The 122659-nt window shown below is 48.2% G+C and overlaps 2 protein-coding genes and 1 pseudogene across 2 annotated transcripts in view; 1 reads left to right on the top strand and 2 right to left on the bottom strand.

The window, feature by feature from the left end:
- The first annotated feature begins 15339 nt into the window (after positions 1–15339).
- On the top strand, positions 15340–107298 carry LOC144125465 (gelsolin, cytoplasmic-like). Its single transcript, XM_077658849.1, is given in 23 exon segments — positions 15340–15640; positions 32202–32276; positions 60323–60391; positions 61191–61321; positions 63266–63546; positions 77134–77275; positions 86134–86212; positions 88190–88288; positions 89409–89523; positions 89526–89558; positions 91871–91933; positions 91936–91985; positions 93119–93200; positions 93203–93255; positions 94561–94585; positions 94588–94646; positions 96106–96291; positions 96685–96768; positions 96918–96979; positions 97819–98002; positions 98716–98826; positions 100576–100701; positions 105735–107298. Coding segments are annotated over 23 exon segments (2229 nt in total). The 5' UTR covers positions 15340–15568; the 3' UTR covers positions 105783–107298.
- On the bottom strand, positions 39437–39534 carry LOC144126491 (U2 spliceosomal RNA; annotated as a pseudogene).
- A 1614-nt stretch (positions 107299–108912) lies between the features above and the next one.
- Vdup1 (arrestin family protein Vdup1) overlaps positions 108913–122659 on the bottom strand; it is a 41615-nt gene continuing 27868 nt past the window's right edge. The window contains exons 2-6 of the mRNA XM_077658850.1: positions 122642–122659; positions 116837–117060; positions 114517–114699; positions 113347–113532; positions 108913–110661 (exon numbers count right to left, since the gene is read on the bottom strand). The exon at positions 122642–122659 is cut by the window's right edge and continues 108 nt beyond it. Of these exons, the coding sequence (XP_077514976.1) occupies positions 110485–110661; positions 113347–113532; positions 114517–114699; positions 116837–117060; positions 122642–122659 (788 nt within the window). The 3' untranslated portion in view covers positions 108913–110484. The remainder of the gene's footprint in view (positions 110662–113346; positions 113533–114516; positions 114700–116836; positions 117061–122641) is intronic.

Genomic DNA, 122659 nt, shown 5'->3' with positions numbered 1-122659 from the left:
CGCGGAAGGTAAAAATTGGTTTAGTTCAATGGAAAACAAGCATAGTGTAGAACTATGAAAACGGAAAAGGCGGATCAGAAAGGAATCTTTACATGATAACTCAAGAGGCAGTGTTCTACTCTTTAAAGCTATGTCACGGTGTTCTAGAACGCGCAGCTACAAAAAAGAAATTTAACGAAGATGACGACACATGTGCTGTGTGTGGTAAATCTGCACAATTGAATACCTCATACTCAAATGTGGCGCTATCCATCCGGATGTCGATGCAGTCCCAACCGCTCTTCCTGATGCCCTAGAGTTTAGAGATAACAATGGTCATGTAAATAAATCTGCGGTGGAAGTTAGCCCAAAGAGATTGGAAGATTGGTGGTGGCTCAAAAGCACAGAGGTTACATAACGTTAAAATAGTAGGACTGCGTATTTAAAGAAAATGGTTAATTTTAATAATTGCCAACACAGTTAAACACATATAAAAAAGCCGAACATGGTGGCAACTGCCACCACCCAGTTTCAAAGGGAATGCTCCTTCCTTCTTCCTTCCTTCCTTCCATCGCTTCGCGACGAATTCTGCGTAATTTGCTCGCTGTGCATCGGGCAAGAAACTAATGGTGCACTAGAATTTCTCTGTGCATAATTTTCGCAATGAAATGCTTTTGCTTTGAAGGTTGGATCCCAATTTTGTTTATGGTTTATGGGGTTGAACGTACCAAGTGACTCAGGCTTTGAGGGACGCCGTAGGGAAGGACTCCGTAAATTTCGACCACTTGGGGATTCTTTCATGTGCACTGGCATCGCACAGAACACATATCTCTAGAATTTCGCCTCCATCGAAATTCGACCACCGCTGCCGGGATTGAACCCGCGTCTTTCGGGTCAGCAGCCGAGCGCCATAGCGACTGAGCCACCGCGGCGGCTGGATACCAATTTGTCCCCAAATACCATTACTTCTATACAAACCGTAACAATACGGCGCCTAATTATTGACGTGAAGTCGCCGTTGAAATGTAACGTCCAAAGAAGGAAGAGGGGGGGGGGGGGGGGCGGGGCTAGGAGGCCCTTAAAACAAGATGGTGGTGGTGGTAAAACTTTATTGCATGCACTGGGGCGGGTTTTAGAGCAGAGTGGAGGGTTTCACCCCTCCCTTGCCTGGGTGGTAGTCCTCATTTCGGGACATCATTGGCAGTAGCCGCTGCCCGCGCTCTTTGAACCAGAGCCCTCGGGACTCCAGGTCCAAGCAGCCGGACAACGTCGCCTCCCAGCCCTCTCTCGTTGGCTGATTTACTCTCTTTATTTGCGGATTTTTCTGGCAGGCCCATACCATATGATATTCGTCTGTCCACATGTCACAAAATTTACAGCACCCCAAAAATGTCGGGTCTATGTGGTTTAGAATTGCAGTGCTTAGAAACGACCCCGTTTGCAGCCTTATGAGGTGTCATTCCTCAGTTCTATCCAGGCCCTTGGTGGGCTCTGGGAACGTCTGCCTACTGAGGCGCAGATATGTTGTAATGTCCGCATATGTGGTAAGCGCATTCGGTACAGGAGTGCCGACAGAGTCTGGGAATTCAGTGGAACTCCTGGGGAGAGACGCTCGGACGGCTGTGTGAGCAGCCTCGTTCCCTTCTATTCACTGGTGTCCGGGCACCCATACCAATTGTTTTATTCGCTGCATTGAGCTATGTCGCGCGTTTGCTAAAATTGTGCCGGCAGGCGGCGCTATTCTTCCTCTTATATATTTCGACAGGCGTGTTGAGAATCAGAAAATATGTGCATGGCGTCGGAGTGCGTGGCTGCCAGCGCTTTCGCCAAGACACCATTTAAAAGAGGAAACCTATCGAATATATCCAACCTTCGTCACAAAAAGCGTTGCAGGTGTCTAAAACTAAAGCGCGCCAATCACGCTGGGTCGCGCTCGATACTTGTAAGGGATTTGCGAAGGCCACAATAGCGTATTAATGATTGCGCAACTCGAAGAAAAGGCAGCGCAATAAAGGCATGGACGAAGACGCAACAGTATACAGGGTGTATGCTAACATTTAAATTTGTTTCGGCATAAGACATCACGGTGTATATATATGCAGTATAAAATATATGAGCATAATCCAATATATGACTATATAAGGACCATAACATCATCATCATCGTATATATATATGATGATGATGCTTATGGATAGGCTAGTCTCTTTGCATTGGATGGTGATGTTGATGCTTGGGGCCATGCCTTTTCAAACGGTCGGCACCATATATATACTGCACGATCCAGAAGGAAAAGGAGAAAGTACGATGAAAGTAACCAGAGTAAAATCCTAGAAAAAGGAAATTGGTTTTTGAGAAAAAGAAATGGCGCAGTATCTCTTTCGCATCTCGGTGGAGAACTGAACCGCACCGTTAATTGGTTTTTGAGGAAAGGAAATGGCGCAGTATCTCTCTCGCAACTCAGTGGAGACCTGAACGGCGCCGTAAAGGACGGGGTAAAGGCGGCAGTGAGAGAAAAAGGAAATAAGTACCGTAGTGGAGGTATACTATCTAGTAAAGGGCTCCGGAATAATTTCGACCGCCTGGGGATTTTTAAAGTGCACTGACATAGCACAGCACGCGGGCGCGTTTTTGCGTTCCGCAAAGAAACCCGGTAGCAACAGTAGGGTTCGAACCCGCGGGTACTTTGCCTAAATAGCCGAGCGCCCTAACCAGCGAGGCACAGCGGCGAGTTTTGCCTTACGCGTTCTCATTAATATTGCAGTATATTCGCGCATGCGCAGAACAGCAGATCGCGTGTTGGCGAATATTTGTACAGCTCATGGCAATCAGCTGAAATGCTTTATAGAGTAAAACGCGATTCTCATCGGCTCCCATTTTAAAATTCACATGCTCATAATTGCTCATGCACGCATCAGTATGTAACACACAAACGCTTCACGAAGTCAAAGACCACAGCGCATTCACTAGGTTCACTTTTTATTCAGTTCGAACCAACTAGCCTTCGTGGTGTGTTCTTCGGGTGCTCGCCTCGCAATCTCAATTTTTGGATTGGAAAACGTTTATTTCATCAAAATGCAGATGCGGACGGTACGCGCTCGATGGCCTCCAGCCCATGGCTCTCGGCGACCTTAGTGCCCCACTGGGTGGTCAAGACTTGAATGCCCGGGCATGCTATGGCCCGGATCCGAGCAGACCAGAATGGTCTCCCATTGCTCAAAAGAAAAAAATTGTTGGGTTCTCGCGGGAGTGCATGCATTTATTCAATGAACTGACGCAGGCCTGCAAAGCCGAGCGTCGACTCTACCCCCACCCCATCCCTCCCTGGACAATTATCACCAGACACTTAGGAGGCGGCTCCAAACACGCACCTTACCCTCCCTTTATATACGCTCGCGCTATCACCAAGTCCACACAAACCCCTCCTGTACCCTCTGCCACCACCCCAAAGCCACTCTCGATCATATTCTTTTCCTCTGCCCGGCGGATGCTCCCCATCGGGGCCTGGAGCACCTTACCAATTGGGAGGCTTGAGAGACCCTTCTGCTCTACGAGTACCCGGCCAAGCAGGCGCCACAGGCCGGGCTGCCAGAGTTATGAGCCTCCGGGACATGAACGTTTGAGTGCAGTGGGGCCGTGCGGGGCCCAAGGACCTGCGTGTCCTAAGCTCTCCTGTGTCCATTAAAGTTTTCACCACCACCATCTCCGTAGCGTGCTCTTCGCGTGCTCACCTCGCATTCTGTATTTTTGGATTGAAAAAACTTTATTTAGTCAAAATGCAGATGCACACGGTCCGTGCCAGATGGCCTCCAGGCCATGTGCCGCCCACTAGGTGGCCAAGGCTTGACAGCCCGGGTCCGAGCACAAAAAACGGCCTCTCATTGGTCAAGAGAAGCAATTTGTATCATCCTCCGGTGGGGGTTGTTCTTTACATCGCCATAGTATGCGAACATACGTGGCTGTTTCGACACAAAGCCTGCATTGGGTGTTAAAATCATCCAGGCAGATTATGCCATTAGCTAGGGGCTAAGAAAGGACGTCGTTTGAAGTCTCCTCCAAGGGGTCTCTTGCACCTTATCCTGCGTTTTGTCAGGTGGTGCCTGGGTTTGGTTCCCCCGCATCTCCACAAGATTTGTATTTGGAGATCATTGTTTTACAATTCCAAGAGCCAACAACGCCGACATCGGCTTTTCCGCGACACGAGTTCCTTAACGCTGTGGCGTTATAACGACGAACGCCAGCGGTGGACACCTCAATAGCGGTTAGTACGCGGTGGCGTCTACCTACAAATTGAGGCAGTCATACCGCCTCATGTGGCTACTTTTTCTCAAAACTAGCGGAAAGTTTCTTGACATCATTGATTTTGAGAAAAGGAAAGGCGCTGAACTGCCTCTGGACCAGTGGGCACAATCGTATGTTTTCAGACCGTCTGGCGTGGACAACAAAGACAAGGCCGTATTTTTCCCCTTATGAGCCATATAATGCTCACGCATTAACAATGATGTTGCTCCTGAAGATCCCGGGTATGGCGTCGCATGCAGAAAGCATCTTGCTGCATTGGAGGGTCCACTCCCCCAGCCGTTCATAGCCCGAGGAGCAGAGTAGGCAGGCAAAGCTTGCATCCTGACGAGGCCTACACACACGATTATCCACTACACTAGTGTAAATAGCAGTACAACACTTTTTTGTACTAATATAACACGTTTATTAACGTGAACACACATACTGCACCAGCAAATACAAACGCGCAGAAAAATTGAACAGGAACATTCGTTAAATTAAGTAGCTACGAATCAAACGAGGTAAGGAAAGATTGTTTCTAACATAACACAAAGCAGATTTCGGAGACAGCTGACTTCCGACGAGTGACGCAATGAAGAGCTGCAGCGTTTCCCCTGAGCACTTCGGCCACCTTTGGTGCAAGAGCTTCGGTGACGTTAACGCCCGTGAGGTAGAGGTCTCGCAGCAGCTACGGCAGGCTGAAAGCTTCCACAAATCTGCTCTCAAGCTGAAGCCTATGGCTGGGATGCAGCACGACGCTTTGCAGGTCGGGCGCCGGTCCAGCGATGAAAGACTGACACGAAGGAGAAGCGCTCAAAGCGCGTTCGACCGTAGTACATTCGGGCGCATGTGCACTGGCGCCGACTGGGCAGCCAAGACTTGAAGAAAGCGCCGTCGTTTGCATTGCAGCTGCCACGGCCCCCGGCTCCGTCTTCATCTCGGGCGTCATAGGAGCGCAGACACGGTTTGCCCGGATGAGACTCAGTCGACGCCAACCTCGTCGCCCGCGACGCCTTGTTCCACGAGGCTAGCTGGTCGATGTAGCAGCATTTAATGAACGCGTCTGCGGAGCAGGAGAGCTCGGTGCTAAGGCCACGTAGCAAGCGTTGCTGGCTCCAGCGCCAAAGGCAATGTGCCATGTCATTGGCTGCTATACTTTGCTGTATCGGCCGTAGCACACTGTTCATGCTGGTATCCACGGTTCAACTAGTCGAAAGAAATTCTGTCGGCGGCGAAATATCGGATGCAGGCGTCTTTTCTCCGGAACAGGGAAAGCGAAGCCTAACACGCTTTCGAACACGAGAGCCTTCGCCGGTCTTCATTCGTTTGGTAGAGTAGTGACTTTCTGGAGACATCTCCGCCATTTTGGAGCCATGCCTCATTTCGCGACTTCAAAATATATTAGATGAAATCAGGATTTTAGCGCCTTTGACAAAACTAGAGCGTGTAATACTATTTACAGACATCGAAATCTAATTTTATATTTAAGTGTTGAAGCTTTCTTTGAATTTTAAGGGTTGGCCAAATACCTATGATGATGATGATGGTCATGTATGCGCCAGTCTCTGCACTGGATGGTGATGCCGATGCTCGGGGCGGTGGTGGTGGTGAAAACATTATTGGACAGAGGGGAGTTTAGGACACGCAGGACCTTGGGCCCCTGCACGGCCCCACTGCACTCAAACGTTCATGTCCCGGAGGCTCATGACGCTGGTAGCCCGGCCTGTAGCGATGGCTTGCTTGGCCGGGTCCTCGGAGCGCAGTAGGGTCTCTCAAGCCTCCCAAGTGGTAAGGTGCTCCAGGCCCCGTGGGGGAGCATCCGCCAGGCAGAGGAAAAGGATATGATCGAGAGTGGCTTTGGGGTGGTGGCAGAGGGTACAGGAGGGGTTTGTGTGGACTTGGTGATAGCGCGAGCGTATATAAGGGGAGGGTAAGGTGCGTGTTTGGAGCCGCCTCCAAAGTTTCTGGTGATAATTGTCGAGGGAGGGATGGGGTAGGGGTAGAGCCGACGCTCGGCTTTGCAGGCCTGCGTCAGTTCACTGAATGAATGCATGCGCTTCAGTGAAAACCCTAGATCGGAGGCCGCCGGTGCTCGGTTGAGAGAACCTCCGGCTAAAGCGTTAGCAGCCTCGTTTCCGGGATCCCTTGAGTGGGCAGCACCCATATAAGCTCCATGTGGTGGGGTGGGTATGCGGCAAGGGAGTTCAGTATGCGAAATGCAGGGACGTGAACTCTTCCGCGAGCACAATTTAGTATGGCAGTTTTAGAGTCCGATAGTATATACCGGGCCTCCGTGCGCGTGATGGATAGGGCAACGGCGGCCTCTTCAGTCTCCTCTGCAGTGGCAGTGGGGGATATGTGAAGGTCGGGTCGGTACCCTTACAAATAGGTCGGCACCATGTAACTGCACGATCCAGAAGAAAAAGGAGAAAGAACGATAAAAATAACGAGAGTAAAATTTTTAAAAATGGTTTTCAGGAAAGCAAATGGCGCAGAAACTGTCTGGTGGTAGTGGTTTTTTATTAAAATAATAGGAAAAAGGGAAGGAAAAGATTTTTGCTAGCCCCGGCATCTGCCATCGATACTGAAGCACCTGAACTGGGGCAGCGGAAATAAAGGATAGCAGGCAGAATGGAGAAATGAAATGAAAGAGGTGAGGGGACAGAAAGAGAGGATAGGGGGAGAAGTAATATGTACAAACTATTTACACAATAAGAAATGTGTCCAGGTTGTGCGCGTGATTAGTTCATTTTATAGGAATTAAAACACACGCGCACAGCGCTGTGTTGGCTACAACTGGAGTGTGGGCGTCCAGTCATTAATCGTTCAAGGTAGAACTCGCGGAGCGTTCGGTCACTGCGTGTAACTACCTGACGGAGTACAGAGGGGAGGTCAAGCCCGTGTGTTCGAGGAATGCACAGAGGCTCACCAAAGTTCGCTCACGAGTGCGCGCACTGCCCTGCGGCCACAATAGCGTCTTGATGGAGTCTGGTAGTATGCCCTGCGCCCTATAGGCCGCGCGCATATCGCGACGAGCATCGGCGAACGCGGCACAGTGAAGGAGCAGGTGTTCTAGTGTTTCCACTGCACCGCATCCGTCACACACATCACTCGTCGCGATTCCGTGACGCACCCGTCGTTCCCCGGGCCACACGCAGCCAATGCGCGTGCGGAGGATCATTGCACGTTGCGACCGAATAAGTGCGCGACAGCCGGTGATACTGTCGATGCGCTCACCTCCTGCGATGCGTAGGTCGGGGCGCTGCTTTCGGAGATGGTCGTCTGCTTGAACACAACTGACAATTGGTTTTGAGGAAACGAAATGGCACAGTAACTGTTTCACATATATCGGTGGACACCCGTACCGCGCCGTATGGGAAGGAATAAAGGAAGAGGTGAAAGAAGATAGGTAGAAAGAGGTGCCGTAGTGGAGTGCTCTGGAATAAATCCGACCACCTGGGAATCTTTGATGTGCATTGACATCGCACAGCACACGGGCGCGTTTGCGTGTCGCCTCTATCGAAACACGGCCGAAGCGGTCAGGTTCGAATCCGGGTACTCCGAACCAGAAGTGGGCAAATTCAGTATCTGTCTCATATATCGTTGGACACTTGAACCGAGCCGTAAGGGAAGAGATAAAGGAGGGAGTGTAAGAAGAAAGGAAGAAAGAGGTGCCGTAGTGGAGGGCTCCGGAATAATTTCGACCACCTGGTGATATTTAACGGGCGCTGACATCGCACAGCACATGGGCGCGTTAGCGTTTCGCCTCCATCGAAACGCATTGTTCGAACCCGGGAGTTCCCGGGTTCGAACCCGACCGCGGCGGCCGCTCACAGACTCGGGGCTGGTAATGAAAATGTTGACTGTGGTACCACGGTTCCCGTTGGACCGGCGGCCAACCGCACGACCTGGCCAGTGCCGCCTTGCTAGAACACAAAACAGGGTGTTTCACCAAATATTTCGCACATTAAAAAGAATTGCTTTTTGAGTTAGAACGGTTTTTTTTCGGCATAGCATTGTCAGCGGGTTAGTATATCCTGGTGACGGAGAAGGCGTGCGGCTCCCCGCCTTTCGTGCTCGCCTCGTGTACCTCCAGACTGCAGAAACTACGTCTTCCGCGGGAAGCTTCACCCTAAGAACTAGCACTTTAAAATGCGAATTCATAACGGTCTGCACCGACAAAAAACGTTAGCCCGGAGTACGGTTCGGTTCACCACCATCGCGCTCACACAGGGCATCTCGCCCTCCCTCACCCTCACCTCATCATATCGTCCCTCCCTCGCCCTCACCTCATCATGCCTTCCCTCGCTCGCCCTCACCTCACCATGTCTTCCCTCCCTCACCCTCGCCCTCACAAATTTTCATGCGTCCATCCTTCCTCATCCTCACCTCACCGAGCGAAATCCTCATGAGGTGAGGGTTAGGACGCCCTCATGATGGCTCGCCCTCGTGAGGATGCCCATCTCTGCTCCGGACCAGTAGCTGAGCACTCTAACAACTGAGCCACCGCGGCGGGTTCAATATGACACCTATTTCTTCCTTTCTTCTTTTCACTGCTTTCTTTATCCCTTCCCTTACGCTGTGGTTCGGGCGTCCACCGAGACGTTAAAGATCGCCAAGTGGTCTAAATTATTCCAGAGTCCTCCACTACGGTACCTCTTTCTTCCTATCTTCTTTCACCTCTTCCTTTATTCCTTCCCTTACGACGCAGTTCGGGTGTCCATCGAGATATGTGAGACAGTTACTGCGCCATTTCCTTTCCTCAAAACGAATTGTCAGTTTTGTTCACCGAGATATGTAAGACAGTTACGGCGCGATTTCCTTTCCTGAAAACCATTTTTTTTTATTTTACTCTCGTTAAGCAACTTCCGCCGCCCAGTGTGAAGCTTAATATTCAGCAAGCGATGGCGTGGATACGGCTTCAAACAGGCGGCTGCCCGCACCCAATAATAATTAAACATATTATCCCGAAAATGAGTATGACAACCCGATCGCGGCGGCCGCGTTTCGATGGAGGCGAAACGCTAAGGCACCCCGTGTGCTGTGCGATGTCAGTGCATGTTAAAGATACCCAGGTGGTCGAAATTATTCCGCAGCCCTCCACTACGGCATCCCTTTCTACCTTCCTTCTTTCACTTCCACCTTTATCCCTTCCCTTACGCCGCGGTTCATGTGTCTGCCCATGTTTGAGACAGATACTGCGCTATTTCCTTTCCTCAAACCCACATAACACACAAATGTAAGAAATGTGGAGCGAGAGGGACCCTCGACAACATTATTTGGGAGTGCATACAATCCCCAGGCAGGGCGAATAAAAAATTTGGAGGACGCTTAAGCTTCGCATTTAAGAGCAGGACGCGACAGCGTGTTGCAGCGTTGCCAAGGAATCCACGGAACCCCATCGTTCTTCGGTGCGACCCCCTTGCCCGGGCAATTTAAGGAAACATCTTGGTGGACACCCGAACAGCGCCCTAAGGCAAGGAAATGAAAATGAAGTTTTTTTTTGAAGGAAAGGACGCCTGTCTCACATATCTCAGTGGACACCTGAACCGGGCCATAAGGGAAGGAAATTCAAATGAAAATTGCTTTTAAGGAAAGGAAATGACGCCTATCTCAGAATTCTCGCTGGACACCCTTACCGCGCCGTAAGGGAAGGAAAATCTCTTCCCTTACGGCACGGTTCAGGTGCCCACCGAGATGCGCCATTTTTCGCTCATGGCCAAAGATGCCGACGACACCGGCTTTTCTGCGACACGAGCTGCTTAACGCTGTCGGGCTAATAGATTGTAGAGACGCGTGGGAGACCTTGCTACGTAGCCCGGACCCTGGGCACCAGCTCCTCACCTTCCAGCTGACTGAAGAGGCCGCCGGGATTCAATGAATCCAGGCCAGCATCTGACACGGCGACCCTGTCCACCTTAATCCCTACTGGCCCTCATCTCTCGACTGAGAGGAATAGCCGGAGGGTAGGATGAGGTCGTCTTTTTCTGTTGGAACATAGTCTTTCACTCATTCACTCAGTCCCTCCTTATCCCTTCCCTTACAGCCCGGTTATTGGATTGTAAAACATTTATTGCGTCGAGAGCAGGTTGCAAGAGACACTAGATGGCCGCTAGCCCATGGCTGGCGGCGACCTCATTGGCCCGTTCGATTGCCCGTACTTGAATCTTAGGGTCCGAGCTGACCAGCACGGCCTCCCACCGCTCGGGAGAAGGGAGATGTATCAACTCCGCCGAAGGCGGATCATTTGCGCAGTTCCACAGAATGTGGTCGTATGGGGCCCTTTCACCACATTTATGGCAGTTTGGGTCGTACTGGCCAGGGTACATGAGGGCAAGCACTGCCGGATTCAGAAGGGAGCGTGTTTGCAGTCGGCGCCAGGTAACTTCCTACGCTTATGTTAACGATTTGTGGGGAGGGGGATATGCGCGCCTCTCCAGCCTAAAGTGATGGGTGATGTCATGAAATGACATCAACCCGTCCTTCGTGAAATTCGGGTCGAAGGGCGCGCTCACTGCCCGGTCGACGAAACCTCGGGCTTGCGCGTGAGCCGTCTAGTTCCCTGGATTAGACGAGTGGGCCGGGATCCGGACCAATTCAACTTCTCTAATCGGAAGGGGTGTTTTGAAGGATGCGGAGTGAGATAGACGTACTACGGCCCCTCGCGAAATTTCGAATGGCTGTTTTGGAGTCGCTGAATATAATATCAGCACGCGTGTTCGCTATAGATAATGCTATTGCCGCTTCCTCCGCCGTCTCGGAGGAGGTGGTTTCTATCGACGCGGCCGCCAACGGGGCGCCGTTCCCGTTCACCGCGACCAGTAATAATAATAATAATAATAATAATAATAATAATAATAATAATAATAATAATAATAATAATAATAATAATAATAATAATAATAATAATAATAATAATAATAATAATAATAATAATAATCGTAGGTGGGCATCTTACCTAAAAAATCTGGACCTTGATCACCTCAACCTCCTTAGGCGCCCTCACCTCACTTTTCCTGATGCCACTGCTGACCTCACTCAACCTCACCTCAACCTCACATTCAGAAAAATAACGAAAAACAAAACAAAAAGCGATTACGAAGTTTTTCAGTTAAAAACAATTATGAGAATCCTGCGAGACAGGAAAGCCAAAATGATGATGGTATTATTTAATAAGGTGTCTACAGACACTATTGATGTGCACGCAATAGGAGAAGTTTATAATCTGGGATGAACCCTCAGAGAGCATACGGCCTGCGGGCAGGGGTGTTCCATACGCGCTTACCACCAGTACGTCGGTGAGTACTTTATGTGTCAATATCTGACAACCTGCTTCGTGTATACTTGTTCGCAATAGAAGCCTCTCGCTCATTCACGCACGAACCGGCAATTGACAAACACAGCCCTTCTACACCATCTAACAGAAATTGGGAGGAGGGGGAGGTATTCACGATACTCTTTTCAGGCTTGAGAATAGTTACCGGATATAAAGAAACTGGTCGTCAATGTACTTTCCTATGCGATGGTTATGCAGACTCATATCAGTATATTTCGATTTTCTAGCTCTATCTGGCATAGCGAGAATGCTCTTTTCAGTACCCTGTATGTTGCCTTCGAAAACATTTAACAAGCTGCGACTGTAGTACACCAACAGAGGCACGTTGCATTTATGTCTGTGTAGACGCAAGCGGCTTCTTTTATTAATGCGGATGTATTAGATGGCTCACTTTCAAGGTCATATCCGAAATAGTGTCCGATAGAAACGGCGCCATCAGACGTCACGAGCCGACGAGTCGCGCGACGACGATGATGACATCACATAATTAATTAATGGTAAATAATATAATTACAATGATAATTATAATAATACAATGCTAAGACTAATCATAATTAGTGATGGCATTGTGCGAGTGTGACGTCATACCAGGCCACGTGACAGCGATGTAATGTGCCATCAAACCTAGTAACGTGACGACGCTGCAATATGACATCACACCTACTCACGTGACAACGATGTAATTTCTCGTCATACTAGGCCCCCATTCACCCCCCTTCCACCCCCATTTCAAGATCCATATGGATCCCACATTACTACACATACGCGCATGACGCATTACAGAGTGCCCACAACCCGGCCCACATTAAGAACATTCGTATTGTCCAGCAGGTAAACGCGCCAGCTCTCATGTATATCATACTGCAAAGATCATGCAACGACACATGCCTATGACTCTCGAGATGATCGCGATGATGATGATGGTGACAGTGTATCCTTATGAGCCCGGGGAAATCTTTTATACCACTACCAAATTAAATGTTGCCAGAATACTGAATAAATATTCGACGTTACCCAGCAACCGAAGACAATTATTGTGCGGGAGAATAGGAATACCTGCAGCTAATAATTAAGGATGATGATGTTGATGTTTCTGGGAGGTCGAGGCCCTCCCCTGTTTCCGCCACTTCCCTCCAGGTGGCGATATGATAATGGTTTCGAAATCCTGGGAATTCTTCGATGACTCGGTGAACCCGCGGCATTTTGAAAGATAGGGCTAGATTACGGCTTCGAACACTGTACCACCTATTAAAATCAGACGGGTCAATACACATGGCCTAGAGTGGGCAGCGTGAACCGCTTCCTCTGTCAAGAGCACCATGGCTCTCCGCTCAAATTTCCCCGCAGCAAAATCTCTTTCCGAGCACCATCCCCCCCCCCCCCACCGCCCACTTCGGCAAAAAAAAAAAACGTCTAAGTACTCATACGCCTCAACAGAATTCTGGGTACCATTTCATCAACCAGTCTGAGACAAGCTGCTTTAAGTCAATCACTTGTTTTCCTTCAAAACTGAAATAATCAATGGTGCGCCAGCATCCTCGACGTTTTTTACCCACGAGCACCGCGCGAGGATTCTGCGAAGCCGTTTAAGGTGAACGATGGGTCTCTGCAAAATAGTTGAAGGAAAGATAACGTGTAGTGCCTGGTCGCCTGCAAGGCAGGCCGCGAACCTAACTGATCCCTTACGAGAAAAGAAAAAGAAAGAGAATGATTAGGAAGATACAAACAAAAATCGCACACTAGAAACAGAAGCGAACAGTGTGCCCCATTAAACGTCATATTAGAAGGTTTGATACCGCTACTCAGCAGCACAGCGCGAGCATGTAATCAGTTTTATTCAGACGTCTTCATTTAAAAAAAGGAAAAGGAATCAGCTACCACATCACCATATATTCATTATAGTTTTGCATTTTTTCGCCGCTGCAACGCCGCTATGCTTGGTGCGTTCGCCTCGTGCGGCGGTGTTTCGGCATAATAAGCGAATTTCCGAGAAGGAACAAGGAACCGGAGAAGAAAAGAGAAATTATTCGGGAGGATAAAAAAGTGAAATTATATTTGCATCTGCTTGAGTTATACGGAACGGGAATATACAGAACTAGTGTAAGATTCGAAAGGGGAAGTCACTGATGAAAAGCTTCGACGGTGTTATACAGGTTTTTCTGGCTTCATGCTTTTTTAATAGAATCAGCAGGTGTCATTGTTAGGAACCACCTGAATCACATTCTCTCGCCTGTGCCGACTACTCCAGTTTCTGTTAAGTCAGCTTGTAATGTACAGCAGGATCCCCTTTATTCGACTACAAAGCAAGAGCCGTGACATCAGCGACGGCAACGAGGATGAACACGAAGCAGTCTTGCTTGGGGCCATCCGCGCTGCGACGAATTTATTGCGTGCTTGTTGGACCGAACTTATTTATTTGCGGCATCAAACAAAGCTCCCGCGGGTCAAAGTGAGTTTCGTGCTTTGCGCGCTCCCGGGAGTTTGAGCCGCGACCGGCACGCAGCCGGGTACTACGCCAGCGGGGCAAAGGGGAGGGAGAGTGGCATGTTGTGGCAGTAACACTCCTTCCAGGTAGACCAGAGGGGTGCGTCTTTCTGTAGGCACAGACTGAACGGACATTACGGCGCAGCACCAAAAGCTAAGAGGGATTTGTGGCATCGGGTTGTCCAAACAGGGGAAACCGGACACCAAGCGTGATTGCACGAACACTGCCGTGATGCGTTGCAACTCCGCTTCGGAAGCGGCACTCGTCGGAGTAAGATGTGGCAACTGCAAAAAGTCTCGACCTCGAAATTTCGACCTCACTGAATGACGACCTCACTCAATCTCAAACTCACGCATGAGGTTGAAAGTGTAACGAAGACCTGCCACAGTCGCACTGGCACAGCAGAGAAGACTGTACTCTGACAAGATGGCCGACTCGCCCTCAGGCACACTTAGTCCTCATTGTCTGCTCTCCCATGAGCACGCGGCAATATTTTTGTGATTGTCACAATCATCCTGGTCCTGAGCTGTTCGCTATCTACAGCACCATCGTCACAACAGAAGAATTAAAAAAAAATCCTCTGCGCTGAATTTGAGCGCGAATAAGCCACCGGATTAGCTAGAAGTTTGCTTTGATTTTCTCTGAGCGGCGTGACACTCGGTATATAGTTATTGCAGATCGGTGGTAGAAGCGCATTCATCTTACAGTATAAGTGCGTTGTCAATTCAAACAATTAATTTTGTTAAACACTCTTCCATTACTTCAGAAAGGTATGCTATATTAGCGACTTTCTTAAAAATATCATTGTCTAGTTGTTGCTTTTTCTAGTACGTGATAAAGAAGGCACGATCACATTCCGTGTACTCTTTTTCTTCTCCTCTTTTTTCATGATTTCCCTCATTTTTGACGGGTTGAAAAACTCCTAGCGCTACTAGAGCGTTAAAATGATAATCATGACGATTCAATGTCCTTAACCTTTGTCGCGGGAGGCTCGCTCTGACGCTCAGGCCATGCATAAAAAAACCAAAGAGAGAGAGAGGCGGGGAGGAGAGAATAGGAAAAACTAAAACGCACCCCCCCCCCCTTTTTTTTTTGTAGCGCCATCTGTCGACTAACGCCGCAGATGCGTGGAGCTGCCGCGCCTCCATCCTCCAGATGGCTGCAGGCGCGGGGATTTCCGTCAGCGCTCTTTTTGTCCTGTGTTTTATTGATTGCGTCTAGCGGCCATGCGAAGCTGCAACACGGGCTCTCCCGTCCCATTTAGCGGCAGGCAGTCAGGCCAGACCCGTTGCTCCGTTGTGGCGGTAGGACGCGAGTGATAACAATCGCAGCGGAGTCGCTAAACTCAGCCTTTCGGCCCGTCGTCGTCTGCAACGCGTCGTCCACTGCGCGTCGTCTGCTGCTACCGGCGCTGCCGCTCGCGCAAGTGAAGCCGACGTCCAGACTTGGTCTTTGTGGTTCGGGAGGAAAAACGCGTGCGGCGAAAACATGGGCGTCACGGTCGATCCGGCGTTCCAAGGAGTCGGGATGCAGCCTGGCTTGACGATCTGGAGGATTGAGGTAAGCACGCATGTTATCTGTGTGTGGCTGTCATACAGCGTTAGTGAATGCTGATGATTCGCTAGCAGATAACTGACTTGTTGCAGATGATTCACTTGAATCAAGCTTTCAATTACTTGGCGCGAGAGCTGCTGCCGAAAAAAACAACAACAGAAACTAGGAGGGAATGTACAGAATCGTACCCAGCAATTCTGGACAAAAGTATTTTTGAGCGGGAAACCGTTTATGAACAGAATCTTTTCATATAATGTAAGATTTAACTATCTCAATCTATATATCCACAGATCAGCCGACGGCAGTTTTGTATATATATTTTTTTCTATTCACGTTATTGCTATCGTCAAAAGTGTTCCCTATTGGATTTTTATGGCAGTCTTAAATGTTCGATGTGATCGCTGGAAACACTTTAAAAGAGAGATTTTGCTACATATCAGAATAACGGACCATTGCCCTCAATATTTCCATAGCAGTGTCTTGCAATTTCCCAACTTTCAAAATATTCGCCGGAGAAAGCTGGACTTGATCTACAGGTAGCATGGAAGCGCGCTGAAGGCTTAGATTGAGGTCGCTCCATTTTTCTTATGCTTCAATATTTACTTCAGGGCCTGCTTTTTAGCTCGGGCGCGCTTTTCGCGCGGTTCACCCGGCACACTCTGTAAACCGAACAATATGAGAACTAGTGCGCGCAACTGCCTTGGCTCCGCTTTGTGTGTATACGTAAAATTCGGCTTTGTCTTTTTTTTTATCGCGTCCTACGAACATCAGCCGGGAATGAACTTTGCGCTAAAAGCTCCACGGTCCCAAACCTACGGCGTCCTAACCGCCAAAAGGGGCCGTTCTTGCATTCGCACGGTGTTCTTTTACGGTTCCGTGGCGCTCAGCGGAGCTCAGGTGTGGTGACAGTAGAGCCTTATAGCGTTCGTATTCAAAGTCAAATGCACCTGTTGAAGCTTTTACGCGTCGTAAATCATGTCCTCCTGGCTTTCATAAACCGTTCCTGTAGCTTGCAAACAAAAAAAAAGATACCGAAGAGATCATATATTTGAAGGCAGTGTATCTGCACGGCGTCAACTTTCACGTTAATGATTTCGGCTGTTAACAGGTGCGGCATCGTACCTAAAACAAACGACGGCTGTCACAATCCTCCTACAAGTTGTCGGCGGTCAGAATAAAGCTTGTATCGTATTTGATACATCCTGTCAGCAGCAATGCACACAAAGCTTGAACTGACGCCAAAATTTCTGCGCGAAGATAAGAGTATTACAGGTACGTGTTCTCACTGTCCTCATGGATTGAGTAACAGCGTGCCGTTGTTGGAAAGATTGAGAGAGAAATTGCGCGCCACGAGCACGATACAGAAGCATAAAAATATCAAGGTATCACTGTTTTCCACATGTTACTTTTTACATCGGCAAACCTGATAGACAAAGAAAAAATGTTAGGCAATATAATTGCCACTTCGTTGATCGAGGCGAGCTGCGAGAAATCATACTGTTCCCCACAAACAAATACCCGGACGACGGAATAGTAAACAACTGAAATTTGAAACAAATCGAGCTATCTTATTCTGCATCGCCGCTCTGTGTTTATAATTGTGGTAAATAACCTCTGGGCAATTTTATTATATGGGTGCGAGTCTGGTCGCGTTTTTTTGTGCTCAGCAAATTATTATTCCGCTTCAAATGAAAAGAAGCCTACGATTGAGAAAAACGCACGCAAAAATACGCAGGCATACAGTGAATCTCAGTAACTGGAAAATAATCTAAAGTTATTAAGTTAAGCGTTGTCTCTAATAACAAAATTAAAGTTCAAATAGTTGAACGAATGGGCACTTCTGCAGAAGAGCCATCAAGAACAAGGTGAAATAGCATAACGAACTGCACCGATTGTCTCTGAAATCGATAAAAATAAAGCCGCTTGTTGAACTTCTGCAACATGACACAGAAAATGAGCTGCCGTTAGCAACTTAGCTCATGAGCCCCGCATACAGACACTTGGAAACGCCGGATTAGTAGCGGAGTTACACTAAATGTGTTTCATCTGCTCTCGGCTTGACATTTAGCGGAGTTCAAGAACATATACGATAAGATAACAGCGTATTGCATCAGCATACGACTTCCTCTATAGGCTTCTTGAAGGGTCCTTGCCTCAAGCGATGCTTACCTCTGCAAACGGCTCCTCTTGAAGGTTCAAACAGAATGCGATGCCTTCTGCGTCTCCACAAAGTCCGCTCACAGGACTGAGCATCATTCCTTAACATGAGGCTGCTGCAGTTTTCGTTGTGTGACGGCAGCGCTTAGAGTCTTTGGAAGTCAGCTTGATCTTTTAAGACTATAGAAATGTACTTGTCGCGGTGGCTCAGGGGCAGCGACATTCGGCTACGTAGCCCTATGTTTCGGGTTCGACTTCAGGCTGCGGCGGCTTACTTTTGATGGAGACTGAATGCAAAAAATAAGAAGACATACCCCAGCACGCTCGGCTGGCGCGCGCAGATCAGAATTCGGCGGCTACGCGATCTGATGCCTGCGGTGCGGTGCGCCTTCTCGGCATGCCTCCTCCAAGGGTTGTCCTTTGCCCTGTAAGGGCAGCCCCCTAAGGGTTGCCTCGTGCCATGTTAGGTGGTTTGTCCCCTCTGTATTTAGCAACAAATGTTTCCACCACCACCACCGTCCTGATTAGCGAGTCCTCTTAATAGATTTGTGGAAACCAGACGCCTTCGACTTGTGCCTGGGATACTCCTCCCGTATATATGTATACGGGACGGTAAAGTGCTTCCCGAATCTAATTAAGCGCTCAAATCGCTTGTAAGGCTCACACCTTATACCTACGTCCGCTACAGGTGTCACAACATATATCTCGAACGATATATCTCCCTCGATAGAGCGGCACTAGCCAGTTTCATCGCCCTTGATCCAACGCCAGTCAATAGAAACCTATTTTTCTGCCGGCCTGTTCAGTCAGCAGGCGACACTGACGTGGCAGCGCACGCGTTTTCACGTTCAGTTGCTGTCATCATCATCATATCTACTGCCGCTACCAGACCGCCTGCTGCCAGCTACACGTCAAGGGCCCCACTTGCTATACATGGAGGGAATGAATTTATTAACGAGTTTTCACGCGGCCAATCCGAAGAAGCGGCGGTTGGGCACGCTCTCTGTTTAGGGCTCCGGCTTAGCGGTTTAGGTATACTTGAACGGCTGATAACTATGTGTACGCGTATATGAACTTATTTGTGATTAAAAGAGCGACAATACCAACAATATCATTGAAATAAAAAATAAAAATCGGTTTCCACGAAATGAAAGCGGCGGTAATTATCTGACTTTTCGGAAGGCACCTCGGCCGCTACGTGTGGGAAGGCAGGAAAGTAGGAGTGAACGAAGAAAGAGGTGCCGTAGTGGAGGACCCCGGAATAATTTCGATCACCTGGGGATCTTTAACGTCCACCGACATCGCAGAGCACTCGGGCGCCTTTTGCGTTTCGCCTCCGTCAAAACGCTGCCTTCGCAGCCCGGTTCGAAACAGGTTACCCCGGCTCAGTAGCCGAGCGCCCTAACCCAAATACGACTACGCCACCGCGGAGGGTAACAATTGTATAATGCCGTGCTGCCGCGCACGTTTTTGTAGCCGCCTCCTGCCTGCGCTGTTTTTCCGAAGGTAATCGGCTTATATATACTGGATAACAATGAAAACTGCTCGGTGTTTAATCCAGAAATAAACGCAAATCGTACGCCTGTTTTTTTTTTCTTTATTTCGGTAGAGTTCTTCTGCGTACTGGGGCACGTAGGGCCGCTGCTAAAAACAAAATTACACTTCGGCTGCGGATAACGGCTCTAGCCCTCCTTATCTAACATCTAACATAAACTGAGGCCTGGATGCATTTATAATAGAGCTGTTCCGGGTAGCTCTCCGCTGTGGCATTCTTCCCACTGAATTGTGGTGCTGAATACTGAACAAAAGCAAAAGAGAAAAAGAAACGCCGTTGCGAAGTCCGGTGGCGTGGCATTTTCGCACCGGTTTTGCTTCGGCTGCTACTTGCCGGTATTGTTGCTATAAAAAAAAAAAAAACCCGGCGCTCTCATGATCCGACCCCTGTTCAGTCAACCGCTTGTTGTCCTACAGATAATATCGCAGCATTGCTTGCATCTTTTCTTAGCAGCAGACAACCTCTACCAGCGAAATGTGCACTCTGATCTCTTTCCGTCTCTGTCCCATTGTCTTGTGTGTGTGCTTTGGCGCCTTTAAATATCTGCAATGAACAGCTACCAACTTGCCTAACAAGAAGCTCTCTAAAGCTGGTTGTATTGTTTGGGTGTATTTCTCGCACTGGTGGCATTTGCGTCATATCATTACATTTTATGCGCCTGCGTTCAGTAGGGAAAGTCAGCTGTTAGTGGCAGGACGTGAAATAGTTTCGGTTTATCGAACATACCATGCGTCTCCACTAGTGGTAATTGCCGACTAACAGTGTTGACTCACTCATACTCGCAGGCGTGCGTTCTGTGGGCTCATACTTATCTAGGCTTGAAAACTAGGCTGCGAGGCGTAGTACTGGTGTAAACAGCCGCAGCACCATTTTAAAATTCAGTTGAGGCGTTGTGCCTAGCAGTTAATAAACCAAAGGCAGGCAGTGTCTATAAACAGTAGTTAGCGTGTGGTTTCCCTACTACGACTACGACACATAAAACATATATGTGCGGTCTGACAAGTGCGCTGCCAACAATTCCGTGGAGAAATCTAAAGCCTTATTTCTGACTAAAAAGCTGCTCAGTCCGAAGTGCTTCGCTAAATTGAGCAAACTCTTATCCTCTGCCATATGTAAGCATTTATTAGAATTTTGGAGTTTTAAATCTTTTTCCCTTCACGTGCGAATTGATGTTGACCTTAGTGGCGCGAAGGCGGCTTGGACAAAGAGTGCCATGAATAACGATAACCTGTTTGGCCTACACGAGGCGGGGGTCGAAGACCCAATTTTCCCAAGCACTTCATCCCAGGTGATCCCACAAACCAGGCCAGCGAAAAGCTTGTATGCCAATCGGGAAACCCGTAGGTGTCCGGCAGCATGCAGTGCGGATCGAACTCCGCAACTTGGGCATGCGCGGATGATGCTAAAACCGCCATGCCGCCACTGCAAAGATGCGTTGCACCAAACAAAATTTTCGGCTTAGCCTGACCACAATCTGCTTCTGTTTAAAACTGTGCTCCCTCGCAGGCACCTGTCAGTGCACGTTAAAGAGCCCCAAGGGGTGAGTGTTGATCCGGAGCCCTGCACTCGGCGTCTCTCATAGCCCATGCGTAGTACCGGGGCGTCAAACCTGATATGTAGTAATACTTATTCCCTTCACGTGCAAAAGCTTAGCCCGATGCCAAAGCGAAGACGCGTTTGGCGGATATGCAGGTCTGTTAGGTGTTGCTGACCCTTTTTTGACAAACTAGTCGAGGAGCGACCGGACATGAGACCAGTAGACGCACAGGAAATACGCGAAAGCGGTTTCACTGGAACGAACGAAACGGCATAAAGCACCCACTGAGAGCAAGACTGGGCCCAATTGTAAAGCCTCGCAGAAATTCATGAGGAAAGACCATGTCACGTGACCTGTGCTCACCTGTGGGGCTGAAGCTTGAAGGCAGAGGAAGTCTTGAAATAAAAAAAGCCACGGAGAGGAAAAGACAGCGGTAACTTTAAGAGACACGAAGAGAGCTACGCAGGTCAGATAGCAAGCACGAGGCTATAATAGCCCAGCTCAAAACAAGAAGAGATATGGACATGGACAGGACATACGTAAGACGGACAGCAAATAACCGATGCTCCGTTAGAATAGCAGAGACAATTCCTGTAGAGTCCTATAGTCCGGTGAGGAGAGGGCATTTCGGGGAAATTTTTCTAGGACAGGTTGGTTGCGGGTGGTGCAAGTCAGGGTTAATTGGAGACAAGTGAGAAATGCCTTTGCCTCGCAGTGGGCATAACTAGGCTGATGACGATGATAACGAGACGACAGCGACGATTACGGTGAGGAGGACGAAAAGTTATTACAACCCGTTCCAGTACGACCGAAAAGTTATTCCGTACGTTGCCCAGGCTTGCTCATATAAGCGAGCTGTACGTAGCCTCTATGCGTAGTGTAACCAGACCGTATGTCAGACTGTCTACAGCTCTGTTCGGGCCCGGCAGATCTCGCTGCTTTGAAGTCAAGGGCTGCGCGATGTGGGACACGCGTCGTGTCGAATGTGTCGCAAACAGGTGACAGCTCCTTCAGTGTGCCGGCCGACGCGGCTCCGCACGCACGCGAGTGGGAGAGGCCGCTGTCCACGCCGAAGACGTGATCCAATCGGCTTTAGACGCGGCCTCAAATGGCCGGCAAGCGCGCCCATGCGCGGGCTGCGAACAATTTGCGCGCTTGGCGCCACCGCCGCTTTCTTATTTCTTTCCTATATACGCGCTGATATAGCTGTGCGCGAGCGCAGCTGCGGGACCTTAATTTCTATTTTTTCTTCGCGTCCCAGACACGGCACACGCTCCGTCAGTTCTTCGGAGAAAAGCGCTCGCTCGCGGCTGGCCGTATACCTCGATGTGTGATGCCGACGTTGAAGACGGAAGGGGCAAGAGAGAAGGAGGAGGAGGAAAGGACGGTGACGCGGCTGTTGCAGTCGTTATGCTCGCTCGCGCATTGCTCGCAAGACGAGCTAGCACCTGTTCGTGCTTTCAAACTTGGCGGGAAAGCGCGTATTTTTACGACGCCCCTGCGGTGGTGGTGGTGGGCGGAGAACGTTGTCCTCGCGCCTGTGTACGCTCGGCTGTAATAAGTTCGAACGGCCCGCTTTTCGAAACGCCTTTTGCGCGCGGGTGCGCGCTCCGAAAGAAAAAGTCCTTGTACCTCCACCTATGCGTTCTTGGTGCTCAAATCGTCAATTGCTTCCAGCTCACTTTTCACGTGTGCCGCGCTTCGAATGCGGTATGTGATTTGTAAAGAGTGGAAGAAGGGGAGAGGAGGAGAGGGAGGGGTGTACCTCGATTACGAGAAGTGGAGGTGTGCGGTGGCTTTACTGCAACCTTTGTACGTAAAGTTCCGAGACTGAGTTCATTTAAAAAAATGCGTTTAACATTGAAAATCATTTGTGCAGCACCCTTTCCAAATAGTCTCCCTTGCAGTCTACACACAGCTTCCAACGCTTCTTGAGGTCTTGGAAACAGTTGGAAAACGCTTATTTTGGCACGGCTGTCAGCTCCTTTGTCGTGGCGTCTTAAATGGCCTCCACGCTCACCATCCAGCGACCTTTTAGGGCTCTCTTCACAACAAGAAACAGGAAAAAAGCGCATGGGGAGAGGTCAGGCGAGTAACGTGGATGGGGAAGTACAGTAATGCTGTGCTTTGCGAGAAATTTTGTCACGCTTAGAACAGTGTGCGGCCATAAGTCAGAGTGACAGCTTCGCAGTGCATCACGTATGTGTTGGAGCACGCGAATATAAAACTCCTGATACACCGTGTGCCCTTGTGGGACGAACTCGTGGTGTATGACACCTCTGACATCGAAAAAAACTATCAGCATCGTCTTTGTTTTGGTCTTCTGTCGCCGCACCTTTCTCGACGCCGGAGAGCGTGTGGACCGCCATTCGGCGCTCGGGACTCTTTGTTTGAGGATCGTATTGACAACACCATGTCTCGTCTTCAGCAATGATGCTGTCGACGAATGCAGCATCCTTCTCTGCCTCGGAGAGCAAATCAGCGCTCACTGATGCCCGCGTGTCCTTCTGGTCCTGTGTGAGGGAGTGCGGCACAAGTCTGGCATTCAGCTTTCGTTTCTAAAGTTCTCAGCAAAATTTGGGTGGCATGTTGTCTTACTAATGTCGAGGACACCTAATAGCATGCAGACTGTCATGGTGCGGTCTTGCTGTACGATTTCCCTGATCCAAGCCACGTTGTTTTCATTCGGTGAGGTTGAAGGGCGCCCCTGCCTTGTGTCGTCTTCCACCGACGTTCTCCCCGAAACGACCTCTTCTGCCACTCGAAAACTCGCGCCCGCGATAATATCTCGCCGTAAGCGTCACGAAGGAGCTCGTACGTCTGTGTGGCTGTATTGCAAAGCTTTACACAGAATTATATGTTTACATGCTGTACGAGGTGGACGTCCATCTCCCTACATTCACTCACAGTAGAATGCGCAGACGACTATAGTGACAACGTATTTTTCTACATGTAGTGCTATCTAGCGGCTGCCACAGCATTTAATATAAATAGCTCAGGTTTTGCCCGAAAAGATGGGCGCTTACACATGCGTACCAACATTTGCTCTGAGGAATCATTGCTAGAGAAGAAAATAAATCAGTCTCGAAACTTTACGGACAAAGATTGTCGTCCCCCCCCCCCCCCCCCCCATTTCACTCTTGTGAGGCGACGCCGCATGGGCCGTGAAACGCGCCGTACACACCAGGGCTGTAATTTGGTACCAACCGCTTCAAGAAGCTCTCTGCAGCTCAGGAAATCTTCACTTTGCTATAAATTTTGTTTTCGATTCCGTTTGGTCTTTTAGCTCTCTTTCTGTTCTCTGCTATTTTGCACAATGCTCTATTCAAAGAAGTTAGTCGAGTCGTAGACGCACGGCTCGGATAAATGTTTTGATGTTTGTGTTGTACTGCTGACACAAGTCGAGCCTTTGGACCAAATTTCTGAGGCCGCTTTAAGGAAAGAGTGTGGTTCATGGAGAGTTGCGTGACGCATGTAATTGTTCACTGATGTAAGTGGTGTCAATAATGACTGAACCAAGGAGTATAGGGGCTTATGAGAAACAAGAAAGACAGAAAGCTTGGTATGAGTTGTACAATTTATGGAAAGCGGGAAGAGCGAAACAGTTGATTCAATAAATTCACGAAAGATGAACAGAAGGGAAGCGGCGAGGTTTTCCACTACGACCCATCAAGATGGTTTGTTGAAGCGGTGTAATTCCCTCCCGAGAGATAGAGAAGCTTGGGCTGCTACATACAACCCTAGAGAGGCAATAAAAATAATAAAAACGAGATAAGACACTGGCATTGCCAAAGTTCAGCTCTATTTCAATTAATCTCCTGCAACTACGATCCGTGGTCATGGCGAGGAACGTTAAGCAATCCGATATAGGTGGGCGTCTCCACACCTGAATGAACAGAGGAATACGACGGGTGCAATAGTCATTGAGCCAGCATGTCGCCCACACGTCAGCGTGCAGAAGTCAGCGGTGCGCTACTCCGCGCACTGCTTTCTTGAAATTGGAATTGGTTTAATGAACACGGGTTGGGACGCCACTGCGAAGCTTAATGAGCATTTATCCCGTATGTTTATTGCCACGACAAATACTGCTACAGCGCGGGCGGTGGTCGAGCGTCAAGAGGAGACAAGCTCCGGCGGCTAGGACATTACTCGCAGTGACACGTTCTTTTCTGAGCACGCCGGTGCGTAAGTCTGTGCTCTACGCAATGTGCTACGTAATCGTTCGTTATTTGTCAACGCACCCATAGAGTTGAAGTGTTGACCGTCGTCACCGGCAGAGCGCGTATAAGTCGCTCGACTCCTTCAGAGCGTTTGCCGCTTGAGTAGCGGCATTTAGCGCCGGGAATCATGCTTCAATTGACATTTAATGCATGTCGCGGACCGAGACTGAGTTATGCGGTTTTCGCAATCGACGATAATGGAATCGATAATCCACCCTCCCATCATCGCCCTATCGCGCGCTCACTGACCCGCTCACGGAGCCGCTTGTAGGGCGGAACAGTGGCCCATAGACGTTCGTAACAATGACGTATACAGCCCCTGGTTCTGCTGAGCAATCCAAAAGGCTTCGGCGCCGGAGAAGGCAACACGAGAGGACATTGCTCGAATGTTGTGCTGACAAAGCGTAACTGCAGGCTTGCGAAATTTTTCGACGTGACACCGCAACACTGAGAACTCGAGGTGTCATATAGAGGTCAAGTTCCAGTTCATTTCAAATTTGGTGAAAAATAAATAATCGACATTTTAAATATGATGAAGTTAAATCGTTCCCTGTGTAGAGCTTAAGGGAGTCAGAACGCCGCTTTGGGGCCTTGAATTTCTTACAATCGATGTCCATTTCTGGTTAGCAATTTAGGGCACTGGTCCTTATTTGAACGCCCTCAGTACACTGAACTTCTGCAAAGCAGGACAGTGAGGGTACCATAAGGCGCTCATTGTGTAGCGGCATTATTTCTGGTTCGAAATTGAGCGCGTTGGAGAAAGTTGAATGTGACCAGTTATTTTTTTTTTTCTTGTATCGCCACCTACAAACATTGGTGCAAAGCTGATGGCGCCGCCCGCGCCCTTTACGATTTTTTTTTCTGACACGTCACATTTTCTTTTTTTTTCTGACAGCTGTCAGGTGTCCCCTGCCGATTTATTTGTGATTCATACGCGTATACCACTGTCACGTCCCGTCGCTTTCTGTAGTGGGTTTCCCGGGCAGCTTGCGCAATCAAGCGTCGTGCCCAGGCCGTCACATTGGCAAAGTCGTAAAGTTGGTGCGTGTTGTAAACGATGGTGATAAGCGTAGAGTGGCCTGTCAAAGTGTCAGTCAGGTCGCGGAGTCGTTGTTATCCTTCAGGGCATCGACGGCGTTATATAGGGTGACACAATAGCGCATGGGCTTCTTGATATTATGCTCAACGAGCGTGGGTCTGATGCACACTAAAGTGTTCGTTTTATCGACAAGGTGACTGGCTAGTTGACTGACTATTGCTCGATCAGACCTGTCCAGGGCGTGCGGATCAGGGCGTATCAGGACGGGCGGATCCGCCCGCCTTTTTGTCCATCAGTTTATCACAGGATGGATGGGGGAGGAAAGGACGTCAGTCAGTTGTAAGAATTGCGGCACACCCATCTGCGATGTGCAATGTGGATTTGTTGCAGCACATGAGACGCACATCTTGTATATCTACGGTAATATCCTGTCGACCTCGTTTCGTGCTCTTGGTGACAAATGCGGGTTGCTGAATTTTTCAGCAACACAGCTTGTCAGTATATGGTAACTTGCATAGGTTCGCGATGTAGAAAGCTCATGAATTCACTTTCACTGCGTCACTCAAAAGTGTTTCTGTAGCTGTGCTGTACGGGATGGCTTCACTTTAATGGCAAGTCCGGGAGTTTTTCGAACATTTTGAGTTGACAGTCACATCACATTCCTTAGAAATCTATTTCTCCACCAGCTTTCGAAATGCCGAGTGCAATCATTTTAAAACCGCAAACCGAACCAGCAGATCAGTCGGTGGCCAGGGACGACGCTCGTTGTCGTCACAAGATTACCAGAAAAACTCTTGGGCGCGTTGCATAGATGAAGAATAACGACAGAAAATGATGAATCTTCTCATTATATGCCTGAGGCAACCTCGTAAAAGCCTAAAAATTTTCTAAGTGAAGCAAATAGAGAGCGGGTATTCATGTTCGGGGAATGATTGTGACGTCTGACATGCAGTGCTGCCTGTAGAAATCGTCTGAAGTGAAGCCAAGGAAACGGCAAACTTTCAAGTCGATTTACGCCGGAATGAAATGTGACATGGCTATCAAACTTGGTGGAAGCTATCAGGAACGAGAGTAAACCTTAGTGTAAGTTTCATCAGAATATGATAAGGCGGAAAAATCCCTGAAGTCGCCCTTTAAATTCACGATCTATGACACGCCGCGGTAAGTCAGTGCAGCGCCTCCTCTATTAATAATATTAATATTAATATTATTAATTAATAATAAGTAATTAATAATAATGTTAATTAATAGAGGAGGCGCTGGTCATTGCATATTCGGCGTTAGGAAGCTGAGCCCATGCGCGCGGGATCGATCCCGGCCGTGGTGACTGCATTTCGATGCAGACAAATTAAAAAATACCCGCACACCCTCATTTCAGTGGAGCTATGAAGAATCACAGGCGGTCAGAACTAAGCCAAAGCTGTCCACATAGCAGGTAACATTCGCCAGTTCGAACACTGGGCGATACCTCGCTTTGGTCAGTAATAGAAAACAAAAGCTAAAATACCTTCTCCCGCTTTTTTTAAATAAGCTTAGCACTCTATAGTTTATAGGATGTCTAATGTGAATCTATGTTTTCATGTAGGCTTGCTGCATATTGCCGTGTAGTACACGGGGCCACGGGCCACGTCAAACCAATTATGAAGCTTTAGGTCGGCGGCCCTCAACAGCATTCATGTTGAAATAAGCTCTGTGAAGAAATTGAAAAAGCTTCCCTCGTACCCCATGGGCGCAGTGCCGTTTTTCCCGCGAGGACAAATCAACCATCAACGATGAACTGTTTATTTATTGATTGATTGGTTGGTTTTACATGTGGAACCAACACTGCTGGACATGAGACACGGCGTACTGGTGGGCTCCGGATTAACTTCGACCGCCTGGGGTTCTTTAGCTGCACCAATATCGCAGCACGGCGTTTTTATTTTTAAATCCTCGTAAATCGACAGACGGACGGGATCGAACCCGCGACCTTGCGCTGAGCAGCCGAGCGCCGACTATCCAGTGAGCCACCTCGGCGGGTCGGCCTCGATCAGCGTAGATTGAAAACACGAGATTAGCCTTGCTTGGAATGCGCACTTTACACCTCCGCTAATAGCGGCACGTCTCCGCAGTATGTGCTTGTCTGCGCAGAACCAACCCGACTCCCATTGGCACAATTCGGGAGCGCGAATGAAAGCGGAACGTCATGATGAAGGGAGGCATGCAATGGACGGGCCGCTGTCCGCTTATCGCCACTTCCATTGCACTCTGTATGGCATGGCAGGGGGTGGTGGTGGCGGGGGGGGGGGGGGGGGGGGGGGGGGGGGTCACTCACATCGCCTTGTACCGGCCTAGCGAAAGGGCGCCGCCGCTCGACGGAAATAGGATATCCCCGCACCTCTTCCTGCCGGCGCTGAAAACACTCGCAGGCACACACAAACCGCGGGGTGCCGGACGCAAAACTTCCTCCCAGCATCTCTTTCTTTTCGCTTTGAAAAATTGTTTTCTCACCGAAGCGTGGTAAGGCGCCGTGGGCGTGTCCCCCATCCGCGCGGAGTGTCCGGCAGGGAGCAGAAACGAGCTCGCGGGACGATGCACCCTGAAGGGGGGTGCTCAACGAAACCCGTCATCGTGGTTATTTTAACAAGCGAAAGGAACGCGCCAAGCTGCCGCTTCGCCGACGGCTCCGTGGTTTGTTTTCTCTTTGCTCTTAAATATACGGTCGCCGGTCGCAGCAGCCTGGTGGTGCCGGCGGGTGTGCTGCTCCTGAGAGCGAGACCTTTTGGTCAATCCGTGGCCGCAGGCAGAAGCTAGGATTCTTTCGTCTTGTTCATTGAGCCTTATTCATTTGGTATTATTATTTTTTTCCCCAAACTGCGGTAACATGTAGAAGACTAATGAAGGGCAATCTACAAGCCATACATTTGCGTATAACTCATGCTAGCGGCTGAATATCTGGTCAATAAAGTAAAGTCTTCGTTGCAGACAAGCGGACTGTGGTTGAGCCAATACAGAGGGAACGTAGCCTTTACACGTGCTACTGAAATAGCTCTGTTAAATGAATAAAGACGTTATCATGGAAAGCTGGAACTGTGGTATTGAGAGAGAAAATGAATGATGATGAGCGAATGTACTGAATAAGAGAAACTTGAAGAAAGAATATGAGGAGAAGAGAATAAATAGATAACACCTGCTCACGTGCACCCTCGGCTGAAAGAACGGAGCCTAACACAAGTCATTTTTCAGCTGCTGCGATTCGACTATTCACACAGTGGTATCATTTGAAACAACTCCATAGGTTGGTTTTAAATTTCCCGTTTCCTTACCTGAGAGGAAGAATCAGGCCTGCACGCTGCTTGTGGCACACTTATTTCTAATGCTGCTCAAAACACTTTGACTAAAACACGTTGACTATATGCTTGCTAAAAAGCCACGTGAAAGTTTGATTGACAGCGAAAACACTTCTTTTTTTTTTTACTTTTTTGTGTCCTGTATGATAAGTTTGGATATATACGCTGCCGCATCTTTAGACCAAGCTTTCGAAATGACGGGCAGCTTTGCTCGTGTGGAGATTAACTGAGGCTAAGAATCTGCCTCAACCTGCGCCACCAACGAGGAACACCAGATGAATGGAACAACACAGGCTTTCTGTGTAGTATTGTTTAGAGTAAAGGTGCTATTGTCACAAGCGCACGCGCCTCCTATGTTGTTGAAAGCCGTACGAGAACCGAACTGCTTACAACTGAGCTAACGATTGTCTTAAACGAAAGCGCAGTCCTCTGAAAGTGCACCGTTTTCAAATACGCGTACGCGCACCGCGTGCTGTTCAGTCGGCTGAAACAAGCCAGATTTCAATATTTTTGCAATCAGCTCTTCGTTCCACGGCTGGGTACCCTTTGAGAAACGCGCATCAGGTGCCTTATCATACACGTGCAGGTTCTTATCGGGAGGATACTGACTGCTACGTTCTCAGCTCAACGTTGCAACCGGGGTTTTAATGCGATAGCGGTGACACATCGCAGAGCAAGTCCACATGAAAGGACGTGCGTCACAGGAAATAATGGGGACGCATGTGGAAAAGGAACCGACAAGCACAACAAGCCACACCCAGCTCTCATTGTTTGAAAGTACCGGCCTATTTGATTATTTGTTTTGCTTTGTGCTTCTTCGCAAGGAACCTTATATCGCATCACCACTGGCGGGGAAGCACTGGAGTATTTCGACATGCCTCTACCTTTAATGAAACAGCACTCTTAAAGGACAGAATTTGGCCCGCGGACAAATCTATATGCTGCGAGCTGCATGTACCGGGAAATATTGAGACTTGCAAAGAAAGAGCCTCGCATTTGTGTTCGTTTAGCACAAGTCGCACTGGTGAGATTCGCAACAAAGTATCTCGAATACCAACGAAGTCTGAAATAAGCATAGCTGTTGCGAAGCATAGACATCGGGTAGAGACTACATCGAAGCGAGATGCAAGAAATGTTCGCTCAAGCAGTTTCCATGATGGTGTAAAACGAGAAAAATACTTGCTTCCATGCCTAGCTATGCATGTTTATCACGAATGCCAAATTCTTGCAATTTTATGCAGAATGGAGTGAATCAAACGGTAATTTTCCCTCATAACGATACCCACAGGAATAAGCTGGCATTCTTGCTGCACTATTATTTGCCAAGGACTCCTTTGGTGTTGTGATCTGGAATGTTCAATGACTGAGCATTTTTTGCTTCATTGCTGCCCTTTTTACTACAATTGTATTTCCTCCCCCCCCCCCCCCCCCCCCCCTTACAGCTATTTGATGCCAAACGCCGGTATGGCTACGAATGTAAATAACTAACAAATAATCAAACATGTAACATTCGTAGTATCTGGAAGTAGCTCAAAGCTAGAATAATGTTGAGGACGAGCCAGAGCAGTCTGAAGAGAACACAAGAGCATAAATGATGATGATGGCGGAACGGTGTATGCGGTCAAAGAGCTCCATGGCACAATACCCATTTCCCAAGCATTTCACCCCAAACGAGCCGAGCACCAGGTCAGGGGAAAGCTTGTACCCATTGAATCACCGGTGGGTGCCCGGCGGCACTAGGGACCGAATGCGCACCTCCTGACCTCCTGCATGTGGGAGGGATGCTCAAACGCTTAGGCTACCTCTGCTGTCACAAGAACATAGAGGGAGCTACATGAGGCCTTCGCAGATCTCATAGAATTTCACGTTACTGGCAACGTTTCGAGCGTCTCGCTCAAAACTAAAAATATGACCAACATTCTTGGACAAAAATTTTGAATATTGAAAAATTCTAAAGTACTCGTTGGAAATTTGAAGACAGTGCTCCATTGTTCCAATGTGCGGCAACATCTTTCTTTTTAAAAATTTTCCATAGCTCGCGTCGAGCAGTTAAGACTGTCATAGAAAACCAATGGGGAACGCTTCTTACGATAGAAAAACGTAAATATAAAAAAAAAATTCAAGCCTGCCGACGGGAGATTTGCAGATATACTGATTGTTATAGTGAAATATTACAATATCTGAAAAAATTGCGTTCATAAACTCTTCCTTGTTGAAAAATGCTTTTGTGCAGAATTCTTGGGCATGAATAAAAAATTAGAGCGGATGTGAACCGCACCAGTATAAGTATGTGATTCATTAAAAATAATTAAGACATGATTTATGCTTTGTATACGAATTCAGAGTCCAAAAGATGGAATCATCGGTGCAGACAGGGAACTGAAATGTTGATACAATGAGGCAAAAGAGAAAAGTTGAGACTCCTTTTTCTGCTAATACATGCCAAGAAGAAGAAATTACGTTCCCAATACAGACCTACATAGCTTGTGATCATGCCAACACGTGTTTTCAACTACAGAGTCCTTAGGGCGGCGGCAAGCGGAGCCTCATACTTCACATAGTGTGCGAACGGGTTGAAACAGACGGCGACCTGCTCTTGTAAAGGCCACCTGTGAACACGTATAAGCACTCCCATCTGTCGAGGGGCTCGTTCATCTTGCCATTGTTTTTGACGGACGTCTGTGAAACCAAGGTGACGTCTGTGCGCGTCGCTCTTTTCTTGTGTTGCAGAAGCTGGAAGTGAAGCTTATTGACCCCAAGATGCACGGCATGTTCTACTCGGGAGACTCGTACATCGTCCTTCACGTGAGTATGAGTCTTCGCCTGTCCCATTGTCAACTGCAGAGGAAAAATGGGTGAATAGTTGCAAGACGCGCGACGAACTCGCCGACCGCGTACAAGCGCGCCGCTCGAAGCATCAGCTGACATTCTGCCTCGGCAATTGGCTGCCGTTGCGGTTCCGTGCGCGTTTTACCTCCTTTTCAGTCTCAGTATTTTCTCTCACTTTTCCCCCTTTCTCTGGCATTCAGAGTGCATGCATCCACGATGGTCCTAGTTAAGGGCAAAAATTTATATTATTAAAATTCGTTTAATACTTCGTCACTACTATTCAGGAGGCAATAAACAGACCAGAGCTTTGTCAACTAAAGCTACATGTCTGGTGAAGTTGGAAAGAGTCGAAGGAAACAAAAAAAAATTAGGCTGGGGTAATTAGGACCGAAATTGACTGCCGCTCATTCATAAAGGGACACTGCTAACATCCATTCAGCGGCCGTATATGAAGATGTCACTATTTAAGTATAGCGTGTGTTGGCATTTATTACACAAGATATCGCTATGAGCTTGGTTATTGAGAAAAAGCTTCTTGTTATGGAGTTGTGTTGGAAGGGGGTAGTTTGGAAGGACAGGCCATTGTAGTTATACTTCGTTTGCACTTGACGTCAGTTCTTGTATTGATTAGCGTTGTAACTAACATGTAGGTGTTCGATCACTCAGATAACTATCTGGCGAGTCTTACAGGGGAATTGTTTCTCCTCTACTGAAAGTGCTTAACTTAAGGTGGACGTCCATTTTTCGAGTTTTAGGGTCTTTCAGCAAAGAAAAATCCCTGTGTGCTTTTTCAAAACCATATGTCACTTAAGTTTTAAGACTTCTCTCAAAGGTGCAAAACACCGCGCTCAGACAATTATAACAGCGGCGAATTAAAAAAAAACGCTGCTTAAAATATTCTCTGATGTGTATGCCGGCATTTTCTTTCAGACTCAGTGCCAATCTGTAAGCGAATGAGAACAGCTGTGATAAACGTCTGTCCCATAACTTGTCCGGTATTGCCACGTGCCGGCGACTTGTAAACATATAAGGCAGTAATTTATTCAGGCTAGCAAGGTTTCTGTTCTTAGGCTGCACGCATATGGCATCTCTAGACAGTTGACCATTTTGTCATAGATGGCGCGCAGACCGTAATTACTCCACATTGCTTTCACGGACATGAGACTTTTAACCGCTTGCAGCCTATGTAGATATGCGCTCAAAATCCGAAGCAATCTTGGCGCGTTTTTAACGATATGAGTGTTTATTTTGTGCCGAGAATTCCAGTGTACACAGCAGTGGTACGTGCCAGCTGTGCTTTTCTTTCTTAAATTTGTTATTTTTGTATAAAGTAGCATAGTATTACCCGCCCTCCCCTCTATTTCATGTGAACTGCTTTTGCTTCCCTGTCGTTCTATAGACCTGCATGGAGTGTGTGGTAAAAAGATGGATCAGCTGAAAATCATCACTACCTTTGACTCTTTATTTGAAATCAGATTTACTGTGAGTGGAATTATATGTACGAGGACAGTGAAACGTTGTGCTTAGTCAATTATTTTGCGACTGCTAGCCCTCACGTGGCATACGCATCTTTCTGCAGTGATTTCTGAGCGAATGCTGCTTCACACCTTCCTTTATGGGCTGTATAAAGAAAGACCTACACTTTGGCTTCAGGTTTTCAGAACATTTCGTTCGGAAGCAGGGCTTATCGAATTGTTTAAACTTGAAAGCTACCTAAGGTGCCTTTTAGCTGAAGGCTTCGCCAATGAAGGTGTCTGCTACTGGCTCCCCCATAGATTAAGATAGTGTCTCTGTAAGAGCAGTAAGGGTACACTGCTAGCACTCCCGCTATTTTTGTGATGACAGTCATCAGTGTTTAAAACACATATTGAATCCGAAGAGCACGATGCACACTGGTGGAACATCTCGAACTAACGGAGCATTCTGAGTCAAGAAAGCACTGCAGATTGGAAATATTCATTGCCAAAGGAAATATTCAGGACCAAGGACTGACTAAACAAGCATTTGATAGTGAGCACCCTGCCTTGTCTGTGTTTAAAGGTATCCAAAGAGTCACAAGCAGCGATGGTTTCGAAAGAAAGGCCACTGCACATTTTTATGTATAAGATTACGGTACGAACAGTGTTGCAAGGGGTGTTGAGCCATCGACCATCGCGGCACTAGGAGGAGTCAACAGTGGCTGTACAAGGATGGCGAGAAGATCAGTTGTCCGTTCTGAAAGTACCGTCGCCACTTCGAAAACTATAGTCGTGGCGTATACATGGGCGGAACCCTGGCGGCCTGCCCTCGCCTGCAAATTTATGCTCTCACAACGTCCTCTGCAAATGTTGGTCTGCTACCCTTTTGCGAGACACTTGCTATGGGCAATCTTCGAACGAGAACATCGAAAACGGGACAAACTTTAAAACGTCGGCGTCAAAAACCTTTTTCCGGTGGCTCGCGCCGCAACCGGTCGCACTTCGTGTGCCAGTAGCGGTGACACATTCTCCAAATCCGGCCAGGTGTGGTTCCGCTCGCAGCGTTCGAGGCTGCTGCGACACTCGCGGGAACTCGCGGAGGCCGGCATCGCATGCGTCAGTCGCTACGCGACCAGAATTCGTTAAGACGTCGCTTTGTCGGTCGGGACGTCTCCGCCCCTCTCCACAAGCAATTGCCTTCGGTGAGTCGGCGCTATTAGGCGCGCACAAAGGGTACACAATACACACGCACACTCGCGGGCGACGCTAGCGCCACGAGGCGGCCTGTAGGCTCCAATGGCGTTTAGTGCCTCTCTCAAGCACGCTGAGTGTTCTCCGTGCCGTCTTTCCTCCTCTCCATGAAATGCAGACAGCGGCGCCATCTCTGAGACGCCGCATAACAGTAGGTCAAGGGCAGCGCGGCCGGTTTGTACGGAAACCTTGCACTTGGTCGAATCCGAGCTGGCTTCACCTGCTCGCTTCGTCGCCGTCTGCGGAAAAGAAACCAAAAAGAGCAATGTTTTGTTCTCTTGTTCTTCTGGCTTTTCTCTCCCTTTCTGTCGCTCCAGCTACACGTGCGTGTCGCTCGCCTATTTTTGGCTTGCAGTCGACAACAAAAGCTGTTCGTCGCTTCCTTCTCCGCCTTCCCCTGCCGGTAGCGTCACTATCGGTTGTAATGTTGGCTCAACGCGGAGCATTTTGGTTGCCGCTTGTTATAGAAGCATGGCACCCACGGATCAAAACAATCCTCGTGCCAGCAGTTGATGTCGATATCATATGACGGCGCCACTTTGACCCAAAACATGATGTATCGCTCTTAGTCCGTGGCTTTGCGAGACCGCTACGGACACGGTCTACGAGAAGAGCAGGCCATACGTTCGACATAATCAGCGGAATTACCCTCGTGAGAATTAGAATAAGATGCGTTAATGGGGGTCAGGCTGTTTCAGGTGCTAATGTGAGTGGCTTAGCGTTTTAGCGGCTGAATTATTTCGGACATTGATTATTATTGTTCCAATTAACAACTGTTCGTAGTTGCAACCGGTAGTCCTTGGTAGTGTAAAGTGGACAGTAAGCATGTGAATGGTGATGTGTATACATCGCGTCGAAGACAATCCAGATATCCTATTTAAATGCATAACGTTCTTATTCCTCTTAAGAGCCGAAATCGCATCACATAGGAGTAAAGGGGGTCATCTCGGGTGGTGCGCAGCAACAAGAAACAAAGAAACTTTTTATTATAGTAGAAGTCAGACAAACCCCATAATATCAGTAAGGCAAAACAAACAATGAGTCAAACATCCGTACTTCCGAAGGCAAATGACAAACTGAACAAATATAGTAAGGTCGACAGAGCGCAGAAAATGGCTTACAAGACGTTTTAAATCTGTCCTGATTCTGCATTTAAACAGTATGTACCAGAGTACGTAAACACAAAGAGAAGTGAAGAAAATCTGGAAAATCACAGCGCGACAAGGCATTTGAGACTGTTAACATATATGTTATGATATGCAACAGATACGATATTCTGTAGGAGCTGATTCTATTTGTCAGTGGCGAGGAGATGTAAATGAAAAAAAAATAAATCGCGTCTGGCCAAAGTTTCTTCTACTTCCTGCTGATGATTCAATAACAGAAATTATTGGCAACACCTCTTCAGAAAGCGATCCAGACTGCCAGAAAATGGTACCGTTAGCGTTTCGGAATGCTGCGCCGTTCGCCTTGAAAGTACGACCATAAAGAGGCGGCCTGAGGCTGCCAGCTGAATCGCACCACCTTTACAAAGATCTTTGACAGTTCATAGACAGTCTATGAACTGTCTATGTGGACTGTCTATTGAAAATTTTCTAAGCACATGCAGTTGCACCAACGTATTCGCCTCCCTACTCCGGCTACACTGCACACTAGCTGGCATACAGGCATCGGGCACGTCGGGACACGTTACAGGAGGGCGCACCCATGCGGCGCGAACAGTGAACACCGGGACGCGCTATCGGCTAGACGCACGAGCGCCGTCGTTCGGAAAATACGACGCCTCAGTGGCTGCAGCGGGGGCGGCGAGGGCGCGACTCCGTCGTGAGGAACGCATTAGTGGGTGACACGCGATAGTAGGCTGTCGGGGCTCCTTCCGTTAAGGGGCTTACCTGCATAGCCCCGTGATTCATAGGGCCGACCTTGAGGTGCGCCACTTCTGCCACGCTCCACTTAACTAGTTTATCAGCAGATAAGTCCCGGTTGGACGCCACGTGCGACGCCCTCGCGATGTATACACGAATGAGCAGTGAGACGGATTCCGAGCCAGGTTTGGCAGCGCTTAGCTGTTGTTGTTTATTCAGGAGATAATCTTGCAAGGACAGAGACGTAAATCCCGACGTCACGCGTCCAACGCGAGCTTGTTAGGCGCACGAGTGGCACTGATGCTGGTTTAGCGATATTCTGAATGCGCGCAAGCGTGTTTGTGATGTTTCATGTATTACATTGGTCAGTGGTCAGTAGAGACCTGAAGCGTTTTGATGCCGACAAGAGCCCTAGGTGACTTTTGAAAGGAAGTGGGACAGGCTTTTCTAAGGCTAGGGTACTACTACAAGCGGGTGCAGTCATAGATGTTTTTTTAAGTTGGATTTTGGGGAAAGGAAATGGCGCAGTATCTGTCTCATATCTTTGGACACCTGAACCGCGCCCTAAGGGAAGGGATAAAGGAGGGAGTGAAAGAAGAAGGGAAGAAAGAGGTGCCGTAGTGGAGGGCTCCGGAATAATTTCGACCACCTGGGGATCTTTAACGTGCACTGACATCGCACAGCACACGGGCGTCTTAGCGTTTTTCCTCCATAAAAACGCAGCCGCCGCGGTCGGGTTCGAACCCGGGAACTCCGGATCAGTAGGCGAGCGCCCTAGCCACTGAGCCACCGCGGCGGGGCCTCATAGGTGTGCGCAGGTTTCTTCATTAGGGGCAGTCGTGTTTCACCGCAACGCCCCCCCCCCCCCCCCCCCCCTCCTCCTTCCACCGAGGCTCCTACGGTCAAAACGCAGCGCAAAGATAAGGGGTAAAACCTTTGTTTTGTAAAGAGGAAGATGGACAGCTGCGGTAGCCGCACCACCAGCGCACGACGCGATATCGTTGTGTTGTCTGTCTGTCTGTCTGTTGCTGCCAGGAAGAAAAGAAAAGAAAGTGCACAGGCCTGCTCACTGGCTCAAGCCGAACCACAATCGCTACCACGTGCTGATAGAAGGAGAGTTGAAAGATGGGATAGAAAGACAGGATAGTAAAGACGCGCTAAGGACAAGGCCGATCTCGGAGGTAGTGCAATAGCGGGCCAACCGGTGGCGGGAGTGAAGCAACCTTCAAACTCTCCGCCACATTTCCAAAAATAAGTCCAACTTGGACCCGTAACAGATACTCGACGGGTCCGGACAATCGCTTCCATCGTTGTGTTGATGACCGAAGCTCGGACCGCCATTTTGGCTAGCTGTCCTTCGGCTGGTTTCCCTGTGAATCCTCTTACAATTTCAATGAGATGCAATTGTAGCACATACAAAATAATCTTGAGCGGTAGTTTTTAGCAGTATCGTCAGTAAACCTGCATGTCCATAACCTTGCACTTTAAACAACGACGGGACAGCTAGGTCCGTAAAAATATGGGGAAAATTTGGCGCCCCCTTTAGATGATTAGAGGGAATAGCCGCCGCCCCCCCCCCCCCCCCCCTTCCTCCCCATTTACCCCCTGTGCGCACGGCTATGAGTGGAGTGTTAGTGCTGGTAAACAAAAATCCACTTATTTCTCTTTAATTCGGGTGCCCACAACACTATGCGCATCGCTTAATTTGTGTAGCATTGGTGGATCAGGCGGTGCGCGTGTGGCCGTGAGTTAGACTTCTCGCGCGATGCCCATGCAACGTCTTTGCGATGCTTCTGAGTACGATGGTCGTGAAGCTTAATGAGTTATCGAAGCTAGATGATGAAGACAGTTTCAGCAAGGAGGGTCGCGTCGGAAAGAGCACAGAACTAGTGGTTTCATGACATGAGTGTAACATTGCTGCGTACAACACTGCACTAAAGACTGCGAAAACAGGAAGGAGATCAGCTGACGACTGCTTTGTGCTGCACCCACAGCGATCTTCACCATTCGTACTCGCAAAGCGCGCGCGCTCTGTCCCGCAAGTGCACGCAGTTTAAGCCGCCACGCGGCCAGGTCGTTGAATGAATGGTCTCTCGAGCTTTAAACCTGTCTGTTGGTGCGATGGAATTCTAGCCATGCTTACAGCGCGGGCTTGGGGTCAGTGAACTTTTCCCGGTTTGAAGCAACGGCATTTGGCAAGTCGCCATACCTGTATCCACGTGGGCTCGTTTCTCACAATGAGCCATGCGGCTGTCACGACGCGCAGCGGTCTTTCTCGGTCTCAAGTAATCGCAGCCTAGAAGGGTTTGTCGCTGTCGGCGTACACTGGTTACCGTTCTCACAGTTGTTGCTAATTCAGGAGACTGCTCCCGGCAACATAGTTGCCGAGACATGCTCTTATAATGCGTTTCCTTCTGCGGCTGCTGCTGACAGGAAGAAAAAGAAAGTGCACAGGCCTGCCCACTGGCTCAAGCCGAGCCACAATCGCTACCACGAGCGGAAAGTAGGAGAGTTGAAAGAGAGGAGAGCAAAGAGTGACAGAAAGGACGCGCTATAATGCCCCAGGCCGATCCCGGAGGCAGTGCAATACCGGGCCAACCTGAGGCGGAGGTGAAGCAAGCTTCGAGCACTCCGCCACATTTCCAAAAATAAGATTAATATCTTGGGTCCAAATGGGACCCGTTTCCTTGTGAATGATTGCGTAGTTGGTGTTCAGGTGACTGAAGGCCCGAAGGCTGCTCTTAGCCTCTGCCAACTAGTGCATGAGCAAAGGCGCTTCATCCATGGCACACATTTTGGCGCCGAACAAAACGAGTTCTCTTGAGTCGTGCGGTGCATCAGTGCGGTTCCTGTTAGAAAGGGCGCAATTATAGCTAACAGGACCATCCATGAGCAGTGGTGGTAGGTGGGTGGCTGGTTGACTCGGTTGGGAAGGAAAATGTTAGGTGCAACATTAAGGGACAGAAAGAGGGCACAGCGGGCCAGGGAGCAAACGCGGGTTAATGACGTCCTAGACGAAATCAACAGGAAGAAATGGGCTTGGGCAGGGCATGTAATGCGAAGGCAAGATAAGGTCCTTAAGGGTTACGGAGTGGATTCCAAGAGAAAGCAAGCGTAACAGGAGGCGGCAGAAAGCTATAGGTGGGCCGATGAGGTAAAGAAGTTTGCGGGGATAGGGTGGCCGCAGCTGGAGCAAGACACGGTTAATTGTAGAGTTATGGGAGAGTCCTTTGTCCTGCAGTGGACGTAGTCAAGCCGATGATGATGATGACTAGTTGGCTACGTTGGGGACTCTGCAGTGGGACACAGCTGGTACAGATCCTGGGGACGAGATGCCGTGGACGTGAACTGCTGCGAACACACGTGAACGACGGGAAAAAAAAAGAAATAAAACAACGACGAGAGCTCCTCCGCCCGTCTCGAAGCCCCTGCAACGGCGATTCCGCGAAGCTGTATATTCGCGCACTGGCAAGAGGCGCGCAGGCGCGTCTGCCGACCTGTTCGCGCCGACGTAGCGCGTATACGGTAGCCCGGCAGCGCGTCGGTGGGGGCCCGCGGATGTCTGACGCACACTCCGCTCCGGTTATTGCGCTCGTTCGCTCACTGGCGAGGCTTCGGGACCGCGCGCGCACGCACGCCCCAAGGAGGCCACGCAGCGTGCGACTTGAGATTTACGGTTATAACGTTATTGTCTGCCCCCTCCCCGCCCTCCTTTTCCAGAGGAGGAGGAAAAGGAGGAAGAGAAGCGGCGTCGTCTGCCGAGGTCGCTGTGCAACTAGCTGCTGCCGTCGCGTCTACGTTTTGACACGCATTTCTCCATTTCTTTTTGTGTCTCCACGTCTTTTATATCGCTTCTTTGTATTTCTATTTTTTATTTAATTTTCTGGCGCCCGACACACCGTGTTACGCGCTCGTTTCTCTCGCTGGGAGAGCTATAGCTGCTGCGTTCCTGTGACTCACGGAGGGAGACGCCCAAAAGCTGCATGCTTGCGAAGGCGAGGATGAAATAAAAAGCGGCAGCCCGTGTGTACGGACAGCCGTCCGCATAGGCGCGGGCCGAACTTGAAATAGAAGGCAGTTTGAACGTGGCGAGCCTCTTCTTAGGAGGGCGGCAATTCGCGCCTGCAGCTTTAGTTTATTTCACCGTTTTTTTTCTTATTTTTTCAATTTTCTTCCGGTCTTCACGCGTGAGAGCGCCGACGCCGCTCTGCTGCACCGGGGTTCCCAAAGAAAACACGCGAGTCTAAAAACACTGGCAGCGAGTTCGCGCTAAGCGGTCGCGCCGTTGCTTGTTTGCGTGCCGTGATGGATTAGCGAAGACGCTCTCTAGGCGTCGTGCGGAGGAGAGGGAGACGAGGTCGAAATTCCTGGCGCCGAGGCGCGGCCGTGTCTTGAAAACAGTGCGGAATTCAGTATTGCACAGGGAATGCCTCATCAGTGGAATGTGTTTTGATACACAGCTGCGCTCTCGTGCTTCATTTAAGTTACTGCATTTACCGTGGACTCAAGATTTCTGGCTCCGCAGGAGAACTGCAGGTCAACGGACGCCTATTGCAACCTCTGAATGCAACGCGGCAACAGCTATAATTGGAGGTCGGCTCATTGGTCGAAACCGTGCCTGCGTGTGCTTGGCAAGCGTTCGACCTTGTCAACACGAGCATTTCTCAGATTTTGCACTGCATTGCCGGAGCGCTGAGTCGTGTGGCTGGAAACGAATGCCGTGCACTGTCGTTCAAAATAAACTAATGTCTCTATATACTGTCCGCGTTGGCAGGCCAATAGCTATAGCTTGTCTGTTTACTGAACGCGCACAGTTCAGTAAGAAGAGCAGCTTTTCGGAATGAGTAAGCGCTTAGAAAGTTGCGTGGAGATAAGGTTTAGTTAGTTGGGGGAAGCAAAAGACAACAAAGTGAAGTTGCGAATCCCAGATGCGCAGTTAATGCTTCTTTAGTTAAAAGACTGCCTTGCGTAACGCTGCGTTGCTAAGCTTGCACCGTGAAAGTACATTGTTGCAGTCGTGCTGTCTGGACGTGAAATCCCAAAGAGTGCATTTTAAAAAATATAAGCACTTAAAGCCTGGACTCCATGTACGCGAAAACTCACGCGAACGCGAAGGCGACGGCGGCGGCGACGGCTGGCGTTCGCTCCGTCGCTTGTGGGCAACCTCCATGCAAGCGAAGGCGGCAGGTGACGCGAACCCGCGACGTGCGCAGCGGACTCCGTGCTTTGCGCACTCAAGCTTAGAAACACGCCCGTAACCTGCTCTCTCCCTTAAAATTTTGTGAGTGTGCCTCATAGTCGGGGCCAAAGGAATATTTCCTCTACGGCAGCGGTGTAGCGGCAGTGGAGATAGCCAAAGGCGTGCTTGCGGAGACGAAGTCACATCACGGGTTCACGGTGGAGGTGTGCTTTCGTTCGGTGCCTGTGCACTCCGGCTTAGTAAAAACACTCCCATAAACTGTCACCGCAGTTTGATTGTAAGTGAGCAAACTATAATTTACCAGTGAGAATGCGCGCCGCGAGTGTTTCTGCACAGTTGGAGCGCAGCGGCACGGTGGATCGAGCGCCGGTACCCGCGGCTCAACACGCCCGCAGTACGCCCGCTCGCGTAGCCCGCTCCAAATGCTGTTAGCCCTCCGCACCCAACAAGTAGATTGTTTTAATTATTTAAATCGTGCGGGTCTGCCTCTCAGCTACAAAACCAAATATTTTCTCGACGGTGGCGATGACCAAGACGACGGGCTGGTTTCGTGAGATGTACCCGTGAGAAACCGTGGACAAACCGGAAACGGCTTTGGGGGGCTCTGGTTGGCCAGTCGCTTGGGGGACTTCCGGGCGACGAGCGAAATTTTCTGTGGGTGCAGATCCGAGCGACACGGCAAGCGGCACATGCATTTTGCTTCGCGCGACGGCGTCGCTCGTCGCTTGCCGCCGTCGCCTTCGCGTTCGCGTAAGTTTTCGCGTACATGGAGTCCAGGCTTAAAGATGAAAATCACCAGTGGTCCCCGCTCTTTTTCTCATCTACAGCGCTATGCCTGTTTGCTTTCGAGGTTGCCTGTTCCTGTAAACGTGGGGGTATTTATTTAGTTCCATGCTGTATTTTACGGCCCGGGAAATATCACCACTCTTGTGCGGGAAAATATACACTTCACATCTGTTTCTTTTCTTAGGGCTGCTCGTTTGGAGCCTTGCGTCAAAACTATGCTCGTATCAACAGCGCAAGCGTGGACAGTCCTACTTGTGGAAAGTTATTGGCGAACTGTTGCCTTTCTTTTAAATTTTGAAGCGATGATCCCTGTTTGCCGTTTTGCAATTGTCTCCGCCATCTGACAGGCTTTCATTCTCTCTGTCTTTAAGCGATCTTGCATGTCAGTGCTGAATATTGCCTGAAAAAGATGATACAATTACCTCCACGAATCTGAGTGACCGTTACCGACGTTATTTGAAAGGCTGCGTCTACGTGTATGTCATCGCTTACTCGCTCACTTACCTTAATCATGCATCATTGCTCATTCGCCAAATCAATCAATCAATCAATCAATCAATCAATCAATCAATCAATCAATCACTCAATCAATCTCTGATTAAGTTTCCTCTTTAAAGTGTTCACTGAGGATTTGAAAACCAGCGTCGTCTATACAAATGTATGCGTCTGCCGGGAACAGAAGGGGAGGCTTGACAAAGAAATTGTCATGAAGGATAAATCTGGTAGCCTGCCGCGCTGTGCTTTGGGCATGATTCACCGTCATAATCTTTCAGCCCTTCGTTCTGCGTCTGTAATGTTTGAGACGATTTGTTTTGAGGAAAAGAAATAAGCAATAGCTGTCACACTTCTCCGTCGACACCTCAACCGCGCTGAGGAAAGTGACGAAGAAGGGAATGAAACAAGAAATAGAGAAAGAAGTGCTGTAGTGGAGAGTTCCGGACTAATTTGGACCAACTGAGGTTCTTTAGCGTGCGCTGAAATCACGTAATGCGCGGGTATCTTTAGCGTCTCGGCTTCGTCAGAACGTGGCCGCCGCGACCGCGTCACTCTGGTCGCGCTCACCAAAGCAACGAAAGTGCAGCCAAGCGCGCTGTCACTCGTCATGCGGGACTGCGGCGTGGTGCAGGCTAGTAATGGCCGCTGCTGCGGTTCCCAATGGACACCTCGTGTTTCTTGGTTTTTGCTTATGACAGGCTTCTTACGTTCGCACCTGTACGAGCAGGAGTGCGTAAGCGCCGCGGCGGGGTACTTAGGCTGACTTGCGCGTGTGTGCGGAAGGAGGGCATTGAGGAGGGAACGGAGTGAGAGGGGAAACACTGAGGCGCAGGTGCTGCATCGCTGTTTCAGCGATCTGTGTCCACGTTCGGTATATTAAACACGTGCCCGTCGTCGTGAATTGACCGTAAAAGCCACCGGCGAGGCACGCGCCCACTCGTGCGTGCTATATTATAGAGCGCAGACGGGGCCGAATCCCTCTCTAAACACCGTGCATGCTGTTGAGGCGGCTTCCTTTGATGCCGCCCCCAAAGAGCGCCACACGGACGGTGTTCACGGCAGCTTTTTGAGTGCTCTCAGCACATTTCGTGCAACCTCTTTTTTATTTTTAAGCTTAGACGTATGAGGAATTGGTTTAAGCTTGCGACACTGCTGTGTCACGATCACGTCATGCGTGCGTGTCAATAGGTTTTTCGACTTTAGGTCGCTGCGTTCGTATTTCCTTTCTTGTTACCACCGCGATACATTCTTGGGCTGCCACTGCATTCTTCTGTTGAAACAAGAGGTAGCAGTATGTGGCACTGAAGTCACATACGGCGCAGTGACTGCCATCAGCCGGAAGCCTACGCTTCAGCCGAATAAGGTTGAGAAAACTTCTGTAGTATTACAGGAAGCGCTAGGAGACGAAGAAGAAGAACCAAAAAGAGAATCAGGAGAAGTGAGAGAATCAGCTGTGGAAGAAAAATTGGTGAGAGCGGTAGAATTTTCACTGCTACTTCATGAGGGCCGATGCTGGCAACCTGTGTCTAAAGGTCTGCTGAGCTATGGTACGGATTGCCCTGAAGAGTTCAAAACGCAATACTTGATAAAAAAAATGCGCTGTCTGGGCGAGTGTTTGGGCTGCTTGGGGGTCCCCGATGTGTTGGAGGATGGCCCGTCCCGCGTAGGTTGTGAGCAAGCGCGTGCTTTGGCAGGAGAGGACCGCATCTCGGGGTTATCGCAGGTGTTGTGTATGCCCAGATTCGCCAGTCTAGATGTTGACGTCCTAATGGGGAGTCTAGCAAGCAAAATATTGAAACTCGCCTGTTGGTAAACTTGCTGCTTTCTTCGCTTCAGTCGCTAACGTCATCATCATCAAAGAGGATTTCTATACGCTTAAAGCAGCCGCTGTGTGTTGCTTGATTTTTATTGCACGGTGCACAGTTATAATTCCTCTCCACATTCGATGTAAAGAATGCTGTGGCCTTGACAAAGGCAGAGTGAGAGAGAGTGAGGAGATAAACGTTTAGTTTGGGGTACGTGCTGGTTAAAACCTTGACGGATTTAATAAGCGCTCGCAACAGGAAGTTGCGCATTCTCTACGGAGCGAGCCATACGCTTCCGGTCTATTCTCCGCTACGGCCTACCCCTATACCATCCGGCCAAGCAGAAAGAAAGGAAAGGGACTATTCATTTCCTTCGATTGCGAGCTCTGACCATGCCGTAGAGGTATAAATGATATCAATAGGGACATCTTGTTACCACGCAACAAACAATTACTTCCTAAGGTAAGTGAAAATGCCACTCATAGGGGTTTTTACATGCGGCTTTCCGGTGGGCGAATGATTCCCGGTGGGCGAATGATTCCCAGAATACCTGTCGTTAATAGCTATATTAGGACTTATGAGCTTTAAGTAAGAGACGCTCGCCAGCGTCTCTGACAGGGCTAAAAAAAAGATGAGTACATATCATAATGAACGCGTCTCTCACGACGATATGATCACAACCTTTGGTTATGTTTGCTTTATAAGGTCTGCTCTTCGTCGCTACCGGTAAGTAGCCTTATTTTTTCCTGTTCGTTGATTAGAGAGAGTTGGGGTTGCGCTTGGGCTGTCCATTAAAGATATCAATTCCATGCAGCCGATTGTACACGGCGCTCGTAACCGTTCGTGACAATACAAATGCGTTGGCTCGGAAGCTTCGAGGTATGCTGAAATTAAAGCACTCGGCCGACAATCAGGCCAACGGGATCTCGACAATAGGCCAGTTCTCCCTCGTGAGCTTCAAAGCCTAGGTGCTTCTTTTGCTTGTTTTTTGTTGGTCCAGGTTAGCCTAGTGAGAACAGTTTCGCATTCTACGCCTGGCTGTCCACAGCGCCTGTTTATCTACCGTCGTCACCACTACGTGACAACAGAGAAGTAGAGATAATCAGAGACGTAGTAGCGCATATGCAACCCAGACTAGTAGGATGCCTAGAGCTGATGAGAAGGGCGGACGATGTGGACGTTTCCACCTAGTCAGTGCGCATTCTCTAGGTGCACCCACTGCACATGCGCAGCAGGTGCTCGGCTGGTACGTGATGTTTTAACTCTAGTGCGTCTGCGATATATTCCATCACTCCCCATTAACGAGGCTTAGCAAAACGGTTTTTTTAGCATACTGTATGCTAAAGTTCTATATTAGCTTTAGTGCAGCGTGTGAATCTATCAAAGTTTTAGCACTAGAGTAGTACCTATACTGGGCATGCACAGTGGCGTGTGTGTGTCCATCACCTGTTCATTACGCATGCGCCACAGGACTGGATTCGCTAGTATACGTCTCCGTTATGCTAAACCTCTAATACGTCAATCGTGGCGCAACCTGTAGCGGTGTCTGCTAATCCCAAGCAGTATAGGCGCTGCTCGGACGCTCATTTGGCCGCCGTCCAGCTTGCGTGAACGAGGCCGGCCTCGGAGAGCGCGCACGTGTGCCTCCCGAGCCGAGCCCGAGCCGAGGCGTCCGTGTTGCTTTGCTTGCCGCCACTAACAAGAGGCTGTCGCGCGACGCAGTCACTCACACGGGGCGTAAAACTTATAAGCCGACAAAGAAAAACGACGCTCGTATATGGGGCCTCGGCTGAGACGCGAATGTCTCATTGTACGAGGCGAGCTGGTCACGAAGCGTTAGTAACTGCGCGCCTTTATGGCGCACCGCGCGAGCACTTTGGCCCTGTGGTTTGCTCGGATCGTGCCGTGGCTTTAGCTGCGCGCAACGACGCGGTCGTGGGGCTCGTCGGGGCTGATGTAAACGATGTTGCAAGCAGTGTCGCTGTGGGTGTCGGAATCAGCAATGAGATACAAAGAGCGATGATGGGCAATTACCTGTTCCGCATGCGTAACCGCGTGTTTGTGCCTACATACCTTTAAAAAAAAGAGACAAATATGGAAATACAGCAGTGAATGACTAAAGAAATAACTGGGTTTCGTGCTAAGTCCGTCTTTTACCTAGCACTAAACCTTGTGTCACTGCTAAGGCGTACAGCTGATTCTGCAGCATTTAGATCCAACCCCGCCACGTAGGCATTTTTTTCTTGAGCTTTTTTTTTTCAGCGCTTAAGACAGGTAAATAGAAGCAAACTGCTGATAAAAGCAAAAAGGCTCAATTTTCCTTCATAAACTTTTAAACATGAATCTGTGCGAGCTTTGGTGGTGTGGTCATTGATAATAATTGGTTTTGGGGGGCAAAGGAAATGGCGCAGTATCTGTCTCATATATCGTTGGACACCTGAACCGCGCAGTAAGGGAAGGGATAAAGGAGGGAGTGAAAGAAGAAAGGAAGAAAGAGTATACCGTAGTGGAGGGCTCCGGAATAATTTCGACCACCTGGGGATCTTTAACGTGCACTGACGTCGCACAGCACACGGGCGCCTTAGCGTTTTTCCTCCATAAAAACGCAGCCGCCGCGGTCGGGTTCGAACCCGGGAACTCCGGATCAGTAGTCGAGCGCCCTAACCACTGAGCCACCGCGGCGGGGCTGTGGTCATTGAAGAGGTACATAACATAACGAGTTTATCTAGTCGAAAAATACGACAGAGCCGGTCCCAAAATACAACAGACATTATTGTCGTCCTGTCGTTACGACAGATTTTTCTGTAATATCGCGAAGTGGTCTGTTGTGCGACAGAACTGATTCTGTCGTTACGACAGGAGGCTACTCTTTATTGCAGAAAATTGCGTTGTTACTACAAGAATTTGTTATCAGGCTCCAAAATGCTACAGGAAAATCTCTTGTGACAAAAGAGAACTTTTCTTTGTATTCTTCCCAAATATATGAATATATTCAAATTTTTAAGCAATTTATTATGTACCGTCTGTGCCAAGAGTAACAAGTCAAGTGGGCTTGTTTCTTAGCCGTGCAGCGGTGCACTCATGGCACCTCTTAGGCTCTAAATGCGTGCAAAGTAAGCAGAACCGTTGGCCTCACTTTTCGATACCTTTTCGTCTTCAGGGGTGTCGTAAGGGCTCCACAATAATACTATTAGGAAAGCACATTTCGTTACCCGGTTACTTTTGGCAAAAACGGTACATCATCGCATTTTGCGTTGAGATTTTGCATCTCGAGATCTGCTTAGACCCATAGCCAAAGACCAGCCAGAGGAGTTAAAGTTTTAACCTTATGAAAATGAAAATAAATGAAATTGAAGCTTTGGACATTTCACTCTGGCTTAGATAACACAAGGGTTGTGTCCTAATTTTTGTCACTTGTGTTCTATTCTGACAATTTCTGCCCTTTGTCGGCGGGCTTAGCGGCGCCCGTCCTGCTATCAATGCTTTGGACTACACGATGATGGAAGAGGTACATACCCAAAAGAACAAAATCGAGAACTGGGTTACACCGCTCCATGCCTCATATAATTTTGTCCTGCGTGTATTACTTCACTCGAGAAAGCCTGCATGCTTGTTGTTTTGTTACTCTCCAAGACGTCGTTTATGTATTCACAGCCTTGGACTGGGCTGTTCTTGTTTCCCCATTTTACTGTGTTCATCACTGTCAGCATTGTCCTTTTCCCCCAAAAATTCGGTGTGTGCGTGTGTGTGTGTGTGTGTGTGTGTGTGTGTGTGTGTGTGTGTGTGTGTGTGTGTGTGTGTGTGTGTGTGTGTGTGTGTGTGTGTGTGTGTGCGTGCGTGTGTGCGCGCGTGTGTGTGTGTGTGTGTGTGTGTGTGTGTGTGTGTGTGTGTGTGTGTGTGTGTGTGTGTGTGTGTGTGTGTGTGTGTGTGTGTGTGTGTGTGTGTGTGTGTGTGTGTGTGTGTGTGTGTGTGTGTGTGTGTGTGTGTGTGTGTGTGTGTGTGTGTGTGTGTGTGTGTGTGTGTGTGTGTGTGTGTGTGTGTGTGTGTGTGTGTGTGTGTGTGTGTGTGAAGGCTCCACCATCTGGAAGCACCCTCCTGTGCATCCACCTTCAGACACCCACATCCATAATCCGCTTCCTGGGTGTCGCCATATTGCTCACTGGACTGATGTGTGCATCTGGCACTAGCACAGTGGCAGCGTCAGTGTGAGCTCTCTGCACTTATTTGCAGAAGTCTAAACTGCAGGCTTTTCGACATCTCCCTGCCCCCGTCGGAAGCTATTTATGACCTATACATTGGGTATAGGCATTTGGACCGGACCTTCCCGTCGGGAACATATGGTTTCTAGCAGTGGGCTTTACAGCGCGATATGGATTTCAGCTGTCTGATGGCGGAAGGAATTCCCGACCCTTCAAAGCAAAGGTTCAAAGCAAAGGCGAACAATATTTGATTATTTTTACGACACCCTCAGCAGGCGGGAAATCAGTACAATTGCAAGTTCAGTCTAAATAAAAATGCCTGAAAAGCAGTGTAAAAACGAGCAAGTCAAGAATTATACCAACCGAGAAGGCAGGTTAACAACCAATAACATAAAACTGAGAACGGTATGAGGGAACGCAGGCTTAAGCTGAAAATCAAAGAATGGTCGTTCATGTTAGTGAGTACATATATGACTAATTGGAAAGATCTTATACTAAACTCTATGACTAGAATAGTCTGCAGACTTCAGCGGAACACGGTTGCACCTATACAGCCACGACGGCGCTCCTCGGGGTTCTTCCAGAAGAACCGCTCCGCCGATAACCACGCTCGCTAATCCGGTCGCCTGTCGGCTCACAGCGCGGCCGGTCGGTTGACTGAGCCTTGGCAGCTGAGGCGCGCGCCTCGCAAATAGAACAGGCCACGCAGCAGCAGCAGCCGCAGCAGCCACAAAGCGACCACCTTTCCGGTCCCGAAGGGTCACAGCTGTGCGCGCGCTTTTAATTTACGGGCCTGTCTCCTCGGCACAACCTCCTCGGCTCGCACGTATAGCTACCTATACACTGTGCATGTTCGTGCGTCTGCGCAGGGTCTGCTCGACGCTCTAGCGCATTATATCGCGCGACCTAACGTATACTAGCTCCGTGGCCTCCCAGAAGCGTCCCCGCTATACGCGTCCGCTGATTAGCGACACGGGAGTATACATCTGGAGCGACCCCAGCGACGTAAGCTGCCTGTCTGTCATCGACAACATCGCCGGCCTCGTACTTTTCGCTCAGCCTGTCCGCGGACTTGCCATCCGGAATCATGACAGCACCGCGTGCAGCCTGCGGCTTTATTTCTTCTCTTGTTACACGTGATAGTGCGAGCGCTGTCACTTTGCGGCCCGCCTGTCCGAGCTCTCGTGCTTCCGCATACTATAACGCCACGCGACCTGTCATGCCTGTCCTTTTGTCATGTCTGTCACTTCTGCTTTTCCCGCGCAGAAATGATAAGAGAGAAAAGGAGCTTTCGTATGTCACATCAGTCCTTCCCCAGCTTGGCGGAAAAGATCCATTAATTACCAGGAATTCGGGACGAGTGCTTCTAATTCTCTTGGCTGCCACCATGTGGCGCATGGCTTCGAACGTTACATAATGGCGCCTTGACATTATCCGTGACGTAAGAACAAAAGAGAATGACCGAGTGGCTGCAGAACAGAACGTGATAGGCCGCTAGCTTTAGCGAAAGTGGCTAGGCGCTGTTCCCGAATTCCTTTTAATGATGGGCCGTATACAGGCAAACCACCGCAATTTTGAACGGTATACGTGGCCAACATTCTTGTACCGCGGCTGTCCTCGCTTGACCATGGATGAGACCTTTAAAACGAGAGGTATACTACTCAGCTTTCTTTACTTGCAAGTAGCTCTGTTCAGTCATCCGCGACGGGACTTTTACGACTTAACAACGTTACGACAGTAGTTTGTAAAACCGTTCCAGGAAAGGACGGTGCAAAGTGTTGATTGCTACAACAGCGTCGTGCCTGGTGCTACATTGCGATGAACAATGTATTAAACTAGGAAAGAAAGAGCTTTGAGAAGCCATCAGTCTGTTCAGGTATACCAGCAATGGCAGATTTTGGCGTAGGCCTACCGCTAAGAGGGCCTTCACGGGGGTAAGGTTGTCAATCAATAAATAAACAAATAAATCAATCAATCAATCAATCAATCAATCAATCACTCACTCAATCAATCAACCTTTATTTACAATTTACGTGCATGCAAAGTGGGGCGGTGAAAAAAAAGCAGCGAATTATGCGCTGCTTGACGGGCCTCCCCACCCCAACCAGTCAGCAGCTGGCAAAAGGCAAAGACAAAACGAAACAAACCAAAACAAAAGAAGCGCTGGACAAATGCCTAGAAATTTAAGTGCGCTTACGATGAGCAATATTTACAGAAACACGCATAATCACACAATCACTCTTGCTTCAGATATTCAGCAGCAATACGCACTGCGAAAAATTAAAGCTATAACAGAGAGTGGCCCCAGTACAAGTTAACATGCTCGTACTTCGCATCACTGTACATATTTCTTGCGGATAGCAGACAGCGACGTATTAATTAGTTGATCATATAATGAGGTGTTCAGAAGATACGGTACAATATAGCTTAACATAGAGAATCCTAGCTGATGTATAATAATGCATATATCATAGATGCATTTACTCTCAATCATCTTCTTAAGACAGACATGTGGACAAGCGGCGTGGGGACTGTGATGTACTGAGGACAAAAAATAAATAAAGCACATGTCACTTGTGACAAAGAAGAGGGAAGTAGAGCAAAAACAAAGTAGAACCACCGAGCCTCTCAAATAAGAGCCAAACATTCCCGCGCACTGGACATCGATATACCCCTTATTTATTGGTCTGTTTTGTGCTTGTTTTCCGCATGTACATATAGCTCTCTCGAGCACTTCTTTTTTTTCTGGCGTGACGGATATAAGCCATCGAGCATAGTTTTCATTCGTTATTTTTTCGAAAGACGCCTCTTGGGCACCGTAATTAGATACACGAGTAGCCGTATCAAGCTTACGCCCCATGTCTTCGAAACTTTGAAACATAACCTGGAATGGTGTGGCTTTAATTGTACGCCGTATTCAGCGATCTCATAGTATCAACTCTCACTCCACCATGACCGCAGAGTTTGAAATCCGGGAAGAACTCGGCGAAGACGTCGAGCGCTCGCGACGCATGCGCAACTCACTCACAGGTACGGGAAAAAATAAAAATAAAACGAAGCCTGGCTCTTTCCAAGTTTTCGCCTCGACGCTTTTGTGCGAGTGTCGCGGAGAAAGCCACCTCGGAGAGAAGAATCAGGTGCTTCTCATTTTTGGACCCATTCAACGGCCACCTGTAGCATCCGGCCGCTGTTGTGGAAGGAGACACGGACGGCACATCACTCGGGCAAGAGACAGCGACAGACTCGGCGATTAACGCGGAAAAGGGAGTCTGTTCCGCACTTTGCAAGCAGCGTCCGCCGCTCTCCCTTTGACTCGCGTCTGCACATGTCATCTGCATGGCGTGCTTGAATTGCTCTCTGGCGAGACCGAACGCCTTTTCCCCACTACGTGACGATTTGCATACCGTTGCTGTCGGTTGTGGAGTGTTGTGAGTCATCGGTCGCTCTTTTGTGCGCTCACGTAAATGTCAGCACATTTGCTTTCATACCGCCTGGCGGTGTTTTGAATGTCTTCCCAACACTCCAGTGCAGGGCAGCACCTTTCCTTCTCGCCTTTCTCAGTGCTGTGGAGAAGAGCTGTGACCGGTGGGTGGAGCCTGAATGGCACTGATAATGTGCCATTCCTGCGCATAGTAGAAATGCAGGTTAAACCCACTAAGTACTGCGCATCGCATCCTTCCGCAAGCGAGAACGGTGCTTCAGAGGCACACTTTGTTTGCAATTAAATAGTAACTAGACTCCAGCACAACTTCAGATTAAATTCCAGCTTAACTCCATAGGCCAAGATCCACAAAAGTGGAAAGCACGTGTTCCGCGTGCAACGGAGCCGAGACGTCCGGCCATGTTGAAAGCTGGGTTCGAACACTTTATTCACGAAGGCACAAAGGCGCACCACAAGCGAAGAGAGGAGTGTACACTCATGGGCAAAAGTTTACGGACACGCGGACAAGAGATTTTCTTATGGGTTGTCTTCTAAGCTGGCAGATAGCTGGCATAGGCTCCAGTGGACAAAGCACACAGTTTCCGCGTGCTTTTAAGCATTTAATTCACCTGCTTTACATGACTGCGGAGAAATAATATTTTCCCCTGCTAACTATCAACCCACAAACTTTGTCCATGACTGTACAACGAAGGCACCGTCATAGTTACGATCATTAATTAACGCATTCGCGCCCTTCAATAGAACAAGGTAAAGTTATTTAGGCGCCGTGAACAGCCCGCCTGATTACAACGCTTGTGTGGTGCGATGAAGATTAGAACCTTTTCTGATGCGTAAAAACTGCTGGCACTATGCGAATAAAGCATGCCAAGGACCATAAAAATACTTGGAATATCTTTCGTCCACATTGCCGCATTTATTTCCATCATTCGCTAACCTGTCTTGCCTCGCTTGGATCATTATGACATTGCTTACGTCAGAAAAAACAAAACAAAAACAAAACAGCGTCCACATTCGCCACATTCTCTGTTGAAGTGCAGGCGAGAGAGTGCCTTCACAAGCGTCAGGCTGAAGAGAACAAAAAGAAAAAAAAAGAAAAAGAGGCGTCATACGATGACTACAGCTTTGGGCTACGTCTTCCACCGTACTTGCTCCATATTGTTTTGTACGGAGTGCAGTGGTACTGACTCGAATTCTTCACTCCTCTACTAGTATAGCACCCCACAGAACGCTTTGCCACCGCCCTTATTCTGAACTCTGCACAGACGCATAAATTTCAGAGAGCGTTCGCACAAAAGTTTTGTTTGGAACTAGCTGTCAACAGGTGACAGCCGCCGTTGCTCCTTTTGTGGGAGACAGCGTCTACAACTAGGCTGACCTGTCACCAAGAGCTGATTAGTTTTTTTTCGTTTTGTCACCCTAACAACATGCCGTCAGCATAAGAGTCAACCTAAGCGCATTTGTGTTTGATGAAAAATGGAGGCTGTAAATTCCAATTGCCGTTCAAAGTAAAATGAAAAAATGACGCATAAAGAGTGAATTTTTCTCCACAGAAGCATTCGTATGAAAAAAAAGAAAAAGAAACTGTGCAGGATGTTGTCGATACCAGTGTAATGGATAAGGGAAATGCTGAGCGGCACTATTCCGCCAAGGTACTTCCCTTCGTTTCGCGCTGTCTGACATCCGATAGGTTTACCAACATGCCAGCACGGATTAAAGCCACTTCCGTACTACAAGAAACAAATAAAAAGAAACGTAGTCTGCTGCTTTTTTGTGACACGCGTTCCTTCTGCAGGCGCCACGATGTATACGCTTCTATCCTTTGCGGCAATATTTCTACCTCGAATGTGAAAGCAGCTGCGGGAACAAAAGCAAGGCCTGTTCGCATGCAGCAAAAGAGATCTGCTGCGGAGATTTTCGGTGCGATACGATACGATTTCAGTGAGAACACACTGGCACCGCTTCATGAAGCAAGTGCATAATTCCTAGGCTGCTGGCTTCGTGATATGGTACCCGTACAGAAAGAAAATATGCGAGGGGGGAGGGTTAGAGATTAGTACCGGGACGCTTAAATCGACCCTCAATAGAACGGACACCATATAAAGGCAGGAAGTCTCGTGAATTTATGTGGAGATCATATTCCGCCTCCATCCGTCGTTCCTCCTTCACAGATGTGCCTGTGACATCACAGATGTGCCTTGCTCGGCTTCTGAAGCTGTGGCGCTATAGGGAGCCAGTGATGACTACATAGAATGACGGTCGTTTTGCGGAGTCCAAACCAAGATTACAAGCGACGAAAGCCACTGTCTCGAACGAACGTTGTGGTCGTCCATATCTGTCAAAGAGCAATGTCATGCCTCGAAATGTATAGTAGCAGGTAACGTAGAGAAAACCGCTCTGTTTTCTAACCGAAAACTGTTTCCTCAGCCTCGCGTGTTACACAGCTGCTATCAGTTCGAGCTGAATGACTCTGGTTTAATCCAGCACTGAAGCGCTGAGCACCGTCGAAACTGAAGAATGAATGAACGAAGCCTTTATTGCGATGGTGGGATGGCTCTCGGCCGCTGTTTGGGAATTAGGAGGGAGGGGGTGTGGGTGCAGAAGCAAAACAAATGCATTAAGTAAACAACAGTAATTATTAAATATTTAAAATTAAGAGGACCCGCTTAAGCTACGCGAAGAGCAGCCAGTGTATGACTTGAAAAACTGTTTTATTGCGGCGTAATCTGTCGCGGATCGAAAATACAGATGGAAGTTATGAGGCGGCAGTCTTATGCTATGGACGCACCGCAACAGGTCTGCACTGGTCGTTTCCTGTTTACGACCGACTAGTGACGGGACGGGAAGGGACGACACACGAAGCGGTTTTACTAATGGTTCACGACCGCAAACCAAATAGCCTCGCCGCACATGACTGTCCTCTTCTAGAGGTTTGAAAAGCTGAGCAACAAGAGAACACGAGGCGCCCATGAAAGAAGACGGCCGTCGCGGCGCCGCACGTAGATTTTTTTTTTTTCTCCTTCGACAGTCGTGAAGCAGCCCACCGTCGCGTGTCGTCCTTGGCCACGGCGTGGCGGGAAGGGGGCCTGATGGAGGCCTCGCTAGCCGCGCTGTGGCCGATGCTTTTCTCCACTCTCTCTCTCTTTCACCCCTGCGTCGTCGTAACGGTCTCTCGCCGTGTGCGTTCCCTGACGTGGCTTGTGGCGTCGTGCTCGAAGACGGATGCTCGTGCTTGTTTATTCACTCACGCTAACGTGTTCACCTCGATCGCGCAGCTTTCACCCCTACAGTTGCCGCTGGCCACGCCAGCGCCGAAGTGGCGACGGTGGGTCGTTAGGCGACGGCCTCGTAGTCGACTTGAGGGTCAGGCAGGAGCTCCACTCTAAGCACGAATGCACCCATATGGGAAGAAAAAGGGAGTAAACTCCCCTATATGTGAGTGAAGAGGGAGTAGAGTACTAGAGGAAAACTTACTCTCTTTTTACTCCTTTCTTTTTGTAATTTAAATGTATTGCCACAACTAGATTTCATTCGTCGATGGCTACACACAGGGCTCTGATAAATTGGTCTCCAGCTGCAGCGGCTCTTGATGTCGGTAACTGAACGAGCTTTACCAGTGGTATGATACATGCTTCGAGACATGTGTGCCGCTGAAGGCACACGCTAACCGAATGCAGGTGCTTCGCCCGTACTTACAGGCATCCGAACGTGGGGAGTGCAATTCGGATTAGAAAAGGGATGAGGAATGTAGGAGAAGTCTATCAGCAGGGCGACATTGACAGCTGCGTTTCGGAGACACAAGCATTACGCGACCATCGACAGCTATCAGGAAAGGACTAATGTACCTGGCGATAATTCTTTTTCCTTATAATTTCTATTTTTCCACATATATGAGAGGCGCCTGCGTTTGCTTCAGAGTTCACTGTTGCCTTCTCCTTCGAACCTGCCGTTTCAATGTTGTCAAGGAGTAAGTTGGGCTAGCGCATGCAAGCTCATCAAAAATCTAAAGGAATCCAAGTAGAGCTGTGTGAATCTCTTCTGACATTATGATCGCGCTGCTGGTAGCTGGCGTTTGCCTGCTTTTCCCCCCATCCGGGTCGGAGCACCGTCGACAGCTGGGGACGAGCGCAGGCCGACGGAACACTTCAACAGATGTTTATCGCCGAACAGATGGCTCATAACGAGAAATGCAAACAATGCGTCAGCTTACTCCCAAGCTTCGCGGCAGCCTGGCGGGCAGTCATAACAGGCGGCGCTCCCAGGGCCTCGTAAAGCAAAAACTACATTCTCCGCTCTTGCGAGGGCGTTGTTTTCAGGATAGTTGGTGCTCTACTGGAATTGGTTTTAAGTGCAGCAGAACAGCACAGGAAGGTTCAAACACTCTGTCCTGTCAACTTTGAACCTTCCTGTGCTGTTCTGCTGCGCTTAAAACCAATTCCAGTTCCTCATTCTTGTTTGGCTGTTTTGTGGTTAGATTTGTTCTGTTGGCTAGAGCTTTTAAAAGTGCTAAAACTGTCCTCGGAACGTGGTCTTGTTTGTGTTCCTGCTTTGTGACGCTTCGTAGCTCAAGCACGGTCTGTAGTAGTCCTCAGTTTGATGCCACGGACACTGCAGCCTAAGGTCGAACATATGAGCGAGAGCTGTTGCACTACAAGAAAGCTAATTGCCCATGGCCGATATTTCACGTTGGGGGTTTACACACAGGCGTCGTGAGTTTCACAGACTGACGCTCCTATACGCAGTCAAGGCAGTCTCTTTATCTCCATGGTGATAGACGCGAGCGTCGGTCACTTCTATCTCTTCTCTTTTTAGGGCTTTGTGTGTTGAGTTTGTTCCCTGTGAGCGGTCTTCGCTTCAATGATGTGTCTGATTACTATGACACCTGTTTCAGTACTGACAGAAACCGCATTCAGGACACGGAGAGAGTATTTCAATCAGAGACTTCCGCAGCTGCGGTATGCAACGCTCACTGAAGCCTTTGTCATGAGCCCCGGTCCCGACCGTGGTTTGCACAGCGGGGTGTTTCCTGAGCGGCGAGTGGTGCTAGTTTGTATCCAAACCATGGTTTAATTGGTAACACACCGGCATACTGCTTGCTGGTATCTTTATATTAGGTGAAAGATATCATCTCGCGGCTCAACGTGAACAATGCCACACAGAATTCTGAACAAAAAATAAATATTTTTTATTACGAACTCGCAAGTACAGTGAGTGCTTTGCTGAAAGAATAGACTTGGTTATTGGACATAAGCACTCCACTGATGTCTTATGAAAATGGAAGCCCGTCAAACATTGTTCAGCTGCAGCAAAAATTCTTTAACTCCACATACTGCAGTGTTTTCACTGTTTAAGGGTGCTCGTGCATGATTCCTTCTTGTGCTGTTGGTAACAAACACTACATTACTAAAGTATTATAGTTGTGAATGTGCAGCGTATCCTTTCCTGTTTATCACTTTGAGTAGCAAAATGCTTGCAAAAAAACATGCCTCGTGGATTTATGATGTCATGGTTTGCAGCGCTTATTTAGCACCACATTTCAACTCTGTGTTGACGAAAATGGCACACACCGTGTATTTTAAAAGTATTCATCATGATTTATCGCACTGTTACCTTTGCTTCAAAGTGTGCACAATATCATCGCACCTAAAAAAATAAAGAATACTGCGGTGAAAGAAAATGTGTATTTCTTCCAATCATGCCTGTACGGATGAATCATTTGAGTTTGAGACGTTCGCGTGCAGTTATTAGCTGTAATCGGATGTCTTTGAGTTTTACGTGTCTAAACTGTGCCTCATTGGGTGTGATGGCATCATAGCGGAGGGCTCTGCTCTAATTTCGGTCACCTCGCCTCGTAGCATACATGCCTGTTCACCTATTGTCCCCACATTCATGCCACCCCTGCTACTGGGGAGTCATCTGTCACAGGTTCATTAGCAGAACGCCTTAAGCACTAACTAAGCGCCACGAGTAATTTCAGTTCACCAAATAATATGCACTAGTTGTAATTCCAAATTTCATTCTCTAGATTCTTGGTATCTTCACAGGGTCAAACTGCCAGGTTCTGTAACAGTACCGACGTTGGGCACCGCACTGGTTTTCGATAAGCACTTTCCCACTCATTTCCAAGCGTGGCACTGAAGTTGCTGTCTACGAGTGCGATGCGCTGCACTAGATGGAAATGAAAATAACAGCAGATGCTGTTCATATCGCGTCAGGAAGCCCAATACTGTGCGCATTAACGCTATCAGTTGATCGCGATCATCCATTTGCCCACCACATTGCATGGATGGCAGTGCCATCTGTAGGCTGTGAAACTCAGTATTGTAGCGTTGGCGACAGTTATTTACTACTACACGGGTGCCGGCCAATAACGAACCACCCTGTGGCGCTTTAGTGATACATAGCATAACTATATAGCGTCCGTGACTGCACAGTATAGAGGAGTATAGTACATAATTTGCACCAGTTTCCCGTCTTGACATGGTTTCATAGTTGACCGGAGTAAAATATCGTCTCTCTTTTCGTAGTGATTTGCCACTGGTTCGCAGATTGATTATGATACTGGGTGCAACCTATAATGCATGAATGGTATGTGCTGAGGTGTTTTTCTCTTAGAACAACGTATCTCTCATATAAACGGTGATCTACGAGGTGACAAAATGGGCACTAATTGAAAGAAAAGGCCGCAGGGGTAGGCAGATAACGAGTTGGAACGATAAGATAATAGAAAAATTCGCAAAGGTCTGACAATGTCCGCGGCTGACGCAAGACAGGGAAAATTTGGAGATAACCAAGGTATACCGAAGTCACTGAACCTTCGGCAGATATTCCTCGAGTAATAAAGGTGATGACAATGGTGACGATTTGTGGCGGTTGTTCATAACTGCGACAAAACGGACGCATGAGTGTAAAAAAATGAGCGTGCATAGTCGCCTTTCCTGCTTCCAATTGTTCCCCTTCTCTGTGTTTTCCGCAGTGCGATTGCCGTTACGTGAGCCCTCCTGCATCCTTCCTCTCCCTTAATTTTTCGGGTGCAAGCAGCCATCTTGCTCGTTCTGGCAGCAGAACCTGCCAGTCTTCTCCTTCTTCCTCTTCCATTTTTGCATCTGTGCAATAATACGAACGGCACTCAACGCTCAGGCAGCCGATGACGCGGCCGACCACCTGAACTTCTGATTAAAACAAACCTTCGTCTAGGCTCCCTCGCATATTTCAGCGAATAGCTGTCGCTTCTCCGCTCGCCGTAGCGTAAGCAGGCGGGGGATAAGAAAAAATAAAAGAAGTGATGGAAAGATGACGGAACAAACAAAGCAGCGGCCCCGCGAAAGGTCTTTATTCGAGCCCACGCGCGCGTGACCCTAAATGCATCGCCGCCGGCGCACGGCGCCGGCTTTGTCGCGAGCAGAATTTCCGCCGGAGCTGGGCGGCACGCTTTTCAGGGGCCAGACGCGAGCAGCTGCCGATGTCGATCTCGAACCTGAGCTTTCGCTCTTCTCTTTCTCCCTCCTTCCCTCCCCCCTCTCAGACGAAGCAAGCCAGGAGCGGCCGGCTCGAGTGGAACATCCATTTCTGGCTGGGACGCGACACGACGCAGGTTTGTGCCGGAAGCTGTCTGCCCGGGCGTCACACGTCTGGGTGCAAGACGCAGCAGGGGGCCTGCCTCCAGACGCAGAACTTGGCTTGGGATTAAGTTGGAGCAATACGTGGAGACTATGCTTACGCTGATGGGGCAGTGCTTGCGAACATAATGACATCACAAAGCTTTGAGTTGCCGTGTTTCTTCAACATAAAATGGTGATAGGAATTTTTTTCCACACTCTTGTTACAGACAGCCCTAATAGTCATATAGTTCCGATTTACAGATAATTAGTAAACATTCCCATTAATAATCCCCCTTAACAGATAATAATGTGAATTGCAGACGTTTGATACTACTTGAGAGATGCGGTTGACAGGAGCTGACAGCATGCGTAAAAGTCGCAGCAACAATTCACAGAAGTTAGAAGGTACACCTTATGTAATGTAAGGTGAGAAAAAAAAAACCTGCTAGGCAGCCGGACAAAGCTCTCACGCCATCACAAAAAAGTTCAATAGTGAAAGACACAGCATCATTATTTGTGAACTTTGCGATAAGAAGTCATTTCAGGGATCACTGTCTCGTACTGTCATCACCCGATAATAGTCATCACCTAGTGAGAGTATCAACGGTAGCAGCAGATACACCGCGTGAAAAAGAAAATCACAAGTGTGATACTCGGATGCCTAACACGCATAACGAGTGTCTATTTTTTGTTTTTGCTTTTTTTATTCTCACCTTTGCGTGGTCAGTGTTCTTTGTGCGAAGACTGCGACCACTGATCTCTAGTTGCTGGCGCTGTCGTCCGGCAACGCAGGACGAGTACACGGTGGCCGCCATCAAAAGCGTGGAGCTGGACGACTCGCTCGGCGGCAGCCCCGTCCAGCATCGCGAGGTGCAGGACCACGAGTCGGACCTCTTCCTGTCCTACTTCAAGACGGGCATCAGGTGAGCGTTATCTCCTTATCTTGATGCATTCAGCGCTGCTGCATTTCCCAGCAACTCGCGATTTCGTTAGAGACCCGCGATAATGCCGCATTGCGAGTGACCTACCTACTGAGACCGGCCGTTTCTACGGAGAGGGATGGAAATAATGGTCGAGTGTTCCTGGTAATTGAGAGCATTTCATTCTCTTCACTTTAATTTTTTAAATACCCCTTTTTAGGGTCGTTACATAAGGTGGAAACAGTTTATAAAGCGGAAAGTTTTTAACCCATGAAGAGCATTGACGAGAAGTGGACTTTGTCACAGGTCAGTCTAGTGCAGAATTGTGCAGTGGCATTGTTATTTGCTTAACGGGACAACTCCGAAGGCCTGTCACGAGGAAACCAGCAAATGGTAGCTGTGCATTACACAGTGGAAATGGGAATACTGGTGATGGAATCTACAAAGGGGCGTGAAACGAGAAGGCAGCAAAGATAAGAAGGTTCGCCGAATGAATAGGCCGACAGAAAAGCAGCTTTTTACTACAATGGTGTACAGTCGTCCAGTAATGACGTTCATTTTTGTTTAGCTCTGCTATTTTGCGTTGTGCTCTTTTGTAGCGGTGTTGTAGCGTCACCGTTCTAATTGTTCCATCGCTGGGCTGTTTAGTCCCTGCTGTTTTTTTTTTAGCGCACAGTTTTTTTTTCCTGCGTGTTACTACGATGCCGCGCTGTTTTCTGGCTGCGGTGTTTCGGTGTGCTGTTATGGAAATGTGTTGTCCTTTCGTGTGCTGTCTCGTGTTTTCATCGCAGATTACGTGTCCCTACAACTTCGGCGGGAACTTCTGCATCGCTAATCGAGCCCTCCCGCGCCTCCTCAGTAAGAGAAGCGCGCACACGGCAGCGGTAATGTAACGTTCCAAGTTGCGACTGCAGGAGCTTGCGTAGAAGCGCACGCAAAAAGACGCCGACTTATACCGAAGCAAACGAAGAAAAGAGGCAGTTGATAAGTGTAACCAGACGCAACCTGACAGGGAGGGGCTGCCAGTTGAAACTCTTCCTTGACAGGTCGTGGAACTACTCTCCTTGTTTGGCTACAATGGACTTCCGCGAAGGTATTCGAAAAGGAGAGAACGCCGAGGGTAAGGTCTCGGAACGTTCGGCAACACGCGAAACGTGGAAAGACGAGACAGGTGGAAACGGGCGTGTGCAGCTTAAGTGGGGCGAAATAAACTATGTGGCAATTGGCATTCCCGAAGATAGGCTGGAGATCGTGCAAACACTTTCTTGTAGCTATCGTTTGCTCATCTGTTAGGCTACCCTTGCAGCGGTGCTACAAGGAATGAAAAATGAAAAAAAAATCCAGTTAAGACTGACGCTGACGGAAAGTAAGATACCCCGGATAGACTTTACAGAGTGTAGCTGCAGTGTAACCCAAGTGCTGCTTAATCAGCGTCCTCACCTCCACTCCCCCACCCCCCCCTGCCCGCCGCGGTGACTCAGTGGTTAGGGCGCTTGGCTACTGATCCGAAGTACCCGGGTTCGAACCCGACCGCGGCGGCTGCGTTTTTATGGAGGAAAAACGCTAAGGCGCCCGTGTGCTGTGCGATGCCAGTGCACGTTAAAGATCCCCAGGTGGTCGAAATTATTCCGGAGCCCTCCACTACGGCACCTATTCTTCCTTTCCTCTTTCACTCCCTCCTTTATCCCTTCCCTTACGGCGCGGTTCAGGTGTCCAACGATATATGAGACAGATACTGCGCCATTTCCTTTCCCCCCCAAAATTATTTTTTTTTGCTGAAAAGCTACTACATGGAAAAACTCGGGCTCGTTAGTTGCTGTTTAATGAAAGGGTGCAGTTGTGTCACCCGGCTTTCATCATGTCCTTCTCAATCGGTCATAGTTGTCGAGTGTTTAATTTCCTCTAAAATATCAATCAATCAATCAATCAATGGTTTGTGCACCGCAGGTACCTCGAAGGCGGCATCGAGTCCGGCCTGCAGAGCGTGGACAAGACGGTCCACAAGCGGCTCTTCCAGGTCAAAGGGCGCCGCAATGTGCGCGTGAGGCAGGTGCCGCTCGAGGCCAGCTCGCTGAACCACGGCGACTGCTTCGTGCTCGACTGCCGGGACAACGTGTACGTCTTCGTGGGCCACCGCAGCGGCGGCTTGGAGCGAGTCAAGGCCATCCAGGTGGCCACGGGCGTCCGCGACGATGTCCACGGCGGCCGCAGCAGGATCCACATACTGGGTACGGCACGGCCTGCGCGCATTAATTCCCGCGCTTCCGGCGGCCGAAGTTCCCAACAACACAGGAGCCACGAAGAACTTTCTCTCGCGACCTTGGCATGCAGCCTAAAAATGAGAGGATCACTTAGATGGCAACACGGGGCTGCAGTGCATACTACACATATCCATGTTAAGCCTTAGGGAGCAAGAATACCAGGCCTTTCGTAAGTCTTGCATGCCGTAAACTCCGACACTACATACATCCTGGAATAATCCTCACGCAGCCAAGCAATGTCAGGTGGTGCCTCGATTGCGGTCAGGTTGTACATGAAGGGCATGCCGAAGCGCATAATGTTCTACCTATACACCCTATACAACCACCGTCAAACAGTCATGCGGAGCTTGGCAGTATTTCCATGAGAGTAAGAGTGTCAGGAAAGTGCATGTCGGAGGACAACAAATGCAACGTGTGCATTCTGCAAGTGTTCTCCTACGGTCTTGAGGTGCCCGATCGTGTTTTCATGGGAGACATGCATGTCGCTTCACGAGAAGTGCTTTACTTTAAGGCTGCCATAATTTTACTTCACAGCGTCTGCATATTCCTCGGCGGGTAATGTAGACCAGCCCACCGCGAACATCTGCTTGGTGGTAGCCAGTTCGATCGAACGCGTCTCAATCAAGGCATTTCAGGGGCAAAACAAAGGTGCCACAACAATGGTGCGCACAGCCACGCCTTCAATTTCTTGGAGGACCCAAGAGGCAGGGCACTTGTTCTAGCCAAGTTTAACGAAACAGGTCGCGACAACCTTTTCCCACACGAATGGTTTGTAAATATGAGCGGTGACAGAAAAAAAAAAAATAGATGGCAGCGTTGGGCTTCTCGCCGGATTATATTTAGAAACGATAAAGATGTGCTTGGCGACGCGCGGTTCAGGTGTCCGCCGATATGTGAGACAGATACTGCGCCATTTCCTTTCCCAAACAGCCAATTCAATTTAATTCAATGCGCCCCCATCTCCGCTTCTGGAAGGTACCACAGGCCCATTTTGGATGATTCCAGCGTTGAGTTGATTCTAATTAGTCTGAAGGCCCATCGGGCCTATTTCCTGAAAGGCTGCTTTCAGCCACGCAGCGGCTATGCGTAATTTGGGTTACAGTGAAATGGCTCTAATTCGTCGAAATCGGGGCACTTGTAGGATTTAGACCAAGAAGATAAACTATAAGTAGGCGGCGATTTATTCACATACTCAAGTAACAGAAAGAGCCTAAAACAGGAATCGAAAGCCATATTGTAATCACTGTTTCTCAGTTCGTCCGTGCGCGTGCGTCTTGCTCCGTGTGACATCTTCTCCTGTGTGCTGGCACGCTGGCAGGAAACAGGACGGCCAGTATTCCTTTTCAACCAACAATCCGCGCTTGAGCACATGACAGCAGGAAAACAGTGAATGCGTCATTAGTGGTGCGATAATGTTAGCGCTGTGAGGACATGGCTGCAACAAAATGTTAAAAACGGGGGCTATTTACATGCTAGTGTTTTGTCAACCAAGTCTTCGTATGTTGCTGCTGTTTCTGACAGGCAGAAAGAACGGAAAGTGCACGGGCCTGCCAACTGGCTCAAGCCGAGCCACTCTCACTGCCGCGTGCTGAAAGTAGGAGAGTTAAAGGATATTAGAGGAACGATAGAAAGAAAAGGCGCCGCGTATATTTGCTTCATTCTGAGCCTGTGTGTGTGTAATGCGCGTGCACGGCTGTCATTGGCCCATTTTCTTGCATGGCCAGGCGTGAAATAAGCGCGCGTGATCGATGAAGCGCGCGAAGCTGCAGAGTGCGGCCATACTTGCTGCTGCAGTGCTGATCAAGGCAGCGCGAAGAAGACAACTAGGGTTGTTGCATGCTGGTTGGTGCAAACATGTCGCAGTGAAGCCGAGAGAGAGAGAGAGAGAGAGAGATAAACGGGTTGGCTCATAATCATCGTCGTCAGCAATGCTGAGTTGAGTGCAATACGTAGGCCTCTCCCATTATTGTCCAATTAGCTATCACCAGCGACATCTCCGACGTGCTGTCCGTGCAAATTTTTTATTCTCAGCCATGTAGCACAAAGTGAGCCCAGCATGGAGCCGTGACCAGCTGATGTGGGCAGACCACGTGTAGCCTAGTCCATCCTAGTACGGTGCTATGGTTGTTTTGCGTTTCTATCGTGACTGTCAGCACAAACATCTGTAGGTCTCTCTCACGCTTTAGATATGTTTAAAATTGTCGTACAAATGCACTCATAACAAATGCAATTCAGGTTAGCCACTGAACAGAAGGCCTCCACAGCAGGAAGCAGGCATGCCGGCTCGTTCAGCTTAAAGTCACTAGTCACTCTGCCACCACCGCCATATCGCGCCGACTGCGGCGTTGCGTCGCCAGCCACATCTTGGCTTGCCGAGGTTTTACTGCTCAGAGTTCGCATCTACGTCGACTTCCATCACGAAACCGGGAAGGGGCCTACGCGGATTAGACGCGGGAATTTTTTAATGCCTAGTGAGAACGAAGTGGAATCGATTGGTCTTGCCACGTGTTCCACGCAGAGGGTCCGCTGACCCCAAGCGCCCACGTGGGTCCCATTGAAGTGGAACATTGCATGCTGTCTGGGGCTCTCCCCAAAAGGACTCTGTGCAGCCCCCGTTTCATTTTATTTCCATCGAAATTCGATTGATTTCATTGATTTATGGTTGTTTAACGTCCCAAAGCGACTCAGGCTATGAGGGACGCCGTAGTGAAGGGCTCCGGAAATTTCGACCACCTGGGGTTCTTTAACGTGCACTGACATCGCACAGTACACGGGCCTCTAGAATTACGCCTCCATCGAAATTCGACCGCCGCGGCCGGGATCGAACCCGCGTCTTTCGGGCCAGCAGCCGAGCGCCATAACCACTCAGCCACCGCGGCGGCCCATCGAAATTCATTCTGTTGTCAAAACAGGCCATCAGTTATCTGTCTTCTCTAACTTTCTCCGCCTTACATGACCCGTCCAGCTCAATCAATCAATCAACCAATCAATCAATCAATCAATCAATCAATCAATCAATCAATCAATCAATCAATCAATCAATCAATCAATCAATCGTCAAATCAATCGATTTGTAGCTTGATTAATTAATATCCAGCATTCTTCCGCGTGTCATAAAAAGCTGCTACCAGCAGCTTGACGAGGTTCTTACCCCTTTTAGTTCGGCAAGCTAGCCCAGGTTCATTTTTTATTCTTTATTGCCGCTTGCGTATAATTAAACTGAGGTTAAAATGATAAGAAGGAAAGGGCATGCGTGTAGCCTAAGATTTCGAAGTGTGATGCCAGCTGGTCACAATTAATTTTATTTTTGTCTAATTTTATAATTTAATGAACCAAAACTGCTGAACTGTAACAAACGAACAAGAAAAATACTAGTGGTGTGATTATACTGCGCACAAACCTGTTCTCTAGGGGAAGACTAAATCGCCAGATAGTCGTAGTAAGGGTTATAGTGGGCGACGAATTCAGGTACGTTTGCAGGTATATTAGAGGCAGTGAGGGCTTGGTTGAGTCCGGACGCCTAGCAGTTTTTGCACCAAGGTCCGGGCACTCCTCGTCTTGTGACAATGGCATGCACAGCTCTGTTTTTTTTTGTTTCTTCAGATTTGAGGTACATAAGAGAGAAAGTCGGGACGTGTGCACTGAAAACTTTTCAGTTTTCCTCAAGGTTGTGCTTCTTTCCATTTGCAACATTCTTTTGCAGGTAACTCAAATATGTGTATAAAAAAATTAATGCCCCCCCCCCCCCTACACACACGCACGACACACACGCACACATCGACAGAGGATACTGATGGTGCTTCCGTACACATGCCGCCTTTACCAAAGTAACCAAACACTCGAGTTTGTTTCTTAGCCGTGTAACGAAGAACTTATGGCTCCCCGTAATATGTATATACCGGGTGTTACAGGGAAGACATCAAATAATTTTCAAAAATAGGATTTTTGAGGTAAAATTATGGCTTTCGTGGCATGATACTGCCAGCGTTGGCGCACACTAGAAAACCGGTGAATCATCTTAACCAGTAAGATGGTTAAATAATTTCTAATTATTAACTTTTTAACTATTAGAGATATGTAGCCAGTTGTTAGTAGCCGCCATACCAGTTTTTAGAATTTAAAAAACGCGATTACCCTTGCCGCTTTGGTCCGACAAAATTTGTTTTTTTTTTTCGACTAGTTGCGTGCACTAGAGGGGTTGCTTCGCCTGCATGCTGTCGAAAGCGCATGTATTTTCGCACGATGCAGCCAGGTTTTGTCGAGTCACAACGGCGAGGGTAACCACGTTTTTGAAATTCTAAGGACTGATATGACGGCTACTAACGGCCGGCTACAAATCTCTAACGGCAACCAGGCGCCTACCTCTAATAATTAAAAAGTTAATTTTAGTTATTCACCTTACTAGTTATAATGATTCACCGGTTTTCTGGTGTCCGCCAAGCCTGGCAATACCATGCCGCAAAAGTGGTATTTTTGCCTCAAAAAGCTTGTAACACCTGGTGTGTAAAGTAACTGACTAACCTGTTGAGAGTCGTAAGCGCCAGTAAAGAGTGTCTGTTTATAGTTTTGAAGACTCGTGACGACCTGTGCTTGCACTAAATGTGCAATATGCGCCTAGCAAAGGTCGATTTGGTCATTTAATTACCGCCGATACGCCTGAACGCGCTTTAGCTTCATGTAATGACGAAGTGCATTCAGCGGCATACCTCTCAGCTTGGAGTGAAAGTGGCGGCTTAGAGCCGTGCTCGATCATTTGATTTGTCGTTCGCTATTCGGTTTGCTCATTCAAGTGTTCAAGTCTGTCGTTGACGCCGTGTGGCCAGGACAAAAGAACACATTTAGCCTCGATGAGTCTGCCGTCCCGACGAAGACCTGGACAAAGAAACTTAGCGACTGTATAAAGGATGGGCGGCTTTTTCGCCGTATTTTCCACGTCGAGAAGCTGTAAACTGAAATTAACCGACCGTCACGAACGACGATCTTTTTTTATTTTCTGTTCTAGTCATGAGAAAGGACAGTTGTTCTAACCATGTAGTATGCGGTATTACTGCATGCCATTTCAATAGTTAAATTACAGAGGATTCAAAGACTATCAATCGCAGCTTTGCCTGTGGGCATTGATAACAACCGAGTGGAGAAAGAAGTAAAAACAAATAGAGAGGGAGAACGAAAGAACAGGAAGGAAGGGAAATAAATGAATGAATGAGCAAGGAAGAAAGAAGCCGCAAGTAACGATGGCGCCGCGAAGCTGCGTTTTTGAGAAAGATGTCATGGCGTCGTTGCAGGGCATTAAAGAAAACCGCGCTTGCGCATTCTGTATTCTGGAACCTTAGGGCAGTTTAATAATAATAATCATAATAACTGGTTTTTGGGGAAAGGAAATGGCGCAGTATCTGTCTCATATATCGTTGGACACCTGAACCGCGCCGTAAGGGAAGGGATAAAGGAGGGAGTGAAAGAAGAAAGGAAGAATAGGTGCTGTAGTGGAGGGCTCCGGAATAATTTCGACCACCTGGGGACCTTTCAGCAATCTGGTTTTGGTGGGCAATACAGTCGGTTAACAGTAATAATAATTGGTTTTGGGGGAAAGGAAATGGCGCAGTATCTGTCTCATATATCGTTGGACACCTGAACCGCGCCGTATGGGAAGGGATAAGGGAGGGAGTGAAAGAAGAAAGGAAGAAATAGGTGCCGTAGTGGAGGGCTCCGGAATAATCTCGACCACCTGGAGATATTTGCCGTGCACTGACATCGCACAGCACACGGGCGCCTTAGCGTTTTTCCTCCATAAAAACGCAGCCGCCGCGGTCGGGTTTATACAGTCGGTTCAAAACGCTTTCTCAGAATACCATAGTGGATGATGGATAGATCTGAACATGCCCAGAAAATTTCTACCTCGAAAACGACTACAGCGTTATGGAGACATAGATGGAAACATGGAAACAGCACCATAAGCTAGGCTTCGTGTAATTGGTTTGGTTTGGTTTATGAGGGTTTAACGTCCCAAAGCGACTCAGGCTATGAGGGACGCCGTAGTTAAGGGCTCCGGAAATTTCGACCACCCGGGGTTCTTTAACGCGCACTGACATCGCACAGCACATGGGCTTCTAGAATTTCGCCTCCATCGAAATTCGACCGCCGCGGCCGGGATCGAGCCCGCGTCTTTCGGGCCAGCAGCCGAGCGCCATAATCACTCAGCCACCGCGGCGGCCCTTCGTGTAATTAATGTGGAAGAAAAATATACTGTCTTATACAAAAGCCTACCTGCCCGTTCATTGTGACGTACATAGAGGACTGGTAGATGTGACGTGATTCTGAGGTTCATACATATATACGGTTGTCATATAAAGGAGGTGACTTCTACGTGGCCGTGCGATCACGGAGGAGTGTACCACAAACGCTCTTACGGTACAGCGTTCCTTGAGCAGCCGGGAAGATTGGACGATGCGTAAAAATGCGGCGTAATTTTTCTCCCAGCGAAGCATCTATGACAGCGGAGACATTACGTTCTGATACCTTACACAAACGCTCTTACGGTACAGCGTTCCTTGCTCAGGGTGGAAGATTGGACGGTGCTGCACGAGAATGCATGATATTTTTTTCCTCCCAGCGAGAGCATCCATGACAGCAGGGACATTACGTTCTGATACCTTGCTAGCTCGACTTGAACTGTCACCCTCCCTCCGTTATAAACGGCGACGGGCACATTCCATAAAAAACAGGGCGCCAACCAAGTACAGCGGCACGCAAGCACTCGCCGGGCTCGCCGTGGTCGTAAAGAAAAACGCGAAACACATGGGCGGGCGGTTCGAAGCATAAATGGAGAAGCGAAAAACAAAGTTTCGGGATGATAAGACGTCTGATGCGAAAATTCTGTGAAAGCAGTTGGATTTGCCTTTGGTGATTACTTCGGCGCTTTTACTCTACTGAATGATCTTCCTGTGAGCGCGGAATTCGCACAAGCGACAGAATTTCCAGGAAGGGTGACGGTGGGCGGAGGTGGATCTAGGGTGGCGCTGAGTGGGTGGCCAGACCCCTAGTGAGGGAGGCGGGTGGGCAGGTGGCTGGAGGGTGGTGCTTCTGGTGGGCAACTGGCCTTTCCACAGCGTCTTTTAATTCGATTTCGCCGTCGGTTTTTACATGACAGCTTTATGACTGCCGTTCAGCGAAAAACCGTGCGTCGTACCGGTGGGCGGCGTTGTTATGTCGAGAAATCCATCTCACGTCACTCATGTGTGATGTTACGCGTGGATGCCTCAAACGACTTTGTCGTAATGTAACTGATTTTGCTTAAAGAAGAACTTCTATAGGTTTTAGTTACGATTCGACCTAGCCACGCACGCTACCGACTAGATCACGTAGGCACTTGGCTGAGGTACAAGGGGGATATGAGTGCAGTGTTGGCTGAATATCAAGCTAAGCAATGTGGTAATTAGTGGGGTCAACTTGAGACGTGCTAATTAGTGATAAACTAATTAAAGTAACACTAGGTGCTTGAACTGCGATGTGGAAGAGTTTAAAGACAAGAATGTGAGAACTGTGTTCTGATAAGTGCGATAAAGGTGTGAATCAGAGCAAATAACACTGACTGTGTGTGAAGAGAAACCGCTTAAGGGAGACATTAACGCTGTCGCATCATACCATTAAAGGCGGAGCTTAAATGGCTGGTGGGTCATGCTTCTGGGGGATGGAGGCTGCTTGCTTGGGGAGAGGCTCCACTTCAAGAGATGTCATATTTCCGGGGGAGGGGTGACGCTAGCGCTGCTTTCGCAATAGAAGAAAGAAAGAAAGGAAAAAAGAAAGAAATAAATAAAAAAAGAAAGAGAGAAAGAGAGGAAGAAAGAAACAAAGAAAGAAAGGAAGTAAAAAGAAAGAATATTACTTTCAGGAGGCTCCTGTCCGTAAATGCAGCTTTAGCACAGGGTGTTCGACCTTTCGAGGACAACTAGCACGAAAAATTACTACCATTAACTGCCGGCGATGTTTAGGTATCTTTCATGCTTTGCACCGGAACATAAGGTGAAACCTTCTTCGAATTCTGCGTCGGAAATCGCCTTATCAATTCAGCACTGCAACCCGCGTGTGGACTTCAGCCGGTCCCAAGCCAGGCCGCGGTTGGCGTGAGCTCTTACTTGACTCTGCAAGGAAGGAGCGGCCGTTTTGTGCCTAGTGGATGTCGAAATGTCGGTTCAATGATTTTCTGCTCAGTTTGCCAAGCTGCCTTTGTACGTAAGTTATTGTGGGAGCGAACGAAGCGACCTTTTTGGGAAGAGGCTACGTCACGGGTTGTTCTATGGTTCATCAGCATCAGCCTAAATATGTCCACTGCACGAAAGAGGCTTCTCCCGAATTCCTTCATTTAACCCAGTCCTGTGTCAGCTGCGGCCACCTTATCCCTGGCTATATGAGCCGTGAATTGATGACCACATTCACGGGTCTTATGCGCAAGGTCTGGAATTGCTTGCATAATAATACGCACTACATGATTTATTCTGGACATTGCAGTATTTGTTCTCTGGGGAAGTTTCGATAGTTTAATGAAAATTGTTTCGTTTATGCGGCCATGAGTGCACACGAATCAGGAGCGTGCTTACTGGAAACTTCGAGAAGAAGGTTGCGGCGAGGGAAGGGCAGTGGGAGGTACCGTAGGCATATTACATTTTGAACTAGGTTCGTCGAAAAAGCAGGAATAAGTTGGTGCTGCAACAGAAAATTGCTCCCTCATAGATGACGTTCCCTCACCCCCCACCCCTCCCTGCCCCTCTTTCGTTAAAGAAGAAAAATTGCTGGCGGTTTAGCATTGCTGACCACGAAAGATTGTGCGAAAGCAAGTTGTTGCAGGTAGAGATGAACTATATAAACACCGTTTTGCCAGGAAGAAAGAAAAGGAAAGTGCACAGGCCTGCTCATTGGCTCAAGCCGAGCCACAATCGCTACCACAATCGCTACACGAGGCATGATCGGTTGCGGCGACAGCTTATAGTGCTCTCGGGCAGTGGCCAGTGAAGCTGATCGGTTCGAAACCCAGTCGCGGTAATATTTATTATATTTCTCCAGGTTTGCCAAGGTCGCCCTCATTCAAAGTCTCGTTTATTTCTCTCCATTTCCCGCATCACGCGACTAACTGCTTACGCCTCACCACACACCAGCATTTTCCAGATTATGAGGACAATAGCGCTTTCGCACTAAAAATAGTTTTATTTCACCTTCACTTCGCTTCTCTGTACGGTACTCTTAACGCGCATTCACACTTCACCAAATTTCCGGCGAGCGAAGCGGATTCGCTTCGCCGAAAAAAAGAAGCCTGTTCTCACTTACACCGCCCGCGACGGCGGAACCGACGCGGAACTGCGGCTGCTTCTCACTTTTTCACCAAAGCAGCGAGATCTGACGGCAGTTTCTTTTCCGGTGTTGGCAATATTCGAAGGAAGCGAGAGCGCGTGAGCCCCGCTGATAGTTCGCGCGCTTTTCTGTCTTCGGTTGCGCGGCTGCTGGCTCGTGCCGTTTTATCTACTGTATAGTTTTATCGCAGTCCTCGCTTCATTTTCAGAATGTGAGCTTGTAGCGGAGAAGTAATGGCGACCATATCAGAGGAGGAGATCGTTTAGATTCTCCTCTGCAACTCAGTAATGCTATAGATGCTGGAAGAGTTGCGAAAGGCGCATGAAATATTAGTACGCGCCGGATGCGGTGTTGGGTGCGCTTATCTTTGCAGGAACCCGTCCGTTTGGGCCAAGGCTGCAACCTCCTGCCGCTGCTTCGGGACCGGGACGTGGAGTATTACAGAGAATAAGGCCATGTGAACTTCGTCGGGACTTTATCGGTCTCGTATACAGAAAAAAGACACGCGATTGCGTAAGGCGATGCCTGTAGATCACCGCCTAGCACGGCTTATCGAATGAGGTGAAAATCTTATATTACTGTGTCGACGAGATTATGCACTGTTGGTTTTATTTCTTATTTTGATTCTCATGTCTGAGACAGCAGTTCGTAACGTGTACACAAATTGTGGAGTGCTAATATTGTAAACCGATTTTGCCCCTTTTAAGTTTTCCTTTCCGTCCGTTCATGGCACCGTCCGCCCGTGAGCTCCTTTATTTCGGGAGCTCAATGCTCTGCAGTTGTGCTACTCAGCTCCACGGTAGCATAATGGGTTCATAGGGCTAAAATGTTTTGTGCTTCGGTCCTTCAGCAAAGAAATTTGTCTTCGGGCGTTGTTAGGGACGTCGGTAGTATATCGAATAGTTTCGAATACAACCATCCATCCCGTTTCAGGCTGAATACGCGAAACGTACCCTGTACTGACACTCAAAAACATAACAAACATCGAAATGATCAGTACGCTGGCTTCGCAATGCGTAATACATGCGTCGTACACGCATGAATGAGATAAAAGCTAGGAGTGGCGCGCGAACGACCCGACATGTAGTGCATCGGAAAGAACGGTCCTCCACCTTATGGGTCACGTCCTTGAAATTTAAATGGTGCTCGTCGTATAGGACTGCGTGTTCCTTCATGGCATCAGGTAGCATCTCCACAGAGAAAGCGCCGGCCCGTACCGCTGCCATGCTTGCCGCCATACTGGATTTTGACCGGACGTGACGTCAACGGTCCTTCGTCGCTTCCGCGGCGAAAGCAGAAAAACGGGTCCCGGACCGATCGCCCTCGCCGCGCCGCTTTCCGCTTTCGTCGGCGTCAAAAGCGGCCGAATCTGGGCGAATCCGCTTCGCGCGCCGGAAATTTGGTGTAGTGTGAACGCGCCTTTGAGAACCCCCGTCGAGTCCGCCTATGACACGAATATGACAAAGATGTCTCGCCCAAGGAGTAATTCCCGCTTTGCAGATGCTGTCGGTGACAAAAAAAAGGAAAGAGTGCAGTGTTTTATTCGTGTATTTTTTATGTTTTTTTTTCACCCTTGGCGGTCATTTCGTCGTCAGCCTCGGGGTCGTCGCCGCGTCGCGCGCGGAGTCGGTCGACGCCGTCGGCGCGGCGCGGGTGGTCACGAGGTCGCCGCTTTCGGTCGAATCATCATGACCTGCCGGTTTCGGCGCGCCCGCGGCGCTCGCGCCTCCTTCCCGGCCGCGCTTGGTTGCGCGCCATTAATGACGCCTCGGCGGCGGGCCGCCAACCACTCGGCGTGCCTCGTGCGCGGGGGTTAACACGGGCGCTCGCGCAAACACGCCGCTTGTGGGCACGCCGTATGTGCCTGGTAGGGGACACGTGGCCCGCTCATCGCGTCGCCAGACTGAGGCGCGGTGCGCAGGGCACGCGTGGACGGGGAAAAGAAGCAAGCGCGAGAGCGACCCCCACCTCTTTCTAGTACCTTTTTGGAGGCAGCTCGCTCGAGAGCTGAGAGAGAACAAAAACGAGGCGGTCTAGTAGGGAAGATTGAGATCGTTGGGCTGCTTGCCAATATTTCTTGCAAGATTTAGAAAAAATGAAGGAAGGATAAAGCAAAGAAAGAAGCCTACAAAGAATTAAAGAAAGAAAGAAAGAAGGAAAGGAGTAACAAACGAACTCTACGTTGCTGTTGTCCTTGCGTTGCAAGATTCGTTGAAATAGTTGACAGCGACAGCCATTATACGGCTGCGATTAATGAACAATGTGCTGTTTTCTGCGAGAGATGCGAGATACAGGAACAGTACCTCATGCATCTTGTAAAGTGTGCACTATTCTCCTACCGGGGCGATTCTGAAATCGCATGCAGGTCGCGTGGGGACTGTGTCTGTCCTGTCGACACAATAACCTCCCGTTCCCCTGCAGTGTTATTTTCCCACTGCAAAACAATTGTCTGAAAAGGTCAATGGCACAAAATTCAGCGTTATTGAACATACAGCGCAGGCACAGGTGTTTTGCATGAAAGCTGACTGTTGCGCCAGGCATGTTTAGCCTAGCTGGTACAATGACTTCTGGGTCGTTCAAAGGCATTCTCTACATAGGAGTCGCTGTCTGACTTTGTAGAGTTCTGAGCACTGGCTTCAAAGTTCGTCTCATGTTCCACTCGGTGGGAAACCTGTAGTTTAAGTAGATTAAGTACTATTCGTGTATAATTTTACGTTTTGTGGCGACCGATGCTCTCGACTTAAACCGAAGCTCAATAAAAATTATCGGGGGCACCAAATTTCATTTTGTGCAGGTAATTCGATAGCATTAGCAGCTGCTGATGCCTTTACCGGAAGTGACATCACATTCGGTCTGGTGACGTCGCTTTTATCCAGAGAATGGGAAAGCTCCTGTCCGGTGACGTCATTTCGCTGCAGCCAATGATCGAATTTAGTTTCCGACGACACATTCTCTTCCCGATAAGGCTTCTAATGCCTTATCAGGCCTAATGCCTTAGTTCAGGACGCCACAGTGGTGGGGTTATGGGGATGCCTGTAAAAGATAGGCCCGGAGGCCTATCTTTTATGTTTGAACAGGTTTCTGTGGAACACCTGGTGCACGAAAGGAGTATAATTACGCGATTATTTAGATATGATAATTAAGGATCCTCTACAACTTCTCTTCTGCGTTTCAGTGCTTTTGTTAACGCCACCGACCAGATGGCCAGAAAATACACTGGACATGACAGTGATTGGATACGAATTGAGCAGTGGTGTTCCGCCCTTATTCACGGCAGCCAAACACTGTTCCGCCGCCGCAAGAAAATATTCCGCTGTTTAAGGTTTCCTCATCACCTAAACAAGAAACTAACCTCAAGAAGGTATTCTAAGCGCAAGAATTTTGACATTTCTGACTTGCATAATAATGTGAAACGTTGAAATGTTGATTTCGTACACTGCTGTGACTGGTAAGTTCACAAGAAGATGTTCTAAGCGCAAGAACTTTGACTTGCATAATAAAGAAAAACGTTGAAATGTTGATTTCGTACACTGTTGTGATTGGGACGATATTCTAAGCGCAAGAATTTTGACATTTCTGACTTGTTTAATAAAGTGAACCTTTTAAATCTTGATTTCGTACACTGCTGTGATTGGTAAGTAGTGCAGGAGGATGGTGAAGAGTGGGATAAGGAAAGGCGGGGAGCTTAAACAGTTTGCAACCCTGCACTGGGAGAAGGGATTAGGGGATATAAAGGGGCGTAGCACAAACCCCTCCTGGCCAAGAGATATTGTTGCCAGGTGCTGTTCTTTAAGTCGTATCTCATTATTATTGTTCATCTGACGCTCGTGCGCTCAAATTTCTGTGCACCCAACTTCGGTGTGCCGAAACATCGGTGCACAGGCGCTGTATAGGAGCTTCGTAGCTTTCATTTCCAAATACTGCCATTTTTAAACCTTAACTAGGCAGTACGTGCGCCCATTTCGAGGACTGCGCGGCAAGATTACGAAGACTCGCAAGAACCGCCAGAAAACGCAGTCCTAAATATGATACGTCAGTGCCCCAGGCGTGCGTCCTGTCGAAAACCGCTCCGCACGACTGCATAAGGTTATGCGCGCGCGCGTCTCATCGCATGCATGCAGCTGCGGGCGCGAGCCCTTCGCTTTTCGTGCGGCGATCAAAGTGTAGCGGGTCCCCGAGTTAATTCATCCTGCTCTTCCTCCCTTTACGCAGACGAGAGCAGCTGCGAGGCGGAGGTGAAGGCATTCTTCGAGGAACTGGGCTCCGGCTCGCCCGCCGACGTCAAGGATGCCTCCGAGGGGGGCGACGACGTCGAACACGAGCGCTCCATCGACACCGAGGTCTCGCTCCACAGGTACGCACCCTGCGGGGGGCGCTGATTCGCTGGCGCACCTCGTTGCCAGGTCTTCGTTTGACGCCGGTCGCTGCAGTGGCGCGAGAGGTGTGCCTGACATTCTGCCTGCTCCTGCAGAGTGCAACATGTTTTGTGAAGCGATAGAACTGAATGCTGTTACGTTCAGTCGAAAGTCTGAAAAGCCGTCTTCCTCGGGAGAAACGACACTTTTGGAGGCAGTTCCAACCACCGCCGACAATGTAGTACTTCCGCAGTAGGTGCACGGTGTAGTATCTGAGTGGTGCAATAGGAGAATGAGGGGAGCTCTTGACGACACGAACAGCGCGCTGAATTGTCGACCTTTTCGCCGAATGCGAAGCGGGTGCTTCGTCAAGTGTTCCTTCAGTGTAAGTGAAATCAGCGTGAATGCTGAATACATAAAACAGGAATAAAATGAATCGCAATAAAAAAATGAGGCCTCTTTAATGATAACGCGCTTATTGAGGCAGTTTGCTGAAATTTAGCCTGATTCACCTGAACGAGGGGAAGTACCTGAAAATAAAAAACAGCTCAAAGTGCCGGATTCGACGTCATGATATGCTGAAACGCGTGCGAGAGCCATCTCGCTACTGTTTTTCAAGCTGATTTTTCAAGCTGACGGGTTAACTCGAAAAAGGATTAAAATGAAAACGTGTTCCTCATAGGCTCTGGTCTGGATACAATAGCCCTGCAGCACTGCCTGCTATGCGTGGGAGGATGTTGGCTCCTGGCCTTCAGAGGGTGGTCACGGTTGATGTCAATTTTTTTATATCCGTTCTGCACCGTTACGCTCGTCTGACGGATACGGTTGCTGCTGTGAGTCATCTCGCGCTGCTCATACTTCACGAACATTGCTTGCTTGAACACAGCGAAAATGTATTTTCTCACACACTACTCGCTCATTCAATTATTCATCCAGACACACTAACTCGTTCTTTCAATCTCACTGACCACGCACTCACTTCACTCATTCAATTATACTCACTCACTCACTCACTCATTCAATTACACTCACTTCGCTCACCAAGTATCACTCACCCACCCACCCACTCAATCACTCACCCACCCAGCCACCCACACACTCACTCACCCACCCACTCACTCACTCACTCACTCACCCCCACCCACCCACCTACCCACTCACTCACCCATTCACTCACTCACTCACCCACCCACTCACTCGCTCACTCACTCACCCACCCACCCACCCACCCACTCACTCACTCACTCACTCACTCACTCACTCAATCAATCACTCACTCACCCACCCGCTCGCTCGCTCACTCACTCACTCACTTACTCACTCACTCACTCACCCACTCACTCACTCACTCACTCACCCACTCACTCACTCACTCACTCACTCACTCACTCACTCACTCACTCACTCACTCACTCACTCACTCACTCACTCACTCACTCACTCACTCACTCACTCACTCACACAATCCTGTCGCTCTAGGCTCGCTCTAGTTTCTACAGCATTTTTTATTTAGCGTTACTTCGTATTCACAGGTGTAAAGCGGGAAGCAACGCTATAGAAACGAGAGACCAGTCCAATTTTGTTCTCATTAAAGCTTTTTTTTCTGATACAACAACAACAAAAAACACCTTAAAAACGTAAAGCGAGTATGCGGGAGAAGTAGTGCGCGTAGAATGCGGTTTTCTTAACACCGAACCTCGCCGAGAATAAACGGACGCGTTGTCGCTGCCGGGACATTGTGCTTTGCGGAGACATGGGACGTCGACAACAAACGCATTTTTCTATCGCCGAGGTCGTGTCGTCTGACGCTCATAACAGCTGCCGTCTCCAGAGTAAACCGCTTTAGCAAGTTCATTTCCGGCATTTGTGCATCAGCCTTGGTAAACGTAACACGACGCTGTTCCATTAATATTTTCTCACTTTGAGCCACAAAGTGCAGATGTATGCTCTGGCAGACATGCTATATCTTGGTAGAGCACACAATTCTCTTTCTTTCTTTTCTCAGAACGAGGCAAACTCTCGGTACGTACGGGACACCTTGCTCGGTATTTTAGCAAGGGTATTTTGCGTCTAGATGCACGTTAGAGTGTCAGACGGCGTAGTTTCTCCGAGGCCGCCTGAACTCTCGGCGCTCGAGCACTGGAGAAGTCATCCGCGCACATGTTCAGACGCACCAAGCGTAGTTATTTTCTTTTCCTCCTTTAAGTTCCTCAAGTGAACTGACTTTAACGAGTTAAGTGATGTTGTTTTCAATTACGCGCCTTGGTACCTCAGACTCACAAAGAGGAAGTGAGAAATATGGAAGCGATAACCTTATTCCCCAGGATTGCCTTGAGAGAATTTCACTCGGCCACTCGGCGTTTGGCAGTGATTATAACTGGTCAAGTTATATGCGTTAGGTTTTATCCGGACTTGATGCGCGGACTGCTAGGAACTTGTGTTTGGTTGATAAACATGTATTATGCGAAAATGTGAAGGCCCCGTGTCGCAGAAAAGGCGGTGTAGGCGTCGCCATCGGCGTGACGGAAAAGTTAGGACTGGTCGGTTACAAGAGGCTCCCATAGATGGCGCCAGCCACACCAGCTGCGCATCGGAAGCCGCCTGACCATCGGGTTGCGAGTCAGACACGTGCATTGCATCTACGCTGCACAGACACGTTCGTACGGCTTGGTTAAAGACGGGCTTCATACTATTTATGTCCTATGATCTTTCACATAATGATTGTGATTGTGAAAGAGGGAACAGTGTCCGTGTCTGCGTGGGCAAGAGGAACTGCTGTCCCCTGATACCTCTAAAAGCCGGAGCTTAATGGTGCCTTCGACTGGTCGCTTTAGATCGCTCTAGAGCGCTCCGAGAGGAGACCGCACATTCGGCTGGTCGAAACCGGGCGCTCTGACTACATTCGGCTGGCTCTTTCTGAGCGCTCGCCTCCAGCTCAGAGCGCTCTGACTCGCTCCGAGAAAAAAGTCGGAGCGGCTCACATGATGATGGTGATGATGATAGACAGCTCTGCCCGACGACATTGTGGCGCACAGCATTTTGGAGGGCGTGGGGAACATCAGTTTTTATCAGCTTATCGCCGCTCATTTATTTTCTACCTTGATATTTTGCGCTCAAAATTATCTCTATTGGACTCATTTACAATGCAACTCGTCCGTGTGGAACTGATTAGGCCACTCCACGAGGTGCTTTTGTCTTCTCTGGGATGGGAGCTGGCTGTGCTGGCCGAACTAAACGAATAAAGTGGTCCGCTTCTGTGCCGTTGAGAGAATGGACTCACGTTTCTTCGGAAGTGTCCCATCAGGCGAAGCAGGCATCGAACGGCCGAGGCAGCTGCATTGTTGGCTGCTCCGGCTGTCTCCAGACAACGTCGCTGTGGCGCCGTAAATCGAACCGACAGCTTGTAGTCGGCGACGTAGGTTCTTGCCCTTATTTCCCGACGAATCACGGGCTTTGAAGAGAGACTTTTTGCGGTAATTGCTGGGGGACAATGCAATGAAATGGCGGGCGAGACGCCAATTATCCACGTATTCAAGGGCCACCGCAACGTATACAATGGGCACGCCTTTTTTGGGTCCCGTTAACAAGCAGGCCAAAACGCAACTTTTCTGTGGAATGCGTGCCGTCGATAACTTGCGCGCGTGAACCGCCTGTCGGAGTTATCCAGTGAGTTGCCAGATGTAGTCATCACAAGAAAAAAATAAAGAAAAACGTCAAGGTTCACTGTTTAAGAACGGTTATGGTCGAAGTTCTCTCAAAGGCTTAATGCAAGTGCAGCGGCGCAGTAATAACGAACACTTACCGGATAAGCAGTATATAGTCGCATACAACTCAGTAACAAAGCGGCAAATGACTCTTTCCAGCCAGTGGCATCTACCGATCGTTATGACGTCACGGTTAATGCGCGATAAATTCCCTGTCACGATTTCCCCCGGCCTGGTCCTCGGCTTGTCTGGGGTGAACTGCTCGGGAAAAGGGTCACAAGTGGGATTTTACTGCACGAGGCGGATTTAGGGTTGTTTGTCGGCGGAACGAATCACTGGCCCGTCAACAGAAACTGTTTGGTCTAAGACCCTTTTCCCACGCATTTAACACCAGAAAAGCCGAGCACCGGGCAGGGGGAAATATTGTACCCATTAGAAAACCGGTGGGCATACGGCGGCTTTGGGCACTGGGGATCGAACCCAGAACCTACCCGAATGCGAGGCGGGTGCTGTACCCCAAGGCCACAGCTTCGCCTACCGATCGTTATGACGTCACGGTTAATGCGCGATAAATTCCCTGTCACGATTTCCCCCGGCCTGGTCCTCGGCTTGTCTGGGTGAACTGCTCGGGAAAAGGGTCACAAGTGGGATTTTACTGCACGAGGCGGATTTAGGGTTGTTTGTCGGCGGAACGAATCACTGGCCCGTCAACAGAACTGTTTGGTCTAAGACCCTTTTCCCACGCATTTAACACCAGAAAAGCCGAGCACCGGGCAGGGGGAAATATTTTACCCATTAGATAACCGGTGGGTATCCGGCGGCTCTGGGCACTGGGGATCGAACCCAGAACCTACCGAATGCGAGGCAGGTGCTGTACCCCAAGGCCACAGCTTCGGCCTACCGATCGTTATGACGTCACGGTTAATTCGCTGCTAATCCCGTATTAACAGTAGCGTTACAGGGAATTAACCGTGACGTCATAAAGATCGGTAGACGCCATTGGATGGAGGGACTCCTTTGAGAGGCATTTGCCGCTTCGTTCTTGAGCTGTATCCGACTATAGTGAGTAGACATATCACAAAGGGCTGACTTCCGCAGACGTCCGGCCAAATCGTTTGTCAATCACGTCAGCTATCTAGCACGGCGAACTCTGTACGTCGAGGCTCTTTTCGCGCGGCTCAGCCAGCCTATTCTCGCAGACAGCCCCTTGAGCAATCTCTCCGCCGACAGTAAGCCGTTCTCACGGCGCCGCATTAGGCTAGCAAATTCGCGGCAGTCTGGCGACCTCCGCGGCGCGCATGGGCCTGATAGGCGTTCGTAAGGGACGCGGTGCAGCTGTCGGAGCTATTTTTAGAGCGAGAAGAGAGGCGCGTCTATGGCCCCCTCTGCGCTGGGCTTATCGAAACAACGGCCGAGAGCAAGCACACCCGCGGAGAGCGCATCGGCAGCATAGGCGGCACTCCCGCGGTCAGAGATGTTTGCGCAACGCGGCCACGAGGACACTTTCTGAAAGAGTGCCCGTAGCATTGGCTCTCTATAGACCATGTTCGTGAGGCGTTTCGAAAAACCTGCTGGCCTTCTTTACGGCCGCGTGAGTTCGATGTCTTCCTGCAAAGCTTTTGCTGGCCGTCTGCTGGGACGGAAGGCGAAGAATTTCGTTGGTGCATGCTTTCCGGTCGCTGGGCGAGTCTTATGTCGCGCACACACGCAAAGGAAACACTGAAAGAAAGAGAAAAAGATAGACACCTCAAAATTGTGGGAGCCAGTAAGTGCACCACTGTTATTCTCATGATACAAGTTGCTCTGAGCAACTTCATAAGCAGAACGCAAACTGCAGTCGGCTATCCCCGCCGCGGTGGCTCAGTGGTTAGGGCGCTCGACTACTGATCCGGAGTTCCCGGGTTCGAACCCGACCGCGGCGGCTGCGTTTTTATGGAGGAAAAACGCTAAGGCGCCCGTGTGCTGTGCGATGTCAGTGCACGTTAAAGATCCCCAGGTGGTCGAAATTATTCCGGAGCCCTCCACTACGGCACCTCTCACTTCCTTTCTTCTTTCACTCCCTCCTTTATCCCTTCCCTTACGGCGCGGTTCAGGTGTCCAACGATATATGAGACAGATACTGCGCCATTTCCTTTCCCCAAAAAAACCAATTAATATTATTATTATTAGTCGGCTATCCCCAGTTCCGAGTCCCTGACTTGCAAAGCTCGCCGTAATCTTCACATCCAAACTTAAGGGCCTTGAATACAGAGGTGTGTGCAACTGCTGAAATGCCACATACCGCAGATATGTAGTACGCAAGGATGGCAAGCTGCGCCAGTTGGCAGAAGTCGACGGAGGAAAAGCAGCTCAAAGATGAGATCAAATGAGGAAGAAGGAACAACCAGGTACAGCTCCGCCCGTGTGTTCTAGAAAACCTTTCGCACTTCACTCGCGCACTGTGAAAAAGAGGAGTGGCTGTAGTATGTACCATGCGGTGACCGCGGGCAAAAAGCTTACAGCCAGCAGTTTGCTTTCATTTCAGCGACTTTAATATCGACTGAATAAAAATACATCTAGTACAAACGAAGTTGATATAATACCACTTGCTAATGGCAAGAAGGGTACAGTAAAGAAATGCGGAGCCCTCCACCTTGTTAAAAAGAAAAAAAAGCGAAAAATAAAGGACAAGCGCCATGACAACGAGCCGTTGTCATGCCTGAACCGAAGCGTGGCCTCGTGGTAGAGCATCCGCCTTGCGTCCGGGAGGTGCTGGGTTCGATCCCCAGTGCCGCCGGGTACCCACCGGTTTTCTAATGGGTTCAAGGTTTCCCTCGGCCTGGTGCGCGGCTCTTCTGGGGTGAGATGCTTAAGAAAAAGGTGTTGACCACAGCTGATCACAAACTATGTGAAATTGATCAAATCGAGAGCATTAAAATTAAAGCAATTAGGTTCATATATCGTCGGTATGATCGCCATTTTTCACCTCCTTGTGCTTGGATCTCTTTGAATCTAGCCCCCCACCCCCCGTGGTCCATGCGCCGTCACGTGGATTCATTGAAGTTCTTGCACTGCATCGTCAAGTCACTTTATCGTGTCACACTGAATGTCTATTTTACCTCTGATATTCCCCGATCAACCAGGAGTCATCATAGCCTTAATGTTAAACCATACTTCGCACGTACTTATAATTTCAGCTTTTTTCCTTGGACATTTGGACATTGGAACTTAATTCCTGGCGTAACGCGGTCTTTTCCAATAAAGTCTTTATTTTTTAACAGCTATCGGTGCCACATGATGTTTTTTTATGTGTAGTGTTCATTGTGCATTGCTTCAATTTATTACTTACCGCCTATCTACCACACTCTCCGCGCTATATATGCAAACATGTTAGATGAAGTCTTTTCGTGTGTGTGTGTGTTGTACCCTGCCGTTTTTACACGAATTGTTGACCCCACTCCTGCAATAGCCCCAATGGGGGTGCAGTATGTAAAAATAAATAAAAATTGGCAGTGGCTTAGCTCACCTATGCCAGGATATACGTAGCGAGAGCTGTAGTAGCCCGCTGGTTACGCATGTTGTCGAGCAACGCTAACATATCTTTCGCTGTCGAACAGACTTGAACGAAGTCGCGTAAAGTTCAGCCATCAGATTTATTCAGAATAGAAGCCTAACGAAGTTATCTTCACGCGACGCCAACGCGGGATTTCTCTCTTCCTCGCGCCCTTCGCGTTTCGAACCGTGCGCGCCTGTGTTCTCGCAGCGCAGACTAGTCAGGCTGCATTCAGTCCCCCCTCGCGTGCGGTTTAATTAGCGCGCCTAATTTACGCTTCACCCGCGCATAAAACGAGGGAGAAGCGCGCGCTGAGAAAAGGGGCTCTGTCGACGTGGCCTTATGTACATCTCTGGTTCCGGGCTTTCTTGTGTCTTCGTTTTCGTGCACACTGTGCGCGTCGCCGTGGTCGACGCTTTTGCTAATAAAAGAAAAAATGAATTACGACCACTTCTTGCCTTATTTTTTATTTTCGTAGAGGTAAAACGAAATCTACTCGGCCCAAATTTTGGCCAAAAAACATTCTTTTTTGCATGCAATCTGTCGCTGCTCTTGTGGACCGCAAAGGCTCGCCACAAGTCTGAGAAGAATCCATTTGGCCGGCTGGTTTGTCTACGCGTCTACGTGCTCTTGCGCGTGGTAATACACGTTAGCGCGTGATACGTCATGTCTGCTGGAAGCCTCCTCGTCTTCAGCCCTGTAGTTAATGCGTTCTATGTAGCAGATTTTCGAAATATGAGAGCTAGTGCGCACATTTAATTCACTAACGATATGTTCACACGCTCTACCTGTCGAAATCTGCTATCGGGAGTGTAAGCACGCCCCGCCGCGGTGGCTCAGTGGATAGGGCGCTCGACTACTGATCCTTAGTTCCCGGGTTCGAACCCGAACGCGGCGGCTGCGTTTTTATGGAGGAAAAACGCTAAGGCGCCCGTGTGCTGTGCGATATCAGTGCACGTTAAAGATCCCCAGGTGGTCGAAATTATTCCGGAGCCCTCCACTACGGCACCTTTTCTTCCCTATCTTCTTTCACTCCCTCCTTCATCCCTTCCCTTACGGCGCGGTTCAGGTGTCCAACGATATATGAGACAGATACTGCGCCATTTCCTTTCCCCCAAAGCCAATTATTATTATTATTATTATTATTATTATTATTATTATTATTATTAGTGTAAGCACGCTTTAGCGTTTGTTTCAGGACACTTGGTTACTGCTAATGTCCTCTCTACGTCTGAGACCAAAACGAAGTCTTCCCTATGGCTCAGGGTGTGTAAGTGATGGTAATAAGGGCTTTATTGGGAACCTTTAAGTTAGACAAAAAAAATGCGGTCCACAGTCGAATGATCACGGTATTTGCTGCTCGCAAAAGTGAAGCAACTTGCAGGGAATCGAAGAATACCGGCTGTTTGAGTCGAAGCTTCAGTGAAACATTGACTAGCCAAGCAAACAGCCAACGCAACAGCTGTGTACCTCCACACTGCAAAGCGATTCGATGCGAAGACTTTAGTGCACTAAATAACAGGAATTCGTGAGAGGGTTGCGAGATTGCTTTGAATCCCTTTGAATTGAAACTTCACTGAAGTATTCAGAGGGACTTACAATTATTTTATTCTTTTTTCAGGATTTCGGACGCTGATGGAGAACTAAAAGTGAACAGAGTCGGTGAAAGGCCGTTGGCACAAACGCTTCTGGACCACAACGTAAGTTGAAAGACCGGTGAAGAAAGTTGCAGTAGCCACCTGACACGTGTACAGTACTGTATGATGCACTGTTAATTCGCTATTTGTTTTCACTTACATGATGGCTAAACTACCATTAGAGCATTAATGCGTAGCGGGTGAGGGGTGGGGGGCAATGCGAACAACGTTTTACAAGAAAACTTCTTAAAATGCGTCAAGGGAAACAATACAACTTCAAAGCCAAGGATGCAAACCTGCAGAGAAAGCCACAGACAATACAATGTAAAATACTCGTCAGGAAAAGCAAAAACGATGGAAAAAAAAACACATGGCACTACGGTACTGACTCACCATACTCTCAGAAGACAAGTACAACATTCCTCTAATGAATGTAAAGCAGCCAAAGCAACGCAAAACAAACAGTACATACACAGTACGCAGTACAGTATGCAATAAATAGTTATTGACGCTACGTATAAAGAAAACATTATTTTTGTCCGAATTTCAAAGCAATCTGCAGGCAGGAGACTGCTTTCTTTTACTGCTCTCGAAAAGAATGAATACTGAAGGGTATTTGTCCTACAGTAATATCAGTGAACCTTCTTTGAATTGTCGTATCGAGCTAAGATATAGAACGCCTGTTAGATACGTGTTTTGTTAATGTCAGTCCTGTAAATAATATTTGGATTAGAAATTTTAGCCTCAAGTTCTTTTTCCTGATATGAAAGGGCTGCTATATTTCAGCGCTGCTTTAATACCAGGCATACCTGGGATTGTGCCGCAGTTATTAGTTAAGAAAACCTACCCGAAGCACTGCGCATGAATGCGCGAACACGAGAGCGATAGCTCGTAGTGAGTCTCCACAGTTTATCGGTAAAGATTAAACTGGAACTCGGAAAGTCCACAAAAATAAACAGAACAAAGAATATATACAATAACCGCTACCACCGTTGCTGATAATAATAATTGGTTTTGTGGGGAAAGGAAATGGCGCAGTATCTGTCTCATATATCGTTGGACACCTGAACCGCGCCGTAAGGGAAGGGTAATAAAGGGAGTGAAAGAAGAAATGGAGAGAGGTGCCGTAGTGGAGGTCTCCGGAATAATTTCGACCACCTGGGGATCTTTAACGTGTACTGACATCGCACAGCACACGGGCGCCTTAGCGTTTTTCCTTCATAAAAACGCAGCCGCCGCGGTCGGGTTCGAACCCGGGAACTCCGGACCAGTAGTCGAGAGCCCTAACCACTGAGCCACCGCGGCGGGGCACCGTTGCTGCAACTAAAGAATCGTTGCGATCAGCGTCAGCTCCGTTTGCCGCGAGATGGCATTGCTTGTCCATCGATAAGTTGATGGTGAAATGATGATATAGCCACACCTAAGTCGTCGTCATCGAGTAGGCATCTTTCTTATAACACGGCGCGAATCTGCCACAAGGACACAAGAACGTGTTCCAAAGAATGGTTTCGCGCATAAGACATTTGTTAGGTTGGGGCAACCTAAGAAGAATGAAAAGTAATAAGCCCCTGCCTGCACTACTGACGTGCAACAGGCTTAATCCAATCTGAAAATAAATGAAAAGGCCCGAATGCAATGATATAATTTTGCCACCCGTAGGTAGGGAAAAAGGAAAAAAAGGGGGGGGGGGGGGGCGTAAAAAGCTACATAGCGATCCACAGCCGGGGGAGCAGTCCCGGAGAGACTCCCCTGGGACGTAGCGGAAGAGGTTGGATGAATGGGTTATGGGAATTGGGATGGGAATGGGGGAACGCATAAGAAAGAAGAACAGAAGGGAAGTAATACTTCGCCCCAGTAGAATTAAGACTGCGATAACAGTGAGCACGCCGTACTGGGAATTAATTACAGCCGGGCCGTTTCTAGCCGCTGTATCCTCGTTGGAGTAGGTTGTGCGGGATTCTGTTTAGGCTGTAATTTTGTACGAGTGCGTTTACGGAGACTAATGGCACAATGCCCCCCCTCTCTCTCTGACGACGCCAGGACTGCTTCCTCCTGGATGGCGGCAGGTCAGGAGTCTTCGTTTGGGTCGGAAAAGGAGCCAGCCCCAAGGAACGCAAGGAGTCCATGATGCTGGCCCAGGTGAGGGCTTCTCTCATTATTGAGTCGAGCTTCCTTCGATATCACTATTATCGCGAGGCAACTATGGAATATTGGAAGATACATTCATAGACATATTGATCATGGGAAGATCTAACCTCACCATTCGTTACAAAATCTTGCTTTTACAGTTTGTCTCGCGCTCCCGCCCAGTCGTTAAGGCCGCCATAAAGACCCAAAAGGGGCGGGGGAGGGGGGGGGGGGGGGGCGGGGGAGCGGTTGTTCCTGTTTTTTTCCATGCTCCTTTTATTGTTTTTGTCCCCCAAATTATCTTACCTCAATTTATCTTGATATTTAGAGCCGCCTCCTCAAATCAGTGGATAGCTGGGCATGCGCATTTGATTCCTCGAGCACATAATTTGGCTCCCAATTTTTTCAGTTGCAAGCTAACGCCCGTCCCGTGTTACTCTAATGTCCTTTTTCTCTCGCGCTAATCCCCCCTCAATATCATCACTTAACAACTAGCTCAAACTCCCACTTTGCCCACTGGTCTAGTTGTGGCATAAGTGAGGTGCTGGCTGGAGGTAGGCCCGGAACTATAGCATGGAGTTTTCCGATAAGAGCTCCTTGGGCGTCGTCATATTACTCGCTGGACTGTTGTATGCATTTGACGCTAAAACACGACGATAGAAGCGGCAATGCAATCGGGTTGCAACAATCCAAAGAGGAGGCGTTTCGACACCTCCGCCGCCCGATGGAAAGATCTCTATATGCTTGAACTGATCCGGATATACCTTATCTGCTCTTAATTCCAAGAGACCCCTTGTGCAGTTGACGCGCAGTGCTGGAGGGCACCTCTGTGACGTTTCAGTATCATTTTATATTTATTTTTGCTTTTTTTTTCTCCTGCACGTCAGTAGCGCAATTGTGGAGTTCTTGCACAGATCTTCGCAGAGTATCTCTCAACGCCGGGATGCGCATTCAGGAAGAAAGAGAATTAAAGTTTCATCTAGTTTACTTGTTCTGAAAACCTCGTGGACATCTGTACTTTCCCATGCACATGCGAAGACTTGTTCCTTGGGGTTTCTGCGCATGCATGCATGGTGAAGTGAAAGTGCCCATGTTAATCTGCTCTATTTCCCCGGGTGCTTGTTCCGCGCAGAAATACCTCAAGTACCGGGGCTACCCGGAGTGGTGCCAGGTGACGCGCATCATTGGGGGCGCCGAGCCCCCCATCTTCAAACAGTACTTCGCCTCCTGGAAGGAACACGAGCATAGCTTCGCCGCAAGGGGGCGCTCAACCGCATCGCAGGTAAGCGCTCGCTACGTACGATGCTGATGCACGCACACCTGCGATCCACGTGCCTGTCGTTCATCAATCGCAGGAATGCCTCTTGAACATCACTTTTAGCCTGGTTGCGTTCTTAAACCTTATACTCTCTTAAATCACTTCCTCTACTGATGTGAATCTCTAAGAAATATTACTGGCCTTTCTTCTTGTAATAGCCGTCATCTATTTACGTAATAAGCACTGCTTAACGGGCCTGCTTTTTCAGTACACTACGAAAGAGTCCGTTTCTTATCTTGCTGTGGAATACAGTCGAGCCCGGATATATCGAATTATTGTTTCTATAAAACAGTCAGAACACCCCTTTGAGTATTACCGTGCAAAATACGTTTAAGTGCCCTTCATCTATCGGCGCTCTTCGATCCCTTTTCACACTCGGAGACGGATCGACTGTGCAGCCTTGAGCAGCTTCTGGCAGTGCTAGCGCTGTGAAACGGGTGACGAGGTGAACGTGAGGAGCATTTGAAAGTGGCCTGGGGTCTCTCCTACGAATTTCCTGTGCCACATGGCTGTCTTGCGGTGAAGCCGACCAAAGACCTTGCGGCAGCCTTCGCCTGGCATGCTTCGCTGCCTGAGTCGTTGCTGAAACCAACCGTACCTTAGTTTTAATGAAACTACTGTATTTATAGCTTACCGGCAACAAAATCTAATATCTTTTGATAGGCAGTGGCTAGTTTCAAACGATCTTCCGCTGCGGATTCGATGCGAAGCAGGTTAGGCGTAGAAGCGCTTAGCGAGCTGTGTGCTGCCAGCACGCCGGCGGGCATCACGTCCCTGCAGGAACGCGCCAAGCATGGACGCGATGTATTCTTGCTTATAGGTTACACAAAAACTTTTCTATTGCCATTTTTAGCGTGACAGCGTTAAGGAGCTCGTGTTGCAGAAAAGCCGGTGTCGTCGGCGGCGTTGGCCGTGAGCGAAAAATGGCGAATCTCGGTGAACACCTGAACCGCGCAGGAAGGGAAGGGATTTTCCTTCCCTTACGGCGCGGTACGGGTGTCCAGCGAGAATTATGAGACAGGCGTCATTTCCTTTCCTTAAAAGCAATTTTCATTTCATTTTCCGTCCCTTGCGGCCCGGTTCGGGTGTCCACCGAGATATGTGAGACAGCCGTCCTTTCCTTAAATTGTCCAACGGGCCACGAGTCGTGCCTAACGGCGATGGCGTTCCGTGCACTGCTTGGCAACGCTGCAACACGCTGTTGAGTCTCACTCTTAAAGACGAAGCTTAGGCGTCCTCCAAATTTTTTTATATAGCGAACTATCGATATTTTGAACTATTTCGCGTTCCTCTTCGAATTTCATATATTCGTGTTAGACTACAACAAAGGCTTTCTGCTGAAATTGGCCAAGACCTGGGCGAACCGGTGGTGATGGTGGCGAAGATGAACATGTTTTCGGAACATCACTTCACAGCGCACAAAAGATTAACACGGTCGGACACAAAGACACAACAGCATGAAATGTTTTCGAAAGTTATGACCGCCGCTTTTGCTGAAGGACATCAGGGTTTAAGGATTGGAAGGAAGGAATACGAATCAAGGTTACGATCCCTATTGCAGATCCGCATCGCCAGTGTTCAGGAACGTACAGCGATTACGTGTTGTGTAGGCGCTGATCGCTTCACAAATCAGCGGTAGCCACAATCAATGAAGCCACTGACCGATAACCTGGAAAGAGAAGCTGAAAACAATTCTAGAAACCGAACGCTCTCTACCCATGCACGCGACTGATAGCACACTGCGCTGGCCGCAGATTTTGCGCGCGAACGCAGCTGCCGCAATTACTCAGTGGCTCTGACGCTCAGCAGCAGGCAAGCACGAGATCCCGAGTTCGATTTCCGGCAGTGGTGGTGACAGTCCATAGGAAGCCAAACGCAAAAGCGTTCGTGTACAGAGACCTTGGGTGCACGTCCAATAGGCCCACATTGCCGAAATAATCTGGAGCGATTGTCCACCACAGCGTTCACCACATCGCGGCGGCTATGACAGGTGAAGTTTTCTTAATTGAAATATTGCACGTGAGGGGCGACAAGACGATTAGAGTGATTGTATTCAGTGTTACTATGACAATTAGAAGGTAGCTACGTTAAGAGGTATGCTACACTGACACGCTACTTTTGTGAAAGCGCGCAATGCTAAACTTTCCAATGCGTTCAGTGATGTGCTGGTAACGTAGTAAGCGGCGTGCGCCGATGTGCGATAATCGCGTGTTGTGCCGGCAACGGAAACTCGACGTGAATCATTTTATCGACATGCTCCCTTTTTGCTCGGCCAGAGATGGACAAGTCGTTCAACGTGAGCGACTTGCATCGGGAGAAGAGGCGTCTGCTGGCCAAGAACCTGGCAAAGCCTGCTGCTTCATGCCCGACGACGGATCCGGAAAAGTGGAGGTGGGCTTTGCCGCAGCGCAATTCGTGCATTGGGTGGGGTTCATGTGTACGCGCCTGTCGTTGATGTTTACCAGCGGGCGTGGAGATAATACCTCGCCCCCAATTACATTTAATGAATTTAATCAAAACTCCGGCTATGTTGGCCTATTTAGAAGCTTTGATGCAGTTAATACAGGACTGTTTACAATTCTCAATAGAAATAAACTGTGCGGCTAGCGAGGGAATAAGCCAATGAGGACTACTGACAACAGGACTCCATGCCTACGCGCGGATGGTCTCTGCGCCAGTGTTATTTCCATTGCTGCATTTACGAAACTCTTAATCAAAATTCTAACATGTCTTGCAGTCAGTTTCGTGGAGGTTATGTATCCGAGGCTCTGTTGATAGGCCTTGCTGATTAGCACCTCGTAAGTTTTCTTTCTGCGTGTTTTGAGAAGCCCTGAGATGTTCAACTGAGCCCCTGCAGGGGCATGATGATCAACTAATCTTCGTGTTTTTGACAAATCAGGATATTTTATTTTAAAATGTCAGCGATATGCAGAGTTTGCACGATGAGCATAATCGAGGAACTCATCATTGTACATGGACAGATATTAATATGTGGTATTGTGCATATTTCTGGGCAGTGAGCAAAAGGACAATGACATCTTTTAATCTGGACTCATTTAAGCGGAACTGATTAAAGGAATCAGAATAAGGAGGACGCTGAACGGCAACTTCAAATTTTTTTTTGTTAATTTCTGGCTTTTAGAACGGACAATCTACACTATGAATTTCACGCACCTCCATTCCTAGGTAGCAACGACAAAATTTGTTGTGCTTCAATTTTTGCTTCCGGTTTGACGTTACCGTGTCCACCGCTAACCCGTTTCTCGGGAGCACTCTCTACAACGTGCCCATCATGTCGAATGCGCTTCAAGGAACCCTTAACATAATCTGATATGTGGTATTCTACCAAAGTGGATCTCACAATGGGTGCGAATCCTGGAAAGTGGCGCAAATCTTCCGCGCACAGCGGCACCAGTGTACATGAATTTTGCTAATTCTATACCGAGTGCTCATCGTTGGAATCGGTATGCCACTTTTTTTTTCAACATCGCGAATGCTTACCAGCTCTTGCTTACTCTTGCCAGATTTTTCGCGTTGAGAACTTCGAACTGGCGCCCATAGACCCTGCCATCTACGGCTTCTTCTTCGGCGGGGACAGCTACGTCATCAGTACACCTACAAGAAGGGCTACAGCGAGCGCTACATCATATACTTCTGGCAGGTGAGCGCACTTCGTAAGAGGCTCTGATACGTGAGTGTACTGTTGCTCTAAAAAAGATAAGAACGATGGACACAACACTTCTTGTATAGTAATTTGTTTGGTTTGTTATGCTGCTCACCTCGACGTATGACGAGTGAAGAGATACAACGGACAAGTCGGGCGTTTCAAAGCGTTTCACTTGTTATCTGGACCCGGATTCGTCTTGCGACACGGACTGAAGAAAAGAGAGAGCTTTCTTTGTCGAATGTAGCGTGTCTGACTCTGCAGGGTCCAGTATGCTAGCCCCGGGGGCTTTCTTATTTTTATAACGCCTATAACCACAGCCTGTCCACTTCCATCATTCAATCTAGACTTGTAAATATTCTTCCGTTAATGTGTATTACGCATAGGTGCATTCGGGGCTCTTGACGGGTGGTACACGAGGGTGCCTTAAAGTGCCTGCCTCGGCTGCCTGCGGGTGTCGGAAGAAGACCGAGAATAATAATAGATCATCATACCGTGTGTGCCCCGGGAGGTCGTTTTTATGACTATTTATGTGTTTCTCTATCGTTCAACAAATAGATAACTGGAATAAGAAAGCTACGTGTCTTAAAGTGCAAGTTGATACTAGTTGCAAACCATTAACGCTCTGATCTTTATTCAAGTGTCTTTTGCGATCGCCTGGCTGGGATCAACGTACATTCATCAATGACACTTCGGTGCCCGCGCAAGTTTTCTTTAATGAAGCATTCAACTAGCAGCTAACCGTCGAAGTTCGCCTGCTGTCCCGGGGCTCTGTTTGTGCCTGCACACATATCTTGCTGTTTGAAGCGAAACAGTTCACAGGTCAGCACGTCTGAAAGCGTTTAGCGTGTACAGTGCGCTCAGGTGTGTTTAACTAAAGCACGTTACAAGCTGACTGCCTGCAGAAAACTTCCTGTAGCGCTTAATTTAGTACTGCGCCAGAATCATAGCATCCGACCTTTGTTCTCCTTTCCACGACACTTTAGTCTGTTAATTAATCTTTATTACCCAAATGATGTGCCATTTCTGTGCAGTGTACATGCAGAGACCGCACAAAAGCAACTGCCACGGCGTTTAAAAGAAAACTGTCTATTGAAATAACCTGAAACGCCTGGTATGGATGGGGTGAGGAACCCTGCATAGAGCATGTATAGGCTCAAGCACGCTCAGCCGCCCGTAGTCAACACCTGCTGAAATAATTTTCGTAGCATTTTATTTACATTACTGCTTTGGTGAGTGAATTGTAGTTTGTGCTAAATGGTTTTCGTTTCTGACATGCGTGCTCAAACTCTGAAACCGCAGGGAAACGAGAGTAGCCAGGACGAAAAAGCGCCTCAGCGATCTGGGCCGTGAAGATGGACAACGACCTCTGCGGCAAGGCCATCCAGGTACACACGGCCGAAAGGGGGGGGGGGGGGTGTTACCCCCTAGGACCACTAGCTGCAGCCCTACAATAATCCGTGTTTGCCCTTAAGAGACTCGGATAAGCTGTATCATATGCTTTTGGGGGCGACAGTGTGTAAACTTTGTCAATAATGAAAAGAACTGAACAAAACAAGAACAATATAGCATGTTTACCCGTGCAAGAGCCGCGTCAAAAGAAAACGAAACATGGTTAAGTAGTTTTATTGACTCTGTGCCAATAGGAGCATCGGAAATTCCGGCACACATTGAGTTGGCACACAAACCTGGCGTCACCTACATTGCCTTTCCGTTAAGTTTTACGAGGTCATTTACTTATCAGTGCGCATGGGTCTCGTAGTCGCGCTGATTTTAATTTTGGGCGCTCGTTTGCATTGACTAGAACTTGCCTGCACCGGTTTGGTAAAACCTCTTGAAAAAACAGATTTGCGCCATGCCATACTCCCCCTCATAAAGAAGCGACACGAAAAGCTTAGTTGCCTTTACACGGTATTAATAGCATTAATTAGATGCTTTTAGTTATAAACTAAAAGAACGGCTGGATGTCATTCGTACCAACAGACCAATATCCGAGTGGATTTCATCGGCACCGGTGCTGTGGCTTGCAGTAAGGATGTTTTCTGGTAGTACTTCCTAACGCGTGCTGTCGCTGACTGCATAAAGCAGGTCAGTAGACGTGCAGATATACATGACAGTACACGACCTCGTAAACCCTGAAGCTCAAGCCCGTGCAACATTACGTAGACGCGTTGCCGGCTTGGATGAATGAAATTTATTTTTAACTTTTCTTATTAATTTAGTTAGTTCATTGTGCATTAGTCTCCAGTCGTGATTGCTCAAGTGACAAAATATGTTAGTGTGAGAAGTAATTGTAGGATCGGGAGAACGCAGCGGGACTTGGCGCGCCAGCAAAAGCCTACGCGAGCTAAGCGACTGTAAACGCAGTGCATACGGCGGGGCGGGAAGAGGCCAGGAACCGTGAGGCCAAATATATCTCACTCGCTTCCTTCCGCGCAGGTCGTGTCAGCGTCTTTCGCGTTGACCTGGCTGCAACTCGGCGTAATGTAATAGTTAGTGTCGAATAAGGTAACGACCAAAATACTCTGTCCGCAGGCGAGGTGATCATATGACTTGTTTTTGCGAAGAGCAATTAACTATTCTGGCAGACACCGAGGTAAAAATGAACGTAAGGATATTGCGCCGAAAGCTGTTTAAATAATTGTTTATTATTGTCGGCATACTCACATCATTGTATTGTGCAGGGCTGCGCAAGGCCAGTCGGATCGTGCAGCTGTGCCGAACAACACCCTCCCAACACTCCGATAGCACTCTAAAAACACCTGAACTCTCTAACAGCACTCTAGCAACACTCTAACAACACCCGCACAGCACTCTAACAGCACTCTCGCTGCAACTGTTGTGCAGGTCCGCGTTGTCCAGGGCAACGAACCGGAGCACTTCCTGCGCATGTTCAAGGGACGCATGATCATCTTCAGCGGCGGGCATGCCAGCGGATTCCGCAACCTCAGGGACCACGACACCTACGACGTCGACGGAACGCGCATGTTCCACGTAAAGGGAACCTCGGACGTCGACGTCCGAGCAGTGCAGGCAAGAGATGTGAAAAGCTATCGCGAATAACAGCCAGCTGTACCCTTTTGCTCATTGCCTAAACGTCCTATGGCGCCTTAATAACATCGATACATGACCGAAATCTACCCGCAGAGTATTACTTGCATTTTTGTTGCAGGGTGCCACACCCATCTACATGTGATCTGTGCACCTTTCATCAGCAGAATTTTTCACCATCGTTCATATGTATAGCAGTCGTTTCTTGAATGCAAATAACTGCAAGCACGAGTTTAATATTTTAAACAATCCATTCGTTAAACACCTGTTGAATATAATAAAATTGCAATATTTTTGCTTCCGCTCCATATACCATGCATCACGTAGAGTTGTAACCATGTTCTAAAGCTATGCATATGTGGTGTTGCTTCACAGGTTGATGAAGTGGCGGCTTCATTGAATTCTGAGGACGTGTTTGTGCTAGAGACACCGAAGTCCACCTTCCTATGGCTGGGCGAGGTAGGTGTCGCATTTAGTTTGCGTTTTTTCCATCTCGTTTCGAATATGAGACCAAAATGCCTCGATGGTAAATCTGCAATTATATTCACGGACACAGATGCGTTTCAGCCGTGTTGTTTAATTGTCTGTTCTATGCACTCTGCACACAGTTCGCCGATCCTTCAGAGATCGACATGGGCCACAACGTGGCAAAGCTCGTGTCGCCGGATAGGTAAGTGCTGTGGAAATGGCTGTGTTTTTGCTATGTGGAGGCGTAGCTGTATGTGTTTGTGCGCTGTATGAAAAGCTCGAACGTAAGCTGCTGAGAACAACGAATAATTGCAGTTGTTGAGCGTGTACCTTATAAAACGCGACAAAAGACGTATTCAAGAAAAAAAGAACTAAACTAATTAATTGTAATTTGTGGGGTTTAACTTCCGGAAGCAATACAATGTTCTTTGAGGGGCGCTGTTGTTGAGTGCCCTGGGTTAATTTAGATTCGCTGGGGTTTTTCAACGTCCGCTAACATCGCACAAAGAATAAAAGAAACAGATGAAAATTTCCGCACAGAACTCGTCTAGATAAGCGGAAAATCATGAAGAAACGTAAGAGTTGAATCAAAGGCTGCTTCTGAAGATCCTTCTCAAGTTTATCTCCATGGCTACAGTATCACACAGAATTCGAGGAAAGCGGAAGATTTACTGTGCCAGAAATTTCTGACTACGTAAACAATTTCAAAATACCAACGCGCGGTGTTCCACTTCGTGTGGCTTAGATTTATAGTCGGATACAACTCAAGAATGGAGCGGCAAGTGCCGTTCAAAGGAAGCCCTCCATTCAATGGTATCGACCTGTGGTCACGAAGTCGCTGTCAGTCAGTTATCCACGCGCGATACAATACGAGAACATGTAAAGCAGTTGACCGCGATGTCGTGACAGGTCGGCGCCATTCACTGGTTGACGCGGCCCCTTCAGCAGAAAGAATCGCGCGCCTACTTTATTGCTCCATCGCCCGAAGATTTCACCTCGGCTTGCGTATAGAATGGCCTTTTGGCGTCACCCTTACCGCAGGCCGGCGATCGAAGTGAAGGAAGGTTCCGAGCCGGAGGAGTTCTGGAAGTCCATCGGCGGCAAGGGCGAGTACAAGAAGGGCCACCAGGAGGTGCACAACCCGCTGCTCGACGCGCGCCTCTTCAAGTGTTCCACGGCCACCGGAAAGCTGCGCGTCATCGAGATATGCAACTTCACCCAGGAGGTAGATGCATACACCCCACACACCCTACACATGTTGTACTTGTTTATTTCTCACAATGCACTCCGCGATGTGCACACAGCATTGTTGCTGATCCGATCAATGCCAGCGCTCCTGGAACTGGGACTTACCTGTGCAATTTGCTTTATTAGTCTTAAGATTAACGAGGAACAAGAGGCAGGTGCTTTGGTAGTGGCAACCGTCTCTTGGTCATGAACGCTACGGCACATCAGGGCGACCAAATGAACGTTCTGTTATGCCACTGTGACCACAGCGGATCCAAGCGTCCGCAAGGATGCCCAGAGCAAGAGCGTCATTTTATTGAGGGCATTTATTCAAATCAAATCATTTGGTTGGTGAATATATAGCAACATTTGGGTGAAAGCCGGAGGGTTTTTACTTGTGCGTAGAGCAACTGACGCTGAAAAGAAACGTAATAGAGCAAAGTCTTGCCTGAGGCAATAAATATAGGGAAGCGTAATTCCTGAACAACGGAGGAACAACCGGCGGAACACGTACATACAAACACGCGCCCGGTCTCCTTCTCATTAGTGCGTAGTCCAGTGGTTCATTGCCACATTTCCAGCCTTTATATGATCAAACTAGCCTGACAGTAAATGTGGTTTTCAAGTCCTCTCAAGCCCTGTTTCGAATTCGTAATCGACATCGCCATCGGTGTCCGCAAGTTGAATTTTTACCTTGTTTGCCTGTTGCAGGATTTGGACGTCAACGACGTCATGATGCTGGACAGCGGCGACGAAATCTACGTCTGGATAGGCAAGGGCTCCACCGAGGAGGAGAGAACCAAGTCGCTCGAGGTGGCCATGGTATGCGTCACAACGCTCTTATTCCCTCTGCGTCATTTACGGTATCTCTCGTTGGTCACTTTCAGTCAGGGCATCATTATTATGCGTGTTTATATATTCTGTAACGTCCAAGTTCATTTCAGTCCTTTATTGGCGAATTTCTACTATCTTGCGTTTTCTGTGAGCTGACTCTTTTGTTTAAGTTTTGTGCACCTCCTTTTGCATTTCATTCAGTTCCAACGGTCTTTCATTAGGTAGCACTTCAATACTGCGCGTTTAACTGAACTTAGTTTCTTCGAGAAAGCTGGGCCGTGTTAAACCCGCTGTCATTTTCAGGAATTGTTATACCTATGCGTGCATCTTTTAAAAGGAAAAGATGTTATAGGGAGCTCAACCGTGATGTCTTTCAGTGATACGTCGGAAGCTGTAGCTATTAATCGTTCACTTGCTGGTTGAGCTTCGGTGCTGGCGGTGTCGTTACAGCAAGGTCACGTGATTGGGCCGTGCGCACTTCACGCGCCTGCGGCCGCTTCGTCTTTGCGGCTCAAAGCGGAGGTCACGCGGTGCGGCGTGCAACACTTTCGCCTACCTTTCGATCAGCCGGACCTTCGGATCAGCCGCAGTCAGCAGGCTAAATCCAGCCTGCTTGCCGGAACGCGAAGCCGCTAGACCGCGTTAAAACCGAACATCGTCACCAGGTGATACTATATTTTTAAGAGGGAAGCATCTGGACTAGCTGCCCCTTTGGCCGTGCACGGACCGTCGACGCTCCAACATGTGCCAACGTGTGCCAACGTGTGCCAACGTATTAACAGCGTGCTCGCAAAGTAGAAAAGACAGCTCTTCTCTCAACTGTTCATGTAAAGCATTAGCTTATCCGTTTGCAGTTTTATTTTTGTTGCGGGGTACGTACAGCTAGCAGACTTCAATTGTATATTTTTAGCAGGTCGGTTGCTCGCGTTAAATTCCTTCGCAACAGGCCACTTAGCACATAATGCCTTGCAGCGACTTGTGGTGGGTCGTCATGGACTCGAAATATTTCGTTCATACCATGAAATTTCTAATCAGCCAGCGCATCCATACGTAGTTCCTGGATGGCTAAATGAGAACTTTCCACGAATATCATCGCGACGAACTTGACGGGATTCTCAGTGCCACATTTTCTATTTTCTGATGAATTTAACATGCCTACTCGGGCTCCCACTTGGTGGACCAATGATATCGAAAACGCAGTGTTAGCGACATTTTCCATGGGGGCAGCGCACACATATAATGGCTCCACGAGTCGTAACAAATGACAAGATTTCACAGGTACATCTAATTCAATATGTGTTGCAATGCGGCATTATTAGCAGCTGTCAATGCTTTTGCTGAGGTGATGTCACTCCTGCTCCTGGTCTGTTGGCGTCGCTTCTTTCAAGCCAATTAGTATGCTCGGTCTGGTGACGTCACTTCACTCCAGCAAGTGAGAATGCTCAAGTATGGTTTCCTTCCATACTTTCCATACTTTCCTCCCGCCAATGGTCAAATTTTGTGACTGACCACGCATTTTGGTCCCATGGGGCTTCTAGGGCTATCGCATTAATAACTGCACCTTCACCATCTTGATTAACGTGCAAATTATGTCCACTGAAGAACAAAAGCTTCTCCAAATAACGTCCATTTAGCCCTGTCCTGAACCGCCAGGTCACTTCAATTCAGCCTCGGTGTTTTCAATTTCTGGTTGATTGTGTGGCGTCCTTGGTGACGTCCAGTGAACTGCACTTGCAGGAGTACGTGAAGACGGACCCAACGGAGCGAGATATGAACAGCACTTCCATCATCACCGTGAACCAGGCGGAAGAGCCGGAGGCCTTCACGGCACTCTTTGACAACTGGGACCCCCACCTCTGGGAGGTAAAGCGACCGCTCCTTTCACATGTTGCCAACCGGATTTTGCGCGCCCTTCTTGCTTCTTGCGGGTTTACCTGCGCAGTTAATACAGCGATTGTGTTTTTGCGGTGCTGAACATACGTTTTTAAGAGTTGAGAGTCACGGCAACGTGTTTCTTCAACTAAAGGTATCGCGGATTGCATTCAGTGTGAGCGCAATTAGATTATTAGTACGTTCCTCATGCATCACACAAATACCTCATGCTACTGCACTTAGATGCGACGAGCTGATAGCTAAACTTCGAGGCTATCTTCTAATTTGTGAGTGCGCCTATCAGAGCAGCCCATTGTGCGTAGATTCAAGCTGAGGCGACAGAAACAGATGAAGAACAGGTGAGGAACTGTGAGGAAGTGGTGAGGAACAGGTGAGGAACTGTGGGATTATAAAATCTCAACTGCAGCAAGGAAGTACAGCTGCCTGCGTAATGGTTCTACCGATCCTGACCGGCAGTTACAATGTCATCGGCAGCTTGACGTATCATCGCTTTCACGTTGTTCTAGCAAAATGTCCTACTGTCTCTCAACCGCGAGAGGAACATTAATTTGCATCTTGTTGCTGTCTTCGCTTCAGCTGCCTGGTATTCATAAGAGAAAACGCATCATGTTGTGGTTTATCTCGGCTTCTGTGTTGTGCATGTTTTGTTAGCCGTCTTATGTCCTTCTGTCTTGGGAACACCATTAATGAAACACTTCCCGTGGTTTTGGCGTAGATTAAAACTGCAGTGTGCATGAAGTAACGTGAAACTTCATTCGCATGATGTAGATTCTAACATGTGCCTTGAACTACCAGTTTAGTTTGACTGATTTAGTTATTAACCAATGGTGCAAGTACCACAACAGAGTCAAAATTTTAGTTTCTTTCGGGGAAGAAGGATAGAAAGAATGCAAACTAGCCTTTAATTTACAACTGGGCTTCACCTGAAGGAGCTTCGATGAATGACTCATTTGCAAGATGTGTTGCCTACCCTTTGTGCTGACTGCCTTTCCGATGCCTCTCTTTTTGCTCACCCTTCGTGTCATCGTTGGCGGCCGCGCAGAAGAGCCGGTAAAACGGTCGCCGGTCGCCGCGCCTCTTCCAAAAATCATTGTTGGCATGGCCAGTACGTACGTTGGGTTCTAACCACCCCGGTCCAGACCGGTATTCGCCTTTGCTTCGGCACTAACCCTCCACGCAGCTGATACCGGGGAATGAGCGCTGAAACCACGCGTGAATACTGCCATCACATGTTTCTAATAGCTAATAAGGCCACTAGCATCTTTTCAACGATGATGACACTTTCGTGTTAATCCTATGTTAATCCCTTGTTTACTGGCTTGGTTTGGTGTTCTGACTTGGAAAGATGAGACGGCTCTTGAGCAGGTGTCGGCATTTTTTGACCCCCCCCCCCAGACGTCAAGCTGCAGCTCATCTTTAACATTTTTGACTTTTACAAAGCAGCTAGCTCAAATACAACTAGACGATCAGCTCTGGCAAAAGGCCTCGAGTGGTCACTTGGGCCCGGCTAGAGTAGGCCGAAATAGAAAAGAAATAGTAGATTTTCCTGTCATGGTCTTGCTATAACTTTTATACAAGGAACGTAGCAGCAAGGTTTTCAGCGCTCATTTCTATATGTGCACGCGCATTCACTAATCGAACAGTTATGCTTGAAGCAAAGTATGCATAAGAACTTCGCACGCAGAGACCACGGAACAGGGAGGGGCAAGAGGAGCGGTCGCCCCCCCCCCCCCCCCCGGCCAACATTTTTCTAAAGGAAACAGTACCCCCCCCCCCTCCCCCCCCCCCCCCCCCCCGTCTCCAATTGCTTGCACTTGGGTCACATTTCTGACAATTGAAAGACTTCAGTTCTAGGACTCTTTTAATGTAAAGCACAGTGGGGCTGAGCTTATTGGCTTCGTAGCCAGTTGTAAAGCATTTCGTATATGAGTAACTATACCAGTCATGTCCCGGCAGAAGTCGGCTGTCTGACCCGTGTACGTGATCATGGTTAGCAGAATCTAAACGAACTATGCACAAACTTCTTTAATGCAGTTGATCGCTCCTCGTGCGTAAAATTAAGCTTCCCATTTCAACTCGTTTTATATTGCCGTGAATCTTGGCACCATTTGCTCGTTTGCGCTCAAAACCGCCGGCACGCGGCTTTATGCGAGATGCGAGATGCAACCAGACTTATCTCCATTGATCGTGGCCACGTGCAAATGCTTCCACATTTTTCCAGATTGTTGTAGTTGCTGTTCGTTCTTTATCTCGAAGGCTCCTTGCCAGCTTTACATTAATCGCGGCCAAGAACTGCAGGCATTCAGTCCAATAACCGCTGAGCACGCTTGTGGCTATCGCCGCCGCCGAGTCATTCAGTTTTTAGTGGGCGCGTGTCAGGTTCTCAAACAGTTTTTTTTTTTTGTAGCCTTTTCGTTGTCTTCCTGACTGCTGGAATGTTGTCACCACAACGTGCCAGTTTGCATCAACCTTTCAACATTGAAAAATTTTAAAAGTAACAAAAATCTAAGAATTATTACGTAAATGAGCATTAAATAAATAAATAACAAAATAAGCTCAAAGTCTTGCCCCCCCCCCCCCTTTTTAAAAAAAGTTCCGGAGTCCCTGTTCGCACGTACTAAGAACGACGTGCGACAACTAGTCTAGATCTGGACTTTGGACCTCCTTTGAATAGTTCGCAGATGTAGTCGCTAAACCTGCGTTCGCCTTGTAGTTTAATCGCATTTCGCAAGTTAATGACTGGCTTCAAGAAAGTGTGTTATATTTGAAAGTATTTCGAAAGCTCTCAGATGAGCCACCTATCATGGCTAAATTGACGTCGAACAGAAGTCTACAACTGCGGTCTCTTAAATCTCTCCTCAGGAATACGACACCGGACGAGCGGAAGTTGAAACGGAAGAAGTATTTACGCCTTAAACTTAGGGGGTCACGTGTTTGTGGTCGTGTAGCATGACTGAAGCCTGATTACACTGCATGAGCACCAGCATGACCTGAAATGCATAGCGTGACTAGCTCACTACATGTCTGTAGTTCTCTAGAGGGCTACCAACTTTATGATTACTGCACTAATTGCCTCTCTAACAGTACTTTAAGAGCAACTGCGGACACCAGGGTGACTTTTCTGGATTGCAGTCATACAATTTACTTGTACGTTCTATCTTTTGCTTTGCCCTTTCCGCATATTCGTTTAGTGCAGAGAGCCGGGATCCTTTATGGCAGTAAGTAACGCCTAGCAGCCTTGCACTGATACTCGAAACGTTTAATTTTACAATATCGGCATACAGCATGGTGTCTTGCTGGCACGCAGTACGTGATTCCTACTTAATTCCTTCGTGCGTAATGGAAACCTAATGCTCATAAAATAGCGTTAATAATGCCGAAAAGCATAAAGAGCAAAATATAGAGGGTATTTTTTTTTTTTGCATGAGTGAAATTCACGCTGCAAATATGCTCGCTGTGCACACACAACTCGTTATTATTGTCACTTCGCACATTGAACCGAGTTACCCAGTTGATCACACTTGGTGAGCAAGTGAACCATCTCCATTCGCCGCTTGGAGGAATGTACGATGCTTACGTAATTACCGCGCCATTTCCTGATTGGCCGCTGAGCAGAAGGTGTATCTTTCGCTCGAAACTGTGCATTCTTGATGGTTGTTCAAACAAATCAGTTCTGCATTGCTGTTGCCCGGCAAGGTGACCAGGTGCGAATGCTATCGCTCCCATGGATACGCTTCTGTGGACGTAAGTGTTTTATATGAAAGAATTATTCCTATTAAAGTAAAAAAAAATAAAAAAAATCATGATTTCATCGCGCCATTTCGTATGCCATGTACTTGCCCACGGACGTTTCGTATTACCTCGGTGTGTGTCATCAAAAAAAAAAAAAGTAATCAGGCGGCTTATTTTATTTTGTTCCTCTTATAACAAAACGCCCGACTGGGGTTAAGTGGGCCATAAAGTCCTTCCAGCGTGTCTAATGCGCAACGTTGCGCACACTTTATAGGGCATTGCATATGGTAGGCGCGTGCGTACACGCATCCCTCATTTCGTCGCGTTGGCTTAGTTTGGCAAACGTTATCGTAAAATTCCCTATAAAATGTGTAAACCTTCGCGTGTGTTTCTTGTAGATACTCTGATACGTTCCATGAATTAGGCTATTGACGCAAGGATCACAGTGTCGTTTTTCGAAATGGTCGACTGCAATCCGTTGAACGCGCACTTCAGTTTTGCATAGCCCGGTTCTTTAGAGTTCACATGGTAACTATACCGGGAACTGTGGCGCAGCAGAATGCGAGGGGGGCGTACGTCATATTGTATAACAGTACAGAGCTAAAACTTAGTTATTACAGCCGGTCCTTATGCCTAGCTTTGAATTTAATTTCAGCCAGCATTCAACATTGCGAATTACTGTTAGACACAATTAAGACTGACCGCAAAGCTTCGGCAATACTCCCGGTCATCTTTGTGGGGCTCTGCAGCGAAGGCTATACAGGAAAAGGAATTAGACGAGCATTTGTCCCGGTGCCGTGGGTAGTGGGCTACCTCAACCCTAGTTATCCTTCACCGTCTCTCCAACTTCCTCCCTTCACCCCCCCCCCCCCCCCCCACACACACACACTTCTATCCCGAAAAACGAACAACCACAGAACGGGGACAAATACCCACCTCCTTCCCTTTCTGGCTTAGCCTTAGCTGCAGAAGCACAGAAAGCTGACCGGCAGTATCGAAACAGAGCTTCATTTGTCTTAAAGCCAAGATGGTTGGGCGAAACTTCCGAGACGCTCTATCATCCGATCGGCGCTTGTATTTCAATCTCGCCACATGGTCTAAATCTGCCATTCTTTCGACGGGCGTATGGAGGTGGCTCACCTGTGCTGCACTGCATGTTGAAGGGGGGAAGGTTTGGAGGGGGGGGGGGGGGGGGTGCACCTGAGCGGAGCGTGCTTCTCTCTCTAACGCCTTTTTCACCCCTTCTCTTCCATGCGCGTTCCCTCATCCAGAACGTTCTCACATACGAGGATCTTAAGAGCCAGTTCACCCGACTGTGAGTTTTTTTCCGTCGTCGGGAGGAAGGCCACCGCAAGCTTCGTCGGACAAGACGCCACGGGCTTTCTCTGTATACCGCTCACAAGCTGCGGGAGGAACCGCTGCGGGTCGCAGTCGTCGCCGCTGCACACTGAGCGACCCGCACTTCCGCGCCAAGCACTTTCGCCTTCTTTCTATTCTTACTCCTATTTCCGGTCGCACTCGACCGGTGTCTATTGCCGTCGAGTGAGGCCAATCGCGCTCGCTCTGCACCGAGTCAAAGTGGTTAAACAGGCATTCGTCCGCAGCACCACATTGCGCCCACAGGAGTCGACAGGAATCAGACAGGAGTCGTGCGTTAAGCCCTTGAAATGGAAGCATTTTTTAAACGAGAAAGAGGGTACAGTTTGTACATTTTTCTAAATTAAGCGAGCGTCTTGACTCGATGCTTTGTTACCTCCTTGAGTCGACGAACGCGAAAATGAATCAAAATGCTTATTGCAAGATGCCGAGGTCGTAGGTTCATTTTACCGAGGAAAATTGGGTGCTTAGCACAATAAGACATCCAGGACGTTTGCACAGTTGTCTGTTGCCCGAGATTAGGTGCTCTGTGTGATCTCGGGTTCCACTCCCAGATTGGCGCATCAGTCAAGTGTGGCGTCCATTCTGAACCGAGTTCTAAGCCGGAACAATACAACCATTCTATTTCGATGCTATTATCGCATGGTTTCTTTTACCCGTTGCCATTGGCTCAAGTAACATAACGCCCTCACTTTAGCTGGAATATGACATTTGGATAAGTGGAGGCCAAGAATGGAATGAAATAATGATTGTTTCTTTGTAACGGGCGTGAATGCGGCGTTATGACCCTGCTGCGCGCGAATTTTTTAAATCTTTGTACTGCGTTCCCACTACCGACGCAGCTTTTAACTTATTTACAAAGACACACTAGAATATTTGCTTGTTGCATTTGCTCCGTTAACTGAACAAGGTGCGCGCCCGCCTTACGCCTGACCGTGAACGTAGCACCATTCTTGAGCGCATTGAACGCTGAAGGATTTGACGCATCGTATCGAGGTGCATCATGAGTGGTTGCCGATACGACACGTGCCTTTCGAATTCACGGGACATCTTTCGGGCGGTGGTGTTGCGGACGTGTAGCGTACTTACGTAACCGGTGCGCCTTTTCATAGCGCAATTAAAAAGATCGCTGGCCGAATCAAACAGCTTTTAATCCGCTGCATTGCCGAACAAACGAATCACCGCCATTGCAAATTCTGCCTCTCTCGTCTTTCACGCGCATGAATATATTTTTTATTTTATATATTATTTTGCCTCTAAGCTTTCCACGTGAATAACGCACTTTGAAAGCATACAAACATATTGTGTGGTGTTTTGCTTGATGAAAAACTGTTTTTTGATGCACTAGTGTATTATCCAGTGTGCTGAAGTAAATTATGTGAGCAGCGCAAATGCGTTACAGTGTGCTTTGTACTTTTTTCTGGTTTTTTATGAAATAAAGCAATGAATGTTGTTAAACACTGTTCGCTGTTTCATTATTATGCTGTTCGCGAGGTCATAACCCGGTTTGACAAATGCTATCGCACGAAACGCGCTGAAACAACTGGTGCGTTATTACCAGTGCAGAGAAAAGTTTTTATATTCCAGATTTCTCCTTAATTCTGTTTTAAGAAGAAGGGTTTCGCTTGTGACGTGAACGCTATGAAGTTCTATGAACGCCATGAACGCCATGGCTAATTACATAAGCGCGAGTGCGAAACTTTATTTGTGCCGAGATATTTTGCAGGATGCAGCGGGACTATAGAGGTGCGCAGCAGAGGTTCTGACTATCGCACCACAACAGCAAACGCCTCATGTGGGTGTCGACCGAGGCTACTGTAGTATACCCGAGTCGTGCTATATGAAGCGCGGGATGTTATGCAGAGCCACCTACGTTACTATGTTAAAACCTTGATTCCGTCGTCTACCTTATGCGCAGGAGAGGGCTCTGAAATCTTTACTAGATTCAGGATAGCCTGATACAGGCAGAAACGTGACCAACGCCATATGAGCTCACATAAGAAAAGTTACATCGTGTACATGTTTTTCGCAGTACAACCACCTTGATGTCGAACAACCTAAGCGATACTGGAGAAGCGCGAATACCTTGAGACATGCCATAAAAAAAGAACCTTGTGCGATTCACCTATAAAAAGAAAATAATAAATGCATTTTTTGTACGCTTCACGCACATGCAGGAAATTTCCACACGAAAAGTGTAATATTTGCATTACAAATGCCATTCAAAATCTGGGCTAATGGGACAGAATTGTTCTCTGTTCTATACAAGACACATTCTGAGCATATACTATATCTTTATTTTTATTTCGCAGCGAACAACAAAGTAACATGTAAAGTATGTAGTTCACTCGCGCGCCACACGTTTCATCTGGCAAACACAAGCAACATCAGTTCCTTGTCCATCCACGCACTCTTAAGAGGTGGGTCTCCAGCCACAAACCATTAAAACACGCTCAAGGATACATGCCCCTAAATGCCCAACTTATTCGCGCATACGCGCTGACCTGCGCTGAGCTTTCTTATAGCTGTACCAGTGTCAGTTGGTCCTATTGTTCTCAGAAATGTTGTTAATCACACGTACTCGCACAACATTCGTCGATTTAAACGTTACACTACTCTACTTACACAGGTGGAGTTACACGTTCTCAACTTTTCACAGTTGCTTTGAATGCTGCACTTGGGGGTGCAGAAAAATAACCCAAAACAACTACTGCATCTGTCACTTACAACGAGAAATAACACTCGCTTCCATCCTGACCTTAATTGCAGAGTTCGTAGCAGACGAACTCTGCATTAGAAAAATGGCAGTCTAAGCTTCATTAAGAACACGTTTGTGTACCTGGATACCCCTAATGTGCTGACGAGGAGAACGGGCATGCGTTCTTCCTATGCGCCCCAAATGACTAAGAAAGTTAGCAAAAGTCAGAAGCATTGAATATTAGCGCGATTTGTTAAACGAAGCGATTACCCAGCCTGCCTTTAGCGGAAGTGCGATTCTTTCGTACTTCCGATTCTGTCGCTTTTGTCGTACTACAGAAGTTCTCAGTGTGCACAATAAAGAACAAAAATAGCCGGCGGCAGAACAGGAAGCTAGTTTAGGAGTGAACAACTTTCTCCTGGGAAGCAACTTGATTTCTTGCACGCCACTTTTTACCACACTCCTCATTTTTCCACACTGTGTCTAGCGAAGGACGTATTGACAGGTTTGAACCAATATTCTGGAAGGTGGTAGGCCTAGAAATGGTTAAAAAGGCGTGCGAAATTGAAATGAGGAGATAACTGATTTTAATTAAAGTTTCGTAAATACTTGGGTAAAAAGGTTAAGAAGTACCGATGTGCATCGTGTCACTTTAAATTTCTTCTTCTCTGTTTGCTATGTGCAAAGTTAAGCTCTTCCAGTTATTCATGAAACAGCCTCCTCAGGTCTCAATAAATGAGGTACTTATGCATCATGTTATACATATAACGAAGGTGATAGTTATTGGGCAAAATTAAACAGTGTGCGAGGTTACATGGAAGCAACTGAATAGAAAGCTATATCTTCGCATACAGTGCAAGGTATGTTTTTTCGCACAAGGACAGCTTGTGTTCAGAATTCGTTTATCGCACAAGGCACTAAAAGAGAAGGAATCATCGTTACCACTGCTTTGGCTCGATGAATGCTTTGGCACTTACAGCCACACGATTATCACGTCACACAATATATTTTGCAAAATATCGTCAGTGCTAGATATTGTGCTGTCCTCAAAAAAGTTCTAAGTAAGCAAAAATAAAGCAGAGCCTCATCCAGACAGTGTCTTTGTTAATTAAATTACTTCTATACGTACACCAGAGCTCGCGCAAAATAACATGGACTTCGGTCTATGCATTCTTTAAAGTAGGGCCTATAGAGTCGATGAATAGAGGCTTTCGTGTTTTCATATCTGTCGTTAATGAACGCTGTGAACTCAGCCGCAACTACGTGCCGCTCGACCCTGCTGTACTACACATACACGACACTCTTCTAGTACGCGTTCACGCACTGGAAATATAGTTTCGGTCATTAGCTATGACGGGAAGTTAACCCTTATGGGTGTAAAAGTAGGCTAGCGTGCGTTTAAGTGATAGCAAACCGGCTGGGTTTATTACACCTTCAGAAGTATTTGAAGCCTGTAGCACGACTTAAATTTTCGCTCGAAAAAATTTGCGTAACATTCTTCAGCGGCACTGAACAGAGAATGTACCGGTACGGAATTGCGTCAACGGCTTCGGGCACCACGGGAAATTATTTCAGGTAACTTGCTCATGACACTTCATTATCTAAACCTAGTTTCTGCCGAAAAAAATTCACTTATTTTCAAGTTTTATCTGACAACAAGCAATAATAGTATTTGATGTTACAGTGACATCGACAGCTTTGATTCTGCCAAAATTTGTATCGAAAGTTGAACGTGCCAGCGACACGTACAGCTAACGAAAATGCACACTCTGTTAGAAACAGTTCATGGCAGTAGTTTTCGCCAGGGCCACCTTTTGTCGAGGCCGAGTTTACAGTCTGCCGACAAGAAACCACAGCTCATGGAGATCTGAAAGCTATCCAGGGACTCTATCAAAATAAGGAGGGGGGGACCATGGCCCCGCAGACAGGGGGAACAAACAGCTCGGCTACGTCTTGAACTTGTCGGTGTTCAGCCAGGGCCTGAAGACGGGCAGCACGGTCGGGTAGTGGGTGCCTTTCTTGCGCTGAAGCGTGCCATCGCTGTTGCGGATCGGGTACGTGGCCATCATGATGGGCAGCTGGAGGCGAATCTCCTTCCCGGGACCCTTGGGCGAGATGATGAACTGCAGGCAAGAAGGATCAAAAAAAAAAAAGAAGGGACGCTGAAGATGCCGCGAAACAAAGGTACTTCGAGCCGCCGTGGTGGCTCAGTGTTTATAGTGCTGGTTCGATCCCGGCCGCTGTGGTCCTATTTCGATGGAGGTGAAATTCTAGAGGCCCCTGTACAGTGCGATGTAAGTGCACTCTAAAGAACCCCAGGTGGTCGAAATTTTCGGAGCCCTTCACTACGGCGACCCTCATAGCCTGAGTTGCTTTCGGACGTAAAACCCCCATAAACCAAACCAAACCAAACAAACTTGTACGATGGCGATGATGGTTAACAACATGATGGCGGTTGGGGTGATAATGATAATGTGAGGAGCCGCACAAGCATCAGCATAGTAAGAAATCTTTGTTTGGACAAGCACTTGAGAGAAAGGTCCGAAAGTGTGGAACCGCCACTCAAGACTTAGAAATAAAGTAAGCAGGCATCGACGTCATTGAGCGAGTGAGACAGGACCAAGCTCGCAGCCATGCCCAACACCTGTCACTGACACGTCGTGAAGCAACAAGTGTTTTAGCGCTTCCAGCTATGCATTCAAAACGAATTTGTTCCGAGAAGGTAACCGTACCCTACAACATCAACTTTAGCTCCCGACAGCATGCAAAAAACTCAGAATTCTTTGCAAATCACAGCCAGACAACAGCTTGCTGCCGTAGACCTTGAAATTTGTTGAGCACAGTGCACCTCCGGATTTTTCTGCAATTACCTGATTTACTGCATATTTTTATAAGCGACACAGTTCAAGACGTAAATAACCTGCAGGACGTAATAACCTCCAGGCGTAAATAACCTCCACTCGGGACGAAAACATGCAGCAACTCCTTCATTCCTCGAACATCCAAAGACTGGAACCACCTTCCCGTATCGATTGCCAGCACTGTAGACATTACTCATTTTAAAACCGCATTAGCTACCATTGTATATGTCGATCATTAATTTGTGTGCTTCGTGTTATCTTTTCTGTATGGTATTTATCTCATTCAACTATTCCCCTCTGTAATGCCCCAGGCCTCGAGGATAAAATAAATAAACAAATAAATAAACCTAACAAAGTCTAGATATCGCAACTTTTCGTTTCAAACACTCTGGGATGGAATGCCAGCAGCTCTCCATGCAGTTCAGAGTCGTACAGTCAACAGTTTTGAAAGTTTTGCAGATATAAACATTCAGAGGAGATGTCTTTATTCGATCTTCACAGAGGCATCCCAGATAAGCCAACAAAAGTCAGCTACATTGTACGCGATAACCAAACTGTATCGAAATAACTGCTATCAAAGTTTCCAGATCTAGAGTGTCCCGCGGATTACGAGACTTCGTCTAAGATCTGTTGAACTAAACGCCTGGAGGCCAGCTCAAAAGGCGAATATCAATAAGAAGAACCGAGCTGCCAGTTTTGGCAAATGAACTCATGGAGCGGACAGGTGACCAATGGAAATGAGTGATTTGGTCAAGGTTTCCAGCTCTAGAGTGGCCCGCGGACTACGAGACTTCGTCTAAGATCTGTTGAACTAAACGCCCGGAGGCCAGCTCAAAAGGCGAACATCAGTGAGAAGAACCGAGCTGCCAGTTTTGGCAAATGAACTCATGGAGCGGACAGGTGACCAATGGAAATGAGTTATTTGGTCAATCCTTGAATAAGCTGGTGGGAAAAATTGAAGTTCTTTTTGTCTCTAAGCGAAGGTACCTGTTATTTACGTCCCCCAAATGTAGTAGATATGGTCCTTATGTTATCAACTTCCGACGTTTAAGAATGGAGGTGGGAACTTAACTAAATGAGAATGTTTCACCGCACATGGAGTTGGTTTACTTCACCGAATAAGCTCACTGCGTGATTCTTGAGATTATTCTTGATTCTTGAGATGGGCAAAAATTTTGCCCGTGGATATGCGTTTTAGCAGGATAGTGACAAGAAGCGGTGCTCTACGGTTCTAAAAAGCTGGTTGAAGAAGACGAGAGTGGGCCGTATCGAGTGTCCAAGCCAGTATGTCGACTTCAGTCCAAATGAACATTTTCGACAAGAATTCACGCGTTGCCTGAGAGGCATAAAACTCAGCAACGCTTAAATGAAACTTCATAAGCTGTTGCCAGAGGGGCAACACCAAACCCTATGGTCATCAACAGCTCCCGGGCCTTCGTGCCTCGTCGCTGGGGGGCAGTCATCAAAGCAAATTATGGCTTCCCCACCAGTGAAGAGCCATTCTTGTGACGGGAGCCTTATTCTGTCACAATACCCACAGTATTGGCGATGCCTCTATGCACCGCTTGAAGAACTTTTCATTGAACTTCTTTTTTAAAACAAATTGTGCCGTAATGTGTTAATAAACCTTCTGCAATCTTCTCCCTGTGTAGCTCATGCGCAAGTGTTAGTCATAAAAACAGTAGACGAAAAATTAAATATATAACTACTGTACCTGTCACAAAACTTCTTCGAAATGCAACGTTCATTCGGAGTCAAGATAGAGGGTTGGTAGTTGGCGAGGAAGAAGATTTTATCCAAACCTCATGCCGAGGATTTTGAAATCATGTGTTGAGTCGCTCTCCCGGGACCAGCATCAACTAGAAATGGCAGCAATTAATGCGTGCAGTTGAAGAGGGCACCGCGGAGTGTTTCAGCGTGTATGCCTCCGCACAGACAGGCACTCACATAGACATCGTACTGGATCCGTATGAGGTGGCACCCGCGCAGGTTGGTGGGCGGTATGGGCGGGATGTAGAGCATCTCGTTGCGCCACTGGTCCGTGGTGCCGGCCTCGATGCGGCCCTTCTCCAGGAAGGCCAGCTCCCGCGTCTCGGCCTGCACGACCTTGTTCTTGGCCGTGTACTGGATCGTCTGCGCCGAGAGAGTGGCAGCAGTGCACGGAGTGACAATGGAGCGGAGCTCACGGATGACAGCTCGCTATGTGCCACGCCCACTTTTGAACGCTCGAACATCGCATGGCCCAATGGGCCAATACGTTTGAATCAAACATCTCACGTATTCGTTTCTTCGCCCGAATCGAAGCAATGCGCCAGCGAGAATTTATGTCTTGACCGTCTGGGTGCCCGGGCGGCATCACGTTGCTTGTAGCAGTACAAGAGATGTTTTGTTGTGCGGCTTATAAAGAGTGATGCTAATATGGACTGTTGCAAGGCTAAACTCACACCATAAAACACTTCTCTCGGTTAAACCGCTCGCTTATTAGCGCCGGAATTTGACACAGAGATAACACACGACGTCCTTGCTTTTTTCAATACCAAATTTGGGTGATCCACATACCTAATTTGATCAGAATTAAATTATAAATCCGCGTGGTCTGCTGCATTGGCGACGCCCGTAACAAGGAGCTTTTGCATAGTGCGCATTTAACGTCACAACAGTCTGTATAGGTTTTCGCCGGAGGTCGCCCTGTACTCTATTTTTATGTGACTTATGATTGCAAAAGAGACATGTACGCGCATGCGCAATGGAGTGCTACACCGTACCTCGTCAGGTTACGCGGTCAGAAACTCGCATTCAGAATCTTTGACAATAAGTGCACCACCAGCGTTGTATCAATACAAGCGACTCTCGACGTCACATAAACACTGTGATCGAGCCCCCCTACCCCCCCCCCCCCACACACACACACACACAACTACATTTTTCTCATTTAGTTTTCTCTCGCCTTACATTGTGCATAGTATATCGTCGTTTTGGGGCCCTGTGTCAAGCATGCTGGCAAATTTTCTCAAGCAGTGCTTTGTGGCCTCGTCAGGGACTTGCGAAGGAAGAGTGCTCGCTGATGCAGTAGCATACATTATTAGCGTGCGCGCGGCCACGTGTGCACACACACACCTCGGTGAGCACGGCCCTGGTCTTGCGGATGGTGGTGCGAGTGTTGTTTTCGATGCTGGCGAAGATGCAGATGCTCTCTCCCGGCACGTAGCCGCCCTTGTCGAGCCGCACTCGGCACGACAGCCGGCCCGACGAGAAGCACGCCATGCCCAGGCTCTCCTCCACCTCACAGTGGAACGGTTGCTGCGTAAGGGGCGAGCAAAGTGAACAGACGGGCTGGAGTGCTACAACAGCCTTAGCGTTAAAAACCGGCAAAGAAGACCGACCACAAAACGAAACATACGCAGACCAGTGCCATATTTGTGCTTCTTGTCAGAACTTCCTGGCAGTGGTAGCACGACAGCGCCTTGTCTGTGCATGTATTTCAGGACAGTGCATTGTCAATGTACGAATGTCTGGACAGTGCCTTGTCAGTGCATATACGTCAGAACAGTGTCTTCTTAGTTTACGTATGTAAGAATAGAGTCTTGTCAGTGCACGTACGCCAGGAAAGTGCCTGGTCATCGTATGTATGTGAGGAAAGTGCATTGTTAGTGTATGTATGTCAGGACAGTGTGCAGTTATGGCAGTGCATGTATGTCAGGATAGTGCCTTGTCAGTGTACGAGTGTTTAGACAGTGCCTTCTCAGTGTATGTATGTCAGGACAGTGTCTTGTCAGTGTATGTATGCCAGGACAGTGCCTTGTCATTGTACGTATGTCAGGACAGTGCCTTGTCAGTGTATATATGTCAGAACAGTGTCTTCTTAGTTTACGTATGTAAGAATAGAGTCTTGTCAGTGCACGTATGCCAGTAAAGTGCCTGGTCATCGTATGTATGCCAGGAAAGTGCATTGTTAGTGTATGTATGTCAGGACAGTGTGCAGTTATGGCAACGCATGTATGTCAGGATAGTGCCTTGTCAGTTTACGAGTGTTTAGACAGTGCCTTCTCAGTGCATGTATGTCAGGACAGTGTCTTGTCAGTGTATGTATGCCAGGACAGTGCCTTGTCATTGTACGTATGTCAGGACAGTGCCTTGTCAGTGTATATACGTCAGAACAGTGTCTTAGTTTACGTATCTAAGAATAGTGTTGTCAGTGCACGTATGCCAGGAAAGTGCCTGGTCATCGTATGTATGTCAGGAAAGTGTATTGTTAGTGTATGTATGTAAGGACAGTGTGCATTTGTCAGTGCATGTATGTCAACATAGTGCCTTCTCAGTGTACGAATGTTTGGACAGTGCCTTGTCAGTTTATGTATGTCAGGACAGTGTCTTGTCAGTGTATGTATGCCAGGACAGTTCCTTGTTATTGCACGTATGTCAGGACAGTGCACTGTCAGTGTCCTAAGAAAGACAATGTACTTCTTGTTCTCTGGTTAGTCAGCTTCCGCCCTTACCGTTATACACCGATACCAACCCATAGATACTATTATAGGTTATAGCAATGATTGCCAGATTTCGGGGACCAGAATTGCGAAATTTTTTTTTTGTTGCACAAAAGACTGACCCTTGTCATTTTGACTCAGTCTTAAAGTGGCGCTGCTAAGCTTCGTCACTGGTGACGATGCTACTCAGCACGCTCTCGCCTTAAGTATAGTATCAGTTCAGTGCGTCCTGGACATCTTTAGCGCATTGCTCATATGCTCTGTGCGAGCAACCTAGGAGCCTATTTCGCTCAAGTTTTGCGGTGTTTCAACATTGTGGTCACCGTTACCAACATACTGAGGTCTTGATGTGCTGCCACATACAAGGTTGCCTGGCCAATCCGTCGATTCGTGTTAGTTGACTTGCTTCAAAATATTTTCGCCTTATACTTACTTCAAACGGAAGTAAATCTAAAATGATCTTTAGTAGTACCTATGTCCTTCCATCAGCCTTAGGAAAAAGTTGACTGAGTTTTGGGAGGAGACCATCCCCCTACTGTAATATAATCCCGTTATACTATACCTACATCAATATTTCGTGTCTTGGGCAAAACAGACAAAAACAGGACAATTAACATTCGGAGCGACCCACGTGTTCGGCCAAATCTGTTAAGTGCAAAATATACATCTCGAATGCGTACACCAAGTGGACATTTAGACATAAGCGCAACGAAAATGTTCAATGCAGCATTTGATTTTGTTTTTTGACCGACAATTAACCGCTGCACACACCACACTGTTTGAGTAACTGGAAGGCTGCATATGTATTTTGCGAAGCACACTTGCCCCTTCAAGCAATTTCACCGAGAGCTATAGAGCGAGAACTTAACAGTTGGCTCGATAAGCAAGCGAGCGTGCGCTGCCTGGACTCTACACACTACAATAGTGTACCACAGCAGAGCGTGGGCTTATACCGTGAGCAGGTTTGGCTCGAGGTTCAGATCGATGGGGCTCATGACGATGAAGACCTGCTGGTTCTTGTGCGTCAGGCCACTGGGCTCCTTGAGCGCCGCCTTGCAGAAGTACTGAACCCAGCCGTGCTTGCCCAAGAACGTGGAGGGAAGGCCCAGTGGAAGGCCCAGCTTGAACGGAAACGAGTGCACGCCCGGAGAAAGGAACACCACGCGCGCTGGGGAACCTGCATCACAGCGCATGCGAAAAAGCATGACTACTAGTCCGAAAAAGACGAACTGCGCAACAAGAACACGGACGAAAGGGAGGCAGACACACACTGTGCCTCCCTTTCGTCCGTGTTCTTGTTGCGCAGTTCGTCTTTTTTGCATTATGATCAACCAACTAGCCCGACAAGTCCTGTTGAAACATCTTACTAGTCCGAGCAGCGCAAAACGCAATGCGGCAAAAGGAAGCTATGCACAGATGCGTGCTTATGTATACATAGGATGTAGACATGTTTGTGTATGTATGTATGTATGCATACATATATAGTCGCCAAGGAATATGGTTGCTGCAATCCCTGCGGCAGCACCCCTAGTGCTTCTGTTCTCTGCACAGTGTTCTTCTCCTTCCTTTCTTCCTCTTTCCCTCTTTGCTATGAATTGAGTTTGTGCCGAGACTTATTAAAGCTCTCCCGCGCGGCCAGACAACAACTGAGGTAATGCGCTGAAGTAACCTGGAAGGTTTTGACACAGGAATGGCACCTTCCTAGTATGCAGATACGATTAGTGGAAATAAATAAAGGATTAAATAAGCATAAAAATAACGAAAGAAAGCACGCAAAAAAGGAACGCACGCTGTTCACATTTTTAAAGTGCGCACAGAAAAGGCCATGTCCACGCTGTCTTCAGAGTGCAGCGCGATGCGTGCGCAAGGACACTGCAAGCATGCAGATAAAGGGCTGACGTTGGATTGAAACTATCTTGTTTTTGTATATATACGTATATTTATTCTCATATGCTTGATTTTATGTGTATGCGAAGGTGCTTCAAAGAGCAATGCGACAAAACGCAAAAAAAAAATCATGACACCCTGGTATCAAAATAGTTAATTCAAAATGCTACCTGTGCTGCACAATTACTCAGGAATTTACAAACAACTCTTCGTTGTTTATATGCGCAGAAAGTACTCATATATAGGCAGGCATGCGCGCAAAAAAAAATGTAGTTGCAATCAGGCACCATGCCTTTGCGTCGTTGTTTACATCTGCTTTACAAGGTCTGCTTCGAAACTCTTTAGACGTTCCCGGGCTTGCGTGGTAGCGCTGTAATCAACGCGTGTGAAACGTGTAAGCCTCTGTTTCTCTACGGCTGACGCATGCAGCCTAAGTATGCAGGGAGCGGCAAAGAATCGAGCAGGCGCAGTGCTGCCCTACCGCGCTGACTGTGACCTAGAAAACGCAACAGCGATCAGGCTTAGAGCGAAGCGCCGGTCAGTCTCAAGCTTCCGGGTGACAGGAAGTAGGTTCCGCCACAACTGGATCGTTCAGCAACGCCTCCGTCATTCTTGACGCTGCTCTTTGTAGAAAAAGAAAAACAACTGAAACACTGAGGCGCCTACTTTGCAAAGTACACCCGAGACAGAGAGACGCACAGCGTTGAAGACGTGGGTATACCAGTGTGCTAACAACTCTATTGTTTTCGCAAAAAAGAGGCCACGTTCAAACTAAAGAAAGAATAAGGGACTGAATGAGCTCGCTTGAGTTACTGAGCAATGCAGCAAACGTGAAGGAGTTTTCTCGTCACTCAGGAATATGCAGTAAAATTCATTGTTGACTTTCGCCTGAAAGTTGCAAAGCGTCGTGGACCCTCCAATAACCTTACGCTATCTCTTCCGGCAGCGCACTTTTTTGTAGGACAACGTGGTCACGAACTAAAAAATACAAAGGACTAATATGCTGTAAGTAGAAAGTCCAGCGTCGTCTTGTGCTCTTTAGTGTGTCTGCGTCCCTTGCGCTGGCTATATTCTACGTGATCCTGTACCAACTGGCCAAGCTCTCCACTCTTTTTATACAGTGTAGGAGCCGTCGCGGTGGCTCTGTGGTTATGGCGCTCGGCTGCTGACCCGAAATACGCGTGTTCAATCCAGGCATCGGCGGTCTCACTTCGATGAAGGCGAAATGCTAGAGGTCCGTGTACTGTGCGATGTCAGTGCACGTTAAAGAACCCCAGGTGGTCGAAATTATCCGGAGCCCTCCACTATGGCGTTCCTCATAGCCTGAGTTGCTTTGCATGGCACGTTAAAAACTATAAACTAAACAACCGTTTATATGACGCTGCAGCGTATCGTATGTGGCGGAAAATCTTCAAGCGCCGACAAATCGTTAAAAAGATGACGTTTCGGCCCCGGCTTACGGGGGCCTTGTTCACAATCAACAAGGCCCCCGTAAGCCGGGGCCGAAACGTCATCTTTTTAACGATTGGTTGGCGCTTGAAGATTTTCCGCCATGAACATACCCGACCAGACGGGTTTCCGTCGAACTCTGGATTTCACAGCATATCGTATGGTACACAAAAAAACGAACCTCGGGGAAAATACCGATGAAAAATGAGGAAAATTTGCCTGGAAGTCATGATAGCAATGGAAGGGACGTCAACGTCAGCTAGAAAAAAAAATGAACGTACCAACCTCTAAAGTGTACACAGAACTTCACACTAAGTTTACTGTATGCTTGCGTAGAAAATAGTGCATGGGTTTCTGCTCAAAATAAGAAGCAAAAAATTGCCACGTATTTACGCTCCGCTGCGTAACGCGCTCAACTCCGAGGAAAAGGTCACCGTGCTGCTTGCTGTGTTTTACTAATGCCTAAGACCTACACAAAAGTCTAAGGCGTACAGCCTTCGCGGGAACATGTGCTACCACAACCATCGTAACAGGAGAGCGGCTACAGCGCTCGTGCTGGTCGCGTGATGACACGTGAGCGGACGATGACGGTCTACACAATCAGATAGCGGCGGTCAGCGCGACCGCATGTTCACGGTCGACGTTGTGAAGTGACCGGGGTGCGTTCCGTATAACAGCTTCCGCTGTAAGGGGACCTACCATCGGCACTGCAGCCGCCAGTCGACGATGAAGAGTTTTAAGAAGCAATGTTGCCTCAAACACAGACGAGGCGTTTCAAGCAGGGCGCCTTTCATAAACTTCGAAGCATTTCCTGCGCATGCGTTGGGGGACACGTATGCAACTTGGGCTACATTCAGTGACCCAACCCGAGAGTCCTCCTGTATCTTTCAAAAGTGCTAAAACTTAAGGAATGACCACCAGTTTTGCCACGTTTATTGCAGTACAAAGGTCTCTCCCACCAGTCCGCAATAAACCTATTTCGGCGCCATTTGCCGGCAACCCTATTTCCGCAGCAAGACTGCCAACATTATCCAATCATCTGTATGGTGCCGCGCACGCCGATCCTGCTTAGACTATAGTTAGCGGTACCACCGCAGCATGGCGTCGCCATGGTGGCTCAGCGGTTAGAGCACTCGGGTACTGAGCCGGAGTATCTGGTTTCGTTTTTCCTCCATAAAAACGCAGCCGACGCGGTCGGGTTCGAACCCGGGAACTCCGGATCAGTAGCCCAGTTGTTAGGGCGCTCGGCTACCGATCCGGAGTTCCCGGGTTCGAACCCAACCCCGGCGGCTGCGTTTTTATGGAGGAAAAACGCTAAGCGCCCGTGTGCTGTGTGCGATGTCAGTGCACTTTAGTAAAGATCCCCAGGTGGTCGAAATTATTCCGGAGCCCTCCACTACGGTACCTCCTCTTCCTTTCTTCTTTCACTCCCTCCTTTATACCTTCCCTTACAGAGCGGTTCAGCTGTCCAACGATATATGACACAGATACTATGTCATTTCCTTTCCCCAAAAACGAATTATTATTATTAATGGTTTCTAACTGCACCGCGGCCGTCGCATTTCGATAGAGGCAAAAGGCGCCCATGTGCTGGGCGGTGTAAGTGCACCTGAAAGATTCTCAGGTGGCCGATCCCACCGGATTCCACCACTTCGGCGCTTCTTTCTCTCTTTCCGCTTTCACTCCCAAGTTCCTCCCTTCCCTCACGGCGTGGCTGAAGCGTCCACCGAGAAATGAAATAGTTAGCGCGCCTTTCATTTCCTGATAGCCAATAATTTCGTAAAAATCCTCAATACACGAATACTCGTTCCTGCTACCTCGTGAAGCATAGTGCTCCTTTCATTTCGAATGGTAAGCGCAACTGTACGCTTTTGTCGACCAGTTAGCAGAAGCGTGCGAATTGGTCGAATGTCAATTCAAGGATCACGCTTGTGAAATGCGCTCTAAAATTAATTTTCATACCCTATAAACTGCGTTTGTGTCGTTAGAATTGACTCAAGCGCCCAGGAGTGGACAGTGTCACCTTTTATATATTCCTGCTAACGCAGAAGTAAGGTATATAATCTAGCAGAAATGAGAAGAGACTGCTTTATCTCTAATCAGGACGCGAAAATCCATTTCGCTTTTGAAGTACCGATGCGAAGGTACCAAGCGGTTACTTGTAGCATTGTGACTTAGGACGTTCGTATGTTTTCTTATGCAGTAAAGGTTAGTTAAACAATTTGTTGGCTAGAGTTTAACTCTGGAGATGCCTGTATTTGCTAGCAATCAGATTATTTCTGGCAGAACAAATTGCCGCACTGCAGGTTCGCTGAATCAATAAATGTCATTCTTTGCTCAGCTGGATGCTCCTCGTAAGGGTGCAAGCACTTCACACTTTATTGCAAAGAGAAAGAAGGAGAGAAAGAAGGATCTAAAAAGCCGTAAAACAGAAGAGGACATATATATATATAAAAATACTAGAAAAGGTCGCATAGTCAAGTGGCAAAGGCTTCTGCAACCTTGTATAAAGATTCTACAAAACGTCGATTTGTTAGCCCCCTTCCGGCTCAAATTATTTGTCTTCACGAACTGGGAGGAGTTACACCTAGCTCACTGAAGCTAGGCGCACACAAAAAAAATAGAGTTCAAGAACAGTGGCACTACTTGCAGAAGCATCCGAAGGACATATTAAAGGCGATTTAAAAATGCAGTGAAAAAAATTTGAATTGAAAATCAAGGGCACAAGTGTCTCAGCCGTGTGATATATCCTTTTAATAATAATAATAATAATAATAATAATAATAATAATAATAATAATAATAATAATAATAATAATAATAATAATAATAATAATAATAATAATAATAATAATAATAATTTCTTTTTGGCGAAAGGAAATGGCGCAGTATCTGTCTCATATATCGTTGGAGTGAAGGAAGAAACGAAGAAAGATGTGCCGTAGTGGAGGGCTCCGGAGTAGTTTCGACCACGGGATCTTAAACGTGCACTGACATCGCACAGCACACGGGCGCTCTTAGCGTTTTGCCTACATGAAAACGCAGCCGCCGCGGTCGGGTTCGAATCCAGGAACTCCGGATCAGTAGCCGATCGCTCGAACCACTGAGCCACAGTGGCGGGTAAACCTTGCTGTAATTTTGTCATCATCGCACTATTAAGCGTCTACTCCTGACCATAAACTTCACTTATGTTACCCTCTTGGTCACCGGTCACTTTAACTGAGGGTCCCGTAGGAAGCCACTTAGCATGTGCGAAGTGAGCGGTGAGAAATCTGCCACTATCAACAATTACATCTGAGACTTCCTTCGGCGCACCGTTAATTGGATCAGGCAGCTGCAGTAACAAGGCCACGGTGCTCAAAACGTTTTGGCACCGACGTCCCGCAAAGCGTCTTTACTATCGCCACGAACGTACGCACATACCTTTGGGCGTGTTCTCGC

Source organism: Amblyomma americanum, chromosome 3 (genome assembly GCF_052857255.1).
Source record: "Amblyomma americanum isolate KBUSLIRL-KWMA chromosome 3, ASM5285725v1, whole genome shotgun sequence".
In the NCBI taxonomy this organism is placed as follows: domain Eukaryota; kingdom Metazoa; phylum Arthropoda; class Arachnida; order Ixodida; family Ixodidae; genus Amblyomma; species Amblyomma americanum.
This window is presented reverse-complemented; position numbering and strand designations above follow the sequence as displayed.